General features: G+C 44.0%; 1 protein-coding gene across 1 annotated transcript; it reads left to right on the top strand.

The window, feature by feature from the left end:
• Positions 1 to 30180: 30180 nt before the first annotated feature.
• LOC125452523 (EH domain-containing protein 3) lies at positions 30181 to 100404 on the top strand. The gene is made up of 6 exons (XM_048531055.2): positions 30181 to 30482; positions 35251 to 35427; positions 52734 to 52831; positions 72362 to 72774; positions 92213 to 92377; positions 95550 to 100404. The coding sequence occupies exons 1-6, from the start codon at positions 30256 to 30258 to the stop codon at positions 96075 to 96077; spliced, it is 1608 nt and encodes a 535-aa protein (XP_048387012.1). The 5' UTR covers positions 30181 to 30255; the 3' UTR covers positions 96078 to 100404.
• Positions 100405 to 144179: the final 43775 nt, after the last annotated feature.

The raw sequence follows: 144179 nt of genomic DNA, 5'->3' as shown, positions 1-144179 counted from the left end.
GATGAGGAGAAAGGTCATTTGTAAATTTAGTTCAGCTTTACTCCGATCAGTGCAGGTTCAAAAAACAACTGGACAAGGTGTGGTAGACAAGTGGGAGATTTTGGGAATCAGAAATTAAGCAGTTTCAAACTGGTCATTAAAATGGAGAACGTACCCCAACCTGAAATCAGAACCTAGAGTCTGATATTAGAATAAAATTCAACTTCAGATCTCCTCACACCCACACTGGGAGCTCACACTCACAATATAGACGACTGAATGCATGACTGAAGAAATGATCTATTCCAATATCATTCCTGTTAACAGGTGGTTCATTTACAGGCTTATTGGGTGGAGGGAAAAAGCCATTGTCTTTGAACTCATGTGTGTCTATGTTTTTCTAATTGCTGGGAATGTATTCTCACTGTGAAATAAAGAAAGTGATGCATTACAACACTCGATCTCCTGATCAGTTCTAACTCCGAGGGAAATCCGGGTCACTGACCATGTCACGAGTTTTATATTAGATAAATGGCTCCATATTTCAGTGAAATGGTTGTGTCAAAGTAATGCAGATTAGAAGTAATAATTCTGGTATTTCAGAGAATGATCCCACATTAATGTAGGGTATTTGGCCCACTGTGTACCAGAGCACAGGCAAACTGGCATTGGGGGTATAAAGTCAAGGAGTAATATGTATGTCTCAAAGGTTGATGTATGTGGAATAACTTTCAGTTCAGCAACACTTCAGGAGCAATCACACTCACACCTTGTACACAGGCTAGATGTGGGAAGAATGTTTCCAATGTTGGGGAAGTCCAGAACGAGGGGTCAAAGTCTATGAATAAGGGGTAAGCCACTCAGGACTGAGATGAGGAAACATTTCTTCATTCAGAGAGTTGTGAACCCATGGAATTCTCTCCCATCAAAAGCTGCTGGGCCAGTTCTTAGTTCCCAGTTATATATTCAAGTGGGAAGTGGATGTGGCCCTTGCGGTCAAGGGGATCAAAGGGTATGGGAAGAGGGTGGGAATGAGATATTGAGATTGCACGATCAGCCATGTTCAGATGTCAGGTGGTGTAGGCCCGAAGCACTAAATGTCCTACTCCTGCACCTATGTTTCTAATTTCAGCACTTCTTTACAACTTTTATTCTATATTTCCTTCCTAATAATGCTAAAATATTATTTACTGTAGCTGCACAATAATTTCCTGGAATTCATGCACGAGGGCGCCCATACCCCACTGCATGAAAGTGCTCTGACATTACTCTACATTTTGACAATAAATTGCCTTTCTGTTCCTCCAATCAAGGTGAGTAACCTTACAATTATCCACATTAAACTCATATCTGACAAATTCTGTCCACTCACTTGTAAATTTCTATTTTTTTTTCCATGACAATTTAATTTCCCAACTGTTGTAGTTTCACCAGCAAAATTATGATCCTGTTGAATGGGAGAGGAGGCTCGAGGGGCTCAACAGCCCGCTCCTGTTCCTATTTCTCGTGGTCTTGTCACAAAAGAAAGTCACCATCATCCCAGAGGCTGTTTTCTCCCATTAGTCAGAGATGGCTGCTGCTGCAGAGTTTACCTGAGGTGTCACGGGTCCTCAGGCAAGGGGTGAGGGTGAATATGATTCAGGTAGAATTGTTGGCATATGATAGATTAACTGGGGTGGCTAGAAATGATCTGGAATTGGAAGATAGAGAATCCATATAGGTAGAGGTAAAAAATAAAACACATAGGAAGGCATTGATAGCAGTAGTCTATGAGTAGTAGTCTATATTTCTCAAAAAAGAGACAATCTAACCATCGTTTTTTGAAATTCAGTAGTATTCCCATCACTATGTTTCCCCCACTATCAACATCCTGGGGGATATCACTGATCACAAACTGAAGTGGATGAACCATATTAATACAGTGGCTAAATAAGAGGTCAGAAATGAGGAATTTTGCAAGTAACTCACCTCTTGACTTTCCAAAGCCTGTATTGGACACAGATCAGGAGTGTGACTGAATACTCTCCAAGATGCTCTCCATAAAATCACCAATGTTCCTTACACAAAATGTTCTAAACTCTTGACCACTTACATCTATAGTGACAAGGACAGCAGATACAGGGGATTACCACCACCTGCAAATTCCCCTCCAAAGCACTCACCATCCTGGCTTGTTTAAGTTAAATTGATTTAGTATGGGTCTGAAGCTTTACTTTCAATCTACACAAAACACACTTCATAGAAGTACTCTAAATGCTGACCTCTTGGTGTAACTGATACAAGTCACCGACTTGTCACTGAAGCGACTTTTTTTTAACTCAGTCACAGGATATGGACATCATTGGCTGGGGCAGCATTTATTGCCCATCCCCAATTGCCCAGAGGTCAACCACATTGCTGTGGGTCTGGAGTCACATGTAAACCAGGCCAGGTAAGGATGGCAGTTTTCTTCCCTAAAGGGCATTAGTGAACCAGATGGGGTTTCCCTGACAATCAACAATGGATTCATGGTCATCATTAGATTCTTAATTCCAGATATTTATTGAATTCAAATTCCACCAACTGCCATGGTATGATTTGAACCTGGGTCCCCAGAACATTATCTGGGCCTCTAGATTAACAGTCCTGCGATAATACCACTAGGCCTTATGAAAAGGGCAAATATTATCTGTAATCAAAAATGTCTGACCTGGCATGAGATCCAATGGGCACTCACCTTCTATCCCTCGGCTCTAAGTCTGTAGTTCCAGTGCAATAGTTGATCAGTACAATGGTGGGTTTGTACAAAGGTTGGTGTTACAAAGTGGTATAGAGTAATTATGAATTGAAAGGCAGGAAGCTAAAACTTGTTTGTAAAATATAAGGGAAAAGAATGTGTGATCCGTTTAAGAGGTCAAGTGCTTTTCTAAGCTTGGAGATTTATATGGAAAATGTGTCTGTATTTAGCTGAAGATGTACAGCTAGGAGTTTTGGTGAGTTTATGGAGAGCATCTTGGAGAGTATTCAACCACACTCCTTATCGGTGTCCTGTACAAGCTTTGAGGAGTCAGGAGGTGAGTTACTTGTGCAAATTTCCTTGTTTCTGACCCCTTTTTAGCCACTGTATTAGTATGGCTCGTCCAATTCAGTATCTGATCAATGTTATTCCCCAGGATGTTGATAGTCGAGGAATGTAGTGATAGGAATACCATTGAATTTCAAAAGATGATGGCTAAATCGTCTCTTTCTTGAGAAATACAGGCTACTACTCATCGACTACTGCTATTGAAATATGTATCAATTGGCGATAACACAGCGTGGAGATGGAGGAACACGGCAGGCCAGGCAGCATCAGAGGAGCAGGAAAGGTGACGTTTCGGGTTAGGATCCCTCTTCAGAAATGGGAGAGGGGAAGGGAGCTCTGAAATAGATAGGGTGGAGGAGTGGGGTTAGAGCAGTTAGGTGGGATAGTGATAGGTGAGTGCAGGTAAGCAGTGGTGGGGATTGGTCAGTGAGGTGGGGGGACCGGATAGGTGGGAGAGAAGACAGGCAGGTTGTGTCAGATCAAGGAGGCGGGGCTGAGTGGGATGGTTGGTCATGGGATGAGGCTGGAGGTGGGTGATTTTGAAACTGGTAAAGTCCGATTGGCTGTGTGATTGGAAACCTTAGGCTTGTTTTGATGTTTTGGTAATAAGCTGTAATCAGCCAATTAATTTAAAGCAAGCACATAGCGAGTGAAAGCCAGCTGAATTTAAATCCGATGGTTTTGACAACCTTGGACCAATGCTATTGTAACAAAATTGATATGTCATCCAAGGTACATAAGGAGAGATTTTTGAACATCAGTGGGAGAGTGAACTGCCATCTGAGAAATAAGCATCTAGCTCTCACAAGAAACTTCTAAATTCTCTAAGAAAGAACCATCTATCCGTAAAATGCCACAACACTTTGAGCTAAGAATCCTCACAGAAGGCTTCATGGAGAAAACATCCCTGACAGCCAGATCAGTGAAAGAAAAGCATTCATGACTGGAGAGACAGTAGAGAAGGCAGAGCATTCTGGAATATACATTCTGTGTGGACTTTAAGAGATTAAGTTTTATTTTTTTCTTATTTCTTGGGTTATATATGTGGGAGTTGTGTTCGTAGGAACAGCATACCAATGAAATTTAGTTCAGTTAAGGAATAGTTAGGAATTGGGGAGAATTGTTCAGTTTGTTGGTAGTTCTATTAATTGGTTCATTGTTAGGTTTAAATAAATAAATTATTACTTGTTACTTATAAAGTGAATATCAGGGATTTTCTTTCATTGAACATTTTCTTTTCTATAGCAGTTTGGGGGCTCGTCAAGGGTCTGACAGGTTCATTCATTGGATCTGAACAGATCTGAACTGATTTGGACAGATAGAACAGTCTTGGGGATTAGCGTCCTAGACCTTTAAGTGAAACGTAGTTGAGAAAAATCTGTTTCAATTTCGGTTACTTGTTGTTGGTTACATCAAAAGTGAGGGAACTAGCTCTTAACATTGTTCAAGAGGTTCTGTGATTTAAGGATGCTTCCCAAATTTGCCAAGAAAGCTTACAAAATCAGAGGAAGAATATACTTTTAGAATTAGCCAAATTGGGTTTAACCAGAGACTAGAGAGAAGCTAAAATTCTAAAAGGTTAGTCAACAATTTAGGGATACCGAAGAAACAGGTAAGTGCAGGGGAGCTAGAAAAAAACAACTTGTGAAAACGACAACCAGAGTTACAGAATGAGAGGGAATTGAAACTGTTCAAATTATGATTGCACGCAGAGGAAAAACAAAACCAGAGAGAGAAGAGACGAAAAAAGAGATTGAGAGAAAGGGAAAACCGACTCTGAAACACTGTTTACAACATAAACATTAAAGTATCGTAAGGCCACTACCAAACTTAACAACTTTTTCTCAGTGGTGGAGTCTTCTCCAGTGGACCTTTCTAAACCTCTCAGTCTCCATCTCAGGTAACCAGCTAGAAACTGATGTCCATTTCAAGCCCACTGACTCCCACAGCTAGTTTCAATATACCTCCTCCTACCCACCCTCCTGCAAAAATTCCATCCCCTATTCCTAATGCCTCCACCTCCGCCGCATGTGCTCCCAGGATGAGGCATTCCACTCCCGCACATCCCAGATGTCCACCTTCTTCAAGGACCGCAACTTTCCCCCGCAGTGGTCGAGAACGCCCTTGACCGCATCTCCCGCAACACATCCCTCACACCCCGCCCCCGCCACAACCGCCCCCAGAGGATCCCCCTCGTTCTCACACACCACCCCACTAACCACCGGATACAACGCATCATCCTCCGACACTTCCGCCATCTACAATCCGACCCCACCACCCAAGCTATTTTTCCATCCCCACCCTTGTCTGCTTTCTGGAGAGACCACTCTCTCCATGACTCCCTTGTCCGCTCCACACTGCCCTCCAACCCCACCACACCCGGCATCTTCCCCTGCAACCGCAGGAAGTGCTACACATGCCCCCACACCTCCTCCCTCACCCCCATCCCAGGCCCCAAGATGACTTTCCATATTAAACAGGTGTTCACCTGCACATCTGCCAATGTGGTATACTGTATCTATTGTACCCGGTGTGGCTTCCTGTACATTGGGGAAACCAAGTGGAGGCTTGGGGATCGCTTTGCAGAACACCTCCGCTTGGTTCGCAATAAACAACTGTACCTCCCAGTCACGAACCATTTTAACACCCCCTCCCATTCCTCAGACCACATGTCCATCATGGGCCTCCTGCAGTGCCACAATGATGCCACCTAAAGGTTGCAGAAACAGCAACTCATATTCCGCTTGGGAACCCTGCAGCCCAATGGTATCAATGTGGATTTCACAATCTTCAAAATCTCCCCTTCCCCCACTGCATCACAAAACCAGCCCAGCTCGTCCCATCCCCCCACTGCATCCCAAAACCAGCCCAGCCTGTCTCCGCTTCCCTAACCTGTTCTTCCTCTCACCCATCCCTTCCTCCCACCTCAAGCTGCGCCTCCATTTCCTACCTACTACCTCATCCCACCTCCTTGACCTGTCCATCTTCCCTGGACTGACCTATCCCCTCCCTACCTCCCCACCTATACTCCCCTCTCCACCTATCTTCTTTTCTCTCCATCTTCGGTCCACCTCCCCCTCTCTCCCTATTTATTCCAGAACCCTCTCCCCACCCCCCTCTCTGATGAAGGGTCTAGGCCAGAAACGTCAGCTTTTGTGCTCCTGAGATGCTGCTTGGCCTGCTGTGTTCATCCAGCTCCACACTTTGTTACCCCTACAGACTTAATCCTCTCAAAGCTGCACAGGTACAAGAGGAAGTGGAAGCAATGCTTCAAGAAGACATCATTGAGCTGAGTGAAAGCAAGGTGAGTTGGCTAATTGTGTTGGTTCTCAAACCTGATGGTACTCAGCAATCTTGTGTGGATTATCAGAAGATCAATGCCATAACTAAGCTCCACACTTTGTTATCTCAGATTCTCCAGCATCTGCAGTTCCCATTATCTATAAGCCTGTAGGGGTGTTGTTTTATTGGAACAGCATTCCCTACTTCAAACTAATATACTATAACATTAGTCCTCCCTATTCTATTCCCACATACGTCCTCATATTACTGCGACAAGCCTTTCAATTCAATTCTCTGTTACTGAGACAGATAGCTCATTATCCTATCTCATTTCCAAAAGGACTTCCTCATTATTTAACTTATTTTGAGGCACAGAAATAACCAAATCATCTGGATTTGATTTCACGCTGAGGCACAGTAACTAATGGCTGTTTCTCCAATTCTCTGTCCCTGTCATAGTAAGGTTTCAGCATGTTCACATGACATAGCCGATAAAGTTTTTTACCTACCTGGCATCTTTACTAGATAGCTCACCTGGCTCAACTTCTTCTCAATCTGATAACAACCATGTAACGTTGCTTTGAAGGGATCTCCTACCACTGGTAACAACACCAAAACTTTATCCCCATGGGCAAATGTGTGAATTTTAGATTTCTTATCTACTTCTTGCTTCATTAGACACTGTGTCACATTCAGATGAAGTCTAACTAATTCACCTACTCTGGTTAATCTTTCTCTCATCTCAAATATATAATCCAACTGTGAGATCTCTGACTTCAGACTTATCAACTTTTCCTCAATTAATTTTAAGGATCCTCGTACTTTATGTCTGAATATCAACTCAAATGGAGTAAACTTTGTGGATTCATTTGGGACAGCTCCAATGGCAAGCAATGTAAATGTGCCTCAAAATTAAGGAGAGTCAGGGGGCAGAGTTGAGTATGGTAGGTTTTACAAAAGAGAAAGTGCTAGAAAAGCTAAAAGGTCTAAAAGTTGATAAATCTCCTAGCCCCAATGGGCTACATCCTAAAGCTCTGAGGAAGGTGGCTGAGGAAATAGCAGAGGCTTTGGTTGTGATCTTTCAAAAGTCACTGCAGTCAGGGTAAGTCCCAGATGATTGGAAAATCGCTGTTGTAACCCCCTTGTTTCAGAAAGGATCAAGACAAAAGATGGAAAATTATAGTCTGATTAGCCTACCTCAGTTGTTCGTAGAATTCTAGAATCCATTATTAAGGATGAGATTTCTAAATTCTTGGAGGTGGAGGGTCGGATTAGAACAAGTCAGCATGGATTTAGTAAGGGGAGGTCGTGCCTGACAAACCTGTTAGAATTCTTTGAAGAGATAACAAGTAGGGTAGACCAGGAAAACCCAGTGGATGTTATCAATCTAGACTTCCAAAAAGCCTCTGATACGGTGCCTCACGGGAGGCTGCTGAGCAAGATGAGGGCCCATGGTGTTTGAGGTGAGCTACTGGCTTGGATTGAAGATTGGCTGTCTGACAGAAGGCACAGAGTTGGGATAAAAGGCTCTTTTTCGGAATGGCAACCACTGGCAAGCGGTGTCCCGCAGGGTTCAGTGTTGGGGCCGCAGCTGTTCACTTTATATATTAATGCTCTGGATGAAGGGACTGGGGAAATTCTGGTGAAGTTTGCCGATGATACGAAGATAGGAGGACAGGCAGGCAATACTGAGGAGGTGGGGAAGCTGCAGAAAGATTTAGACAGTTGAGGAGAGTGGTCCAGGAAATGGCTGATGAAATTCAACGTGAGCAAATGCCAGGTCTTGCACTTTGGAAAAAAGAATTCAGGCATGGACTATTTTCTAAGCGGTGAGAAAATTCATAATGCAGAAGTATAAAGGGATCTGGGAGTGTTGGTCCAGGGTTCTCTAAAGGTTAACTTGCAGGTAGAGTCCGTGATTAAGAAAGCGAATGTAATGTTGTCATTTATCTCAAGAGAGTTGGAATATAAAAGCAGCAATGTGCTTCTGAGACTTTATAAAGCTCTGGTTAGGCCCCATTTAGAATACAATTTTGGGCCCCACACCTCAGGAAGGACATACTGGCGCTGGAGTGTGTCCAGCAGAGATTCACACGGATGATCCCTGGAATGGTAGGTTTAACATATGATGAACGGCTGAGGATCCTGGGACTGTATTCATTTGAGTTTAGAAGGTTGAGGGGAGATCTAACAGAAACTTACAAGATGGCTGAGAAAGGGTGGGCACTGGGAAGTTGTTTCTGTTTGGCGGGGACACTAGGACCCTTGGGCGCAGCCTCAGAATTAGAGGGGGTAAATTTAAAACAGAAACGAGGAGACATTTCTTCAGCCAGAGTGTGGTGGGCCTGTGGAATTCATTGCCACGGAGCGCATTGGAGGCCAGGACGTTAAATATCTTCAAGGCAGAGATTGATAAATCCTTGATCTCACAAGGAATTAAGGGCCATGGGGAGAGCGCAAGGAAGTGGAGTTGAAATGCCCATCAGCCATGATTAAATGGTGGGGTGGACTTGTTGGGCCAAATGGCCTTACTTCCACTCCTATGGTCTTTTATCCCAATCATTTGGATAATCCTGGCAATAAGCCCTCAGTATGGTCTTTAGGGCCTGATGCCACCTTTCCAAAGCTCCCTGGGATTCAGGAAGATATGCAGTGTCTTAAAGTGTTGGATGCCTAAACTATCCTCTCTCACTAACATCTGAAGATGGAGTAAGGGTCCAAAAGCTTGTGTTTTCAAGTAAAACTGTTGGACAACAACCTGGTGTTGTGTGAATTCTGACCTTTTCCACCCCAGTCCAACACTGGCACCTCCACATCATAAACTATCCATGACCTCCTTAAAAATGTTGGCAGATAAACTGGACCCTTGGTCTGACTGAATCTCCCTGGGTAGTCCATAATGGATAAAGAAAGCAAGCAATTTCTACTTTTTGCCTTGACACCCCATAATGGAATTGCCTCCAGAAATCTGCTAGATGCTCAGACATGGGGGTTAGAAAATATTGGTTTCCACTTAGGGTTTTAGGGATGGGATCAACACAATCAAACTGTCCAGCTGAGGAGATAATGGGAACTGCAGATGCTGGAGAATTCCAAGATAATAAAATGTGAGGCTGGATGAACACAGCAGGCCAAGCAGCATCTCAGGAGCACAAAAGCTGACGTTTCGGGCCTAGGCCCTTCATCAGAGAGGGGGATGGGGAGAGGGAACTGGAATAAATAGGGAGAGAGGGGGAGGCGGACCGAAGATGGAGAGAAAAGAAGACAGGTGGAGAGGAGAGTATAGGTGGGGAGGTAGGGAGGGGATAGGTCAGTCCAGGGAAGTCGGACAGGTCAAGGAGGTGGGATGAGGTTAGTAGGTAGCTGGGGGTGTGGCTTGGGGTGGGAGGAAGGGATGGGTGAGAGGAAAAACCACACAACCAGCCCAGCTCTTCCCCCCCCACCCACTGCATCCCAAAACCAGTCCAACCTGTCTTGCCTCCCTAACCGGTTCTTCTTCTCACCCAGCTTTGATAGTTGTTCAAGTGTGAGAAGCAAAGACAGTAAAGTGACAAGGAAGAGTGAAGTGGCAGAAGTGCTGGGACCTCAGCTATTTCCAATCTCTATGAGAGGACTGAGCATCATGCACTTCTATTTGTTGATGACATGATACCAGGTGGAAATTTAAGCTGTTGAGAGGACAATATGTGTCTTCCAGGAAATCTAGATCGGTTCAGTGAATGGGCAATACGTGGACAGATGCAACATCATGTGGGAAAATGAAAGGTATTCACTTCCATTTAATAAATAAATGAGAATTGCTTTAATCGGTGAAAACAATTTTCCATGTTGTTTTTCCCAGGACATGAAACACAGTAAGTTGGTGTGAAGGCAGAATAAATGATCAGGACAGGGGAGATGATGGCATCCTGAGAAATATTCCAGAAGGACAAGCTAATGCTTTGGAGAAATAAACAGAAATTGTTGTAGAAACTGACCAGGTCTGACAGCATCTGTGGAGAGAGAAACAGAGTGCAAGACTTTAAGGCTGATGTGATTATTTCTGTAGATGAGTCCTATCAGATTTGAAACACAAACTCTCTTGTCACAGATGCTGCCAGACCTCCTGGAGTTGTCTAGCATTTTTGCTTTTTAATTTTAGATTTCCAGCACCCACAGTATTTTCCTTTGATATAGCAGCTTTAGGGTCATGGGTTCAAATCCCATAATGGTGGCTCGAATTGGATTCGAAAATCTAGTCTTTGCAATGGTGCCCATGGAACCAGTATCAATGATTTTAAACCACACCTGGGTCACTAGTATCCTGTCAAACAGGAAAGATGCTGTCTCTACCTGGGCTGGTCTTCATGTGCCTTGACCCACAGTAATGTGCTTGGCCCTCAAATGATCTCCAAAATGCCCAGGCAAGTCACCCAGATCAAAGGATCAGGGATAGGCTTGCCATGTTACCCACATCCTCTGAAAGAAAGATTTTTAGTAATGGATTATTGAACAGAAGGCTTTGTTGAAAGGGAGTTGATGGGTAAGAGTGAGGGATTCTAGCTGCATTGGCCCAGTGTTTTTTCCTTTTTCAATGAGACAGCAGCTGGAATGCAGTGTGTGACTTTGCTCTCTTTTCCTAATAAGGAATGGACTTGCCTCGAAGCCAGTGCAGTGAACATTGAGTTTCGAGGAACATTAAATGGTGATGTTGGTCCACCCAAATGCAATGAGACATTGATAGAGAAGAGAGTGAATGTTGATGATGGTGAACAGGCACAAGAATCAAAATGAGTTACTTTTTCTAAGATAGTGTCAAGCTTCGAGCGTTGTTGGAACGGGAAAGTCAAAATCTTCACTCACACTCATGCATTGTGCCTTGCAGATGGTGAACAAGCATGGGGAAGAACGGAGACCTGTTATTCACTGTAGAATTCCTCACCTCTGAATTTCTCTTGTCCCTAGAGCATTGATTTGGCTTGTCCAGATCAACAGTAAAACCCAGAACTCTGGTGGATTCGGCAACAGTAATACCAATGAATGTCGAGGAGAAACGTTTCGATTTTTTTCTTCTTCTCAAACGTTGTTTGTCATTCTGTTTTCCTAACAAATCTATTGAAGTAACAGCTACCGTGATAAAGGTCAATGCAAATTTCTGTAAAATACACACATGACTAAACAGTTTAGGATTTCCCATTTAGATTGAAGGAGTGAGAATGCAATCACAGTGTTCAGTTTTCCTGTGCTTGGCAATACTTGTTCTTGTCATTTGTTATGCCCGAGTAAGTCAGGCTTGTTTTTGTGAATTCAGTTTAGGCCAGACGAATTGTCACTTCGTCAATCTGCAATTACATAGAATCCCTACAGTACCAAAGTAGGCCATTCAGCTCATCGAGCCCACACTGACTCTTTGAACAGCATCCCACCCAGCCCTAACACTGTTCCCTTATCCTGTAATTCTGCATTTCCCATGCCTAATCCACCTAACTGGCACGTGTCTGGACACTGTGCGCAACTTAGCCTGACTAACCCACCTAACCTGCACATCTTTGGACTGTGGAAGGAAACCAGATTACCCAGAGGAAACTCACGCAGAACATGCAAACTCCACATGGACAGTCGCCCGAGGGTGGAATCGAACACACATCCCAGGTGCTGTGAAGCAGCAGTACTAACCATTAAGCCAATTGCTTCAACATATCATGTAAATTGCCTTGTAGGTTCATCCCATGTGTCACCGCTTTTTCAAAATAAACTCTACAGTCAGGTAATTCAGATGTGACTTGATTCATTAGTGTTTGGAAATTGGCCGGGACATTTTTTAAACCCAGACGGCACGGTTCAACATTGATATCACCCATTTGCTGTTATAAAGGTCGATATCTGAAGAGCCTTTGGTGTTAATGGCTAAAACCGCTTGTTCAGGAACCATTCAGGTCGTGTTCCTATGCTGAGCTCTCCTGAGCCCTCAACAACTGATGCCAATTGAAAGGACTTTCAAAAAATTGTCACTGAGCAAGATTTCCCTGAGTAAACACAGGTAGTGCCGTTTTCTTTTGGAATTCACCCTCTCCGCTCAAGTAAATCATTGCTCCAAATCAAACTCACAATGTGTCCCAGTAACTTGATTCTAAAACTGCAAATATTTTCTGAGATAGCTTCCTTGGTCTCAAGCAGCATATTTTCCCATTTCATATCACACGACAAAAAAATGCTAAAGTAGTCTTTATATTTTAGGACAGTTCTCTCAAATGGTGTTTTTGGTGATAGTTTAGTTTTCTCATGTGATGACACAATTTATCTTCTCGACTAAGAATTATAAAGAGGTGAAATACACAGCCATCCAATGGATTGCAACAAAGGTTGATGGAACGGGTCTGCATGATGCAGTGGAGATCGGATTGAAAACTCTTCTCAGTTCTGCATTTTTTAAAAATGCTGAAGGTACATTATGTATTCCTTTACATTACAACAGAATGTAAAACAATCTTTTACTCACTAACGTACTTGAAACCTTCTACACAGACTGGCACATTGCCCAGTGATAATGGGATCTGCAGATGCTGGAGGATCCAAGATAATAAAATGTGAGGCTGGATGAACACAGCAGGCCCAGCGGCATCTCAGGAGCACAAAAGCTGACGTTTCGGGCCTAGACCCTTCATCAGAGAGGGGGATGGGGTGAGGGTTCTGGAATAAATAGGGAGAGACGGGGAGGCGCACTGAAGATGGAGAGAAAAGAAGATAGGTGGAGAGGAGAGTATAGGTGGGGAGGTAGGGAGGGGATAGGTCAGTCCAGGGAAGACGGACAGGTCAAGGAGGTGGGATGAGGTTAGTAGGTAGGAGATGGAGGTGCGGCTTGGGGTGGGAGGAAGGGATGGTTGAGAGGAAGAACAGGTTAGGGAGGCAGAGACAAGTTGGACTGGTTTTGGGATGCAGTGGGTGGAGGGGAAGAGCTGGGCTGGTTGTGTGGTGCAGTGGGGGGAGGGGACGAACTGGGCTGGTTTTGGGATGCGGTGGGGGAAGGGGAGATTTTGAAGCTGGTGAAGTCCACATTGATACCATTGGGCTGCAGGGTTCCCAAGTGGAATATGAGTTGCTGTTCCTGCAACCTTCGGATGGCATCATTGTGGCACTGCAGGAGGCCCATGATGGACATGTCATCTAAAGAATGGGAGGGGGAGTGGAAATGGTTGGCTAATGGGAGGTGCAGTTGTTTATTGTGAACTGAGCGGAGGTGTTCTGCAAAGCAGTCCCCAAGCCTCCGCTTGATTTCCCCAATGTAGAGGAAGCCACACCGGGTACAGTGGATGCAGTATACCACATTGGCAGATGTGCAGGTGAACCTCTGCTTAATTGCCCAGTGAGTTTGCTAATGCGAATCCCAGAGGGTTGCTTGATCACATTGTCAATTCGGATAGAATTTTGATAAGCATGGATTCTGTAGACTTACAATCTGGGAAGCAGGAGGATTATTTCAAACCCAGTGAGCAGAATCTGGTCGGGGAGTCTGATTGATGTGGCCGTGGGGTGAGAAGCCCCATAAAACCAATCATCATGTGAGCAAGCAACTATCTATATTGATTATGCTTTTGCCAAATGGCTGGGCAGCAGTGAGGTGCCAATTAAAACGGGATTGCTAGATGCCTTACTAATGCAACTCACATCTGCACCACTTACCATGACCAGCATCTTCTCTGGTGAACACACATGGCATGTGTAGAGACAAAATGGTTATGTTTAGTGGAGCGGTCTTCAGTGCAGTCCATAGAGCACTCACCAATTAAGAGCCCTAGCACAGTGAATCGGGGCACCCTCGGACACCAGTCCAGGGGACTGACCATGGTCAGTAACCTGCTCAGGGAGCTATCAATCAGGATGGCCAGTGCCTCTGTAGTCCAGGGAGTGGGTCAATCAATTAGTCAGTGCAGAGGCGTGGTGGGTTGGTTAGTGATTCGGAGGGTGTTGGACATTTCCCTCATTCTTGGCAAGGTAATTGAGATGAAACATTGGGCAGGATGTCCGCCTCCCTCGAAATCACAAATAATTGGGAAATATTTATCCTGTTAGTAAGGGATCAATGGTTATGGCGAGAAGGCAGGAGAATACGTTTGAGAAGCTTGTCAGCCACGATTGAACGGTGGAGCAGACTAGATGGGCTGAATGGTCTAAATCTGCCCCAATGTCTCATGGGTCCAGCTACCTCAGCAATTATGGTCTCAGTTCAAGTGTCCTGACCGAAGAACCAATTCATGCCTTTTAGTTATCAATTTGTGGCCATTTAAGAGCCTGAAGCTGCCACATGCCTGATGTGAAAAATGTGGCAGCCTTCCCGATAGTTATTAACGGGGTATCTGCTGGTCAGGTTAAGTCATTTGGGACCACTCTTCAAAACCATGAAGGGTAAAGGAGGGGAAACTGTGGCCGAGATGTTAATGATGAGAGTGTGTGAATTTGAGTCATTGGATGAATGTGCAGTTGTCAAGGGGGCTGGTTAGCTCAGCTAGTTGGACAGCTGGCTCGTGGTGCAAACTAATGCCAATGGCATAGGTCAAGTTCTGCATCAGCTGAGGTCACCAAGAAGGGAAACCTTCTCAAACTCTCCCCTTACATGGGGTGTAGTGTCCCTCAGGTCGAACCACCGCCAATTTTCTCTCTCTCCCTCTTTCTCTCTCTCTTTCATGAGAGAGCAGCCCTATCTATGGCCTGGTTAGCACCCCTCCAGCACTGTAATCTGGAAAGTACTGTCTGAAATGGTGATAGAAGCAAATTCAGTCCCAACATTCGAAAGATAAAAGTTCCCACGAGGAGGGAAAACCTGCGGGTAGGGGTGAAAGGAGCAGGTCAGTGTAATGACCAAAGTGCCAATGCAGGGGCAGCACACAGGCTACAGCGGGTCAAGAGGACAGCTGACCACCACCTTCTCAAGAGCAACTAGGGAGAGGGCAATAAATGCTGACCCAGTCAATGACTCCCGTGCCCTACCAGTGTGCAATCAAATAAAAAGCCTCCCCTAACGCTGTGTCACCCTGTGAGGATGTTGTGCAGTCAGGTCCATCAGTGTTTTCCCCATTTCAGCAAAGTCACCCTGTCCCCATCACCTTCAACCTCTGACTCACTGTAACTAATGCATTCAACGATATCCGAGTAAAAGGTCTTTTATTTACAGAAACAATTGTTCCTGTCACTGTCCTTGGGGAGTTAGCGGATACATCGAAAATGGAATAATTTTACAGAGCCATGATGTTTTTGTGAATGTAGTTCCTCAAGTCAAGAGTTTTCCTGCACCTACAGATCCAAAGGTTAAACCTGGAAACATATCTGCTGGTTGGTACTTTGTCAGGTGAGTCTAGTTGCCGAGAGACTGTCGAACCCAGCAGAGGACCCCTCTGTTGAGGTGGTAGTGTCCAAACCTTAGGCCACACTTCACATCCCACCTACACCAGAGATATGTGAGAATATATGGAAGCAGGCTGATGAGGGGTAAACAGAATAACTCAGCAGCTCTGCTCGCGTCTGTGGAGAGAGTAAGCTCACACTTTGAGTCTGGTATGACCCTTCAGTTAATAAGTGAAGTCAGATTAAGGGAGGAAAGCAAGGAAGTTCAAAACAGAGAGAATGTGCATACACAGTAAATTGGGAATGAGGCTGGGGAGTTACAAATGCAGGTTATAATGTGGAATTGTGATGTTGTAGCAGTGATAGAGATCAGGCTCAAGGCAGAGCAAGGCTGGGTGTTAAATAAGTTGTTCAGGAATAGGAAAGAAAGAAGAGGTAGCGGTGTGGCGTCTGTACTGGAAGGGCGTGGCGAGGGGAGCGGCAAGTTCATGAGCACAACTCTTCAGTACCACTGCTTGGGCGTTGTCAGGGAGCATAGCCTTTGCAGTATCCAGTGCCCCCGACCATTTCTTGCTATCACGAGGGTGGAATCACATTGGCTGAAGATGAGCATCTGTAATGCCTGGGAGATCTGGAGGAGACTGAAATGGATCATCCACTCAGCGCTTCTGGCTGAAGATCACTGCGCATGCTTCAGCCTTATCTTGCGCATTCATGCGCTGGTCTCTCCCATCACTGATATTAGTGCAGCCTCCTCCTCCAGTGAGTTGTTTAATTGTCCACCACCACTCACGACTGGATGGGGCAGCACTGTCAAACGTAGATCCAATCCTTTAGCTGAGGGATCCCTTAACTCTGCCTATCACTTGCTGCTTATACTGCTTACCATGCAAATAGCCCTGATTTGTAGCTTCGCCATGTTGACACCTCATCTTCAGGTGTGCCTGGTGCAGCTCCTGGCATGTCCTCCTACACACTCTCCATTGAGCCAGGGTTAGTCTTAATCAAAAGATAAGTCATGATGGGAGAGCTCAAAGTTGTGCTGTATTCCTCCTGCTCTATGTGGGAAGCCAAGCACATTTCCAAAGCCCAGGGCCAGGATGTGTGCAGGAAGTGTTTCCAAATGCAGGTCCTGGAAGACCAGGCTTCGGAACAGGAGTGGCAGCTGGAGAGACTGTGGATCATCTGTGAAGCTGAGAGTATTGTAGAAAGCACATACAGGGAGGTGGTCACACAGCAGGCTCAGGTTCCCCAGGCAGGAAGGGAATGGGTGACCACCAGGCACAGTAAGGTGGTAAGGCAGGCAGGGCAGGAACACCCTGTGATGATTCCCTGCAAAACAGATGTACCACTTTGGATATTGTTGGTGCGGCTTGGGGGAGTGAGGGGGTGGGGATAGCCTCTCAGGGACAACCAGTAACAGCCAAATTTGTTTCACCATGGTTGACCCTGTTGCACAGGAGAGGAGGAGAAAGTGTGAGAATACAATAGCTATTGGGGATTCAATTGTGTGGGAAATAGATGGATGTGACTGCGGCAACAAATGAGATGTCAGGATTGCATGTTGCCTGCCTAGTGTTTGGGTCAATGATATCTCAGAGTGACACAGGACATCCTCTGGGGTTGGGGAGTACTCATTGGTACACACTGCTTGCAATAAAATAGGTTTTTAAAAAAGGGGATGAGGCCTTAAAAGCAGAATATAGGGAGTTTGGAAGTTAGTTGAAAGTATGTCCTTAAAGACAGTGATCTCGGGATGACTGCCAGTTCCACATGCCAGCCAGAGCAGAAAGTACAGGACATTGTCATTGAATACGTTGCTGGAAAGATGGTGCAAGGGGAGGGTTTCAGACTCCTGGGACTTTGGGACTGCTTCTGGAGAAGTGGAACTGGTACGAACTGGGTGGGTTACACACCAGTCAGTGATCTCAGCTCCAGGACATCTCCGCAAGAGTTCCTCAGGGTAGGATCCTCAGCCCAACTATTTTCATCTGCTTCATCAGTGACCGCACCCCCTTCACACTCTAAAGTCAGAAGTGGGGATGTTCACTGATAATTCCACAATTCGAACACCACAGGCAACTCCTCAGATCCTGAAGCAGTCTGTGTCCAAATGCAGCAAGATCTGGGCAGTATCCCAGAGATTACTACCTTTGAGCTTCTATTTTCTTTAATCTTCTACCAAACCTCTCAGATTCATTCTGTAAAGCCTTAAGCTTTTTCCTAACTATGTCGTTCCTACCAATAACTATAATAACTCCTGGTTTCTCACTCTCCCTTTTAACAACATGCTTCAAACATTTTGAGACATCCACAGTCCTGGCACCAGGAAAGCAAATCCGAGATTCCCATTCACTGCCTCTGAATCTCCTGTCTATGTCCTTGCCAGAAGAGTCCCCTATAACAATTATTCTTTTACATTTTGTCAAACCCTGCCTGCCATAAGATTCATTCGTAGCGCCCCAGATCTGACTGTCTCTTCTTTTCCCTCAGAGAGACTTCTCTCTTCACCAGTACTCGAAAAGTGATATCTGTTTGAGAGATGAACGGCCACAGGAGGTTTCTGAGATACCTTTTCACCTGCACTGATAGTCACCTATCTACCTGACTGATCCTGCTGTGTAATCTCGTCCCTATATACACTGGCCATCTATCTCTGTGTCTCTTAAATGCCCTCGATGATATGAAGCCGAAAAAGATACAGCTTACAATGCTAACATATGTATTCAAGAAACATTCCTCGTCCAAATTATTAAAATCATGCATTCAAAAATAAGAAAATAAAAATTCAAAGAAATCTTCAAATCAACCATTTAGTTTCACAGTGAAAGTTTAAAAATGACTCCTCATCAAGAGACAAGCAGACAGCTTTCAATCTTCACTGACATAAAAACTCACTCCAGAGCTGTCCACATAAGGGCTTTGTCCAAAAGCTCTCTGAAAGCAACTCCATTTAAATAAAAAAACACTAGCCTCCACCATTCGAAACAAAATCTCTTCAGCAATATTGGAAAAATACTGTCTTCCACGTGCTTAATTTTAGAGAAAAAAAATCCATGTTTAGGCCTTTCAAGAAAGGTACATTAACGCATCTCCATTTGAAAAATGTCATGCTTTTCTTGCATTTTTGGTTGTACAGGATTCAAAAATGAATCAAACAAAACATCTTATATGACTGAAATGTAACAACTAGTAAGAAATCTAGCAGTAAGTCCAGAAAGAAGCTTGTAGTCTGATGACCAGCTGCGAGATCCATGCTACGCTCAGTCCATCATTTTAGGATCCAGGACAAAGCAGTTGACTTGTTTAGCATCACATCCACAAGCATTCACTACGTCTGCCACTGACTCACGATAGCAGCAATGTGTACACTCCACAAATTGCACTGCAGGAATTCACTGAGAGCCCTTAGACAGCAAAGAAAAACAAAGAGCTTGAAGGCTGGAAACATGTACCAGCAACCCAAACTTTGGGTCCCCTCTGTGGATGACACCTTTGTCATCACTAAACAAAACAAATTAGAGGAAACCTTCAAGACCATCAATAATACCCTTACTGGCATAACATTCACAAAAGAGGAGGAAAACAACAACAAGCTGCCATTCCTCGATGTCACAGGAGAGCGAACAGTCAATGGGGAACTTCAAACCAGCGTCTACAGGAAAACAACACATACGGACCAAATACTGAACTACAGGAGCAACTAGGAATGGCAGCTTGTTGTTGTGTTCCTCCTCTTTTGATTGGGACAACACATCCATCCTAGGACAAGCCAAACAGAGACACGCGCGAGAATTCCTAGAAGCATGGCATTCCAACCGGAACTCCATCAACAAACACATTGATTTGGAGCCCATCTACCATCTTCTGAGAAAAAGAACAGGAAATGACATCACCAACACAGGAAATGACAGCACCAACCCAAGGAAACCTAACCAGATAAATAGAAAGCGGGACATAACACCAGCGCTTCGTCGGAGGCTCACTGATGATGTTACCTAGAATGGTAACAAAATGTCTGGGAACAATCCTTCAAGCTCAGTGACCCAGCTTACATCTGGAACAAAATGAAGACTTCACTCTCTTGTGGACCGAGAGGAGGAGGTGAAAGGAGGACGTCGGGACGTGGCTGTGCACCCTTGCGACCAGTGGATCTTAATGCTGGCTTCGGCCTAACGCTGGTTCAGGGGAGCAGCCAACCTGCAACGATGGCTGCGGCAAGTGCTCGTGCCCCAGGTCAGGGGGGTCTGGAACACCATCCGTGTTTCCGTGAAGAAGATGGATGAAGGTGCACCTGTGGATCGCACCTTCTTCATGAAGAGGGTCCTGTTAGACTGTTGCGCGTTCGCTGCTGCGGACATTTACTGCCTGCAGGATTTCCCCGGAGGAGGTTTTTACGATGTGACCTTCAGGAGTGCCAAGCTTTGCGAGTGCTTCCTGGAGGTTTTCAAGGAGAAAGGAGGTGAGGGCCCCCTCTCTGTATTGACCGCTGTCCCGCTGTTCGTGATGCCGATGCAGAGGAGCCGTATGGTGACTGTACACATGTACAACCCACATGTGCCAGCAGTTGATGTCCTGACCTTCCTTGGAAGGTACGTGAAGGTGGAAGGGGACCTAACTGACATCATGGACCCCTTTGGCATCCGGACCAGTAAGAGGCAAGTCAAGGTGATGCTGAGGACAGGTTCGGACGGGAACATCGTACACCCACCATCCAGCTTTGCGATCGGCGGGAGCAAGGGCTACCTGACCTACGCAGGGCAACCTAAAGTCTGCCATGCCTGTGGTAGGTCAGGTCACCTGGCGGCCGACTGCAAAGCCACCATCTTGCAGGAACTGCAGGGAGGAGGGACACCTTGCAAAGGATTGACCACAAGAAAAAAGCTGCAAACTTTGCGGGGAAGCGAGCCACCTCTATAGGGCATGCCCGCAGCGGGAGACCACCTACGCCCAGGTCGCCGGCAGGGGCAATGCGGGGCCAGCCCCCCCCCCACTGGAGGAGAGGAAGGCACCAGGGCCCTGCAAGCACCCCACTAATGCGGAGGGCCAGGTCATGCAGGGGGACCCAGCCCCGCAAGATGGGCCCGAGGCCAGCAAAGTGCCCCTGCAGGCTCCGCTCCCCCACCCCCCGACAACACGGAGTCGATGGGGGCGGGGACAGGCGACCCAGGGGAGTGAACGACTGTCCGGAAAGCAAGGAGGAAGGTGCATCGGCAGGCCCAGGAACTGCAACCATCAGGCAGGAAGAGGCAGCTACAAGGGGGCTATAAGAGCTCCTCTGACGAGGGGGATTCGGAGAGGGCCCGCCTGAACAGAAGTTAAAGATCTCAAGGGAGAAGGAAAGCAGCACCCCGCTTCCAGGTGACGGGAGGCATCCTGAGGCTCCCTCCAACACCCAGTCAAGTGCCGCTGGGGCACTGGAGGGCCCCCTGGAACTTCCAGGCGGGAAGGAGGAAACAGCACGTCCCCAGCCTGAACCAGAGCCGGACTCTCCTGCCTCCGTACCCCCGACGGGGGGATGCCACCCGGAAGGCAGCACGGACGGTTTCCTGAGCTTGGAGAGCGTCCAGCAGTTAGCCCGGGCAATGGGCATGAAGGGACAGATGGAGGGGCTGGACCTTGGACTTGGGGAGGGTACTGCGGTCACTGCCCACAATGGGGGTACGAGTTGCGAGCATTAATGTGTGCAGTGTCAAGTCCACCGCAAGATGTGTATCCACGTTGGCCTACCTGACCACCATCAAGGCGGACCTCCTGTTTCTGCAGGAGTGCGGGATACCGCCCCTCGGCAGGTACGGGAAATGGTCCGGCGCCTGGACCTGTGGGCCTTCGATCTGGTCGGTGGGTAACGACTGTCGCTCCTCGGGCCTGGCTATTCTGCTGCGGGGGCGCGACTTCACCATCTCTCAAGTTCAGAAGGTGGTCAGGCCTAGTGGCTGACGTCACCTACAGAAACGCTCCCCTGAGGCTAATCAATGTGTACGCCCCAGCAGTACGGAGTTAGCGGTTGGCCATCCTGCAGCAGCTTCCACCCCTGCTGGCTACCTCCAGGCTGGTCATCCTGGGCGGAGACTTCAACTGCATCATCGATGCAGATGGAAGATCCGGCGAGGGGACAGGGGGTGGGGTGAGTCAACTGGACGTCACGTCCAGATTCCTGATGGGCACGGTGAAGGACGCCAAGCTGCTCGACGTCTTCAGCACCCCTGCAGACAGAGCGCAGCAGAGGTACACCTGGTTGCGGCCAGACGGGTCTATTTGCTCAAGGATAGACTTCCTGTTTGTGTCACAGGCGTTCTCGGTCAGGTCCACCGGCGTTGAGCCGGTGTTCTTCTCTGACCACTGCCTCCTGCTGGCCGACTGTCACTTACAGGACGACCAGCAGGCCGGCAAGGGGACGTGGAAGCTCAACACGACTCTGTTGACCCCAGAGAACATCGAGGAGCTTAAGAGGGAGTACGCCGGTTGGAGAACCGTGAAACCCGTCTTTGAATCTCCGGGCAACTGGTGGGAGACAGTGAAGGAGAACATCAAGAGGTTCTTTGTCCTCAAGGGTGTTCGGAAGGCGAGAGAGAGATGGGGAAAGCTGTCGTGACTCCAGAAAAGGGTGCAGAACCTGCTCCTTCTGCTGTTGATGGGGGTCGATGTCACGGAGGACCTCCGCGAGGTGAGGGGCCACCAAGCCTCGCTCTTCGCCACGGAGGCCTCCAGGATAATCTTCCGGCCCAGGGTCTGCTCCGTGGAGCAGGACAAGACGTGCTCGCGTTTCTTCTTTCAGAAGGTGCACAAAGAGAGCTCTGTGCTTAGCTGGCTGAAGGAGGATGACTGCTCGGTGACGTCGTCTCGGCCCGACATTTTGAGGATCAGCAGATCCTTCTATGCCGGACTGTACGACACGAAGCCCACGGACAGCACGGCCTCCGAGTCGTTCCTGTCGTCTGTCACGGAGGTCTTAGATGACGGCACGAGGGAGTGGCTGGACCGGCCGATATCCCTGGACGAGCTGACCAGAGCCCTCAAGTCCTTGGAGAGGAATAGGACTCCCGGGAGCGACGGCTTACCGGTCGAGCTGTATTCCGCTCTGTGGGACCTGGTCGGCCAGGACATGCTGGAGGTGTACGATAGTGCGCTTCGGGCAGGGGAAATGTGCAAGTCCATGAGGAAGGGCATCATCACCCTCATTTACAAGAGGAAGGGGGAGAGGGAAGAAATTAAGAATTGGCATCCCATTTCATTATTGAACATGGACTACAAAATCCTGGCCAAGGTCATAGCCAACCGGGTCAGGTCTGTCCTGGAGTCGGTGATTCACCCTGACCAAACCTGTGCTGTGCCGGGCAGGAAGATCGCTGAGAGCCTCGCGCTCATCAGGGATACGATCGTTTACGTGCAGGACAAGCGGGTGGACACCTGCCTCGTCAGCCTGGACCAGGAGAAGGCCTTCGGGGTCTCTCATGCTTACATGAGGGACGTCCTCTCCAAATTGGGGTTCGGTGAGGGCATCCGCAGTTGGATCCGGCTGCTCTACGCCAACATCATTAGCGCAGTCTCGATCAATGGGCGGGAATCGGACAGTTTTCCTGTTAGATCTGGTGTCAGGCAGGGCTGCCCGCTCTCTCCTGCCTTGTTCGTGTGCTGTGTGGAGCCCTTTGCCGCATCCATCAGGAAGGACGTGAGCCTGAAGGGCGTGACTGTCCCAGGCAGCGGAGGCCTTCAGGTCAAGACCTCCCTGTACATGGACGATGTCGCCGTCTTCTGCACCGATCGTCGGTCGGTGAGTAGACTATTGGACATCTGCGACCAGTTTGAACTGGCCTCGGGTGCCAAAGTCAATAGGGGTAAGAGCGAGGTCATGTTCTTCGGGAACTGGGACGACCGCTCCTTCATCCCTTTCACAGTCAGGACAGACTACCTGAAGGTGCTGGGTGTTTGGTTTGGTGGAGCTGGGGCGTGCACTAAGACTTGGGAGGAGCGTATCACCCAATTGAAGCAGAAGCTGGGCAGGTGGACGCTCCGGTCCCTCTCCATCAGGGGTAAGAACCTGGTTGTCAGGTGCGAGGGGCTTTCGGTACTGTTGTATGTGGCGCAGGCCTGGCCTATTCCCTGGACCTGTGCCGCTGCGGTCACCCCTGCCAGCTTCCACTTCATTTGGGGGTCGAGAATGGACCGGGTCCGCAGAGACACCATGTACAAAGACCTGGAAAATGGGGGAAAGGGCGTACCGAACGCCACCCTCGCCCTGACCTTTGTGTGCGGCTGCATCAAGCTGTGCGTAGATCCTCAGTACGCAAACACCAAGTGTCACTACTTACTGAGGTTCTACCTGTCCCCGGTGTTGCGAAGGATGGGTCTGGCCTCATTGCCGCGGAACGCTCTGAGTAGTTGGACCGTTCCGTACCACCTGTCCTTCGTGGAGAAATTTTTGAAAGGAAACACCTTTGACCACAGGGCCGTCAGGCAGTGGTCAGCACGTAGTATTCTCGAGACCCTTCGGGAAAAGGAGAGTGTGGATCCCATCGTGTGGTTCCCCACGTAGACTGACAAAGTCATTTAGCAGAATGCTTCATCACCAGAACTTTCAAACAAGCACAAGGACATTGCTTGGCTGGCGCTGAGAGGGGCTCTGCCAGTGAGATCCTTTATGCATGCCCGGAATCTCTGCGCCACCGCACGCTGCCCTCGAGGTGGCTGCGGGGGGTACGAGACTGTCGATCACCTCCTTCTGGAGTGTGCCTATGCGCAGGAGGTCTGGAGGGGGATGCAGTGGTATTTGTCGAGGTTCGTCCCGAGCAGCTCTGTGACGCGGGACTCCGTGCTCTATGGGCTGTTTCTCGGGACGCACACCGAGACCAACATCAACTGCGCCTGGAGGACCATCAATGCGGTGAAAGACGCTCTTTGGTCTGCCCTCAACTTGCTGGTCTGCCAGCTGAAAGAACTGACCCCAACTGAATGGTGCAGACTGGCACACTCCAAGGTCCAGGACTACGTGCTGAAGGACGCGCCAAAGCTTGGGGCAGCCGCCGCCAAGGCACGGTGGGGAAAGACCACGGTATGAAACCCCTCGTCCAGAATAGAAAAACGGGCCCTATCTGGTACCTGGGCCCAGCTGGCGCCTCCCCCAACTGGTCAGGGGGCCAACCGGGACTGTGCTGGGTGACGACTGCCGGGGTATTTTCTTTGCTTTGTTTTTGTTTTCTTCTTTGTTTGTTTTTTTCCTTTCGTTGATGTATTTACCCCCTGGGTAACCCGGAGCGGCTTGCATGACTGGGTAGGTGTATAAATATGTTTTATTTTTTGTACATCTTATGAATAAAGTATATTTTTTCAAATAAAAAAGTGCTGAAACATCTGAAAACGAACCTTCCAGTTCAGCGAGCAAACTCACATCCAGAACCTCAAACTGAGCTACAAATCTTCTCAAAACTACCTACTCATTTCTGCTTCTCCTTTCTCTTGTAAGGCAAATGGCAAGGCAGAATTCTGGAATTGCAGCCTGGTTGACATGCAAGCTGGCCTTGGCTCCTTTGATAGCTGCTCGATCTTCCTGGAAAAATGCCAAATATTTAATTAGGATTCCACTTAGGCAGCCATTTTCTACTTGAAAAACCATTGAGCAAATCAAGGTGAATCTTCCTCAACTAATTTCACCCCAATAGGCCTGGGCCCGAGCTTTTCACTACAATCACTAGTAACCAAACCAGCTGCTTTCCATACGAGATCAAAACCAAAGTTGTGCCCTTAATTTGTAAAGGCTCCCCAGTGTAGTTCTCAGTCTAGCCGAGGTTTTCCACCAACTTAAGGGTTGGTGTCCAGAGCAAACTTTGTTAATAACTAGTTCTAAAATCACAAGACACGATTGCACCAGTATCAAGTTCCATTAGAACCGGGTGACCATTTAACCAAACGCTTATTTTGATTGGTTCTGGTTTGGATGTTGCTAAGCAATTTAACTGTTTCAAGCTGGATATTAGTGCACTTTCCATAGAACATAGAACAGTACAGCACGGTACAGGCCCTTCAGACCACGATGTTGTGCCAAACTTTTACCCCAATCCTAAGGTCTATCTAACCTCCACCCCTCCACCCCTTTCTATGGTGTGCGCTTTCCTAGATACTGGCCTGTGGAGGTGTCTTTACTCAATTCAGGCCTGGTGGAATTCTTTTGCTGTCCGGAGTTCATACGCTAGCAGCAACGACAATGGCTTACTAGCCCGGATCCTGAAGAAAACATTAATCGTTTGGATGAAGTTTGGCTTTGTTTTGGGGTTTTTGCTGTGGGCTTACTTCGAGACCCTCTGTTCAGGAAACGTCCTGGGTGAAGCCCTCGACCGTGTCTCCCGCATTTCCTGCAACACATCCCTCACACCCCGCCCCTGCAAAAACCACGCAAAGAGAATCCCCCTAGTCCTCACATACCATCCCACCAACCTCCGGATACAACGCATCATCCTCTGACACTTACGCCATCTACAATCCGACCCCACCACCCAAGACATTTTTCCATCCCCACCCTTGTCTTCCTGCGGGAGACCACTCTCTCCGTGACTCCTTTGTCCGCTCCACACTCCCCTCCAACCCCACCACACCCGGCATCTTCGCCTGCAACCGCAGGAAGTGCTACACTTGCCCCCACAGCTCCTCCCTCACCCACATCCCAGGCCCTAAGATGACTTTCCATATCAAAGATGTTCACCTGAACATCTGCTAATGTGGTATACTGCATCCACTGTACCCATTGTAGCTTCCTCTACACTGGGGAAACCAAGCAGAGGCTTGGGGACCGCTTTACAGAACACCTCCGCTCGGTTAGCAATAAACAACTGCACCTCCCAGTTGCAAACCATTTTAACTCCAACTCCCATTCCTTAGACGACTTGTCCATCCTGGGCCTCCTGCAGTGCCATAATGATGCTATCCGAAGGTTGCAGGAACAGCAACTCATATTCCGCGTGGGATCCCTGCAGCCTAATGGTATCAATGTGGGCTTCAAAATCTCCCCTCCCCCAACTGCATCCCAATACCAGCCCAGCTTGTCTCCGTCTCCCTGACCTGTTCTTCCTCTCACCTATCCCTTCCTCCCACCTCAAGCCGCACCTCCATTTCCTACTTACTAACCTCATCCCTCCCCCTTGACCTGTCCGTCCTCCCTGGACTGACATAGCCCCTCCCTACCTCCCCACCTATCTTCTCCTCTATCCATCTTCGGGCCGCCTCCCCCTCTCTCCCTATTTCTTTCAGCACCCTCTCCCCGTCCCCCTCTCTGAAGAAGGGTCTAGGCCTGAAACGTCAGCTTTTGTGCTCCTAAGTTGCTGCTTGGCCTGCTGTGTTCATCCATCTTCTTATCTTGGATTCTCCAGGATCTGTAGTTCCCATTATCTCTGAACCGGAATAAACCAGTTCCCTCATCTGATCCTGAACGTTTGCCATTGCCTATCCACTACCATCCCTTTAAGTAAATCTTCACAATCTATCAAGGTCAACTTACTTCTCATATCTTCATAGTTTCCTTTATTAAGATTCGGCACCCTAGTCTCCAAATCAACTACCTCACTCTCCATCTTCATAAAAAATTCAATTATGTTACAGTCGCTCATCCCCAAGGGGTCTCCCCAAATATACTGGCAATGATTCCTTTCTCATTACACAGTGCCTAGTCTAAGATGGTCTGCTCTCTAGTTGGTTCCTCCACATATTGGTCAAGAAAATCATTCAATATACACTCCAGGAATTCTTCCTCTATGGCATTGTGCCTAATTTAATTTGCCGATTCTACGTGCAGATTAAAATCATCCTTGATCACAGGTATTCCCTCATCTTTTGCATCTCTAATTTCCTGTTTAATAACATTCGCAACACCACCACGGCAGTTTGGAGTCTATATATGACACCCACTAATGATTTTTGTGCCATGGTATGTTTCAACTCTACACATACAGACTCCACATTGTCAGAGTTAATATCCTTTCTCAATATTATGTTAACTTCCTCTTTAGCCAACAATGTCACTCCACCACCTTTTCCTTTTTGCCCTTCGCTCCTAAATACTGAACACTCTGGGGCGTTCAGTTCACATTTTTGTTGCTGCAGCCTTGTCCCTGTAATCCCATCTTGTACCCATCTACATCTATATGCACAATTTGTTCATCCACTTTATTGCAAGTGCTCTACACATGAAGGCTCAAAGCCTCTAAGCTTGTCTTCTTAACATTGTTTTTCTCTTACTTTTTTCAATGGCCCTTTTTGAATTTTGTCCTTGCTTTCTCTGCCTATCACTTTTCTTAATCCCTTTTCTACTTTTTGTTTTTGTCCTTGCTTTCTCTGCCTATCACTTTTCTTAATCCCTTTTCTACTTTTTGTTTTTGTCTTTGCTCCCTCCTTCTCTGACTCCGTACATAGGTTCCCACACCCTAGTCATAGCCATCCCCCAAGTCAAAGAGTCATACTGCATGGAAACAGATCCTTTGGTTCAATCATTCCATGCTGACCACAATCCCAAACTAAACTAGACCCTCCTGCCTGCGCTTGGTCCATATCCCTCCAAACAATTTTTATTCATGTACTTATCTAAATGTCTTTTAAACATTGTAACTATAACTATTTCCACCACTTCCCTTGGAATTTCATTCCACACATGGCCCACGCCGTAAGAAAAGTTGCCCTTCATCTTTTCAAAATCTTTCTCTCTCAGTTTAAAAATATGCCCCCAATCTTGAAATGCCCCACCCTCAGGAAAAGACACCTGCCTTTCACCTTATTTATACCCCTCATGATTTTATAAACCTCTACAAGGTCACCTCTCAACCTCCAGCACTCCACCAAACCGTACATTCCTGGCAATGTTCTGCTAAAACTCTTCCAAATCCTCTCCAGTTTAATAATAATATCCCTAGCGAGTTTTGAGAAGATTTGTAGCTCAGGTTGAGGTTCTGGATGAGAGTTTGCTCGCTGAGCTGGAAGGTTCGTTTTCAGACATTTCGTCACCATTCTAGGTAACATTATCAGTGAGCCTCCGACGAAGCGCTGGTGTTATGTCCCGCTTTCTATTTATCTAACCAGATAAATAGAAAGCGGGACATAACACCAGCGCTTTGTCGGAGGCTCACTGATGACGTTACCTAGAATGGTGACGAAACGTCTGAAAACGAACCTTCCAGCTCAGCGAGCAAACTCTCATCCAAAATAATATCCCTCCTATAAACAGGGAGACCAGAACTGGGTACAGTTCTCTAGAAGAGGCCTCATCAATGTCCTGTACAACCTCAACATAACATCCCAACACCTTTACTCAAAGGCCTGAGCCTTTAACCATCCTATCTACATGTGAAGTAAACGTCAAAAAATTATTGATATTATTAGAATTATTTACCTGAATCCTTAGGTCTCTGTTCTACAACACTAACCAAGGCCCTACTTTCTACTACAGAAATTGTGCATTTGTTTGTTTCACCAAAATGCAATATCTCACATTTATCAAAATTAAATTCCATCTGCCACTGTTCAGTCAATTAATTGAACTGCTCAAGATCCCTTTTCAATCTGCAATAACCTTAAATGATGCTTTCCATTTTGATCCTGAACATTGCCAGAGACCGAAAATGACTTCATCTGTACCTGGATAAACCAAATCCCACTGGAGATTTTGCAACATGACACTCAAAACCTACAGAGATAATGGGAACTACAGATGCTGCAGAATCCGAGATAACAAGGTGTGGAGCTGGATGAACACAACAGGCCACGCAGCATTTTAGGAGCACAAAAGCTGACGTTTCGGGCCTAGACTCTTCATCAGAAAAGCTTGCTGTGTTCATCCAGGTCCACACTCAAAACCTACAATTCACCGGCTCTGTTGTCTGGAACAGTTACAAGGGCTGCATTTTACCAGAAATCATTCAAGTCTCAACTTTGGCTCGCTTCATGTAAAGTGAGTCCTACTGAGTTCTCCAGCACTATTTTCCACAACTTGCCCTGTTAGCTGTGCCTCGCAACATCTTCCGTCCGGTCAGAGGTAGAGTTTTATTGCCACAACTGGATTTCCAGCAGTAGGGCCTTTTCCACGGCAAGCCATGCGCCTCTGCTGGCAAACTGTTCTCCTTCACCGTGCGCGGACCGAGTTGCCACCAGAAGAAGAAATGCCTCTTGAGATGACACCGCTGACGGTTTTGCGGCGACATTTGCAAACGCACTGCCTAGTTAAGAGCCAGGCCACCCTCACGGCTCACGCTCGGCGTCAATCCATCTTGGAAATCTAAGGGAACGCGAAGCCTTTCCCCGATTCTGGTTTGACATCTTTCCCCACTTGTCCGGGTGGTTGGGGGGGGGGGGTGGAGCGGCCGGAGAAGCCGTCGGCTTCAAGCGACTTGAGCCCGCGCGCGCAGAGAGAAGCCGTTGGTTTACGTCACCGGAACAGGTGACACGAGGGTGGGCGGGAGCACGGCTCCTTAAAGCGGAGCGGGGCTCGCGGAGTCTTTGAGAGGGATCTAGGGGGAAGGTTTGGGCTTGTACTCGGGCTGCTCGCTCGCTCGCTCGCTCGCTCGCTGAGGCAGTTAAGTGGTTTTTATTTTGGGGGTTGGGGAAAGTTTAAAACAAAACCGAGGCTTTCTGTCAGCATGTTCAGCTGGCTGGGGACGCACGACCGCGGCAAAAAGGACCCGGAGGTCTTTCAGACGGTGACGGACGGCCTGAAGAAGCTCTACAAAACCAAGCTGCTTCCCCTGGAGGAACATTACCGCTTCCACGAGTTCCACTCGCCCTCCCTGGACAATGCGGATTTCGACAACAAGCCCATGCTGCTGCTGGTCGGTCAGTACTCCACCGGCAAGACCACCTTCATCAGGTGAGCCGGACCCTCCATTCACTGTCCTCCTATTTCTTAATATGTCTCCACCCGCCGCCGCAGGGAGGTGGGCATCGCGCGGGGAAATGAGGCTACTGCCCTGTCGCGCTGTCACTCGCCCTCCCAGGGAGGAGGGCATTGAATGGGGAAATCCGGCTGCCCTGTGTCTCCCTCCCTCGCTGCCCCTCCACCAGGCAGGTGGGCATTGCGCAGGGAAATGAGGCTGCCCTGCCCCACTGTGCCCCCACGGAGGAGGGCAGAGGGCACTGCTCTTGGCTGTTCTCTTGCTCTGCACCTATTGCCTAAGGAAGAAGTTTTGAAGGCCGTGTACAAGGTTCTCAGGCTGCCTGGTTAGGCTCTTGATCTGCCATAAGGAAAATAGGTGGGAACGTATGGATCGATCGATTGATTTCAGCTGGCTGGCGGAAACTAGGCTATGTCATACCTGAGATCTGCTCCAGGCAGGAATGTTGTTGTTGTTGTTTAAAGAAATCGGATCCCACCTGCATTCACTATGCCCAAGATAGAGGTGTCGCTGAGGAGGGTGTAAGGGCTGTTTCTGTCAGTTATCAGTAATCAATATACACAGTTAATAGACATACAGCATAGACAGAGACACTTCTGTCCAACTCATCTGTGCTGACCAGACATCCCAATCTGACCTTGTTGCATTTAGTCCATGTCTGCATCAGCTTGGTTTAATTGTTAATTCTATCTGTCAACAAGTTGTAGCTTCAGGTCGTCCTTTTGGAGGGTTATTTGGCCTTCTGATTCTCCCCTGTCATGTTTATCTGCTTTGCTATTATGGATAATGTAGGAGGGGGCATGGCCTCATTATGAGTATAGTACTGACAGCAAGGTTTCTGGTACCATCACTGACCGCATTGTAATAAGCGGTATGTCAGGTTCCAAGTGATAGATTGTAATTTCTAGTCTGGAGCATACAAGGGTGTTTCTGTGGCTGTCCTCAAGATGGCATGTTGCCTCCTCGGTGCAAGAGTCATGGATCTCTAAGGGTGCAGAGTATTCTGAAAGGGGAGAGTGACCAGCAGGAAATTATTATGCATGTTGGTACCATTGACATAGGTAGGGAAAGGGATGAAGTGCAACAGAGAGAATGTAGGAAACTAGAGTGGAGGTTTTTAAAAAACTAGTCCTCTAGTAATATCAGGACTATTACTTGGGCCATGTGCTAGTTAGAGTAGAAATAGGAGGATACAGCTGATGAACGTGTGGCTGAGGAACTTGTGCAGAGGGCAAGGACTGCTTTTTTCTCTTTGATCATTTCTACCCCAAAGATTCCAAATGACAGGGATGGGTTCCCTGTGAGTTGTAAGTGACCAATATCTTGGTGGGGAGATTGCCCAGTGCTACTTGGGAGGCTTTCAACCTTAAAAGGGTGATGGGGTGAGAACCAAAGCAGTGACAAGAGGCTGAGGCTGGTACAGTTGAGAAGGGGAGCAAGGCAAAAATAAGACAGGACAAGGTAAGTCCTGGGGAAAAAATAAAACAAAATTATCTCAATACAAGAGTCCTGATATGTAAGGCAGATGGATTTAAGGCATTATTGGGACTGTGGGATTGAGGAATCATAGCTATTGCAGAAATGTGGCTCAGGGATGGACCGAACTTGCTGCTTTGTGTTCCAGGGTACAGATCCTCTGGGAAAGAGGAAGGGGGAGTGGTGTTTAGTTATAGCTGTACATAAGATAATCCTGGGAGCTCATGCAGTGAAATTATATGGGTGGAACTGAGAAATAAGAATAAAGGATGATCACATTGAAATTGTACTATAAGCCCCCAAATAGTGAGAAATTAAGAAGCAAATATGTAAAGAAATCTCCGCTATCTGTATTGAAAAAGCAAAGACTGATTAACATGGCTTGTGCATGGAATCGTGACTTGCTAACTTAGTTGAGTTATTTGAAGAGATGATAGACTGACAGCAGAGGACAGTAGACGTCGATATGGATGTCAGCAAAATGTTCGAGAAGGTTTTGCGTGGTCGTCTGGTAAGTAAGATTAGATCGCGTGGAATCCCGGTTGGCACAGGCATGGTGGCCCAAAGGGCCTGTTGCTACGTTCTCCTATGTCAACTCCCTTTTATTCTTCAAAAATGCCCTGGGATATTTTACCTACACCTGAGAGCAGACAGGGTTTGGGGCATAATAACAAATATTTTTTAGCTATTTGATCTAAATGGGTGCAACCTCCTTGACTTCTCCTCATTAGATGGTTCTTTATGCCTGGGATCAACCTAGTGAGTCTTCTCTGAACTGTCTCCAAATTTGGTGTACCTTCCCTTGGATAAAGGACTGAAGTCTTTTCACTGTCGTCCAGCTGTGTTCTAACTAGTGCCTTGAGTAGTTTTAGAAAACTTCCTTTTTATACTCCATTCTCTTTTTTAAATTACAATAGTCCATTTGCCTTGCTTTTGTAACTGCTGAACGTGGATGCTAGGATTTTGTACAAGTCCTTCTGTTTAGATTTTTGTACATCTTAAATAACATTCAGCTGTTCTATTCTTGCAAAGTACATCACTTCATACTTTCCTACATATTCCACCTGCCACGTTTTTATGCCCACTCACTTAAACTACATATATCTGTCTGTAGATTCTTGCCATTCTCACCGGTTGGGCCCCCACATGATTCCCACTGGCTCTAGGTTCCTTGTAACCCACACTTCGTTAAATGTGACCATTGTCCAGGGGAGTCAAGTCTTGGCTTACCTCTGGAATTCCACTCTTTTTTTTTTTTATTTCTTTTTCTTTTATTTTCCTTTTTGTTCAATTTGAACCAAGGCTGTAACAAGGTCAGGAGCTCAGTGGTCCTGATGGAACCCAAACTGGACATCAACAATCACCGGTGTTACAAGCAAATGCTGCTGGAAAGCACTGAGATTGAGGAGTAGACTGACAGGGTAGTAGCTGAACAGGTTGGAAATTTCCTGCTTCTGCATACAAGATGTAATCAGGCAACTTTGCCCAGTAGGTGCCAGTGGTGCAGATGTACTGGAACAGCTTGAACAAGGATGAGACAAGTTCCAGTATACGCTTAAGTATTATTGCCAGAATGTCATGTTCTGTAACCTTCAATCATTTCTTCCTTAGGAGGAGCAAACCAAGTAGCTGACATCTGTGTTGCAGGAGACCTCGAGGGGAAAACTACCATTGATCGCCCACTTGACACGAGGCTGAATATAGATGCAAATACTTCAACTTCTGCACTAATATGCTGGGCTCCTCAACTGTTGAGGACACTAGTGAGCCAGATATATTTGTGATGACAATTGACCATACTTTTGCAGTCAAGTTGTCTTATTGTCTCATGGACATTGGTGTTGCTGGTTGGCCAGCATACATTGCCCATCTAACGTTATATGCAACTTCTAATTCCAGATTTTGTTTTCACTTATTTAGTCTCCCATCTAATTTAAAAGAATCTGAAATAGCCTAATTGTGGTGACGTTGTCGATTGTCATTTAAAAATTCATCTGGTTCTCCAATGACTTCAAAGGAAAGCACACTGCTGTCCTTACTGGGTCTGGTTTTGTACATTTGTTGAATATGGGTGTCGCTGACTGGGTCTGAGTACTTGCTGTTGAAGTGGGTGGTGAGCTGCCACTTTCAGTGCTTCAGTCCATTTGCTGTAAGTAGACCCACAATGCCCTTGGGGAGGGAATGCTAGGATTTTGACCCAGTGACCGTGAAGGAATGATGATACACTTCCAAGTTAGGTTGGTGAATGGCTTGGACAGGAACTTGAAGGTACTGGTAATCCCATGTATCTGCTGCTTTTGTACTTCGAGATGGATGTGGTTGTGGATCTGTAAGGTGCTATCTGAGAATCTTTGAATTTCTGCCATGCGTCTTGTAGATAGTGTACATGCTGCTGAGCTTTGAAGGGAGTGGATGCAGTGTTCATAAAGTGGCTGTTTTGTCCTGGATGGTGTTGTGCTGCACCCATCCAGACAAATGGGGACTATTCTATCTCACTCCTGGCTTGTGCCTTGTTGATGGTGGATGTAAATTGGAGAGACATGAGGTCAGTTACTCACCACAGTATTCCTATTCCCTGATCTGCTGTTGTGGCTACTATATTATGGCAGGTCCAGTTGAGTTTCTGGTTAATGGTAACCCCTAGAATGTTGATAGTGCAGGATTCAGTGACTGTATAACACTATTTAAATGCTGAAGAACGGTGGCTAGATTACATCTAAGTGGAGATGGTCACTGCCTGGCATCTGTGGTGTGAATGTTCCTTGCTGCTTGTCAGCTCAAGCCTAGATAGTATTCAGATCTGTCTATCACTTGTTGCTTATGCCTATGTGTGACTCCAGATACAGTGGTGTGGTTGACTATTAACTGTCTTCTGGGTAACTAGAGATGGGCAACAAATGTTTAGCCAGCAATACCACCTGCATCCCACAAACATGCATTTTTAAAAGCACCACCACCTGGCCTGGTGAAATTAGCGTTCTGTCCTATTGAGCATTAGATTGGATTAGTATTCCAGTTAAAATGTCATTGACTCCCTATATGACACATTTTTATGAACAAACTGCTTGAAAACTGCCTGCAGTGTTTGTTATCTTTGTAATTGCAAGACTCCTGCCATCAGCAAGGTGACTGCTAAATATTTGTTTTATGACAATTCTGCTTTCTGGCTACGATGGAACTGCTATTTAATTTTAAACTTGTTAATGATATTGTCATATCCTTTAGCCTTAATGGTGGAAAGCAGTGGTAATTTTCTTTTTATCTCAGGTACCTTCTTGAACAAGATTTCCCAGGAATGAGGATTGGACCTGAGCCAACTACTGATTGCTTCATTGCTGTAATGAATGGGGATGTAGAAGGAGTGGTTCCTGGAAATGCTCTGGTGGTGGATCCAAAAAAGCCATTCCGGAAACTTAATGCTTTTGGCAATGCCTTTTTGAACAGGTTAGTGCACCTTCACTTTATAAAATGGGGAATATGAGTTTTGATTTCTCAAATCTGACAACATTTCAGCATGTCTGCTGGGCAAAGCAGCAGAAATCTCCTGAACACTTCAACTTTTGGTGCCTGTTTTGGAGATTGGTAGTAGAGGAAGAGAGTGTTCCTTATTTGAACTTCTCTGGCAGCCATTCTCTCCATGTCTCAAGTTTAGTTATTTTATCCTTTTTTTTTTGGGTCAAAGCAGTAATGAATTCAGGAGCTATGTGGCTCTGGCAGAGCTCACACTGGATGTCACTGAGTAAGATACTACTAAGCAAGTGCTGTTTCGTAGCGCTTTAAAATAAACTGAAGAATTGTGGATCCTGAACATCTAAAGCAAAAACAGAAATTGCTGGTGAATGTCAGCCCCGTACTCTATCCTGAAGAAGGGTCACTGGACTAGATGTTAGCTCTGGTTACTGTCCACAGATGCTGCCAGATCTGGTTTCTCCAACAATTCCTGTTTGATAGCATTGTTGAGGATACCTTCTGTCACCTGACTGTGTATAGTTTGATGGAATGATAATTGGCTGCATTGGATTTGTCCTGCCGTTTTATCCAGGATATAACGTAGGCAATTTTCTGCATGGTTGAGTGGATATCTCCGCTTGAATAGAGGTGCTACCCTTTTCCAACAGCTAAAGAGGCTCATCCATGCTGAACTGGCTTTTTTCACCTTGAGAAGCTGACGAAGAAATGTACAGAACTCCTCAATCTGATCAGCCCTGATGTCATTGAATGACTTCACAAATTTGAAAGGCCAGATAGTATGATCCTAAATCCTATCTTTTTTTTTCTTCTGTGCATAAAGTACTGTAAGCAGACGGTTGTGATGTGACACCCTATAGTTGAATGACCGACAGTGTTGCAGATATAGACCTAAATCCAACTATAGCTTTCCTGTGACTTTGGTTATATAGATGCCCTTGGTTTGAATCTAATTGGTAATATAACTTCAATGCTTTTAAGATTGCTTTGTAATTTCACTGTTTTGTTTATTTTTGTTCAGGCTTTAGAATTGTTCTCCAATCTTTATTAGAAAGCTTGGCTCATTGCTTTAAAAGTGTTATTTGTGTGGTTTAGGACCATATGATGAGAGAAACAGGCTGTTCAGCCCACTGTGTCCAATCCCTCAGTGAAATCATGGCTGATGTAATAATCCTGAATGCCACTATCACTTTCCAGCCTTATCCACGTTACTCTTGATCTCCTGACGACAGACAGATATTTTAATCAATCTCTGCCTTTTGAAGGTGCTTCTACAGCCCTCTGCAGTAATGAATTCTGAAAAATCACTACTATCTAAAAAGGAGTTCCCACTCCACACTGGCCCTAATGGAAGACCCCTTATATTTAAGTTATCCTTTTTTGGTTCTAGACTTGCCAATAAGGGGCAACAACATTTTAGGGCGCTTGACAGGATTGCTAAGAATTTTTTGCGAGTTTCAGTAATATGACCTCTCTTATGTACAGTGCAATGAAGGATAGAGTAGTTGAATATTATTTAAATGGCGAAGATTAGCTTTTCCGCAGCATAACCGGGATCTGTGAGCCCTTGTGTATAAATCTAAAAAACCTAGCATCCAAGCTAGATCTTTAGGATTAAGTTCAGCCCACGGTGTTGTGCCAAAGGGCCTGTACTGTTCGAAATCGTGGGTAATGGAGAAAACAGAATAAGTTAAACACTTCAAGTGCTATTAAGGCAGGCAGCACATGCTAGCCAGCCTGCAATGCTATTGTCACAGAATAAAGAAAATAATCTCTGGTCATTATTTTAAGAGTCACCTGTTTGAACTGGATTTAATCTAGAAGGCTTTTTTTCTCTCTCACCTTAGTCTTCAGAACATATCCTCAAAGTGATGGAAGCAGAGTCCTTGAATGTTTATTTTTGAAACCAGAGATTATTGATAACCAAGTGAAAGGTTGTCATTGTAGACGGGGATGTGGAACAATCTGAGCAGCCATGTATGGTAGAGCAGGCAAGGGACCCTTATTCCTAATTTGTGTATGTATTTGTTTAACACACTTTTTTTTTTCCTTGAAATTTCTCTTTGATCTGATATCAATCTTTGGATAAATATAGCTTGATTCAGTATCCCATACTGAGACCTTTTTGGCTGAAAATGTATGATCACCCAGACTTTGGTATTGTTAAACATTTTTTTTTTTCTGTGATTCAATATGGCTGCTTCTGGGAAAATTGGACCTTTTGTACCCTTTTTAAAAAAGATTAATACCAAATTGAAAGTTAGAAAACTCAAGTTTTGGATAAAGACAGTGAATCACTTTTGTGTGATGGAATGTAATTTTAAGTATATTTTACTAGTTGCTGCTTTTTAAACTTGCCATAGACTTTTTTCAGACTGCTACCTTTGTCTCCTGACCTTTTTTAAATTCCCTATGTAAAAGCTGCATTCTAGTTGTCTTTATCTTAATCTACTCTGTTAATTTTCTCTAAAATCTGATTTCTTGATTAATGCCTTTGTTTGAGATGAATTCCCAAGTCTTTCTGATCTCTTGACAAACATACATTTGAGCGTTTTTTGCACCCCAAATCTAGACCTTGTACCACACTTTTCCCTCATCAGCCCAAGTGTATCTGGTGTAGTCTAGTCATGTATGTTTGGCATTTTATCCAATTCATCTTCAATTCCTGAGCTGCTTCCTTTTGTGTTTGACCTTCTGGGTTTGGTGCCATCTGCAAACTTGGTGCTTCTGTTAAACGTTATTGAATTAGTCATTCATCTGAATGAGATGTTAGAGTTGAAGACATACAGCATGGTAACAGTCCCTTCGGTCCAACTCATCCATGCCAATCAGATATCCTAAATTCATCTAGTCTCATTTGCTAGCATTTGGCCCAGATCCCGCTTGACCCTTCCTATTCATATACCCATCCAGATGCCTTTTTCAATGTTGTAATTGTACCAGCTGCCTCCTCTTCCTGTGGCATCTCATTCCATACATGCACCACCCTCTGCATAAAAATGTTGTCCCTTTGAAATCTTTTGCCTGTCACCTTAAACCTATACCATCTGGTTTTGAACTCCCTACCTTGGCTATTCATCTTTTCCATGCCCCTCATGACCTTTCATACCTCCTAAGGCCACTCCTCAGCCTTGTTCCAGGGAAAAGAGCCCCAGCCGATTCAGTTTCTTGCTATAGTTCAAACCTTGCAACTCCAGCAATGTCCTTGTAAATCTTTCCTGCACACTTTTTTTTTAAGAAGTTTAACAACATCTTTTCCATAGCAAGGCAACTAACTTCAGTACCTTCTATCCTGTGTACTACCTGACTATGATGAATGAAATGTTCTATTCTGATTTGGCCAGTTTTTCCTTTAATCTATTAATCTGAATTCCCTCAGCCCTTAATATGCAACCTAATTCACTTACCTTTTTTCCATTTTGGTGCTAGATATTTGGTTGGCATTCTGTGGTGATCCTAAAATTAAACAATTCTGAATAATTCCAGGGCGGATCTGTCATTTTTAAGTGTTTCTTTCTTTTTTTTTTTGAAAACACTTTTTTTAAATTGGTTGAAGCAATGTTGCATTAAACACAGTAGACATTTTTTATGTAAGTTACTAACATCTACATGCCGAAATTTTGAAAAGAATTCATTTTAATGAGCAATAGCGAGAGATTAGACCCACCAAGTCTGCATGGCATTCTGTCACATGTGCCATGGATTTATTCCTCATGTTGGGAGCTAAGGAATGGATTGGTACAGGGACAGTGGCAAAGGAAGATCAAAGTTTTATGAATGTTCATGCAGGCAGTGACTGTGCAGATGGACTGACTTTCATTTTATATTGTGCTTGTTAGATCTTTCTGATTAAGGTGAGTTGTGGTTTTTAACTTTTTGAAAACTTTTTCATTGGCTTTAAAACAGTTCCATCCTGAACTTCTCTTTACTGATCTGTTGTTTTTCCCCTCAATGGTTGTAATCTCTTTTTATACATCTATAGAAAAGATTTGAGGTTGGACAATAGTTTTCCTTATCTTCACCACCTCACTTTCTCAGGCAGTTGAAAAAGAATAAGGCTTTAGAACTAAACATAAAATAAGGGTATTTGAATTGAATAGACTCTGCATGACCTGTGGAAAGTTGTTTTCTTGGCCTCTAATAACCGAAGCTAACTTCACTGAATGTGATTTTACACGTAGCATGTCTTGGAAAAATGGCAATACTGAGTATTTGTGATAATGGGAACTGCAGATGCTGGAGAATCCAAGATAACAGTGTGAAGCTGGATGAACACAGCAAGCCAAGCAGCATCTCAGGAGCACAAAAGCTGATGTTTCAGGCCTAGACCCTTCATCAGAGAGGAGGATGGGGAGAGGGTTCTGGAATAAATAGGGAGAGAGGGGGAGGTGGACCGAAGATGGATGGTAGGGAGGGGATAGCTCAGTCCAAGGAAGACTGACAGGTCAAGGAGGCAGGATGAGGTAGTAGGTAGGAAATGGAGGTGTGGCTTGAGGTGGGAGGAAGGGATGGGTGAGAGGAAGAACAGGTTGGAAGCGGAGACAGGCTGGGCTGGTTTTGGGATGCAGTGGGGGAAGGGGAGACTTTGAAGCTTGTGAAGTCCACATTGATACCATCAGGCTGCAGGGTTCCCAAGCAGAATGAGTTGCTGTTCCTCCAACCTTCGGGTGGCATCATTGTGGCACTGAAGGAGGCCCATGATGGACATGTGGTCTGAGGAATAGGAGGGGGAGTTAAAATGGTTCGCGACTGGGAGGTGCAGTTGTGCAACTTCGAATTCCCCGGCCCCCAACACCTCATTTTCACCATGGACGTCCAGTCCCTATACACCTGTATTCCCCATGCAGATGGCCTCAAGGCCCTCCGCTTCTTCCTGTCCTGCAAGCCCGACCAATCCCCCCTCCACCGACACCCTCATCCGCCCAGCCGAACTCGTCCTCACCCTCAACGATAGATGGAAGCCCATGAATTACGGGTCTAGATACTAACTGCAGACAGAGATGCTACACTGCTAATCCTTTAGACTTGATGAATCAAATGCCTATCACAGTTAAATACCCCATTTAAGAATGAGGCATAATCAAAGGAATGGGCAAAAATCTACTTTGTAATGCCAAAGACAGCCAAATGATATCAGCCTCCTTATCTCTGCATTCGCAGCAGTTAAATGGGAATACTGGCTCTGAAACCCTGAATTCCTAACCAGATCTTTTTAAAATAACCAGTACCTGACTTTGTGAATAATTACCAGACTAGATTTGCAGCTCAGACAAAATGCTTAGTTAAAGCTATTCTGTCAACAAGGCAGTCTAATGTATGTGGTTTAAACCACAGTCGTCTTGGCTTCTTGACCCTAATTTGAAGAAAGGGGCTGTTTAAGGGATGGGTCAAAAGGGAAATAAGATAACTGGCAAATTCTGTTTCTGTAATCTATAAGATCACAGGCGCACCAAGATTGTACCTTGCTTGCTTTCTGATGACCCCAGAAAATAGGGCAAATAGTAGCCTCTGAGGAAAACTAATTTGAGTCATAACTGAAGTTCTGTTCTCTCTGAAGTTGGTAATGAGAGAATAACCAGGGGAGGATTCAATATGCACCCATGCTGTAGCTTTGGTCGCTACAGTCTTTGTGATGAAAACAGTTTGGACTCAAAAGTTTGCACTGGTTTCAATCTACACTAAAGGAAAAGGTCCTACTGGTCCATTGTGTCTACACCTGTCAAAAACTGCTTAACAATTCTTGCCCTGTTTTCCAGACTTGGCCAATTGCCTTGTATGCCTTGGCTTCACAAATGCAGATCTAAAATGCTTCCTTAACATTTTGAGGATTTCAGTCTTTACCACCCTAGTAGGCAGCGGAGTTCCAGACTCTCTCACTCCCCATGAGAGGAAAACCTTTTTCACCCATCTCGTCTGAACTTTTACCTTAAACTTATGCCTCTGATCATATCCTTTCAGCAAGGGGAGAAGTTCCTTCCTGTCTATCCTATCTATGCCCTTCAGAATTTTATACATCCAGTCTGTCCAAACTCACTACTTAACTACAACTCTCCAGCACAGAAAACATCCTGGTAAATCTCCTCTGCACCCTGTCCAGTGCAGTCACATCCCTGCTATAATGTAGATTCCTGAACTGCATGCAATACTTCAGCTGAGGTTTAACCACACTTTTTTATGTGGTTCAAGCACAACATCCTGCTCTTAAACTCTCTCTTGTCTCAACTAATGCCACCTTGACTACTTTATCCACGTGTTAAAAGACTGATGGATGTGCACACCAAGGTCCCTCTGATTCTGTGTTTCTGGTGGTCCACCATTGATATTGCAATACCTTGTTTGCCGTGGTCAAGTACATCACTTCACTTGTATCCAAGTTGAATTTCATTCACCACTGATCAGTCCGTCTGCACTCTTGGGCTAGTCTCCCTATTTACCAGCCCAACAACCTTCTTGTTTGTACTGTCTGAAAACTTACTGAACAACTTGCTGAAATTTGTAGCATCGATAGCCATGGATGTGCTGGAATACTGGAGGTTGGCTAACATACCATTATTTATGAAAGACAGTAAGGAAATGTCAGGGATCTATAGACCAGTGACCCTGACAGCATTGATGGACAAGTTGTTGGAGGGGATTCAGAGTTAAAGGATTTACATGTATTTGGAAAGCCAAGGACCTGATTAGGAATAGTCAGTGTGGCCTTTGGAGAGAAGTGATAAAGAAGACTGAAGGCTAAGCAGTGATCGTTGTCTATATGGACTTCAGCTGTACACCATTCAACAAGGCTCCACATGAGAGAACTAGCCATTTGTATACAGAACTGGCTTGAAGGTAGGAGGAGGGAGGGATAATAGGAACTGCAGATGCTAGAGAATCCAAGATAACAAGGTGTGGAGCTGCATGAACACAGCAGGCCAAGCAGCATCTGAGGAGCAGGTAAACTGATGTTTCGGGCCTAGACCCTTCATCAGAAAATTGCTTTTCAGACTAGAGGCCTGTGACCAGCGGTGTGATACAAGGATCAGTGCTGTGTCCACTTTTCCTCATTCCTACATAGACTTGGAAGTCAACATGGGAAGCATGCTTCATAAGTTTGCAGATAACAGCAAAATAGGCAGTATAGTGGACTGCAGGGACAATGGGACCTTGATTAGATGAGTTGACTGGCTGAGAAGTAGGGGCTGATGGAGCTTAATCTAGATAAATATCAGATACTACATTTTGGTAAGGCAAATCAGTAGGACTTTTATGTTTCATGGTAAAGTCCTAGGGAGTGTTGCTGAACAAAGACCTTGATAGTGCACTTTCCTTGAAAGAGTGGTCACAAGTGGATGGGGTAGTGATGAAGGCATTTGGTATGCTCACCTTTATTGTTCAGTGCATCGAATATGGGAATTGGAAGATCATGTAGCCATTGTATAGAACACTATAGTTGTTAGATTGTTCGGCCACTTTTGGAACACTGCTCAATTCTGGTCTCCCTGCTATAGGAAGGATGTTGTGGAACTTGAAAGGGTTCAGAAAAGATTTAAACAAATGTTACTAGGGTTAGAGGGTTTGTGCTATAGGGAAGGGCTGAATGGGCTGAGAATATCTGCCCTGGAGCATTGGAGGCTAAAGAGTGACCTATAGCAGTTTATGAATTCATGAGGGGCATGGATAAGGTGAACAGTTAAGGCCTTTTCCCCAAGGTAGGGGAGTCTCCATGACTTCCTGTTAACATTTGGTCATCTGCCATCTGCTTGGGCATAATTTGTTATGTATGGAGTTGAAGCATCAGTAGAGTACTTTGAACAAGAATCCATGTGGCTCACTTTCAAGCCTGGCTTCAAGATCGGTTTGTTCTTTTTCTTTGCACCAGCTGCTCTTCTCTATTCAAAGGTCACTTACTGCTCCCAGCTTAGTTTACAGTTCCTGTTGCATTTTTTTTCAATTTGAGCCTGATGTGCCATTCAAGAAGACTTGATGTACATATCATAGATGCACAGCACAGAAACGTACCCTTCAGTCCTACTTGTCCATGCTGACCAGAGATCCTAATTTTAACCTAGGCCCATTTGGTCCATATCCCTTTTAAACACTAAGCATTCATTATCCATGCAGATGCCTTTTTAAGTGTTATTATTGTACCAGCCTTCACAGCTTCCTCTGGAAGTTAATTCCATACATGCATCATCCTCAGCATGGGGGTGGAAAAAAAGTTGCCCTTTAGGATCCTTCTTAAATCTTCCCCTCTTGCCTTAAACCTGTAGTTTTAGACTCCTGCACCCTAAGAAAATCACCCTATCCATACTGTTTGTGACTTTACAAACGTCTGTAAATAAGATGTTATTACACAGTACTCTTCCAGTGCTGGCTCAATGTGTGTGGTAAAGTAAAGTATCAAGTCTCGACAAGGTCATCCCTCACTTCTCAAAAAATACTCCAGGACTGCTGATCCAGTTGTCTTGAATCTCTCTCCTAGCCCTTCAGTCTAAGCTGTATCCCATCCTGATCTGGTGACTTCTCTACCTGGAGTACTGCCAACGTTTTCAGCATCTCTTCTTGATCTATAACTATACTGCTCATTTGTTCAAAGCTGACATTTTCAGCTAGGCCATTGTTACCATCTTCTAATTTGGTAAAGACAGAAACAAAGACTCCTTTTGTACCTCTACCACATCCTTTACTTCATTGTGCAGCTTACCCTGCTTGTTCCTTATGAACTCCTCAGTAACATTCACTATTCTTAGATCATAGAACATTACAGCACAGTACGGGCCCTTTGGCCCTCGATGTTGTGCCGACCTGTCATACCGATCTTAAGCCCATCTAACCTACACTATTCCATGTACGTCCATATGCTTGTCCAATGATGACTTAAATGTACCTAAAGTTGGCGAATCTACTACCGTTGCAGGCAAAGCGTTCCATTCCCTTACTACTCTGAGTAAAGAAACTATCTCTGACATCTGTCCTATATCTTTCACCCCTCAATTTAAAGCTGTGCCCCCTCGTGCTTGCCGTCACCATCCTAGGAAAAAGGCTCTCCCTATCCACCCTATCTATTCTACTATTAATGTCTTGAGCATTTTTATGATTTTGTTTTTAGTATAACCTACCATTGCTTCCTCTTAGCCTTGCTTATTTCTAGCCTTAACCTCCCTCCTAAAACAGACTTCCTCTTCCTGATTTGCTGTTATTCCAGTGTGCATTGTACACCTCCTCTTCTTGCTTATTTTCTCAACATCATTAGTCTTCCAGGGTGCTGTAACTTTGGATACCCTGTATTTTTATTTCTTGTAGGTATTTAGTTGAGACCTATCCATCTATCTTCTGACATTTTCCAGCGAGATGGCCTTGTGGTATTACTGCTGGACTGTTAATCCAGAGACCTGGATAACATTCTGGGGACTTGGGTTTGCATCCTGCCATGACAGATGGTTGAATTCGAGTTCAATAAAATATCTGGAATTAGGAATCTAATGATTGTCAGAGAAACCCATCTGGTGCACTAAAGTCCTGGAAACTGCCACCTTTACCTTGTTTGGCCTACATGTGACTTCAGACTCACAGCAATGTGGTTGATTCTGAACTGCTGTCTCAGCAATTAGGGATGAACAATAAATGCTGCGTAGCCAGCAAAGCCCTCATCTCATTAATGAATAAAGAAGTTGGGGGGGGGGGCGGTGGCGGCGGGGAGAAAGAATTCATCCATCCTTATCCCATAAAAATGCATTTCCAAGCAACCTGCTCTGGTTCAACTTTTAGACCCCTAAAACCTGCCCATTCTCTAGCCAGGAAGCTTAATCATTAGGTTTTTTTTTAAACCTCTTCCAACTGAATATTAAACTTTGCTATATCCCAAATGCTCCTCCACTCTGTCAGTTCGCCTTCATTCCCCACAATATATTGTTCCATAAAGGTCTCCTGCACACATTACTTAAATTTCTCTCCTTCCTTGCCCCACATGCCTCCCTTTATCTTTCCCCTCCAATCTACCCTCAGGAATTGAAATTACCAACTATCACAACCCTACTTGTCCTGCAGGTTTCCATAATCAGCTTGCAAATACTACCTTCTACTTCCTCATGACTGTTTAGAGCAACCTTCGGGCACCTCCAAGCATTGGGAAAGTACCATTTTTAGTAGTGTTTTTGCAGATGTCCCATGTCCAGTGACATGAAAGGTGATCCAGCAGTCTCTTTGATGCAATTGGTCAGTGTGTTTGGCAATTACCCACAGGTTGGTGGCCTGAAACCATCTTGGGTGAAACCATGGATGTTTTGGGGTTAGTCACAGCACTAGGGACCCATGTTTGATTCCACTGCAGAGTCAGTGGCTCAGTGATTGGCACTGCTGCCTCATTGTGCCAGAAACCCAGATTTGATTCCACCCTCGAGTGACTGTGCAAACGCCCCACAGTCATTCTCCCTGTGTATGCTTGGGTTTCCTCCAGGTGCTTTGATTACCTCCCACAATCCAAAGATGTGCAGATTAGGTGGATTGGCCATAACAAATTGCCCATGTTCTGGGGTATGGAGATTAAGTGGAATATAGGGAGATGGGTCTGGGTGGGATGCTCTGAGGATCAGTGTGGGTTTATTGGGCTAGAGGGCCTGTTTCCACACCGTAGGAATTCTATGATGTGACTCCAAACTATCTGGATATCTGCATATACTCCCATTGTCTGCATGGGTCATCTGGTTACCTCCCACTGTCCAAAGATGTGCAGGCAAGGTGGATTAGCCACGGTAAGTGTCAGGTTACAGAGATAAAGTGGGAGGGGTGGTTTTAGTTAGGAGGGTTGGTGTGGGCTTGACGCTTCCACATTGTAGGGATTTTGTTATTCGTGCCTGAACCTGAGCTGTTCCCCCATGTCGCAATTGGTTCCACTAGTTAAGCCTCTTGATTGCCTGACTCATTCTTCAGTAGCTGAATCACAAGCACAAGGCATTTCTGAAACTGAATCTGCCATCCAGCTTGATCTAGAAAGCAGCCCCACAGATTGAAGGCTCACATCCAGCAAAAAAAAAACTGACTAAGCACAAGTGGTGGATGGCAGAAGAATGCAAGTTCCAATGGTTAGCTGATCGGCAGGCTGCTTTAGTGAAGTGAAGACTGCCTATGTATATCAATCGTGCACACAAGGCCTGATTTGTACTTGTAGCCAAGAATGGAGAGATGGTCTTGAAGAGCACAGGCTTTTGGTATTTGCAAGAGCACTTCAATAGAGTTTGTCCTTTTTTCTTTTGGTCTGTTCCCCCCTCTTTTTTTTTGGTCTGTTTTTTCCCTCCTCCTTTTTTTTTGGTGTCCATTCTTCAAAGAGATACCTGCTGCAAATTCAGCACAACCCCAACCTGCCAAGGGTTTTTGAAAAAGTCATTTTGTAGCTAAAGTAGGAGTAGATGAAATTCCCCATCACAGTATGATTATAATATGGTGGAAACATCAGGGACGCCTCATTTCTCTCTTTTTCTCAAAGGCAGATCACCCTATTGTCTTACTGCACAAGACAATGTTTGAGAAAGGGTGATTGCAGCAATCTCAAATTTTCCTTTGGAGTTTGGGCTAGTGAAAAGTACAACCTTGAGCAAGGTTTTCTAAAAGTAGGGCTTTAAGAAAGCCCCTGAGAAGAATATATACATCCAATATCTTGTTGCTGGCAATCTGAATGTGTGAATAGAAAGGAGCATATGGCAACCAGGGCTCTGCACCCTTCCATTTTCTCCAGCTACTGTCTGTCTGTCCACCTGTGACAGACTGTAGTAAGAGATTTTTCAGTTACCTGAATTTTTTTAGCATGGAAGCAAGCCATTCTCTACCATATGCAAGGAAGACCCTAGGATCACTGAACTGATGTGATCTTAGCTAACCTGATCTATCCCTTCAATTTTTAACAGCAGCTCAATATTTCCATGTGTACTTGTTTCCTACCTCCCATGCTAAGAGACTTGAATTTAAGCCCCACCTGCTCCAGAAATGTGGAATGGCATATTTTTAAGCAGGTTGATTTGAAATACATATGTTTTTCTTTCAGGATTATATCACTTAAGTTAAACATTACATGTTTTTCTGAAAGAAAAACATGTAAACGTTTAACTTAAATGATATAATCCCAAAGGAGGCTGTTAAAACAGGCCTCAAGTCATTGAAGGTGGCATGAACTTTTTGTTTTCTAAATGCAGGGTTCTTGGGTAGGCTTGTAAAACTGCAAGCCTAAGCCCCAAGCTGTACAGCCTAATCAACAGTTATGTTGGCTGCCTTGTATCCTGTTACAAATATTCATACTCCACGTTTGTTCACATCAGTGAACAGTCTGACCTGACAATAGCAATCAAATGTTGGTGTCTTTGTGGAGGTGATGTGATTGCCTTGCATTATGTGTGGATCATGCTGCGAGTGGACCACAGATTTCAAAGGTGGCCAAACCTTAGCTACTGTACTGTCGAATCACTTGCCAATGTTTGTCTGCCCAGTGTGTCAAACCAATCTGAAAAACACCAAAGATGTTCATAGCTTTGCAGTCTGAGTTGGATTCAAAACCATCAACTCTTATTTTAAAGCATCAAAAGGTGGAAAGTTAAATGGGACTGAAACTCATTGTAATGAGTTGACTACAGTGTATCACTATTTTTTTGTTTTTCTTAAGCTGCTCCTGTAAGTGTCACTGGCTGTAGCATTTAATTCCATGCCTAATTCATCTTGAAGGTGATTGACTACAGTGGTTCAAGGCTACAGCTCACCATGGATTTAGGTATATTAGCTTGTTGCTAGGTTAAAATCCTGCAACTCCCTAAAAGCAGAACTCGTGATTTGTTTCCAAGCCAGGATGTTGTGTGGCTTTGAGGGGAACTTGCTGGTAGTGTTCTCTTTCATCTTCCTATGGTTAGTCAATTTTATGGGCTGGGAAGGTTCTGTTGAAGGAGTCTTGGTGAGTTGTTGCATTTGCTTTGCAGATAGTCTGCAATGGTCCCACGGTACTAATAGTGGACAGAATGCCTATTGAAGGTATTAAGCTGGCAGCTCATTATATCTCTTTGGCAGTAGGGGGTTGGACGATGAATGTTGGCCTAGCCAGAAACAAGAAATGAAAGAATAAATGCCACATGTTTGTTTCACTTCAGCTCACTCAATCTTTCTATGTTTGAAGCGAACATGACCTGTTTTTTTTCCTGTGCCAATGTTTCAATATTTTTGTAGTTTAAGATCCAAAATCTTCACAATTGTGCTCTGTTTCCGTGATGCTTGAATTTAAATCAACCTCCAGTTTGGAGATCTAAACAGGGATGTTTCCGGCAGATGTAGTTGCTCAAGTTGACATCAGCTTGGTTCCTACGTCCTGCAAGCACCATGAAAGTAATACACACCCTTCCTATGCAGCATATTTCATGCATGAAGACTTGGATGTAAAATTAAGTTGCCTAATTTCAATTGAACTGTGATCTTGTTTCTTTCTACCGCTTATCTGAATTTCACCTTCAGAAATTCCTGTTTTGGAACTGTGTGCTTAATTTTTTTGTCCCTGTTTCGCTTTGCCTTGCCACATTATAGTCTTGTACTTCGCTTGAAGTCATGTCATGTCATCTTTCTCAGCTCCTCCCCTTTTGCTGACATTTGAGTTTTAGTGCCTACCTGTATTTTTAATCAATTTTATGTTAAAATGTACCTCTATCCACAGCAAAACACACACTGTTGATAGAAGGTTTTTTATTTTTAGATGCAGTTGCTGATTATAAATCTGTCACTACATCACAAGTTTTAATCTTTTGTTATTGGTTTGAGTTTGAATGATAGGTGGAAGTGGATGCAATTTTTTTTAGTCAAATCAGTTTGAAATCCAAAACATTTAATATTTGCACAGAGATAAGAATTTTGTGCTGGGATTTGGAATTGCAACCCGTCCATGATTTTACTTTTTTTGTTCCAGAGGTATGGGTATCACTGACAAGATTGGTTTATTGCTTATCCCCAATCCTCCTTGATAAGGAGGCGATGAACTGCTACAGTCCATCCAGTGTGAGGACACTTTTTTTTTTTCCTCACTGCTGCACAGAAATAAATTCTGACTATGAAAGGGCAATAAATAAGGGATTGTGCATAACTTCGAGGGGAACTTGAACATAGCTTACTTAGAATTTTTTTTTCCAGAACCTGATGTAAATTCAGGTAAGAGTTTCTGGGGGAAACCACATGTACAACCACTTGTGAAGCTTCTGTTGTAGTTGCACTGGGAATCCCTACAGTGACTGTCGCTAGGGAATTTTTCTTCATTCAGGTGTTTATTAGTTGCCCAAGGTGATAGTGTGGAATGAGGCTGGATGAACACAGCAGGCCAAGCAGCAATTCAGGGGCACAAAAGCTGACATTTCAGGCCTAGACCCTTCATCAGTCCATCCACTTCACCAACACCTTCCACCCCAACCTTCAGTTCACCTGGGCCATCTCCAGCACATCCCTCACCTTCCTGGATCTCTTAGTCTCCATCTCAGGCAACCAGCTTGTAACTGATGTCCATTTCAAGCCCACCGACTCCCACAGCTACCTAGAATACACCTCCTCCCACCCACCCTCCTGCAAAAATTCCATCCCCTATTCCAAATTCCTCCGCCTCCGCCACATCTGCTCCCACGATAAGACATTCCACTCCCGCACATCCCAGATATCCAAGTTCTTCAAGGACCGCAACTTTCCCCCCAGTGATCGAGAACGCCCTTGAAAAAGCTCTCTGAAGGGTCTAGGCCTGAAACGTCAGCTTTTGTGCTCCTGAGATGCTGCTTGGCCTGCTGTGTTCATCCAGCCTCACATTTTATTATCTTGGATTCTCCAGCATCTGCAGTTCCCATTATCTCTGATAGTGTGGAATTACAAGTTTCCATCCAAAGACAACCAAAGCGTGGAGGAATTAATTTCAAGGCTCATATTTAATCAAAGAATCTGGTGTCATTAAGAGTTAGTCCAGCTTCTATTTTTAAGAAAAACTGGCCTTTCAGGATTTGAAGCCCACTATTTATATTGTCACAACTGCCAATGCAGGTTAGGCGAAGGAATTCTTTTAACTTGTTAATTTTTATCTGTAAAATGATTAAACCTGTTTTTTCACTGGCCACTCTTATCTCTGTCAGGACAACCGAGTAACTTGTTAGATTTTAAGAATCTGTTAAACTTAAATTTTAAGAGTGCTGTTTAACTACAGATTTTGTCTAATGACCATTCACTGTTACTATCTGCATGCCAACACTGATTTTTAACTGACTCCTTTATTACTAAAGGACTATCCTCCTCGAGACCAATCTTTCTTCCATGATTTGCTGTAAAGACACAAGGGTTACTTCCATCTGTCTCCAACCACTTTCTTATTTCCCATCATACCAATTTTACAAACACTAGATAGAAGTGGGCCACAGCCTTGATCATTTGCATTACTTTCTCAGGCTCCTTCCTTGTGGCGAACACCACTGGTTGGCAAGAGTTGTCCCATTCAGAAGCTGCATCCATGTCAGTCTCTTGAATGAGGATGTCCTGTCTTGATGAAATGCGTCAGGGAGTTTTCAAGATGTCTTCTTTGTCCTCCCATCATTTTTGTGCCTTCTTTGAGCTGGATGAAAAGCGTCTGTTGTTAAGTTCTTACATTCTAAGCATGTGTCCATGGTTTTTGTATCATTGAGTTATTTTGAAGTGATCTCTCCAGGAGATGCTGATTATTTTGTTTCAAAAGGTTCCAAACTTGCTCCACACTGGTTTGAGGCTTGTGCTGTAGGTCTATATATTGCCATGATGGCACTGCAGAAACCACTGTTTCATGCTGAGGAATGTGGGAGCAGGTGTAGGCCTTTCAGGCACTCATGCCTATTCTGCCTTTGAGTTCGTAGTTTATCTGTGGCCTAAAGTCATACACTTGCCTTTCAGACCTTATCCCGTAGTCCTTTTTTAAAACAGGAAGGTTTTATCTGTCACAGATCTAAATTTTAACAACTGATCCATCATCTGTTTGTGGGAAAAGTTCCAAATATCTATCATCCTTGACATGTCGTCAGAAATTTCCCCCAACTGAAATAATGCTGTGGGAGGGGTGTATAATTTCAAATGGCTAACTTACTGTATTATGATGTTTGCCCAGAATGTGGCTTGTCATTGTACTGTTCCCACATACTCTTTTGTATAGTCATTAGCATGGTAAATGAGTGGAGACATCCAAATTTGAGTGCAAAGATAAAATGGAAATTCAGCACAGATATTTAATCTTGGATAAAACACAAAACTGGAGATCTGGAACCAAAACGCACTGCTGGAGAAACTCATCATTGGGAAGAAAGAGTTAACATTTCAAGTATAACTGTTGAATTCTTGTAATGAGTCTGGAGACTCATATGTCAAGTCTGCTTTCTTCCCACGAATGTGGCCAGATCTGAGTTTGTCTGATAACTTCTGTTGTATTTAATCTTAGTTTGGTTCGTCCACTTGATCCATTCCTGTTGTCTTATTAGGGGCACATGGTGGGGGGGCAACTAGAAAGCATTCTGTGATGGAAGAAACTACTCTAAAGGTAATCAGATAAGGGACCAGGGAATGCATGTGCATAAATACTGAAGATCTGCAAGGCAGTTTGAGGAAGCCATTAAGACAACTGAGACCTTGAGCTCCAAAATGAAGTGTACAAAACAAAAAGAAAAGCTTTATGATGAGCCTATATAAAACACTGGTTTGGCCTCCACTTTATAATATCAGAAATGTGAAGGATTGTCCATTTCAGAAAAAATGCAAAGACATTAGTGTTGAAAAATACTTGCCATGTTTCTTTTGTGGATGAGATGCTGCAGATACAAGACTAGATTAACAAAGCTGAGCTCGTTATCCTCAAAGGAAGAGTTTGAGGTTTAATCAAAGCCTTCAAAATAACATACAGGGTAGATGAGGAGAAATTTCCCATTTGGACGGGTTGATGTAAAGGTTTTTAAGATGGTAGCTTCTGTTGCTAATTTGGATATCTGGGAAGTACTTTAATTACAAAGCAAGAGTTTAGTATCTGGAATACATTAGCCTTCAGTGTGTCAGTAAATTGGACAATAACCTTCAGGGAATGCTTGCAGGATTATGGAAGTCAAGGGTATCGGACCAATTGAAAAGGCAGCACCAATAGAATAGGCCAAATAGCCACCACTACTTACTCTTGCAAGGTTAAATCTCATTTCTGTACAAATGAGAAATATGGAAAAATGGTTTAGGCAGAAATAGTAGCATTAGATCAGCAAGCCTTATGCTGAATGGAAACTGAAACACACGCATCATTTTTTGTCTTCCAGATTTATGTGTGCCCAGTTACCAAACCCAGTGCTTGAAAGCATTAGCATCATTGACACTCCTGGCATCCTATCTGGAGAAAAGCAGCGTATCAGCCGAGGTGAGGTTGTGAGAGACACTTTTTGGTTTACAAGTTTTTCTTTTAAAAGTCTCTAGTTTACTGTTTACTGTAACAGTTTTACTCTTAAACAGTACAATATGGGGATGTGAGTTCATTGCAGGACCCTCTTTTTGTTTACTGCTCTGGTTTTGTATACTAATTTAAACTTGAGAAAGAACTAGGAAATAAAATTTTTCAACACTAATATATAAAAATGAGGATGGGAGCTACGTTAATGTTTTTGTGTGTAGAAACTCTTAATTGTTTCTTCCTTTTGAACACATAACCGAATTTAGCTTAGCAAATTACTTCTCCTGAAATAAAACCTTGTGTTGCCAAGTATGCTGCATGAGCCCTCTTTCCACCACCTGATTTATTCTCTTAATTGAGTGACAGTTTATTTTGCCATATTTTCCTTTTGTATACAGCTTTTCATTTGACTTTATATAAATTATATCTTGCTTTCATCAGCCCAATTGTCTTAGTTCCATTTTGCAAGCACTGTCTTTACTTTTAAAGATGCATATGTGATATCTTGTAATTTTTCTCCAAATGTTGCTTGATCTAAAATGAAGAATGATTTCAGCCTTTCCTCCTCCTGTTGAATGGTGGGGTTTGTTTTAAACATTGCAGTGCTGTTGCATCTCTGAGCAAGCAGGTTTGGTTGGTGGGTAAGCAGTGCTATATCCAGAGAGTTGTAAAACCAATACCTTCACTATTACAGTCAAATTTTTGTTCTGCTCCACCAGTGAACTCTTTTGGTTCTCTGATTCTTCCTTGGCAAATCACCTGACACCACATTGATACAACTGTTCTCTGCACTGGTGATGATGGATAATGCCTAGTTTTGAAGGCTATTTTCTTGCTAATTCCTTGAGGTAATGCTGGCACATTGTAACAATATCTTCTGTTTGCTTAATGTAACATGTATTTGCATTTGCACAGAAACCATGAATCCATCAATATGGCGAAATGCTCCTCTCTAGTCCACCATCCTCAAGGCATGTGCTTTGGGGAGTCAGGAGAGAAGTTGCATGCTGTGAGACTCCCACTTTCTCTCCAGGTCTATATTTATGACTGGCCAAGTACAGACACTGGTCAATAGCAACCACCAGGATGTTGACAGAGGTTCAGTGACGCTAATGCCAGTGAATTTCAAAGGATGATGGTTATATTCTCTCCTGGTGGAGAGACTTTTTTTTTCTCAAAATAACTAGCAGCATTTGCACCATTTGCCATTCCTACCCAAGCCTAGATATTTTCTAGGTCTTGCTGCATTTGTGCAGTGTTTTGGACAAATACTGATTTCAGTATTTTGTGTAGTCACACGTGGCACAGATTACCTCTACCTTTTGACCTTACAGCCAGAAGATCATTTGAAGCAGTTGAAGATTGTTGGGCGTAAGACATTAACCTGAGCAATTCCTGCAGAGACATCCTGGCGTTGAGATGGTTGACCTATGACAACCGCTGCCATTTTCTCTTTTATGTCAGCCAATATTCCAACTAGGTGAGATTTCCCACCCTAGCTGACTCCAGTTTTGCTGCAGTTTTACTTGATGCCACACTTTGGTCAGTTGCAGCCTTGACATCACCTCTCCTCACCTCACTCGTCAATATTTGACCCAAGAATGTAATGAGGTCAGGATGTTCTGGCTATTGAGGGAATACAAAAGATATAGGTGGATTGAGTCTAGTATCTTCTCTAAAAGTTGGATGTTAACAGTCTTCTGTCATCAAATGCAGCCCGACCTGCTGAGTTTCTCCAGCACTGTTTTTACTTTTAGATTTCCAGCATCCACAGTTTTTGGTTTTGCTTTGCCAGTTTGTTTCCTGGCATTGCAGGCCTGGTGCATGGCGTGACATAGGCTTGAGACTTGATCCTATAACAACATCCAAAAAAACAGGGTAAATGCAGCAAGCATGTTCTTGGTGACCAGGGAGTACAGAACTTTGTCAGCCTAAAGAGAAGGGTATGCCTTTTAGTACAAAAGAGGATTTTCTTGAGTATGTGGAATTGTGTCAAAGGAAGCCATTAAAATCAGGACATTGAAAAGTTAAGAGATGCACATCTAGTTCTTAGGATTAAGGGATCAGAGATACAAGGATAGAGTGGAAACAGAATATTTTGTCTGACTAACCACTACCAGTGGCTGAGCCAGTTTGAGGGCCTGGATGGCCTATGTCTATGGTGCATCGATGTCTGTATGGATCTTGACAGAGAAACAAGTGGCTCTGACAACCAAACAGTAATGAGCAGGTTGTATCAGTGATAATGGGAACTGCAGATGCTGGAGAATCCAAGATAACAAAATGTGAGGCTGGATGAACACAGCAGGCCAAGCAGCATCTCAGGAGCACAAAAGCTGATGTTTCGGGCCTAGACCCTTCATCAGAGAGGGGGATGGGGTGAGGGTTCTGGAATAAATAGGGAGAGAGGGGGAGGCGGACCGAAGATGGAGAGAAAAGAAGATAGGTGGACTTCACCAGCTTCAAAATCTCATCCCTAAACCAGCCCAGTTCGTCCCCTCCCCCTACTGCACCACACAACCAGCCCAGCTCTTCCCCTCCACCCACTGCATCCCAAAACCAGTCCAACCTGTCTCTGCCTCCCTAGCCTGTTCTTCCTCTCACCCATCCCTTCGTCCCACCCCAAGCCACACCTCCATCTCCTACCTACTAACCTCATCCCACCTCCTTGACCTGTCTGTCTTCCCTGGACTGACCTATCCCCTCCCTACCACCCCACCTATACTCTCTCCACCTATCATCTTTTCTCTCCATCTTCGGTCCTCCTCCCCCCTCTCTCCCTATTTATTCCAGTTCCCTCTCCCCATCCTCCTCTCTGATGAAGGGTCTAGGCCCGAAACGTCAGCTTTTGTGCTCCTGAGATGCTGCTGGGCCTGCTGTGTTCATCCAGCCTCACATTTTATTATAGTAATGAGCAGGTTAATGCTCAGCAAGTGCTGCTTAATAACATGGCTGGTGACCCCTTCTCCCACTTTGCTGATGGTCAAGTAGACTGGCGCACCAACCGACCAGATAGATTACACCAATCTAGAAAGCACCTGAACTATTTTGCATGTGGGGCAGGTGGATGGCAGTTATAGCTGTGTTTGAACAGCCTGGCTAGGAGGCACAGCAAGTTTAAGAAGCCCTTAGTACTGTTGGTGGAATGTAAAAGTAGTGCCCCATCCCCACCCCTTTTTAACTTGTCTGTCTCCTCTCCTCCTATCTTCTCTATCCATCTTTTTGATCTCTTTCCCCCCCCCCCCCCCCCCCCCCCCCATTTACTTCAGAACCCTCTTCCCATCACTGGGTCTAGGTCCAAAATGTCAGCTTTTGTGCTCCTCTGCTGCTTGGCCTGTGTTCATCTAGCTTGACACGTTGTTATCTCAGCTTCCCCAGCATCTGCAGTTCCGGTTATTTCAGTTTACAATTAATGCCTGTTTGGTAGATTGGAAGAGCACTTATGCTTGCTCGCCTCCTCCGATCTGTTCCAATCTCTTGCCTGAAAGTGACATCCAAGAAAATTCTAGTGCATTTTGTAACTCGTGTCTCCAATTTTAAATAAACTTCTGTATGGAGCAGAGCTAGGAAGAAATCCAGCTGAAACTTTCAAAATTTGGGAGCACTGTTCCACTGGCCACCGTAACTAATAGGGGAATCAATTTGTAATTCAGCGAAAACATTGAAGGCAGAATCAAACAATTAACCTCAAACTTGGAATTCTTTTGCCATTAGCAGCTGTTAAGGCAGACACCACTTCAAAACATTGGCATAAAATTGAAAAAAGGATTATAAAAGGTTACATGGAAAAGTAAACAACTCCAGTGAAGATGTCAGACACAGTGAGCCAAGTGGCGCAAAAGTCTGCAATTATGACTCCACTTGTCTATTAAAGGATTTTATAGTTGCAAGCTTAGGCTGGATTTGTTCTGAAATCAATCTAACCTTTACTCAATGCTTTTACTTAGTGCTTTAATGCATTCTGAATTTCTGCCAGCAAAACCTAGACCAATTACAGATTTAGATTTGTTCCTGGCACTTAAATTTATATATTGGCATCCAGCACTAATGTTGCCTCCCAAGAAGCCATGTTTTGTTTCTTCACATGAAACATTTCCTTTCTTTCAATAGCTCTGACCTCTGTCAAAACTCCAAATCATTCCAAGATTTGGATGCTGAACAAAATTGAGATGTACTACACTGGAAAGATGTTTAAGTAAAATAACATTATTACTGACTTTAGCAGTTCTGTACAGTTTAATGGCTAAGTTATTCCTTTTATTATTTATTAGCTCTCATTCTCTGTACTGTTGCTTGCATCATCTCCCTCTAAATTTAGCCCTTCTAGTTTATCTGATTTCTGAAGCAGCTGAAACTTGTTTAGTTTTCAGGAAATATTTTAACCGTGTCCTTGGCTTCAATAATAGCCATTTTGAAATTTGTGCCAAGGAAAGGAGCTTGTGGAACTGCCTTGATCGCTAGGTAGCAAAGCATGATTTTTTTTTTTTCTTTTTGCAGTCTCTTGACTACTTCTAAAGTATAGTCCCTTGTAACACAAGTGACAGTCAATTTATACACTGTAGCATCTTAACCATATGAATTAGAACTTTACATGTTGCTTGGTTTAAGTATTGGACAGATCACTGGGGATGTATTATTTTTTACAAACTACAAAAGATATTTTTCTTTGCTCCACACTCTTAATCACTTCATGGGATGTTGTGGTGGGTTGCGGTGGGTATCACTTGTTACAAATGTGGCTTGCCATTCAGTTTTCTTAGCAGTTTCAAGGGCCAACCACATTGCTGTGTGGAGTCCAGATGTAGGCCATGGATAAGTCATCTTCACTTCCCTAATGGGAACTAGATGGGTTTTTACAGTAATCAACAGTGGATAGTTACATGGCTGCTGTTTAAACTAGCTGCTCTCTCCAGATTTTAATTGAATTACAAATTTAACCAGAACGATGTGGGTTTCAAGCTGATGCCCTCTTGTCTAAGGTTCCAGCTTACTGTGAACTAATGCTCGGTAGAGCACCACCTCCCCAAATAAAATCAGAGGTCTGTTCACCTGCAATAACTACTAAATTCTGTGATTCTTAGTGTGTTTCTTCTTTTTATCAAATTATCCATGACAATAGTTGCTGAGGGGTTGTTTTTCCAGCTGAGTTTGCACAGGCATGTGTAAAACTCCAGAAATATTAACTTCCAGTTTCTTGACCAGGAAGCCGTTAAGACTTTAAACTTGGGTGCATCAATCAAGAGACACTGTGCACCTAGTGACTTCAGTAATGCAGTCAGTTATTGTAAGTGGTTAATTGGACTAATTTTTAAGTGTGTTTAAAGAAATTTGTTGCCTTTTGCAAAGTTTTTTTTTTAGTCTTTTTCAGTGGTTAATGTAAAATAAAAACATTTATGTTCAAGACTACAGTGTTCTCAAACAATGGGCTTACATTTTACAGTTTTCTAATCTGCAAGTACTGTTGCAGATTGGTGATCATCTTTCAAAATTCTATTCAATATATCTACTATCTCTAGATATTTCTTCCATGCTGTCTCATGTAAAAGTCATAGGGTTTCATGGCTTTGTCAATTTTCATTCCTGTTAATTTCTCAAACTACTTTTTAACTTTTTAATACCAGTGTCTTTGTCTCTGTCTTTCCTTCCCCCACACAAGACCCTTTTATTTCAGAAAGACTTCTTCCATCTGCATCTCTGAAAGCAGACACCGTGAGAATGTAAATGTTTGCTCGTTTTAATAAGTTATTGGTTATGTTACCCCTGGCTTTGTTACTTAGATCCAATAGTCTAACATTTTAGCATGTAGGAGCTCACATAACTAACATTTTAAGACAACCTAAATGTGAAATAAACTGTTGGGCTCAAACTTCAGGATTTGGTGATACGCTTTTTAATTCTGTGCAGCTATAATAGGAGTTTTTGTTTGGAGTATGTTTTTTTTAATTTTTGGCATCTAGAATGATTCACATCTGTTGGAGGAGAGGTTACAATGTAGGAAAGGGTTGTAAATAAGTACTCTAACAAAAAGCTTGTTATGGATAAGCTGGATAATTTGGAGATGCAGTGGTAATGTCACTTAGACTAACAACCCACGTTCTGGGAGCATTGGTTTGATATCCACAATAGCAGTTGATATTTGAGTTTTTAAAAATTTTTAATAGTGAAATTATAACTATAGAAAGTACCCATCTGGTTCACTAATGTTTGGGGTGGGGAAGTTATGCTGTCCTTCCCTTACTGGCCTGCCTGTGAATTTAGACCTGCAGCAATGCAGTTGACTGTTTAAATGCCTTCTGAAATAGCCTAGCAGGCCGCTTGGTTCAAGGGGTAGTTGGGATGAGGAAATAAATGATGGCCCACCCAGTGCTGCTGACACTGCCTGCACAATTTTTAAAACCAATCTGCCCTCAGTTCATTGTTTCTAACAATCTGTTATACATACCTGCAAACTTACTTTCATTTACATAACGAAGAATCTATACCTCCTCCTTTTTGGAGGTAATTTCTTTTAAGACCAGATGACTTAAAAGTGATGGCCTTGTAAAAGTCAACAACGTGATCTTTGATCAATGCTATGCTTTCTTAGCTGTAAAGAGACTACTAATTGTGAATTGGTTTCTATGACCATGGGCTATGTCTAGCTTAACAGGTACAGATTAACAGACTGCACCCACCACTAATACCATATTTAACTGGAGAGCTACTTCCGTCTCTAATGTTGAGATGCTTATTGCCAGGGCTGACTGGTTGAAACCCAAAAAACAGCATTGAAGGCACTTGGCGGGTAGCAATCCCTCTTCACAATATTGTCAAGTTGCTGACGGCCAGTGTGTAGAAAGTAAATTGTCTCCTGGTTTTCTTATTTGGCCTGCTGGTCTCGCATACTAAAGGAAGCACAGATTTGAGGAAGATAATATCAGATATAATGGGAACTGCAGATGCTGGAGAATCCAAGATAACAAAGTGTAAAGCTGGATGAACACAGCAGGCTCAGGAGCACACAAGCTGACGTTTCAGGCCTAGACCCTTCATCAGAGAGGGGGGGGTGGTGATTGGAGAGAGTTCTAGAATAAATAGGGAGAGAGGGGGAGGCGGACCGAAGATGGAGAGAAAAGATAGGGAGGGGATAGGTCAGTCCAGGGGAGACGGACAGGCCAAGGAGCTGGGATGAGGTTAGTAGGTAGGAAATGGAGGTGCGGCTTGAGGTTGGAGGAAGGGATGGGTGAGAGGAAGAACAGGTTAGGGAAGCGAAGACAGGCTGGGCTGGTTTTGGGATGCAGTGGGGGAAGGGGATGAGCTGGGCTGGTTGTGTGATGCAGTGGGGGGGAGGGGAAAAACTGTTCCTATACTGCAAATCTAGTTCACTGTCTTTCTGGAGGGAGTAACGGATCAGCCTTCTTTCAGCTCTCTTAATGAGGAATCTGATGGGCTTATCAATATGTAAAAATTGCTGACTGGCATGGTTTGGTTAACTGATTTTAGGGTCGAACATATTTACAATAGAACTGGTTAAATACAGAGTGCAGTTGAGAATTAGTTAAATACTTTGAATTGTGCTTGGTGTCAAGGATATTTGGATTTGGCTATTTAACGTGAGATCTTCATAATTTTGGCAGCTGTTATTACTGTAGGGACTTCAAAGTGGAAACCTGATAAGGAACTGTCAAGGTTGTGCTCATCTTGAAAGTTAAACTGGATTCATTCTTTTGGCATTTGGGCGTTTCCTAAAACAGTTCTGCAATATGCTTAGCCTGCATGATCTATGCATAATGTGAGAGAAAGTCTTCTCCATTGTGCTATATTAATTGATTCTTAGTTACCTTTTGGTGTTCTCTTTAAGCTATTGAGACTTAGATAAAATTGTGACTTGCAAATATTTAACAAGTTTTGGGAAAAGAGCAGGCGATTTGAGGCAAGTTGATGACTGTTTGAAAGCCAGTGGGAGTTACCTTTCTAGTGTAGTTTCCCCATTGCAGTTCTAACTTATTTTAATTGCCTCTTTACTGTCTCTGCATCTTCTCCCTTCTGTCTATGTACTTTTTCAGTTTCATTGCCCTTTTTTCGAATATCCCTCATCGCTCATCCTTCCCACTCCTCTGTTCTGCATGAAGTTATTGAAGGAAAGTGGAGAAATGTTAGAGCTTGTCCCTCCAATAGATTCAGACAAAAGTATAAAGCTAACTGAAACCAACAAGATTAAAAGATGTGTGTTGGTGCTGGAGGTCTGAAATAAATGTGGAAACTTCTGCATTCTGAACTCTGAGAAGGCATACTGGACTTATTTTAAAAGCCATCCATGGGATGAGGTGCTGTTGGACAAGTCAGCATTTATTGCCCAGAGGGCAGTTCACAGCCCACCACATTTGTTGTGGGTTCTGAAGTCGCATGTAGGCTAGACTAGGTAAGGGTGGCTGTTTCGTTCCCTAAAGGACACAAGTGAACCAGATGAGTCTTTTTGCCTGGAAAATCAACAATGGGTTCATGGTCTTTGTTAGACTCTTAAATATGTGGAGTTATTGAATTCAGACTGTGTGTAACCCAGGTTCCAGGACATACCTGGGTCTCTGGGCTAACAGTCCACCATTAGTACTACTAGGCTATTGCCTCTCCTCCAGCAAATGCTGCCAGACCTACTGAGCTCCTCCAACTTCTGGTTGAAACTAACTGGAAGGTAGATCTGTGTCACTGACTTTTTTTTGTCTGTGTAGCTTCCAAGTTTTTTTTCTATGTCCTCTTGTTTGTATGTTTATACATTAAGTCCAGGTATGATTCTTAACAAAACATATGACCGTGCACACAGATTTCTCAATTACGTATCCATTCTGCATCTTTATCTTCCCGTATTGCATCTGTTTTAGCAGATCTTGATGACGTTGGCAGACACACTTTTTTTTAATAAGTGGATCACCTGTTCCACCTGTAGTCGGGACCAGGAGCCAGTTTAAAATACAACAACAAAAATGGCTTAGAGCTTCTCCCTTTGTTTTGCTTTTGCCAGACTTTTTGATTCACTGCCTTGGTGTAGTATAGAAGACGGCTTTCGTATGCCTAATTGAACTTGAAGTTTGATGGGAATGGGAGAAAACTATCCCCTCCCTACCTCCCCACCTATACTCACCTCTACAGGCTCCATCCCCGCCCCTTTAACTTGTCTGTCTCCTCTCCACCTATCTTCTCCACTATCCACCTTCGATCCACCTCCCCTTCTCCCCATCCCCCTTTTTTAAAATGAAGGGTCTAAGCTCGAAACGTCAGCTTTTGTGCTCCTAAGATGCAGCTTGGCCTGCTGTGGTCATCCAGCTCCATACTTTATCTCTTGATGTGGAATTGCTGGGTTTGACCCAGACAAAGGAGCAAGAAATACCCAGAGGAGAAGTAAGCAGCACACTCCCATTCTTTCCCTCATTATACCAGGTGATAGCTGCCTGTATCTTTTTCGAATATCCCAGTTCTATTGAGGGATCTCTGGGATTGGAGCAGAAGTTGCTTTAAACGAAAAAGGTTTCATGGTCAAGGCTGGATGACCTCATTGAACAGGATGGACTAGTATATGGTGCAATGTGTGACTGAAAGATGAGAACAGTAAGGGTTGAATGAATTAGTGGAGAAAGCTTTTACTTAACTAATGAAAGAAGAAAATAGCCATTAGAACTATGAAATTTTGCATTGTTTTCATCAATTACATATTCTTAATCTTTGTCATGCCATTTTTTTAAACAACTTTGTGTTTACAGGTATGTTGAGATACCTGGTCTAAATGAGGCAGTTCATGTGTCAACGCTCAAGGTATTGGATGGATTCATTCAACGTATGAATTAGCATTTCATGGACTTAAATCAGTATGGTCTCAAACTGGTCAGCTAAGGAGGTCTTTTTGCAGGACTGTAAGACCAATGGAAGTATGTAGAAGACAGACAACTGCCATTCCAGACTATGTAGGAACCCAAATAATATAGTCCCCTGAACCCATTCTACCACCAAAATGAGGTAATGGTTAATCTGCACCTAACTCCAAATAAGTTGCTGAGTAAGTAGTAATGTCACCAACATTTGGCAAATTCATTTCTTTCGTCGAAAGGCTGGAAAGCAGTATTTTGGTTTTTGATGACCGTTTTGCATTCATTAACTTTTCAGAGTCTGAGCTAAAAGGAGTTTACTACAATATTCAAATCAATCTTTTCTAGACCTCCAGTGTCTCCAGCTATTTTTTTTTTGTAACAAACCTGTTCTTGTCACTTCTTTCAACCTTCGTTTCCTCAACCATTCTTTTATTTTTTTTTGAGCAGAACAAGAGGAAAGGTACAGCTCGTGCAGTCGATGCCCATATGGAGGTACCTCAAATAAACCAGCACACTTTTTTTCTCTTTAAATTGCTGTCACTTAAACGCTTACCACAGCTTTACAAAAGCAGCTAAGCTCTGGCTTGCAAATTACCTGCTTCACCTTTTTATGAAAAGATACTCCCCTATTGGAGTATGGGAAAGGCTTCAAGGCTCAGCTTCCAGTGATCTCTCCTGTCGTTCTGTGTTTGCTTGTTTTGTTTTTCCCATACCTCTGCACACCATCTGGTTTATTGAGGTTTTTAATTATTATAAACGAAGAGGGGGTTGTTTTTTTTTTGAAGAAATGTAGGACATATTATTGTTCATTTTTTTTTTTGTTCAGACCTGTCTGTGTTGAGCAAGGTTTGGGATTTTGGTGGAAAATTCCAAGTGGGTCATGATATATCAGTCTCCAATATACTAGTTTGACATAAATAGTCCCTTCATAACGTAGACCCTCTGATCAATATCACAGCCAGATCTATTTGCATCGTTTCAGATGCTTTCTACCAACAATTACCACTGTCCAAGTTTCAAATTGTAGAAGCTTTCTAATTTTCATTTTTTTAAACTTTCAAACCAGCATCCAAGCTGATGCATGACATAAAAGACCTGCAAGACTGATTTCTATTCATATCTCTTTCAAGGCTGTCTTTGCATCATGCAACAGTAGTGTGTGCTGATGCTCTGTTACTGTCCCTGTAATTGTCTCTGCAGGAGGAGGTGAGTATAGACTAATTTACAAGAGGTATGAGGTTGTAGATCCTCTCCTCCTCCTCCTTTCTGTCCAGAATGGCCCGAATGACGTTCTCTGCCTTTATAATCTTGTTGGCTTGTGTATTACAAAAGCACAAATGAAAGCTGAAATCAAATTTCACTTCACTTGGGGAATCTTGGGCTAAGAATCTTGCCGTCCCAAATGTAAATCCCACTAGGAACAAGCTGTAAAATTTGAATTCAATAAATGAGCACTTTTTTCTTAATAAAAAAAAAGAGGCAGGGACGTTGCTTACCCCCCCCCCCCCCCCCCCCCCATGTTGCCCTATATGACTGATGCCATTGTTTGTTTCTTTGTCCTCGAAGGCATACTGCTCTGCCAGCCTCTGCCTCATGCCAACAGCTATTCCACCAACTCAGGTGTATGTACTTGCAACTTTATTTTGCAGTTTATTTCCTAGTCTTTAATTTCTGTGTTGGGGAACATCTTACTTGTAAGTGAAGAATAAATGAAAATGTAATCAAGTTAATTAAACAAAATCACGTACTTGTAAAATGTTATGCCATTGGATTTTTGTTTCTTCTGCCATGTTTGCATTTATATGGCGCAACTAATTTTTGAAGTGGGATCTTGCTGTAGGAACAAATGGTAGGCGTTTTGTTTTTTTTTTGCTATGTCATGATAAACAATTGAACTTGCTATAAACAGCTAAACCATTTATTGTATAAAAGCTGAACTCTGCACTGGACAAAACTTAGGATCAAAATGTATTTCTGTGTCTGCATATGATGTCCCCTGGCATGTGATGTAGAACAGGGAACTTATTTGATCATTGGTACAAGTCTTGGATCCTTTCAAAATAAAGTCACTTTACTGATATCCAATCCTGAATTCCCATTCTGCAGCCATGAATTGGAGATGCAAGAGGCTTGAAAGAATGGAGTGTGAATATCTTTAGAACCTGGAATTATTCCTGCAGATTTGAAGGTAGCAAATATTATTACCCCACTCTCTCTATTTCAGGAGGGAGTGTGGGAAAACCAGACACTGCCTTGCCTCAATAGTGGGGAAAATGCCAGAATCTACTGTACAATATGTGCAAAATTGACATTTGGAGAATTACAAAATGTTGGAGAAACTCAGCCTGGTAGCATTTCTTCTGAAGGGTCACTGGACCCAAAATGTTAACTCTGCTTCCCCACCACAGATGCTGTCAGACCTGCTGAGATTTTCCTGCAATTTGTTTTTAGGCTCTTTTTTTTTTTCCAGCATCTGCAGTTCTTTGGATTTGTTCTTCTCTGGATTAATAATCTACTGATTATATGATTAGAGCTGACACCTTCACCTTTTTTCCCACTTTACACGTGGTAAATCATATTTGAACTTCACTACTTTATTTTTTGAACCTGTTACTAACAAAGTTCATAAAAGGGAGCTGATGGTCATAGCAGATATTTTCTAATCCTGTTCTGAGATGCATGACACCTCTGCAGCAAGCTGCTTTTGAACCTGTGGCCCTTGGGTCAAAGGTGGGGATGTAAGCACTGTCGCAAGCACCTATTTTTTTTCCAATGACGGTCGTGTGTTTTAGGTCTTCAGAAAGCACTTGATGAAAGCTCTCACTTGCCCCTCCACCACCTTCGAGGCTGGTTAGAAAGAAATTTAAAGCATTTGGGAAAGAAGTTGAGATCGTAGGATGGATTACTGATTGGCTAGCCAATGGGAAGCAACAGGAATAGGTGGGTCTGTCTCTTGATCCATGTCTGTCTCTACTAGAGCAAAGATCAATATTTTTGGATGCCAGCTGTTCTATATTTGTTCTATATTCCGTCTAAGCCTTCTCCCCACTTGGAGAAATCAGTGACCAAGGGCAAAGTTTCAGTGCGCTCTCAAATTTTAGACATCTCTATCATATTCCGCCTTGGTCTCCTCTGCTCAAGGGAGGGGAGGGGAGGGAGTGAAAAATACCCTCTATTCTTCTCAGCCAAAATTTTCTAGCCCAGGCAACATCCTGATAAATCTTCTCTGCATCCTTTCTACATCATGCTGGTTAAGTTGCTTCCCCTAGCTGGCGAATTTGGAACGGGGGAACGCTATATTTGGAAAAAGAAGAATACCTCTTGGGCCTAAAATTTTAATGCTTTTTATTGTACTGCAGCTTATGAACTTTTTTAAGCTTCCACAGATGCCTGCTATTAAGACTTACGCTGACTTTAATTCTCCAATGTAGAGATTTGATAACCCTGTAGGTAACTGGCAATAGTTGAGTGGATTAAAGGTATCAAAGTGTTCACTCTGTCATGTTTCTATTGAATGGTGGGGCAGGCTGGCCTACACCTGTCCTATGGAAAGATAGGCAGGAAGAAAATGATGGTGGAGTAGCTTTGCTTAATGGAATATGTCCAGTAGGAGGAAGTCATGGATTGGAGCATGGCAATCTCTGGGTGGAGATAAGGGGTAACAAGGGGAAGAAAATACTGGTAGGATCAAGCCATCTGCCTCAACAGTAGCTATGACTATAAGCGAGAATAAATTAACATGGTAACTTTGATCATGTGGATTGGGAGCGAGCGTGAGAATCAACTCAAATGTGTCATCAGGAGAGTTTCCTGAATGAATATATTGAGATCCAGTGAAGGATCTGTAATTTTGCATGTAGTCATACGTAATAAAACAATTTTAATTAGCAGTGTCAGAGTGAAAGATCCCATAGGGACAGGTCAGTACCATGTTAGAAGTAAGCAATCAAATTGTGCGTGAAATGTGGATTTGAAACAACTCTGCTTAAATGTAAGTAGGGAATAGTATGGCAGTGAAGGCTGGAGTGGATTGGTAAAGGAGCTCAGCAGAAGCTGTTGGTTGAACAGTGGCAGACGTTGAAAACATTTCATGGCTCAACAAAGACAACTAATCCCAATGAGGAAGGATATTTCAAACGGGTTAAACTAAATCAGTTAAGGATTTGTTCTTTCTGCCTAATTAGATGTCATATGGCAAAGGTTAGTTAAAAGTGAGAGAATCTGGAGTCTTTTAAAGCTAAAGAGACCAAATAGAGGGAGGAAAATTAGTGTATGTGAGCAAGTGATATGATAAACTGACAAGTCTTTTTGAAGGAAAAAAGACCAAATTAGCTAGGCCATCTAAAAAATAGACTGGGAATAATAGAAAACCAGGAAATGAGGAGTTGAGTAAATAATTAACAACATACAAATCTACTAAAAGGAGCGAAAAGTAGAAAAGTTTTTCCTCCAATACTGATACTAAAAATACAATGGAAAACTAACATGGCTAAAGGCCAATAGCTCTCTGGAGCTTTAGGACTCTAAAGAATGATGTCATAGAGCATAGCTTAGAGTGGCAAATCATTCCTGACGGATTTATTAGGAGCAGGTAACCAGCAAAATGGATAAAGAGGGAAATGTTGGGTATTTTTGGAAAACCCAAATGTATGAATTATGTTTGTAGTAGTTTTGTGTCTTCCACTGGAAGACAGTTGAGATAAAGGGGGCATCTTGAGAAAGTCTGCCTGTAACTGAGTACCTCCAGGATCAGTGCTGAATCTACAATTACTTGCAAAAACAAAAACCCCTCCAAACCTGGAATAGGACATTCCCTTGCCTGTAGATTTCCCAAAAACGGGAAGGCAAGTGGTGAGGATGAGAATCTGAAATGGGATATAGACTAGTCAAGAGAATGAACAAAAACCTGAGCCAGTAGGCTCTAATGTGGAGAAATGAAGTAGAGTTACAGATAAAGTTCTTCCTGTCAAATGCTATTTGATTACAGCTAGCTGCAGCACAGATTGACTTGAAGATTCTCATGCTTAAACTACAAAGCTGGGTGTTCTACAGTCAGCAGGTAATGGGGATGCAAATGGAATATTGGCCCTTGCCTCTTATTTCCAAGGGAATAGTGACATTCTGTCTAATATTTCTTCCTTGTGCATAGACCTAATTGGGTCCATGCTTGGCAGCAGCTCTGAGGTAGAAGTCATCCGTGCCATGACTATTGACAGGCAGGGTGTTTCCCAGCAACTTGCTGCCATGCAGCCTAGAGAGAATGTTTGAGATGGTAGGAACTGCAGATGCTGGAGAGTCTGAGATAACAAGGTGTAGAGCTGGATGAATACAGCAGGCCGAGGAGCAGGAAGGCTGATGTTTCGGGCCTAGACCCTTCAGGACAGTAGGACTGAAACGTCAGCCTTCCTGCTCCTCTGATGCTACTTGGCCTGCTGTGTTCATCCAGCTCCACACCTTGTTAGCCCAGAGAGCATGTTAGAAGAGACGATAAAAATAGTGAAGCCTTGATACAGCTATACATGGCACTAGTCAGACCACTGTTGTAATACAGTGGACAGTTTTGGGTCCCATTTTATCAAAAGATCGATCTACTGGCATTTTGAGGGAATCTAGGGAAGGTTTACTAGGTTGATCCTAGAAAGGGGGATATTTTTCAGGTTGAGTAGGTTGGGCTTTTACTTGTTGAAAGTTAGAATGAGAGGAGTCCTTTAATGAAATGTACAAGAGTCTTAGTTTTGACAAGGTAGATGCAGAGTTTGTTTTTTTTCTTTTGGTACAGTCTGTTTGTACAGCACAGAGGCCTTTTAAACTTTTTTTTTTTGGCCCCCATCATGCCCACAGCAGTCAAACAACTGCTTTAATTCTATTTTCCAGCTCTTCTTTGCAATTTTTACTGCTACAGCCACAGTCTAGGATCGAAGGGCTTTATTTTTTTCTTTCCCATGAGACATGGGCATTATTGGCAAGCCAACATCTGTTGCCTGCCTTTCGTTGCCCTTGAAGGTGGTGCCATTGTGCTGCCTTCTCGAACCATTGCAGTCCATATGTTGTGGGTAGACTCTGCCCTGTTTTAATGAGGGAATTTCAGGAGTTTGACCCAGTGACAGTGAAAGAACAGTGACCCATCTAAGTCAGGATGATGAGTGCTTTGGAGTTGAACCTGCAAGCAGTGGTATTCCTGTGTACTTGCTGCCCCTTGACCACTAACATTTAGAAGGATAAGGGTTTCGAAAGTGCTGTCTAATGATCTTTGAATTTCTGCACATATTACACATTGCATCCACCACTGATGCTCGGTAGCAGCAAATGTTTCTGGATGTGGCATCTATCAAGCGGTCTGCTTTATCCTAGGTAGTGGTAAACTGCTTGTGGTGTTGGCAGTGCACACATCCAGGCAAGCAGGGAGTGTCCCATTACACTTCTACAGAAAGACCTGTCTTTGTAGCCATTGCATTTAAGTGGTGAGTCCAATTGAGTTTCTGATCAGCAGTAATCATGAGGATGTCAGGTGAGGGATTCAGTGGGAACACAATGTGATGGAGCAGTGATTAGATTACCTCTTTATTGAGACAGTTAACACAGCTGCCTCTCAGCACCAGGGACCTGGGTTCAATTCTACTTTCTGGCGACTGTGTGTGTTCACGTGCACATCTGGTAATGCGGTATACTGCATCCGTTGTCCCCATTGTGGCCTCCTCCACATTGGGGAAACCAAACAGAGGGTTGGGGACCACTTTGCAGAACACCTACACTTGGGTTACACTAAACAACTGCACTTCCCAGTTGCAAACCATTTCAACTCCCCCACCCAAAGGTTGCAGGAGCAGCAACTCTCATTCCACTTGGCAACTCTGCAGCCCAGTAGTATCAATGTGGACTTCACAATCTTCAAAATCTCCCCTCCCCCTTCCCCCATCCCAGAACCAGCCAAGCTTGTCCCTGCCTCCCAAACCTGTCCTTTTCTCCCCTCTCAAGCCCCATCCTCATCCCACCCCTGTGAACTGTCTGTCCTCCCTGGACTGACCTATCTCCTCCCTATACACGCATCTATGTCCATCTTTACTGGCTCCATCCCTGTCTCTTTTGCTGGTCACTCTCTCGCTGAAGGGTTTCAACCCAAAACATTGGGTGTCCTACTCTAATGCTGCTGCTTGACCTGCTGTGTTCATCCAGCTCTACACCTTGTTATCTCATTCTTCAACATCTGCAGTTCCTACTATCTCAGTCACAAATGGTATTGTACGCTCTGTGTAACCATTGAATCTTTGACCTTTTTAATGGTGGAAGGAAGGCCCTTGACACCTGAAGATGGTTGGGCCGAGGATGCTATTCAGAGGAACCATTGCAGAGATGTCTTGGAGCTGGGATGACTGACCTCCAACCACAACCATTTTCCTGTTTGCCAAGTATTTCTTCAACCACTGGCGAGTTTGTCTCCTGATATCCATTGATTCCAGTTTTGCTAGGGTTCTTTGCCACATTCAGGCAAATTGGACCTTTTGATGTCAAGTGCTGTCACTTCCCCTCTGGAATTCAGCTCTTTGACTGCTGCTGTTTGAACCAAGGCTGTAATGAGGCTAGGAGCTGAGAGTCCTTGCTGGAACCCAAATTGGGTGTCACCTAGCAAGTTCTGGACCATAAGTTTTCAGTACTATTGCTGGAATGTTGCCAGGATCTGTGGCTTTTGCAGTATTCGGTATCTCCAAACACTTCATGATATAGAACATAAAACATTGCAGCTCAGTACAGGCCCTTTGGCCCTTGATGTTGTGCCGACCTGTCACACCAATCTGAAGTCCATCTAACCTACACTATTCCATGTACATCCATATGCTCGTCCAATGACTACTTAAAGTGAAGTGAATCAGACTGGCTACAGATGCCAGTCTTCAATGCTAAGGACCTCTGGAGAAGGTCATAATCTCAGTAAGGGATCATGCATTAGCATGAGATGCAAAAGAAATTTCTGTCTGGCCAAAGTGACTCTGCGGACGTATTTACTGCTTGGAGCTCTTCCGCTGAAGCGGCTGAAATGCTGAATTATTTTTTAGATCATTATGGGAACCCAAGCAACTGGTAAGAAGGTGGAGTTGAGGTTTGGGTCTTGTGTTAATGCAGTGTGTGCCAAAAGACCCCTTTCTGCTCCTTCGCCTTAGCATCTTATTTTTGAAAAGTTGCACAATTGAGCTAATGCAATCTTTTGTCTGTATTAAATGGGAATTAATTTCAACATGCTGCACAAAACATTGTTTTGGCTTCAGGGTTAATGTTTAAACTGAATGGAGTTACACCACGTGACCTACAACAGAATTACTACACCTCATTTGACATCAAGCGGCGGGGGGAACACTTTCTGCAAGTTACTGCTGTACACATTTGATGTTAAAAATTTAATGATTAAGTTGGCCTTGTCGCAACCATGTAGCAAGGTGAACCGGGAGAGATACTTCTGCTGAGAGCCTGAAATGGTAATAAGGGACTCAGGAGTTTGCCAAGGCTGGTCCTGATTGAATAGATAAGATGTAGTAAGCATATATACTGGAAGTTTCCTTTTCATAATGGAAGGCCATTGAAGTTGAGTGCATCAATAATTGTGTATAAGGGATTTCCACTTAAAATCCACTGGTAACAAACTTTAGTGATGGCCGTAATTGGTCTCTTCCAGTTCATTCCTACAAGACTTTTTTTCTTTAAATTGGAAGTTAAGCTCCTTTCTCCTGTTTCTACACGAAATTCCAACTTGTCCTTGGACAGGAAAGCAGAGAGAAAAGAGATTACAACCCAGATGATCAATGTGTTATTTGCTCCACTGATTAAATATACTGACTTTTATTCTGAAGTCCCCTTATTTTGAGCATCTTCTATGCTTAGAAATAGCAGATGGCTTCCTAAAGAACCAACATCATTCTTGAGGAACAATGCAGACTTCTGCATAGAATTCTAACTGAGTTCTAGAGGATTTACAGATCCTTTTGTACCTTCTGACTTATGGAATTCTAGTTATTACTAGAATATATTTAGCTTCAGTCCCACAATCATAGCTACCTTTTGGTATGAAACAAGTTTTCCACTCTTTCCCTCATTGCAGTTTCAGCAGTAACAATTCTTGTAACCTATTTTTCTTTGTGTACCCTTTTTATATTTGCTTGCATTAAGATTGAAATTGAACAGTAATGCCACAGAACTGAACAATGCACGAGGCTGATTGAGGAGCATTGTGACTATTGCCGGAGGTAAAGGTGCAAATGTGGATGAATAAGACATCATGGGTGTAATCCTTTTTCAAATCATAGGGGTCTCCACTCTTTCTTTTGCTGTGGAACGTGGGGCAGCCTATTAAAATTACTGATGATGCTATTTTAGACATCAAAAGGTTTAGCAGCATTTTTTTTTCAGAAAATTAAACTCCCCAAATGTGCATTTTGTTTAAATGAAATCTAAATTGTAGTAAAACACTCTTTTTAATTTGCTTTGTGAGATGTCTGGAAAAAAGATTAAATTCAAGTTAGTTCTTGTAACCCAGACAAGAGAAACCATTAGCTTCTCAGTTTCCTATCTCTCCTCCTTCATTCTTGTATATTCTGCTGCCTGTGTTTTTATTGTGATTTAATTTTAAGGTTACAAAATAATCTAAACTAATCAAACTTGATGTCCCTTTCAGGTTATGACTTTGCTGCAGTGTTGGAATGGTTTGCTGAGCGTGTTGATAGAATCATCCTTCTGTTTGACGCTCACAAGCTAGATATTTCTGATGAGTTCTCTGAAGTTATCAAAGCACTGAAGAATCATGAGGACAAGATCCGTGTAGTGCTGAACAAGGCGGACCAGATTGAGACCCAACAGCTAATGAGAGTTTATGGTGCTCTTATGTGGTCTTTAGGCAAAATTGTCAATACTCCTGAAGTGATAAGGGTTTACATTGGCTCGTTCTGGTCTCACCCCCTGCTGATTCCAGACAATCGCAAGCTCTTTGAGGCTGAGGAACAAGATTTGTTCAAAGATATCCAGAGCCTCCCTCGCAATGCTGCTTTACGAAAACTCAATGATCTGATCAAGAGGGCACGTCTTGCAAAGGTTTGTGTGCATGCAACGCATCTAGAATGGCTTTATATTCTTCAAATAACTCTTTGAATCTCCTAGTTTTTAATTTTTGTCCACTTTCATGTCTTAAGTGTACTTTTTTGATAATTGAGTTTTATTAAGGTTGTGTACTTCATTGAAATTCCTTTTTAAGCCATCTCTGAGAGTAAGGCTTTAGTTATCAAATGCTTCCTACTGGCTTTTCCATTTATAATTTTAAAGAACAGCATGTATAATGCATATTTTCTCCAGCTTTTGAGCATGAAATTTTCGCATTTGAACAAATTTTGAATCTGCATGGGTATGGCTCGGTTGCTACCTTTTTTCTTGAATAAGATGATCTTAGCTTCTTCATGGACATTGGATATATTGCAAAATTTTATGTCAGTTGCACACAGTCTTGGTCTGTCTGGAGTATTTTGCATAACTTTGCTTTCCTCCTTTCTAAAAAGCTGCATTTGTGTTGGCAGTTCAGAAAAGACTCATTATTGAAATGAATGGCTTGTCTTCTGGGCAAGGGTTTTAGGATAGGCCTGCAGTCAGTGGAGTTTGGGGAGTTTGAGGTATTTTTATGGAACCATGGGCAACATAATGGGGATTGGACAGGGTGGGTACTAAGGGCTCTCTAATTTCTTCATGGATGTATGTGCAACTGGCTCAACTAGTATTTATTACCCATCCTTGGTTTCCTAGATATGGTAGAAATGAGCTCCATTCTTGAATTGCTGCAGCATTTGGTGTAGGGCACTTGCAGTATTTTAAGAAGGGAATTCCAGGATTTTAACCCAGCAACGGGGAAGGGACAGTGAACATCAAGGGGGGGAGAAAAGGCTTGATTCTCTCTTCAAGATGGTCGTTGCATGGCATTGAGTTTCCTGTTGCATGAGAGATAAGCTGGAGAACCCCAAGGATGAGAGGTCCTTTCAAGATGGAGATGAGAATTCTTTTTCTCTTACATTTGTAAGTCTGTAGAATTCCTTTTCACCAGGAAAGACTGGAGCATGGCTCATTTGAATTTATTCAAGGTAGTTATGGAGACAAGTGTAAGGTTATTCGGGCAGGCAAAAAAGTGTGGGTAAGTGACAATGGGATCATCTGCCATCTTATTCAAATAGAGTAGGTTTGAAACACTGAATAGCCTACTCATTAGACCTATGTCCTGAATAAAAGTTCAGCAGATGACTCTGGTGTCTTGAAAGAGGGTGCAGAAAAAATGTGAAGAGGGAACATACCAATGTTTTGTTGATGGATGAGTAGCGATGTCTGAACCATTGTACTACAATGTGGGCACTGAGTGCAATAGATCACTTCATGAGAAGGGGATAAAAATGTGGTATTCATCCATATCTAGTGTGATCTGTTTATAGCCTAACTCTTTGTACTCTTATGTGGAAATTAAAAATAAAAAAATTTACCTGCTACTAAAAGGAAATTACAATTCTAATCCAACCATTATGTAGTTACATGACTGTAGTAAATGCCTTACAAATTTCTTACCTAACCTTCCTGACACCCAGAGCTATATCCATTGATGATAAAGTGTGGAGCTGGATGAACACAGTAGGCCAAGCAGCATCTCAGGAGCACAAAAGCTGACGTTTCGGGCCTAGACCCTTCCGTCTAGGCCCGAAACGTCAGCTTTTGTGCTCCTGAGATGCTGCTTGGCCTGCTGTGTTCATCCAGCTCCGCACTTTGTTATCTTTGGATTCTCCAGCATCTGCAGTTCCCATTATCGCTATATCCATTGAGCTTCTTTCCATCCTGCTCCCTGTATAGTCTCGATGATATTTTCCTGTTTCTCATTGCATCTTTTCTGGCAATACCATCTTTGTTTTGAATCCCCAGTATGATGTTCCTTCATCAAAGATTCCTCTTGACCCTGCCCATTCCATTTTATTTCTCCCCCCCGCCCCTTTTTTAAACTTCCATTACTATTTTTTTTTAAACCTTCCTAGGTTGTCTTTGCCTTTCAGTACCCTCCCATGTCTGCTTTTTAGATCTGTTCCACCACCATCATACTGCCACTAAACTCACTGACTCATTTGCTCCAGCAATTCGGATGCTGTTGGTAATACTTCTCGCTCACCTTTCCCCTTTCCCCACACTCAACTAATCTCATCTCGTCCTCTCTAAGAAATTAAGCTCCTCTTCTGACTCCCTCCCCTCTATCCAGGATGTCAAAACATTCTTTCCAGGCAAAACAGCTGTTTACTTGTCCTGTTTTTTTTAAATTCTGTATTTTGTGTGGTTGTCTCCTGAGGGAGTCTGAAGTCTGAAAGATTGTGTAAGTGAATCCACAACTTTTTTTCTGGTCACCTCTCGTGTACTCCTTACCTCGGCATTTCTCCGCCTCCTAGACTTCTGAAATGAAGCTATAAGAACAGAACTTCACCTTCTGTTTAGGTATTTTACAACCTTGCAGATTCAACATTTGAAATCAACAATTTTGGATCATAACTGCTACTCCAATGTGTTTATTTGCCTTGGTATGTTACCCATGCTTGTTATTTCTGTTCACACCACCTCCTTTAGCCCCTTTTCTCCCCCCGCCCCACCTTGTAGTTGTAAACCTTAAGACCCTGATAATATGACACCATCTCCATTGAAGTGCATTTCGAGTATAGCTTTCCTGTGGGTGAGATCTTCAAATCAACCCTAGGATATTGAGTGAAACCTGACTCTACCTTTTCAGTTTCACTACTATCTGTGCAGAATTAAAGTAGCATCTCCATATTACAAAGTATTGAAAGTTAACTTCCAAGGGTAAAGCTAATCTTAAATAAACGATAGTTGTAATACCAGTCTAATATGTTTGTTACTAAAGAATTTCTGACCCATTTTTATGTAGTTCCAAGTTTGGGAACAACACATAATCAATGTTGAGGCTGGCTGCATTCTTCTAAAAGCAGAATTTTTTTTGAAGTTTGCTTTTTATTTCTATAATATGATTGGATCTTGCATGTGAAGACATTTTAATCTTAAAAAGCATTGTCAACTTACGGTATGCCCTATTTTGCCTCCAGGCTGCTGTTTATGCTACATGCTGGCCTTCACCCATCTTTCATTTGTTAAAATTGAATTATGATAAATTTAATCATTGCACGGTGAACATGGTGGCTCAGTGGCTAGCACTGCTGCCTCACATTTGCCAGGGACCAGGATTTAATTCCACCTTTGAGCAAACTCCACAGAGACAGTCGCCCATTCTTCCAGTGTGTGTCAGCAAGAGTTTCCTCCCACAGCCTGAAGATATACAGGCTAGGTGGATTAGCCCGGGAAGGGCCGGGGATGCTGTGAAGGTCCTTGGGCACTCAATGGGCCAAACAGCCTGCTCCCACACTGCGGCATTTCTGTTTCAATCTTCCCCTTTTTAAATGCTTTCTCAAAAATAAAGGGCTGCAGGAACAACCTCATCTGTTCTTGTCTTTGGACTCAAATTATTTGCTTCTCTTTCCAAAAGATCTTCAAAGAACATCTCTGCTCTTCCTATCCCCAGCTCAAAAGTATGGATGAGGGGAGCGGGGGCTAGTACTGCCACTCAGAATGGAGAAGATGGTGGAAGCCCAGCAATCATTTGGTAGCACTTCCAATAATGATCACTGAGCCTAGCTTCCCACAATTTTGTTACACTCTTGCACTCACTGGATATCCAATGCTGTAATCACTTTATACTGCACACTAGATGGAGTTAATTATGGTGCAGGGAGCTCTGACCCTAGCAGAACTCCACTGGTCACTGGCTGCCAACCTGAAAAGACTTTTTTTAATCCACTGTCTTCTGCCAGTCAGCACTTGTCGGCAATGTCTGGATAAATGTGCTTCAAATTTCAGAATTCACACATTGCATCTTTAATACACCAGAATAAATGTTTGTAGGTATCTTTATTTGATCCAGCATGCTTTTTAGCGTATCAACTTTAATAATTCTTGCCAATGCGTTGGGAAGGTCAAGGTACCTTGTGTTTAAGTAAAACAGTTTCACCACATTGAATTATCAAGTTTCCGGAGCTTGAGTTTCTTTTCCTGTTTACTTGTTCCTTTAGAAATACTTGTAACTCGTAACTCGTGTTCTTGCCCATCTTTCAGCATCCTTAACTTTTTTTTTGGAAGAAAGTCTGTTACTGGCCGCCTTTTTCCGAATGTTGTCAACAGTGTTGGTTCTGTAGATGGTTTTAGTAATCTAGTAACTGTCTACTGTTCAGGTCTAAAACCTGCTTGGTGTTTAGTGGTAAGGTTATGTTTGACTTATGGAATGGGATATGTGATCAGTGACTAAGGAAGTGTTGAGTATTTGTTTTACATTTTTCCATTCTATAATGGGAATTGTCTTTGAGTCATCTTTTAGGCTGGCTTAATTCTACATGGTAACTATTTTGAGGAGTTGTCCAGTAATATTAAAAATTGATGTAATTTAACTTCTAACTATTCCCTTCCATAGAAACCTTACATTTTATGCTGCTGCAAAACTGCTGATCTTCCTGCAGTTGCTAACTGGTAGTAAATTTGTTCAGTAATTGTAAGGGCTCAACTTGTATTTCTTTGGGCCTGGCTCAGGACATGAACAAATTTGCTCGTTATTGTTGCAGCCACTGACTATGCATGCATATGCTTACCCAGTGTTGGGCTTTCAAATTGCACCCCTTTTTTTTTTTCCACAGTTTTCTATTTTAAAATATAAGGGTCTTTGGCGAGGTGTCCTAGTTGAGGAATCCCAAATTTCATAGCCTTCTGCCTCACCTTTTTTAAGGCAATTTTGGCCCATCTAGCCCAATCCACCCAGCCTGCACATCGTTTAATACTACAGAGTAACTTAACATGGACAATCCACCTCACCTACACATCTTTCGTATGTGGGAGGAAACCCAGGCAGACATGGGGAGATGCCTGTACAGCACTTGCGCAGTCACCTGAGGGTGGAGTCCAACCCGGATCCCTGGTGCTGTGAAGCAGCAGTACTAATCACTGACCCACCACTTATGTATACTCCATTTCCTGTCACTTAGCCACATCTTTTCAAACTTTTTGAATAAAGCTGACCAGGTCCTGGGAATTACTGGCTTTTCTGAGCTCTGCAGTCTTAGGCATCCTGTTTGTTCTGTGCCACCATCCCAATGATTTTTCTCAACTGGATGGTTTTGCAGCAATCCCCAAGTCTGTATATACTCTCTGCCTTTTAAATATGTTTGCAAAAGAAGAGTGAATGTGGTCCTTACTATTCTTGATGTGCTTTTTGTGCCGTCTACTGTGAAGTTTATAGCATTTTCCCCCTCACTATAATTCTCCTGTCTTCGCCACCAAAGGATCAGCAGGTTACTTTTTACATGTTAAATAACAGGTCTTAGCCTTGAGGTATGTATATTGTGGCTTTGTCTACTTTACGTGAAGAGGCACCTGAGTCATCACTTGGCCTCTCTTCTGGGTATGATTTACATGCTGCTTTTCATCTTTTCCTGGACATTGTCACCAAGACCTGAAGTAACTTCATCTGTGCCAGGATAAACCAAATACCTACTGGAGGTTAAAATAGTATCAGGTAATGGGAACTGCAGATGCTGGAGAATTCCAAGATAATAAAATGTGAGGCTGGATGAACACAGCAGGCCAAGCAGCATCTCAGGAGCACAAAAGCTGACGTTTCGGGCCTAGACCCTTCATCGGGGGGGGGATGGGGAGAGGGAGCTGGAATAAATAGGGAGAGGCGGACCGAAGATGGAGAGAAAAGAAGATAGGTGGAGAGGGTGTAGGTAGGGAGGGGATAGGTCAGTCCAGGGAAGACGGACAGGTCAAGGAGGTGGGATGAGGTTAGTAGGTAGCTGGGGGTGCGGCTTGGGGTGAGAGGAAGGGATGGGTGAGAGGAAGAACCGGTTAGGGAGGCAGAGACAGGTTGGACTGGTTTTGGGATGCAGTGGGTGGAGGGGAAGAGCTGGGCTGGTTGTGTGGTGCAGTGGGGGGAGGGGACGAACTGGGCTGGTTTAGGGATGCCGTGGGGGAAGGGGAGATTTTGAAACTGGTGAAGTCACATTGATACCATATGGCTGCAGGGTTCCCAAGCGGAATATGAGTTGCTGTTCCTGCAACCTTCGGTTGGCATCATTGTGGCAGTGCAGGAGGCCCATGATGGACATGTCATCTAGAGAATGGGAGGGGGGAGTGGAAATGGTTTGCGACTGGGAGGTGCAGTTGTTTGTTGCGAACTGAGCGGAGGTGTTCCGCAAAGTGGTCTCCAAGCCTCCGCTTGGTTTCCCCAATGTAGAGGAAGCCGCACCGGGTACAATGGATGCAGTATACCACATTGGCAGATGTGCAGGTGAACCTCTGCTTAATGTGGAATGTCATCTTGGGGCCTGCGATAGGGGTGAGGGAGGAGGTGTGGGGACAAGTGTAGCATTTCCTGCGGTTGCAGGGGAAGGTGCCGGGTGTGGTGGGGTTGGAGGGCAGTGTGGAGCGAACAAGGGAGTCACGGAGAGAGTGGTCTCTCCGGAAAGCAGACAGGGGAGGGGATGGAAAAATGTCTTGGGTGGTGGGGTCGGATTGTAAATGGCGGAAGTGTCGGAGGATGATGCGTTGTATCCGGAGGTTGGTAGGGTGGTGTGTGAGAACGAGGGGGATCCTCTTAGGGCGGTTGTGGCGGGGGCGGGGTGTGACGGATGTGTTGCGGGAAATACAGGAGACACGGTCAAGGGCGTTCTTGATCACTGTGGGGGGAAAGTTGCGGTCCTTAAAGAACTTGGACATCTGGGATGTGCGGGAGTGGAATGTCTTATCGTGGGAGCAGATGCGGCGGAGGAGGAGGAATTGGGAATAGGGGATGGAATTTTTGCAGGAGGGTGGGTGGGAGGAGGTGTATTCTAGGTAGCTGTGTGAGTCGGTGGGCTTGAAATGGGCATCAGTTACAAGCTGGTTGCCTGAGATGGAGACCTAGAGGCCCAGGAAGGTGAGGGATGTGCTGGAGATGGCCCAGGTGAACTGAAGGTTGGGGTGGAAGGTGTTGGTGAAGTGGATGAACTGTTCGAGCTCCTCTGGGGAGCAAGAGGCGGCGCCGATACAGTCATCAATGTACCAGAGGAAGAGGTGGGGTTTGGGGCCTGTGTAGGTGCGGAAGAGGGACTGTTCCACGTAACCTACAAAGAGGCAGGCATAGCTGGGGCCCATGCGGGTGCCCATGGCCATCCCCTTAGTCTGTAGGAAGTGGGAGGAGTCAAAAGAGAAGTTGTTGAGTGTGAGGACGAGTTCAGCTAGGCGGATGAGTGTCGGTGGAGGGGGACTGGTCGGGCCTGCGGGACAGGAAGAAGCGGAGGGCCTTGAGGCCATCTCCATGCGGAATGCAGGTGTACAGGGACTGGACGTCCATGGTGAATGAGGTGTTGGGGGCCAGGGAATTGGAAGTCCTGGAGGAGGTGGAGGGCGTGGGTGGTGTCACGGACGTAGGTGGGGAGTTCCTGGACCAAAGGGGAGAAAATGGAGTCTAGATAGGTGGAGATGAGTTCGGTGGGGCAGGAGCAAGCTGAGACGATGGGTCGACCAGGGCAGGCAGGTTTGTGGATTTTGGGAAGGAGATAGAAACGGGCTGTGCGGGGTTGGGGAACAATGAGGTTGGAGGCAGTGGGTGGGAGGTCCCCTGAGGTGATGAGGTCGTGAATGGTGTTGGAGATGATGGTTTGGTTTTGGGGTCATGATCGAGGAGGCGGTAGGAGGTGGTGTCGGAGAGTTGGCGTCTGGCCTCTTCCTCCGGTACATTGACTGTATCGGCGCCGCCTCTTGCTCCCCAGAAGAGCTCGAACAGTTCATCCACTTCACCAACACCTTCCACCCCAACCTTCAGTTCACCTGGGCCATCTCCAGCGCATCCCTCACCTTCCTGGGCCTCTCGGTCTCCATCTCAGGCAACCAGCTTGTAACTGATGCCTATTTGAAGCCCACCGACTCTCACAGCTACCTAGAATACACCTCCTCCCACCCACCCTCCTGCAAAAATTCCATCCCCTGTTCCCAATTCCTCCTCCTCCGCCGCATCTGCTCCCACGATAAGACATTCCACTCCCGCACATCCCAGATGTCCAAGTTCTTTAAGGACCGCAACTTTCCCCCCACAGTGATCGAGAACGCCCTTGACCGCGTCTCCCGTATTTCCTGCAACACATCCGTCACACCCCGCCCCCGCCACAACCGCCCTAAGAGGATCCCCCTCGTTCTCACACACCACCCTACCAACCTCCGGATACAACGCATCATCCTCCGACACTTCCGCCATTTACAATCCGACCCCACCACCCAAGACATTTTTCCATCCCCTCCCCTGTCTGCTTTCCGGAGAGACCACTCTCTCCGTGACTCCCTTGTTCGCTCCACACTGCCCTCCAACCCTACCACACCCGGCACCTTCCCCTGCAACCGCAGGAAATGCTACACTTGTCCCCACACCTCCTCCCTCACCCCTATCGCAGGCCCCAAGATGACATTCCACATTAAGCCGAGGTTCACCTGCACATCTGCCAATGTGGTATACTGCATCCATTGTACCCGGTGCGGCTTCCTCTACATTGGGGAAACCAAGCGGAGGCTTGGAGACCGCTTTGCAGAACACCTCCGCTCAGTTCGCAACAAACAACTGCACCTCCCAGTCGCAAACCATTTCCACTCCCCCTCCCATTCTCTAGATGACATGTCCACCATGGGCCTCCTGCACTGCCACAATGATGCCACCTAAAGGTTGCAGGAACAGCAACTCACATTCCGCCTGGGAACCCTACAGCCATATGGTATCAATGTGGACTTCACCAGTTTCAAAATCTCCCCTTCCCCTACTGCATCCCTAAACCAGCCCAGTTCGTCCCCTCCCCCCCCACTGCACCACACAACCAGCCCAGCTCTTCTTCCCCCCCCCCCCCCCCCCCCCCCCCCCCCACCACCACCACCCACTGCATCCCAAAGCCAGTCCAACCTGTCTCTGCCTCCCTAACCGGTTCTTCCTCTCACCCATCCCTTCCTCCCACACCAAGCCGCACCCCCAGCTACCTACTAACCTCATCCCACCTCCTTGACCTGCCCGTCTTCCCTGGACTGACCTATCCCCTCCCTACCTCCCCACCTATACTCTCTCCACCTATCTTCTTTACTCTCCATCTTCGGTCCGCCTCCCCCTCTTTCCCTATTTATTCCAGCTCCCTCTCCCCATCCCCCTCTCTGATGGGTCTAGGCCCGAAACGTCAGCTTTTGTGCTCCTGAGATGCTGCTTGGCCTGCTGTGTTCATCCAGCCTCACATTTTATTATCTACCTACTGGAGGTTTTGCAATATGACACTCAACCTACAGTTTACTGACTTTGTCTGGAACAGTTACATGGGGCTGCACTTTTTTTACCAGAAATAATTCAAACTGCAATTTTGGCAAGTTTCATAGGTTTGCCTCTGTAAGCCCTATGGAATTTTCTCTCTTCCACAACTTGCCCTATTAGTTATGCCTCGCCATGTCTTTCCTCCTGTCAGAGGCAGCATCTTTAAGGTTTTTCTCATTCAAGGTGTAAAACAGATTCTGAAATCTTTCCAAACTTGTGATCAAAATAGAATAGAATCTTACTGGTTAGAAGGGAGGGGCCATTCGACCTATCATGTCTGCACTATCTCTGAAAAGTGTGACCCAGCTAGCCCAATTCTGCAACCATATCTCCGTAGCACTTAATTCATCAGTTTCAAATACGTGGCCAGCTCTTTTGAATCCTCCTATAGAATCTGCCTCCCCCACTCTCCCAGGCAGTGCATTCTAAATCCTAACAATTGATTGAAGAAGTTTTGGCCTGAAATTGTGATCCCTAGTTACTGATGTACTAACTCGTGGAAACAGAATCTCCTCCTCTTGCACTGTCAAAATCGTTCATAGTTTTGGACACCTCAGTAAGGTCATCTCTTTTCCTTGGAGAGTAAGATTTATTTTAAAGCCTAATTTCACTAATCTATTTTTTTAATTTAAAAATTCCTCATTCGTTTTCACGATATCCATCTAGTTTTTGGGTTGACAGACGCTGGAAATATTGGCTCATGATCAGCCGTTTATGTTCAAGGCTGACCAGTCTTTGGGGATGAGAAGAGTTCAAAGCTCACCTAACCTCACATGAGGAATTCCACCTGCGCCCCCCCCCCCCCCCCCCAAAAAAAACCAAATGTCTGCAAGGCCAAATATGTTATGGAAAGAAATTGCTCTGTGAATCTTCTGTACCCACTTCTGGATTTGACCTCTTTATTTTAAAAGTAATTCAAATCTGCTTGTGTTATTAATGTGGTGAAAGTCAATTTCAGACCATCCATGCCAATAATTTTCATGTAATATTTGGATATTCACCTTATTTTAATGAGCGAGTTTCCATTCTTCAGTTTCTCTGGAATTTTTAGACCTAAGTCTGATTCAGTGTAACATGTTCTTGGGTGTGTTTTGTCTCATTATAATGGAACTTATTTTAAAATTGGCAATTTGTAATAGATGTATGTTAGAGTGAGCATTCCAACCTTTTAACCAATGACTTATGAATTAAATTATAGGATTTGACGTACCACTTCTAATGCGATCTCTGCTTGCTGGTGGCTGCTTTGTTGCAAAAGTGGTTAATATTCTGAAACTGAATTAGTGAGACTTGTGGTGTGACAACAATTAATTTGTGAAAGCAGCTATTTTAATGCAAAATAGCACCCTGCCCTTTATTATTATGGTAGCATGCATTGTAAAAAGTCTCTAAAAGTGACCAAATTGAGTAAACTAAATCAAAAAGCTTAAAAATCTAAATCCAGTCTGATTACAGTATGCTCAAAAAAATTGCTGGAAAAACTCAGGAGGTGTGGCAGCATCTGTGAAGAAAAAAAATCAAAGTTTCACATCTGGTGACCGTTCCTCAACTGATGCTGTCAGACCTGCTGAGTTTTTCCAGGAACTTTGCTTTTGTTCCTGACTTGCAGCATCTTCAATTTTATTGTTTTTTTTTCTGTTTGCAATATTACAGCTGACTTACAAGACAGCCGTGCTATTAGGGTAAAAGTCAGAACGAGCCACTGGGTTAGTCTACTTAAGGTCCTGGCTGTCCTGTGGCAGGAAAACAATGCATGTTTGTAAAATGCCTCATTCCCTCATCAGAATGTGAATTTAGCCAATCATTTGTTTTGAAACATTATAGCAATTTTAAATTGCCTCAATATTCGGGCATTTACTTCCATTGCCCTGTCCAGTAGATTTTAGTCTAACAGTGTGAATAAATGCTTTCTGACAATAAGCCTGAATGCGTACAAACACTGAAATTCCTGGAGAAACTCAGCAGTATCTGTGGGAAGAAAGCACAGTGAATGTTTTTGAGTCTAGTAACACTTCCTTAGAACAGTGGACTCTACATTTAACTTTACTTTTCTCTCCATAGATGCTGCCTGACCTGCTGAATGTCACCAGCAATTTCTGTTTTTGTTTCAGATATCCAGTGTCTACAGTTCTTGTTTTACTTAAACCTAAGTAGTCTTTTATCAATTTTTACCAAAGCACCACCTGCATCTCCTTGATTTCAACTCTCATTCTACTTTTTAATTGCTTTTTGCAGCTCCCAGATAACATATGATTTTCTTCTCTTCCATTCAAAACTCACCTAACATTAATAAATGATGCTTTACTATTGCCTCAGTGACCAAAAATAGTGTTGTTTAGTTTTTTGTTTTTACCACTAATTTTATGTAGCTTCAAATTGTACTTTTTTAAATTTTGGAAATGGAGTTTAGTCTACATTCCTGTCAATCCCTAATAGTCCCTTGAAACTTGAATTGAAATCCAAAAGGTTTATACTTGATGTGTGCTTCTTAGGCAGCTAATCTGACTTTCTATTAATCTTCCACCATACCAATATTCACCAGTGCTCCTTGTCCACTTAAATATTGAAGGTATATAATTTTTTTAAATCCTGTCTATAAGCATGTTCATCTCTTTTCTGAGATAACAAGGTGTAGAGCTGGATGAACCCAGCAGGCCAGGCAGCATCAGAGGAGCAAGAAAGCTGATGTTTTGGGTCGAGACCCTCCTTCAGAAATGGGGGATGGGAAGGGGATTCTGAAATAAGCAGGGAGAAGGGGGAAACAGGTGGAGAGGAGACAGACTAGTCAGAGACTGAGTCCTCAAACCTCTGGTTTCCCTGATGTAGAGGAGGCCACAACGGGAACAGCGGATGCAGTATACCACATTAGCAGATGTGCAGGTGAACATCTGCTTGTGGAAGGTCGTCTTAGGGGCCCGGGATGGGGGTGAAGGAGGAGGTGTAGTTACTCTGGTTGCAGGGTAAAGTGGTGGGTCTGGAGGGGAGCGTGGAGCAGACAAGGGAGTCACAGAGAGAGTGGTCCCTCCCAAAAGCAGATAAGGGTGGGGGGAGAAAAATGTGTTTGGTAGTGGGGTTGGATTGCAGATGTTGGAAGTGTCAGAGGATGATGCATTGGATTTGAAGGTTGGTGAGTGGTACAAGAGGATGAGAGGCAGGGGGGTGCGATTCTGTTTTGGTTGTTATTGCGGGGAGGAGCTGTGAGGGAGTCCTACAGAACACTAGGGTCTTGGAAATAAAAACAAAATGCTGAAGAAACTTAGCTGGTCTGGCAGCATCAGTGAAGAGAAACACCTGTTAAGTTTTAGAGTTCAGTATGACTTCTTCAGAACTGAAAAAATTGGGAACTGGTGGGGCATTGTTCTCGAATGCTGGTGACAAAGTGAGAGGAAGTGAATGGAACAGATGGTGAAGCTGCCCAGAACAAAACTATAAAGTTTAAAAGGGAGTGCTGATGATGGTACATGGGAAGAAAATAGGTCTGCTGCACTGAAAGAAAAGCCAACAGGATGAAGTAGGTAATCAAAATGAAGGAGAGAGGTCATATGCTGAAGTTGTGAGACTCTAACTGTGAAGTCCGAGAAGATGTGAAGTCCCCAATTGGGAAATGAGGTGGTGTTCCTCCAGTTTGCTTTGAGCTTCATTGGAACGCAGGCCCCAGGTCAAATTGCTGGCATAGGAATACAGTTCTTTTTTTTGAAACGGCAAGCAACTATAAAGTGGGATCACTGCTACAGGCAAAGCATTTACCCAGTCTGCATTTGGCCTTGCCAATGTGTAGGAGACTACACGGTGAACAGTGAATACAGTAATAAAATGTAAGGCTGGATGAACACAGCAGGCCCAGCAGCATCTCAGGAGCACAAAAGCTGACGTTTCGGGCCTAGACCTTTCTTCAGAGGGGAATGGGGTGAGGGTTCTGGAATAAAGAGGGAGAGAGGGGGAGGCAGACCGAAGATGGAGAGAAAAGAAGATAGGTGGAGAGGAGAGCATAGGTAGGGAGGGGATAGGTCAGTCCAGGGAAGACGGACAGGTCAAGGAGGTGGGATGAGGTTAGTAGGTAGGAGATGGAGGTGTGGCTTGGGGTGGGAGGAAGGGATAGGTGAGAGGAAGAACAGGTTAGGGAGGCAGAGAAAAGTTGGACTGATTTTGGGATGCAGTGGGTGGAGGGGAAGAGCTGGGCTGGTTGTGTGGTGCAGTGGGGGGGGAGGGGACGAACTGGGCTGGATTTGGGATGCGGTGGGGGAAGGGGAGATTTTGAAGCTGGTGAAGTCCACGTTGATACCACTGGGCTGCAGGGTTCCCAAGCGGAATATGAGTTGCTGTTCCTGCAACCTTTGGGTGGCATCATTGTGGCACTGCAGGAGGCCCATGATGGACATGCCATCTAAAGAATAGGAGGGGGAGTGGAAATGGTTTGCGACTGGGAGGTGCAGTTGTTTGTTGCGAACCGAGCGGAGGTGTTCTGCAAAGCAGTCCCCAAGCCTCCGCTTGGTTTCCCCAATGTGGAGGAAGCCACACCAGGTACAGTGGATGCAGTACACCACGTTGGCAGATGTGCAGGTGAACCTCTGCTTAATGTGGAAAGTCATCTTGGGGCCGGGGATAGGGGTGAGGGAGGTGGTGTAGGGGCAAGTGTAGCATTCCCTGCGGTTGCAGGGGAAGGTGCCGGGTGTGGTGGGGTTGGAGGGCTGTGTGTAGCGAACAAGGGAGTCACGGAGAGAGTGGTCTCGCCGGAAAGCAGACAAGGGTGGGGATGGAAAAATGTCTTGGGTGGTGGGGTCGGATTGTAGATGGCGGAAGTGTCGGAGGATGATGGCGTTGTATCCTGAGGTTGGTGGGGTGGTGTGTGAGAACGAGGGGGATCCTCTTGGGGCAGTTGTGGCGGGGGCGGGGTGTGAGGGATGTGTTGCGGGAAACATGGTCAAAGGCGTTCTCCGACCACTCTCTGTCTGTGTGTGTGTGTGTGTGTGTGTGTGTGGAATTGCCGCAACGTTCCCCACAGTGGTTGAGACCACAACTCTTCTCCCCTTCCCCCCCCGCGCCAGTGGTCGAGAATGCCCTTGACCGCGTCTCCCACATTTCCCGCAACAGATCCCTCACACCCCGCCCCCGCCACAAACGCCCAAAGAGGACCCCCCTCGTTCTCACACACCACCCCACCAACCTCAGGCTACAACGCATCATCCTCCGACACTTCCGCCAGCTACAATCCGACCCCCACCACCGAAGACATTTTTCCATCCCCACCCTTCTCTGCTTTCCAGAGAGACCACTCTCTCCGTGACTCCCTTGTTCACTCCACACGGCTTTCCAACCCCACCACACCCGGCACCTTCCCCTGCAACCGCAGGAAATGCTACACTTGCCCCCCACACCACGTCCCTCACCCCTATCCCAGGCCCCAAGATGTCGTTCCATATTAAGCAGACGTTCACCTGCACATCTGCCAATGTGGTATACTGCATCCACTGTACCCGGTGTGGCTTCCTCTAAATTGGGGATACCAAGCAGAGGCTTGGGGACCGCTTTGCAGAACCACCGCTTTGCAGAACACCTCTGCTCAGTTTGCAATAAACAACTGCACCTCCCAATCGCAAACCACTTCCACTCCCCCTCCCATTTTTTAGATGACATGTCCATCATGGGCCTCCTGCATTGCCACAACGATGCCACCCGAAGGTTGCAGGAACAGCAACTCCTATTCTGCTTGGGAACCCTGCAGCCCAATGGTATCAATGTGGACTTCACCAGCTTCAAAATCTCCCCTTCCCCCACCGCATCCCAAAACCAGCCCAGTTCGTCCCTCCCCCCCCCCCCCCCCCCCCCCCCGCCCACTGCATCCCAAAACCAGTCCAAACTGTCTCTGCTTCCCTAACCTGTTCTTCCTCTCTCCCACCCCAAGCCGCACCTCCACCTCCTACCTACTAACCTCATCCCGCCTCCTTGACCTGTCTGTCTTCCCTGGACTGACCAATCCCCTCCGTACCTCCCCACCTATACTCTCCTCTCCACCTATCTTCTCTTCACCTTCGGTCCGCCTCCCCCCCTCTCCCTATTTATTCCAGAACCGTCACCCCATCCCCCTCTCTGATGAAGGGTCTAGGCCCGAAACATCAGCTTTTGTGCTCCTGAGATGCTGCTTGGCCTGCTCTGTTCATCTAGCCTCATGTTTTATTATCTTGGATTCTCCAGCATCTGCAGTTCCCATTATCAGTGAATACTGTAAACCAAATTGAATGTTTAGATAAAACACTGCCTCATCTGGGAAGTACATGCAGACCCTTGGTCAGTGAGAAGAGGGAAAGGGAAAGACTAAGTGTTAGACAATGTGCCACTGCCTGGGAAGGTGCCATGGTGCAGAGGAAATGTTGGGAGTGACAGGATTGATTCAGGATGTTGCACATGGAATGGTTCCTGCAGAACTGTAACAGTGGAAATGATGTGTCCTCCCCATCTGTCAACAGCATTTAAAAATAAAAATTCCAGACTCTCGCTCTCTAAGTTCTGAGCAGTCACTTCAGACTCTAAGCTACTTCCATTTTACTCCATCTTCCTTATCCCCTACCTCAACATCTAACCCCTTCCCTAGGTGCTGCCAGAACTACCTTCTCCAGCTTTTGCTCTTATTGCCAGTTTCCAGTATCCACAATGTTTTGCTTATGTATTTAAGGATCTCAAGTTTGACACCAGGTGATGATTTGATCTGTACTATAGTACTGCTCATTCTCCAGTTCTAAAGTCAGGGAGGAAATAAACTGATATGTGCCTGTGGGGCAGTCATGTTGCTAATCTGTGGTGCATTTTGTTCAACGGGCTAGGCTGTATAGCTGAATGACTGTGACTCAATTCAGGCATACAAGACTTTGTTGAGAAAAGCAAGAGGGCTACCAATATACACGAAGCCAAACTTGACAGCTGGTACTTCTGGGCATTGAAGAGATCAAACTTGCCGCAAGCCTTGGTTTTTTTTTTTAAATATAGCTTTCAGAACTCGTTGGCTTTTGCATATGTTGTAAGGAATGGACAATTTGGCCACTTTGTGTGCTTTAACAAATTGCCTACCTGTAAAGGTTTCTTTCTCTGTCCCCTTACTTTGAAAAATATTGCTGATTTCATTGTTAGAAATAGTGACCAGGTCACAATTGCCTTTAGTCTAAAATCTGGCTGTGAAATCTTCCATATCCGGCCAGGTATTAAGAGCATGCAACGCCTAGCTTGTTCTTGGACAAGCTTTTGTTGAAATACAGCTGGTTTGCTAATTTGATGATCTGCAAGCTAAATGTCAAACATCCCAGCTGATGCTGTTTCCTTTGGGATGCATATTAGTTCCTGGAACATTCAAAATATGAAAAGAGTCTGAATTTATCACTCATCACTTGTAGTAAGGGAAGTATTAAGTTTTATATCACTTATAGTAAGGGAAATAATATTATATTTTACATTAATTTGTAATGCTAACAAGTTTTGTTGTGTGCAATTCTCACAACGCTTTACGATCATAATCATGACCACAAGCTTCCAATAACACTTATTTGCACACCTCCTCTCCTGTCCAAGTCAAAGGTGTGATCATGGATACCAATGTGAATCGCAGTTGTCTGTCTGTGGGATATATGGAACAGGCCATAGCCACTTGAATGCCCACCCACACCCCTCCCAATGATGTTCCTGTCCTGTAATGGAAAAGTGAAGCTTTATGCTAGTGAGTTTTGAGAAGATTTGTAGCTCAGGTTGAGGTTCTGGATGTGAGTTTGCTTGCTGAGCTGGAAGGTTAGTTTTTCAGATGTTTCATCACCATTCTAGGTATCATCAGTGCGCCTCCGACGAAGCTTTGGAGGCTCACTGATGATGTTACCTAGAATGGTGACAATGTCTGAAAAACTAACCTTCCAGCTCAGCAAGCAAACTCTCATCCAGTGAAGCTTTATCTTTGCTTCCAATTTCCATCCTTCTCTCTCTCCTTTGTTCATCTGATTCTTTTCTCCCTTGGCTTCACTCTTTCCATTTCTGGAGATGTGCTGTCTACCAATATCCACTTCTGCACATCCTGCTATTGCAAGGATTCCAGTTTTTAATTCATAAGGGCATCGCTGGCTAGGTAAATGTTTTATTGTCTATCCCTAATTACCCAACACAGGGCAGTTAAGAATCAATCACATTGCTGTGGATCAGACCAGGTAAAGAGGGCAGTTCCCTTCCCAAAAAGGCATGAGTGAACCAGATGGGTTTTTGCTAATTGTTGTCATTATTAAACTCCTAACTCCAGATTTGTTTGTATTCAAATTCCACCATCTGTCAGAACACTTAACTTGGGCATCTAAATTAACAGTACAGCAATTCTGCTACTAAGCTGTTGCCTCCCCATAAAGGGTGGTGTGATTATAATGGTACAAAAAGGATTTGAAATATTTGGCAGGTCTTGCCTTTGCTGTTTGATCACCAGGTCACAGAACACGCCCATTCCTAGCTGCATTGCATCTTGCCACCTCTAGGCCATTGCTACTCTAACCCTAATGCCGATTGTGAGCTAGAAACTTTGTTCTTCACTGGAAGATGTACACATACAAGTGAGCCTTCAAACAATATGGAAGACTAACTTGCTAGCAAGCTCCAGAAGTGTACAGACTGCGAGGAAACAAGTTGTCTTATCTGGAATAAAAGCTAATTATTTGCATGCTGAGCAACAAGTACTGTGTAGCTTCATCCAGTTCTCATCCGCTGGAACTGGGTGTCAGTTGCATCCTGACTGGCATACAGTGCCAAACTACAGGCTTAGTCAGGCACAAGGTGAGGCTCTTCCTGCTCATCCCTGCCATGAAGACTGCTCCATGCTGAGTTCCTCTGTAAATTATCTGTTCCAGTTGTACAGAACACTACATACTAGGGTGGTGTGACACAGCCAGTTCAGAGTATAGAAATTTTTTCTAATTCACCTCTTCAGAGATGTTACGATACACCTCTGTAGCATCGAACCCGGCCTCCTGGTTCAGATAGCAATGCTGCCACTGCCGTGAGCACTTTGGTATTTTGTAGGATTCCACTACACCACTGTATGCATCCAAATGTATCTTTTTGTCTGCTCCACCATAGCCCTGGTCAAACTTCATGTAGTATTGTATCTGCTCCTAGCCTCAGCAACTATTATCAATCCTGGTCAGTGGATGGCCCTCCTCCCTAGTAAGTAGCTTTGTAAGACATTTAGTCTCTGGAATGTATCAGGATCACTAGACTTCTCCAGCATACAGAAGTCATAGCAGCCCCCAGGGGACAGAGAATCTTCTTAAACTCCAGCTGAGATGCCAGTGCATAAAAGCATGGAGAGGCAAGGCAGGGATGCTGAAAACATTTGGAGAATGTTCCTGTACTGAGGGAGCTTTGGAAAATTGAAACCAACGCGTTAATTATCTCACTAGTCAATTCTTAATACTTGCATGGAAAACTGCTGTAGAAAAGACAGAAGTTAGGGGTGACTGAAGAGTGTGCCAGGGTATCATTACTCTGTTTTGGAATTCTGATAGGAGAGAACATGGGGCTAGTGACAGTGAAAATGGAACAGGGGAGGAGACGTAATTTTATGGACTGGTGGATATCTATCCTAGTTTTGAGGAATAAGAGCAGAAACACACATGAAATTGAATAGACCCATCAACCACTCTGAAAAATCCCCCATTAAAGGAAACAAATGTGTTGATGATTAACATGAATTTTCTGAGTCATTGCCGTTAGACTCTTTGATTTAATTATTTCCTAATCTTAAATCTTTTGTGGTTAGAATTTGAGACTTATTTCAGAAGGTATTTGAGGTAGTTACAAAGTGCGAGCTGAAGTAATGTGCAGACCAGATTGCGTATGAGTTTCAGATTCCTACACTGACTAAATTAGTCAACAGATGAAGTTTTCAATGGGAACTTCTGTGATTTGAGGATAGTTTTGCTATTTTTATCATTTGCTGTGATGGTATTTAACTTGTAACCACTGGATGCTACTATGGTACTTGCACCAAAAGTGAGAAATTGTCCATTTTCTGTCGTCAAATGAGGATTTGAGTACTTGTGTAAGTGAAATACAATTAATTTATCTAGTTTTTCCTGTTCTCAGGTTCATGCCTACATCATCAGTGCCTTACGAAAAGAGATGCCATCTGTGTTTGGCAAGGACAGCAAGAAAAAAGAACTAATTAACAGCCTTGGAGATATTTATGCCAGGATTGAACGAGAGCATCAAATCTCCCCTGGGGATTTTCCTAACATTAAGAAAATGCAGGTAACAGTTTATTTAACATTCTTTAATATTGTTGTTACTGGCACAGTACCTGTGATCCAAATGTATTGGAAGCTAGCATCCTTGAATTGAATGTGTTTGTCTGATTTTTATATACAACGGGTATACTTGTTCTGTAGTCTTGCTTGTTAAGTATTAACAGCTCAAGTCGTTGCGCACTGTCCTAATTTATCATTGTTTGTTTGATAAATACATTTTCCAAAGTCTTTAATCGATGTTTATTCGTTTGTCATTTTTTCCAAAAGCCCAACATTACCACTGATGCAACATTAGCACCACTGTTATAAACTTGTTTTGTGCATTCCTGTAAAAATGTGGCAACTGGGTAACCATTTAGTTATTATCCATCAAGTTTGTTATTGTCCTTTCTAAAAAAGGACACGTGTCCTTGCCCAGTCAGGATTGCATGTGATTCTAGACCCACAGAATTGTGGCTGATCAATTCAAGACTAATTAATTTTTGGCAAGGGATGTTGAGTTCACAATCAAAGCTAGCAGCTGTTGCTAGCTATTTTTCTACGGCCAGGCTGAGGGTTATTTTAAAATTCACCTAATGTATATCATTCCCAGATTTAAGTGTTCTTAACAACTCACTTTTTTTTAAACCTGTTTAGTTTAGATTCCCTACAGCGTGGAAGCAGGCCCTTCGGCCCAACAAGTCCACACCGCCCCTTGAAGCATCCCACCCAGACCCATCCCCCTATAAACCACATGTTGATTTTAAAAACCTTTTTTTAAAACATTGGTGAGAAACTAGAATTGCTGTAGGGATTTCATCTGTATTGAATAGTCAGCAAGATGTTTAATCTAGTAAAAGCACCAACATTCTGCAAAAACAAACTTCCAGCTGCCTGCCACTTCAACACACCACCTTTTTTTTTGTTCCCTGGCCAACCTCTGTCTCAGGCTTGCTGCAGTGACTCCAGTGAAGCTCAGAACAAGTTTGGAAGAACAGCATCTCACTTACAACTTGGAAACCATACAGTCTTCTGGACTCAATATTGAGCCAAACAGTTCTAGGGCTTGAGGTACCTTCTCCACATCTTTAGCCCCAAACCCCCCACACAGGGCCATTATCACATGGTCTACTATTACACACACAAACCATTTTGTTAGCTACTAACTGTCCTTGTTAGAAGCTAATTGTTCTCCTAGGCTGATTTTTGTTATCCACTCCTCCTTTTTTATCTGTCCAACTGTTCTTCTTCTCTGTGCTGTATCTCCACCTATCCTTTACTCGTGTCCCCAATGGCACCCCCCCCCCCCCTCCCCCGCCAACCTTGCTCCTGCATAAAAAGCAACATTTTTCCTAGTTACCATCAGTTCAGAGGAAAAGTAGCTGGACCTGAAGTGCTAACTCTGCTTTCTCTCCACAGATGCTGCCAGACCTGCAGAACGTTTCCAGCAATTTGATTTCCAACGTCTGCAGTTCTTTTGGCTTCTAAAAGCACTGATTGATTTCAGCATTCACATGAGTATATGAATTAGGAGCCAAAGTTGGCCACTCTGCCTGCTTGACTTTTTTTAGATTAGATTCCCTACAGTGTGGAAACAGGCCCTTCAGCCCAACAAGTCCACACCATCTGTTGGAGCATCCCACCCAGAACCATCCCCCTATAACCTACACACCCCCTGAACACTCTGGGCAATTTAGCATGGCCAATCCACCTAGCCTGCACAACTGTGGACTGTGGGAGGAAACCGGAGCACCCAGAGGAAACCCACGCAGACCCGGGGAGAATGTGCAAACTCTGCACGGACGGTTACCCAAGGCTGGAATCGAACCCAGGTCCCTGGAGCTGAGAGGCTGCAGTGCTAACCACTGAGCCACCATGCCGCCATAGATCATGGCAATTCAGATTACTGCATGATTCCTCTTCTATCACCACATTCCATCTTATTCCCTTCCCTTGAATGACTTCCTTGTATGATGCTGATATGGCCAGTTAGCTCGTCTGTAAACATAGAGAAAACCTCAAACATGTTGGACAGTAGCAAAGGCTGAGACTCCTGTCCTCTAGGTCCCCTTGTGCTGTAGTGTCTGCAGCTAAGCCTTCAACTCCCTAACTGAGCTGACACTCCTGCAGATAGCTTTTGCCCTGGATCACATTGTCAGAAGTCACATGATACCAGGTTATAGTCCAGCAGGTTTATCTGAAATCGCAATCTCTTGGAGCACTGCTGCCTCATCACCTAACACCACCTTTCAAGTAAACCTGCTGAACTATTACTTGGCATTTTGTGACTTCTGACTTTGTCCACCCAAGTTCAACACCAGCACCCCCACATCCTAGATAATACTGGATCATCTAATAGCTCCCATGTTCAATGATGGCAGCATATCATATGCCCTGCCATATCTAATATATGCTAATTATAATTAATACAAGCTACACTTCTAAAATTGTTCTAGCAATGCCAGTGATCCCTATAATGATGATGCAATATTATTTTCTCAATATACCAGTTTGATTTAACCTACTCAAAATTGGAAATCAGGTGCTGAAAAGTAGTTGAAAACGTTCTTGACTTTCCTTGAGCTCCCTCCTCAGTGCACTTTTTTTTGTGCAGTAAAATTTTACTAAAAGCACCTTTTTTTTTTTTCCCCCCTATCGGCACTAAATTCGCTGATATACCCACTCCTCTGCCCGCCTTGCCTTCCTCCTCCTTTCTCCCCCACCCACCTCCCCAACCAACAAAATTGATTTCTGCCAGTTATGTCTGTAGGCTGCAGAAGATCTCTGTTAGGAAAACCATGTGTATCAGGACAAAGTTGAATACTCTTCCATTGAATTGACAGTAAGTTTACAGAATGCAGAGACTTGAATGAACTGAAGTTTTTATAGTGGGACCAAGATGGGAGTTGAGTCAGGCAAAATCCAAGCAAATGATAAAGGTATATCAGCAACATTTGGATTGAGCTTTGGGTCCAAACTGGTGATAGAAGTATATTGTATTTTCAGAGACAGACACTGCAATCAGAAAAATCATACACTGGTACAGGTAATGACCCGTGTAAGATTTTAACTTTCGAACTGATTATAGTTCTCTTGGTATGTGTCCTTTTTGGTACAAATCAGAACTTGTCTGCTCTTTGTGCATGAGCAGGGAATCCTCACTGCTCAAGTTAATTATATCCTGTTTTTGATTCCAGGACCTACTGCAGGCACAGGATTTTGCCAAGTTTCAGCCACTGAAGCTTAAACTTTTGGAGACAGTCGATGACATGTTGGGAAATGACATTGCTCAGCTCATGATCTTAGTACGTCAGGAAGAAACGCAGCGGCCTACCCAAACTGTGAAAGGTGGGGCCTTTGAAGGCACGATAAATGGCCCATTTGGACATGGATACGGTGAAGGAGCTGGTGAGGGCATTGATGACCTGGAATGGGTTGTGATCAGAGATAAACCAAGCTATGATGAGATCTTCTACACCCTCTCTCCTGTCAATGGGAAAGTCACAGGGGCAAATGCAAAGAAGGAGATGGTAAAGTCCAAGCTTCCAAACACTGTGCTGGGGAAAATTTGGAAGCTGGCAGACATAGATAAGGATGGAATGTTGGATGATGAGGAGTTTGCATTGGCTAATCACTTAATTAAGGTCAAACTAGAAGGCCACGAACTACCCAGTGAAATTCCACAGCATTTGATTCCACCATCAAAGAGAAAGCTGGCTGAGTGATTGGCGTAATGATTGTCATCCTCAGGGAGATAGGAGGATAAAGGCTAGGAAGTGGACAGTTTTAAAGTCTTGATATTGAAGTTAGGCAGGCAGACAAAATGATGGAAGAAATGCAAATTTTAATTGAAATATGTATTCCAAAAAAGTTATCACGAAAATATGATCGGAGAAAGTATTTGTTTTTTTAAATAAGAACATGTTGTAACCTGAGGCTACTGTATACCATTGCATTCCTGGGTGTTTTTCTATCACTAAATTTTTTCAGAAGCAAGAAATCTGAGTTTTAAAAGTAATGTATTGTCTAATTTATCATTATCTTAAAGACAAGTTAACCCATCATTTTGTTCACTTCTACATTTAAAATATCTCAAAATAAAACTAAGATGTCACCTTGAGTACATGGGGTCTTACAGAACTTCAAGTTGTCTATTCTTATCAGGAAGCTTGAATTTGATTTTTTTCCAAATTTAGCACAGTTTTGAATAACTAGCGTTTAGCTCTTCTTCAAAAATCCAGACTAGTTTGTTTTCCCCTTTAAGAATAGATGTTTCTCTAAATGCAGTTTGCTTTGTTGCCTTCCAATTTTTTTTTTGCAGCTTCTGAATCATGGTTTGGTGTTTTATTTGTTCAATGATCTTTTGGGTGGGTGGATATTGTAAATATTCAAAGAACCGCTCCAGTGTCAAACCAAGTGTTGGTATGTATGAAAGTATTTGCAGGACTTTCTGTATACTGAAAGTTTTGGTGACTTTATCTTGTCCTGTGGGAATGCTTCTATTTTGCTGAGTCATTTTAATTTGTAACTTTGCTGTGACTTGTCTGTAACTGTAGATTAGTTTTGTGGCTTGTATGGTAATTGTATAAAGTAAGATTGGCAAAGAAAAACTGAACCAATGTTGTAACTTATCTCTAGTGTATGAAGAACTCTGAATTGTATAGTGGTATATTTAAGTATTTTCTGTATACCTGTATTTACTGTGCACAATTATATACTGCAGCAAAGCATGCAAGATAACAATGCATTCTCCAGTTAAAGCACACTCATGAGTGTGCTCTAACTTGGTACACTGAACCTTTTCTAAGAGTGTACATGTACCTTTTTCCATGTCACCTATCCTTTCTGCTTTGTGAAGTTTTAGAAATTTTGTCATTATACATTCACTTTGTACTGAGCAATGTCTTTTTTTTAAAAAAAATCATTTCCATTTGTGGTTATATTGAAAACTACAGCACTGTTTCCAACTACTGCTTGCATGGTATTGTGACTTTTTTTGAGATTAAATTTCAGGGGTTTTTTCCCAAGTAGTGTCAAAAATTGTTCTAATGAACCAGTGCAGTGAGACATTGAAAGTATTCAGTAAATCTTAGATCAGTACACTTTTTATGTGAGCTTCACCTGAGTGGGTATTAAGCTGCCTCATTTTCAGTTGCTAATCTTGCTGATGTTCTATCCAAATGCTGATTTGTGACACAATTTTTCGTACAAAAAAAGTAACTTCTTAGCAGTTAGTCGGTGTGGTTACTAAAAGTTGAGCCAGTCTACAACCTGTAAGAATATACTGTCTATATTTGTTTTACAGTTCTTTGGTCAAGAATTGTCTGAAGGGAATGTTTCCAAATAAAGCACCAAACGTTGAGCTGAATGAAAAAATTGTTTGATCCCCACCTTCTACTCCCCCCACCCCACAACCTAATTTACAGTGCAATTGAGGGGAAAAAATGCACACCTCTCATTTGAAAGGAGAATGCTTGAGGAAAGCAAACGAGGAGTTTTGTATGTTATCATTGGGTGTTGTGAATTCCCTGCTGACAAGATTATATTAATGTGAATAGCAGACTTTGACTTTTGGATATTCAATATTGGAATTGGGATTTGTGGGAACATTAACCTCTTGCATCACTTTGAACCATTTTGTTTTCAAATTTCAATTACAGAATCCATTTTTCAATCTGACTACAGATTATCAATGATTTAAGGTTCCCATTGGAATTCCAGAGGTGGAGAATTTGTTTTGGATGTTTAGTTGGCAGAGGGAAGAACCAGAAATTTGAACAATCAGTGCACTGCACATGGAGCTTTTGAAGTAAATCCTAAGGGAACTTATTTTGTAGTAGGATGGACAGGGTCAAAAGAAATTAGGTTGTTTTTGCAGGACCACTAATTTGAATATCTGAGTATGTGAACAGTATTTTTTGTAATGAGTCTGTAGAAAATGCAGGCTAATTAAAAGATTATCTTTATCTATTTCCATGATTTGTGCTATTAATGTTTAAGTGATAGCTGGGTTAGCCAAACACTCTAGTGGAGATCTGCGCAACCCACATGCGAGGAAAGGGTCACCAAAAATGCCTCCTTTTTATATATTGCACAGTTGGGTTTCTTCTCTTGATGTTTGAAGACTGCCACCAGGTGCTCTTGATCTCCTGAGTAAGTTGTCTGAATAGCTACTAACGCAATTCTTCAGCACTGTATTAAAGTACTCCAGCACTTACTTGGGTGACACTGATTTTAAGCTCTTTAGGGAGCCAACGGTGCAGATTGTAACATGACTTGAGGACAGCTCAGTGTCTGAATCAGGACGTACACTCAGGACCCTTTTATTGTTCGCCCAGCAATGTATGATATAAGCACTTTCCAGTCAAACAGTTTTTCATACATGCATGTGATCCAAATAATTAATGTGACCTTTTGGTAAGAATGTAAGAGAACTTCAGAATCCTGTACATAACCAGTTCACTTAGTCACACACTCCTGCTTCCTCTAAAGGAATCCATGCCGCTTAGTCATATTTGTAAGTCATGCAAATTTAAGTGCTAAGATTTCCTTTTGGTTATTATGTCAATAGAAAGTGTTTAATGTATTCTCAAAACCCACCACCAATATAGACAACATGGGATGTTTTCACAAAGACACACGTTTTTTTTCTCTAGTTTTCTTTGCTTTTTGTTCAGCAGTAAAATGCAAGGATTGATGAATGATGATTCAATCTCTTGACCATCAGCAAATGCCTAACACTACTTCCCACAAACTCTCTGGTGTAAACTAATTAAGCAGTTTCTTGGAGCTGTTGTTACATGTGGATCCCTGGTTTTCATTTTAGTAAAGATGTAAGAGAACTTTTGTTTTCCATTCAAGTGTACTGCTAAAGAAATACCTTTTTTAAAATGTGAAATACTCTAGTACAACAGGGTTAAACACTGGACTAGTGAGCTGTCTTTGCTTAAGTTGTTTGAAAAGAGATTGCTACTGAATTTGTATGGAGCAAAAAGCTACTGATTATCTTCCAGATTTTAAGGACCGTCTCTACTGTTGAATGGGGGATATGCTTTCCTCTGTTTGCTGTGGCTTACTTTTGGCTTTTTTGAATGTATGCCTGTTGTAGAATTGTGTCACACCTTCATGGCTTTTGCTCATTTTGACTGTTGGTTATGCTTCCTAGAAACTTTGTTTACTCCCAGCATTCAGTTCAATCAGACTGTTCTCCATCTATACTTCCTTTTGGGCCCAAATTTCAAAAGGGGTTGAATGCTCAGCTACTTTAGGGGTTTTTGTTTATCCCCCCACATCTGCTTGATCCTGTAAGTGATATTGGTGGAAATTAGATGTCTACACATGCATGATTATACTATCCTGAGTGTATTGTATTCAAATTCATGTGCTGAATAGACCTAATGGATCAAACATACTAAATTTCTGTTTTTCTCATCAAGAAGGTTCCAATTTACTAACATAGGCCACAGTAAACTGCCCCCAATCTAGAGTACTGATTTTCTCCTATTTGCACTTTTAAGGGTTTGTTACCTCACTACTGAGTTGGAAGACTAAAGATCAGCATCAGTTATGATGTTCAGTTGAATGTCCAATTTGCACATTTATTGAACTTATTAAAGTCGTGTTCATTCACTCTCACTCTTCTCTTTCATGCATGTTAGTGCATAAATTAAATGTGGCATCTTGGATAGCAAGTCACAAAAATGAGCAGAAGAAAATGACAGTGCACTGAGTGATTTATTTTTTATATTGGCACCTCAACAATGTTGGACTGGGGTGGAGAAGGTCAGAAATCAGATGACACCAGGTTACAGTCTAGCAGGTTTACTTGAAATTTTCATTTCAACTGAACCTGTTGGACTATAACATAGTGTAATTTCTGATATTGCAATTCTACACATGCCTTTACATGTAGTTACTGTATATTGAAAATTCTGTGGCATTCCTGGGTTTGTTCCAACTGTGCTTCCAAGAATCTTGACATTTTTCTTATTTATCTTGCCAATAATATGCTAATGTACATTTTATAAAATATTGTATTTAGTGTACAAATCTATGCAGTTTCCTTGAATAAAACATCAAGTTCTGTTGCATGTTTGTTTAAAAAGTTTGTTTTTTTTGGTTAATTCCAAATTTGAAAGATTCATCAATCCTGCTTTTAGTTTCCACCCTGCTTTCCTTCTGACTTCTTTTTTTCTCTGCTCCTCCCCCCCCCCCCCCCCACCCCACAGCTACCTGGACTATACATCCTCTCACCTGCTTCCTGTAAAGACTCTTCCATTCTTTCAGTTCCTTTTTTATTTATGTAGCATATGTTCCAATGATACAAACTTCAAGGCAGCCCCCCCCCCCCCCCCCCCCCCACCGAAATGTCCACCACCTTCCTCAACCAAGGACTTCCCCAGCACTATATTTGACAGGGCCCTCAACCGGATCAGACCCAAATCCCACACTTACACCTTCATCCTCTTTCTTTCCTCCCACAACAGCGATGAAGTTACCCCCTTTTTTTTTTTTTTTGTCCTTACCATCCCACTAGCAACCACATCCAGATGATCATCAGACACCATTTCCATCGCCTCCAGTGAGATGCCATCACCCAGACATATGTTCCCCTCTGCTCCCTTGTCTGCCTTCTGCAAGGACTGTTCCCTCTGGGATATCCTGGTCCACTCTTCCTTCACTCCCAACAACCCCCATAGCACCTTTTCCCTGCATTTTCCAAAGGTATAACTCCTGCCCATTTTATCTCCTCCCTATCCAAGGGGCCCAAACATACCTTCCAGGTGAAGCAAACTTCACCTGCACAGACTCAGCAGCAAATGCAGTAGAATAACGTGGTCTCTTGTACTTTGGGGAAATGAAACGTAGACTGGGTGACCGCTTCACAGAGCATCTACATCTACATTCAGGGTCTCCAAAAAAGACCCTGACCTTTCTGGTTGCCTTTCACTTTAACACACCACCCTCTTCCTTGGCATCTGTCTCTGGCTTGCTCTAGCATGAGCTGGAAGAATAACACCTCATCTTCCGTGAGGGACGCTCTCTAGCCTTCTGGACTCAATATCGAATTCGATAAGCAAGTTCAAGCCCTAAACTATATCCTAGCCCCACCACCAGGCCTTATTATTCATCTGCGGTTACACTCGACCAATTGCTAGTGTCTAACAGTCTTCATTAATAGGAGCACAGCATACCACCAACTTGTATAAAGCACTTGTTAGACCCTAGGTGGAGTAGTTTTAAGTGTTATGGGCACCACATTACAGCAAAAATGGAATGAACAGTTTCAGTTGTGAGAATCAAAGGGCAAGCTTAGGCTATTCCCACTTTCTGTGGTCCATCAGGTTTACTCTATCAATAACCCAAGCAATTCTAACAATGGAATATACCCAATGATCTTCATTTATGTACAAGACGTACAAGAACACACAAGAAACAGGAGCGCGAGTAGGCCACCTCTATCATTCAGTAAGATCATGGCTGATCTTTTCGTGGACTTAGCTTCACTTGCCCACCTGCTCACCATAAACCTTAATTAAGTACTGTTGAAAATGTATACTGAAAGAAATACTGCAAATTCTTTCCCACACAATGCTTACAATCAAAAGCGAACTTTTTTTAAATGGATCTCTCTGATAATCAGAACAGGTTATGAGCCTGCTCTGTTCTTTAACCTCTAGGGACTGATCAAATTACATCTTGTTATCTGACTGAGCTACTTTTGCTGTAAGAGGAGGGTTTTTTAAAATACTGCTTCCATTACAAAGAAGCTACGCATTCTCGCGTTTGACATCCAGGCTCCAGCAAATGTCCGGTTTGTCAACTGGCTAATGTCACAAATGTCATGTTTTCCACACGGGCATGATCAATTAATTCATTACCTCTTGCCCATGTCTCCTTGGAGAAAAACTCACGTCTATTGCTTTTAATGAGCTTTAGAATATAACTTTCACATTACTGCACTGTAAGCTATTTACACAGCACAACTCATGAAAATCACAAATTTAGCTGATAAATAGTCCACATTATTGAGTCGAATTCACTATCTGTTTTATACAAAGTTTCAGTTTCTCCAGCATTATTGTGACAGTTCAGAGCATCACTACTGAGTTACAAGATTTGGTGGAAGCATACAGACTTTAAAACCAGTGACAGTTCTACTTAATCATTAGGTGGTTACCAGGCTTTGTATATTTTCTCCTCCCTATTCCACTCAACTTAATTTCGTTTAATTTCAAATCAGCTGACCCAGCATATTTTAAGTTGAAACAAAAGCAGAAGTTGCTGGTAAACCCTGAGGAATGGTCACCGGACCCGAAATGTTAGCTCTGATTTCTTTCCGCAGATGCTGCCAGATCTGAGCTTTACCAGCAACTTTGTTTTTGTTTCTGATTTACAGCATACTCAGTTCTTTTGGTTTTTAAATTTTAGGTTAATATCTGCTCTATTTCCTGGAAAGCCTGACTTCAGGCATTCAGTCTCTCTAACCTAGGTAGGGGACCTAAAGCCAGGTGGCTATGTCAGATATCTGAAGATTGACCTAGGCTGATTATTCTAGACCAGCACCTCACCCCCTACCAATCCACCTAACCTTCCTGAGTCTAGGCCTGTTGCTCAGACGCTTTATAAACTTTGAATCCCAATAGGATTTGCATTTCAAGTTCCCTATGTGATCACTCTCTTGCCTAGTCCTTGTTGAACACCAGTGGAAGAATGGAAAAACCTTTGAGAGGGCATTAACTGTCCATGTCAGAGTCTCACTTGGCAGTAGAACTGGAAAATTGTCTGCTGGCCTTCCTGCCAAGGTCTTAATTGGCATGTCTTTTGAGTGTTCAACATAATAGCTTTATTGAAGTGAACTTTAAGGTGTCTACCTCGTGGATATGTGCCTCATGCTTTTGAAGTCCCATGACTACAGCAAACTAGGACAGACATTTGTACATAATTGCATTTGAATCCAAACATCTTTTATGTAGCTAAAAAAACCCAAAAGGCATTATTATGCTCATTTTTAAACAAGTTGCCAACTATATACAACATTCTCACACCTCAGTAGTTTATTTCCATCAGTCTCCGCATATGCTTTGCACAAACAACCCTTGTATTATCCTAATCTCTCAACGGTCAAACTTCTGGGAATGCTGGATAATATGTGTTCTGGGTAGGTAGTGTTTTTCTCTCTCATCCTGATCAGTTGCTTCAGGGACCCAGCTGTCTATGTACACAGATCTTTGAAGGTAGAAGGACACGTGGAGAGAGCAGTAAATAATACATGTGGTGTGCTGTTCTTTAGTAATCGGGGCATAGAGTAAAGGAGAAAGGAAGTGACCTTTAACTTGTAGAAGATACTTGTTGGACCTCAGCGGGCATATTGTGTACAGCTCTGGGTGTCATATTATAGGCAAGATGTGAACGTATTGGAGAGAGTGCAGAAGTGATTAACAAGAACGGTTCCAGGAATGCAAAACTTCAATTATGAAGATAGATTGACGAAACTGGGACTATTCTCCTTGGACAGAGGGAAGACATGAGGTGATTTGATAGAGGTCTTGAAAATCATGAGCCTGCTGGAAAGAGAGAAGCTGCTTTTTTTTTATTCATTCATAGGTTGAGGGTGCCACTGGCTAGGCAGCATCTATTGATTACAGGGCCAGTTAGGAGTCAACCACATTGCTGTGAGCCTGGAGTCACATGTAGGCCAGACCAGGTAAGGATGGCAGTTTCCTTCGTGAATCAATTGGGTTTTTACGACAACCGACTCAAAATCATCATTAGATGATTAAGTCCCGATATGTATTGAATTCAAATGCTACCATCCACCGTGGCAAGGTTGAAACCCAGGTTCCCAGAACGTTATCTGGGTCTTTGGATTAACAGTTCAGCGATAATACCACTAGGCCCTCACCTCTCCACCAAAGTATAAAAGGAGCAGGAACAAGAGGGCACACATATGGAACTGAAGCAAGGATAAGAAAAATATCTTTCAGTCAGTGAGCAGTTGAAGATATGGAGTGCACTGTCTGGAGTTTTGGTGATGGCAGGTTTATTTGAGGCATTCAAGAGGGCATTTGATGATTATTTGGATAGAAGAGATAGGCACTCAGTTATAGAACTGGTGCAATTACAATGGGCTCAATGGGCTCAATAGTCTCATTCTGCTCTGTATCAATTCTGTGTGAATTGAGACAATGAAAGAATGAGGGAGGAGTTGGCTAAGGTAGAATAGGAGCAAAAACCTTATGGCGGGTCAATTGAAGAACAGGAGGACTTTCAAAACGATTTTTCACAGTTCTCAGCAGAAGTATATTCCAGTGATAGGGAAGAACTGTAGGAGAAGAGAGAGCCAGCCACATATGTCTAAGGAAATAAAGGAAAGTATCAGATTTAAAAAAAAACACAGGCAAAAAAACAAAGAAAGTGGGAAACTAGTGGACTGGGAAATCTTTAAAAGCCAACAGAAAGCCACAAAAAAGTTATAAAGAAAAGTAAGATAGATTATGAGAGTAAACTAGCTCAGAATATAAAAACAGGCAGCAAAACTTTCTATAAATATGTAAATCACAAAAGAGTGGCAAAGGTAAACATTGGTCCTTTAGAGGATGAGAAAGCCAATTTAATAACTGGGAATGAGGAAATAGCCGAGACATTAAACAATTATTTCGTGTCAGTCTTCACAGTGAAAGACACAAATAACATGCTGAAAACTAATGGCAAGATGGTTATAGCAGGTGAGGACCTAGAAACTATCAATATCACTAAGGAGGCAGTGCTGGGCAAGATAATGGGGCTAAAGGTAAACAAGTCTCCTGGCCCTGATGAAATGCATCCCAGGGTACTAAAAGTGGTGATGGGGGAAATAGCAAATACAGTAGTAATTATTTACCAAAATTCACTGGGCTTTGGGGTGGTTCCTGCAGATTGGAAAACAGCCAATGTGACGCCACTGTTTATAAAAGGAGGAAGACAAAAAGCAGGTAACTACAGGCCAGTTAGCTTAACTTCAGTAGTGGGGAAAATGCTTGAATCTATCATTAAGGAAGAAATAGCAAGACATCTGGATATAAATTGTCACATTGGAAACACCCAGCTTGGGTTCATGAAGGGTAGGTCATGTTTAGCTAATTTGGTGGAATTCTTTGAGGACATTATTTGCATGGTAGACAATGGGCAACCTGTGGACGTGGTGTATCTGGATTTCCAGAAGGCATTTGACAAGGTGCCAAACCAAAGGCTGCTACATAAGATAAAGTTGCACGGTATTACAGGTAATGTATTGGCATGGATAGGGGATTGGTTGACCAGTAGAAAGCAAAGAGTAGGGATAAATGGGTGTTTTTCTGGTTGGCGATCGCTGGCTAGTGGTGTGCCTCAGGGATCAGTGTTGGGACCGCAATTGTTTACAACTTACATAGAAGGTTTGGAGTTGGGGACTGAGTATGGTGTGATAAAATTTGCAGATGACACTAAGGTGATTGGTAGAGCGATGTGTGCAGAAGACACTGAAAGTCTGCAGAGGGATATAGATAATCTAAATGAGTGGGCAAAGGACTGGCAGATGAAGTATAACGTTGATAAGTGTGAGGTCATCCATTTTGGTAGGAATAACAGCCAAATGGATTATGTTTTAAATGGTAAAAAACTGTAGCACGCTGCTGTGCAGAGGGACTTGGGTATTCTTGTGCATGAATCGCTAAAAGGAGTATTGCAGGTGCAGCAGGTAATTAAAAAGGCAAATGGAATTTTGTCTACCATTGCTAGAGGGATGGAGTTTAAAACAGGGAGGCTATGCTGCAGCTGTATAGGGTCCTGGTGAGGCCACACCTGGAGTACTGTGTGCAGTTTTGGTCTCCTTACTTGAGAAGAGATATACTAGCACAGGAGGAGGTACAGAGGAGATTCACTCGGCTGATTCCAGAGTTGAGAGGATTGGATAATGAGGAGAGACTGAGTAGACTGGGATTATACTCATTGGAATTCAGAAGAATAAGGGGAGATCTTATGGAAACATTTACGAATTTTTAAGGGCATAGATAAGGTGGAGGCAGGGAAGTTTCTGCTAGCATGTGCAACTAGGACTAGAGGGCATAGCCTCAAAATAAAGGGAAGCAGATGTAGGACTGAGGTCAGGAGGAACTTCTTCAACCAGAGGGTTGTGAATCTGTGGAATTCCCTGCCCAGTGAAGCAGTTGAAGCTACCTTGCTGAATGTTTTTAAGGCAAGGCTAGATAAATTTTTGAACAGTAAAGGAATTAAGGGTTATGGTGAGTGGGTGGGTAAGTAGACCTGAGTGTCAAAAAGATCAGCCGTGATCTTATTAAATGGCGGGGCAGGCTCGAGGGCCCAGATGGCCTACTGCTGCTCCTAGTTCTTATGTTCTTATGAACTAATAAAAGGTATGGGCCAAATGCAGGCAAATGGGACTAGTTTAGTCTTCCTTGCCGTATGACTGTATAAATCTTTGCTAAAATTATCCAAAGCTCCATGGAACACCATAAATAGTTTGAACCCTTTAACCTAAGGAAAAATGGAGTTGTATTGGAGGCAGTCCAGAAAATGTTCGCTCGGCTAAGACCTAATCCTAACTGTTTTATGAGGAGAGTTTGAGTGGTTTCGTTCTGAAATCATAGGAATTTGATTTGATTTGATTCATTATTGTCACATGTACCTAGGTACAGAGAAATATTTTGTTTTGTGTGCAGTGCAGGCAGATCATAACACGCAAAGATCATAGGGCAATTGAACAGAGCAAAGAATATAAAGTTACAGCTGCAGACTAGGTATGCAAGGAGTGAAATCAATATTAAATTTTAAATTTGAGAGGTCCATTCAGAACTCTCGTAACAGTGGTGAAAAAACTGTCCTTAAATCTACTTGTACCTGTACAGAAACTTTATATCTTCTGCCTGCAGGAAGATTGTAGAATACAGTATAACCAGGGTGGGAGGGGTTGCTTTCCTGATGCAGTGGGAAGTATAGATAGAGAATTTAAAATGAGAGGTGACTTCATTGAAGTACACAGAATTCTTACGGGGCTTGACAGGTTAAATGCAGGAAAGTTGTTTCCCCTTGTGGGAGAGTCTAGTTCCAGAGATGCAATCTCAGAATAAAGGATTGCACACTTAAAACAGAAATGGGGAGGAATTTTTTCTCTTAGAGGGTAGTGATCCTGTGAAATGTCTTACCCCAGAGGATGGGAGATGCTGGGTCATTAAGTATATTCAACGCTGAGATGGGCTGAATTTATCATCAAGAAAGGGAATCAAGGGTTAGTGGGGGAAAGGCAGGAAAGTGGGGTCGGCGATTACCAGTTCTGTTCAGAGGAAAGTCACCGGACCCGAAACGTTAACTCTGTTTTCTCTTCCACAGGTGCTGCCAGACCTGCTGAGCTTTTTCAGCAACTTTGTATGTTGTTGTTGCTGTTGAGGATTACCAGCTCAGCCAGGAGTGGCACAGAACACGAAGTAAGACAGTCCCTCCATAGTTAGCCAACTACAGGAAAAACTGAAGAAATTCAGCAGGCATGGCAGCATTTATGGAGAGAGAAAGATCTGGTATGATACTGGAAATTTGAAGATTAACTCTGTTTCTCTCTTCACAGATGCTGCCAGGCCTGTTGAGTTTCTCCAGCAACTTCTTTCTTTGTTTCAGATTTCCAGCATCCACAATATTTTGCTTCTTTACCTCCATAACTTATGAACCTTCTCTGGACTGTCTCCAATGCCAGAACATGCTTCCTCAGATACTGTTCACTGTATTCGAGCTATTTGCAGATGACACGAAGATTGGTGGAGTAGCAGATAGTGAAGGGGACTGTCAGAGATTACAGCAGATAGACTGGAGAGTTGGGCATTTACATGACGGATGGAGTTCAATCCGGGCAAATGCGAGCTGATGCATTTTGGAAGATCTAATTCAAGGGCGAACTATACAGTAAATGGAAAAGTCCCAGGGAAAATTGATGTACAGAGAGATCTGGGTGTTGAGGTCCATTGTTCCCTGAAGGTGGCAATGCAGGTCAATAGGGTGGTTAAGAAGGCATACGGCATGCTTTCCTTCATTGGTTGGGGTATTGAGTACAAGAGTTGGCAGGTCATGTTACAGTTGTATAAGACTTTGGTTCAGCCACATTTGGAGTACTGTGTGCAGTTCTGGTCACCACATTACCAAAAGGATGTGGATGCTTTAGAGAGGCTGCAGAGGAGATTCATCAGGATGTTGCCTGGTATGGAGGGTGCTAGCTATGAAGAAAGGTTGAGTAGGTTAGGATTATTTTCATTAGAAAGACGGAGATTGAGGGGGGACCTGATTGAGGTCTACAAAATCATGAGGGGTATAGACAGGGTGGATAGCAGAAAGCTTTTTCCCAGATTTGGGGACACAATTACTAGGGATCACGAGTTCAAAGTGAGAGGAGGAAAGTTTATGGGAGATATGCGTGGAAAGTTCTTTACACAGAGGGTGGTGGGTGCCTGGAAGGCGTTGCCAGCGGAGGTGGTAGACACAGACACGTTAGCGTCTTTTAAGATATATTTGGACAGATACATGGATGGGCAGGGAGCAAATGGACACAGAGCATTAGAAAATAGATGACAGGGTAGTCAGAGGATCTTGATTGGCGCAGGCTTGGAGGGCCGAAGGGCCTGTTCCTATGCTGTAATTTTCCTTGTTCTTTGTTCTATTCTCTGACTTGTGTCTTGTATAGTTTGATCTGTTACAGTGTGGACTAATTTAAGTGAAATGTACCTTTCCACTTTCTTGTTTAGCCTTAACAATGGACACTGTACCCCTACATTTCCTGTATAGTTCCAGGGAAGGCATGCATCATTTATTCCAGTTCCTGACATACAGGAGATTATCCTTCACTGAACTTACACTGACTTCCAATTTCCTGCTGCCTGACTCACTAAAACAGGTAAGAACGGCAGCCCTATTCATCAATCATCACTAACGTTTATTTAGATTTCTTATTTCGATGCTGATTTACAGTAAAACCTGTCTCAAAATATATGATTGCCACACAGATTTTTGACGTGACACTCAAACTAACACTTGCTATTGTAGAAAACAATTCAGATATAAGTGACTATTTCTTTACTCATCTCGGCCACAACAATAGCAGAAAACATACAATTAAATCAGGACCCCATCTACCGAAAACAAGGAAACGGGCAACAGGAAATGTTTGTTTACAGAAGAGCTCTTGTCTTGGAATCTATGTGGTTTCATGCTTGTTCCTCTAAAACTTCTGCTACCAATTTGAAAGTGGGAGCATGTTAGGTCCACAGCTGTGAATTATCATAGGGCCATAAGACTATAATATGTTGGAGCAGAAGTAGGCAAGTTAACCATATTGGATACACTCCACCCTTCAATGCAATCATGGCTGACTTAATAATCCTCAATTCCTGCTTCTTCCACCTTGATTCCCTTGTTGTTTACTCATTTGTCTGTCTCAGCCTTGAATGTACTTAATGACCCAACCTCCACAGTCCCCTGCAGTAAAGAATTCCACAGATTCACTACTGTCTGAGGGAAGAAATTCTTCCTCATCTCTAGCTTAAAAGTGTGAACCATTACTCTGGGATGATGCTCTCTGGTCCTAGATTCTCCATGAGAAGAAAGGACTTTTCCATATCTCCCATGTCAAGTCTTTTAAAAATTCTGTTTATTTCAAGTAAGTCGCCTCAAGTTCTTTAATATTTCAATGAGTATAGGCCCGATTTACTGAACCACTCCACATAAGACGGTCCTCCATACCTGGTTTCAGCATAGCAAACCTTCTCTGGACTGCCTCCCGTAATGGTATATTTTTTCTTAGATAACGGGCCCAAAACTGTTCACAGGATTCCAGCTACAGCGTGATGAGGATAGTTTTAGCAAAATCTATTGACTTTGATACAGCATTCCCTTTGAAACTGAGGTCAACGTTCCATTTGCCTTCTCTATTCCCTGGGAAGGCAACGGCCTAGCAGTTCTATCGCTAGATATTAATGCAGGAAACTCAGTTAATGTTTCAGGGCCAAGGGTTCGAATCCTGCTACAGGAGATGGTGGAATTTGAATTCAATTAAAAAGAAACTCTTCAATTAAGAATCAATGAAACCATTACCTGTTGCCTGGATCATTAGTGTCCTTCAGGGAAGGAAATCTGCCATCCTTACCTGGTCTGGTCTACATGGGATTTCAGATACACAGCCAATGTGATTGAATATTAACTGCTCTCTGAAATGACCTAACACGGGTGGCTCAATGGTTAGCCCTGCTGCCTCACAGCACCAGGGATCCAGGTTCAATTCCACCCTCAGGCGGCTGTCTGTGTAGAGTTTGCACATTCTCCCTGTGTCTGTGTGGGTTTCCTCTGGGTGCTCCGGTTTCCTCCAACCGTCCAAAGATGTGCAGGTTAGGTGGATCGGCCATGCTAAATTGCCTGTAGTGTTCAGGGGTGTGTAGATTAGGTGGGTTATAGAGGGATGGGTCTGGGTGGGATGCTCTGAGGGTCGGTGTAGACTTGTTGGACCAAAGGGCCTGTTTTCACAGCATAGGGGTTCTATGATCTAAAGCACTCAGTTCAAGCAAAGCTACAGATAGACAATAAATGCTGTTCAGCCAGTGATGCAACATCCAATGAGTGAATAAGAAAAAAGCTACCTACTGAACTTAGATTCTATCTTTTTTATGATCCACAGTCAAGGACTCCCAAATTCCTCCATTCCATAGCTTTCTGTAGTCTCCCTTCATTAAAATAATATTCAGTTCCTCTATTCTTCCTGCCAAAGTGCATGATTTCACATTATATTTTCCCACATTATATTCCAACTGCTGTGTTTTTTGGCCGACACGCTGAACCTGTCTACATCCCTCTCTGATGAAGAGTTGTTCAGACTCCAAATGTGAACTTGCTGTCTCTCCACAGATGCTGCCTGGCCTGCTGTGATACCCAGCAATTTTTGCCTTCAGTACAGAGTCCCGGATCTGCAGCAATTTGCTCCCGCATCCCTCTGCAGTCTCTTTGTGTCATCCTGTGAGTGTTCGAAATGGGAAAACTCCACATTTCTCAGAGATGCAAGGACCAAGGAATCTCGGAGACGAGGATACCTGTAACGCTGATAGGATTAGCCTCAGGTGACAGGAAAAGTGCAAAGTACTTATCACGCTGTAACTTGGCCATTTTTGAAACATGGAGCAACTTGAGTTCCAAAAGCATGGCGCAGAAGTGTTTTTTTTTACATACAAGGGTACACTGCAGCAAAACAGGATTCTCTTATCAGTTTGAAGAGGAAATTCTGTTATTTGTTGGAAGTCTTACATCAATAGCCGCTTCTGGTTTGGGAAGAGGTTTATGTATAGTTTTTTTTGCCATTGTCTCAAAGCTGGAACAAGACCCAAGGGAAAGGGGGGAAACCGGCAGGAAGTGAACGCACATGGAAGTGGATATCTTGTCTCAGACTACAGCGAAATGGATAATTTATCGTTCGTAGGATTTGAGGACGGGCGCCTCCTCATTTCGTGTGGACTTCCTCCTTCCAGTTTTGATCCAGAAGGGCGGTGGAGTCTGACTGGGTGTCCTTACCAGCACCTTGTTTGCATGCACCCATCAGGAAATGGAAATGTATTAATGTTATTCCACGCACCCCCACTCCTTCCAGCTCCGCAACCTCACTGTGGGATTAGCTCAGAGATAAAACCACTCACTTCCACACATCACTGGGCTGCACTTTCCCATCGCTCAGAAATTTTCTGGGCTCAAATTCCACTTAAGGGACTAACTTGAGCCCAGAAATCTAGGCCAACAGTGAGTGCTGTACAGAGCAAAGGGAATTATGTTTCAGATGCGAAACCGAGACCCAACCGTTCTCCCAGCTGATTGCAAAAGGTCACATGGCACTGGGAAAATAGTCACAAGTGTAAAAAAACAGCAACAGCTGCTGGAGAAAGAACTCAGCAGGTCTGGCAGTATCTGTGGAGAGAGAACGCAAGAGTTAATATTTTGAGCGTAGTGACCTGAGAATGGGCTCTCCACAAATTTTGCCAGACCTGCCATTTCTAATTTTGTTTCAGATTTCCAGCATCCACCAGTTCTTCGCTCTTATTTTTGTTCTTGTTTGAGCAGCACAAACGTGCTCTTTGTCCCAGATTCCCGGTTCCATCTCTCCCAAACAACATGAATCTCGTTGCTGAGATAACACAGGGTGGAGCTGGATGAACACAGCAGGCCAGGGAGCAGCAGAGGAGCAGGAAAGCTGACGTTTCGGGTCTGGGCCCTTCTTCAAAAATGAATCTCGCTGCTGGTTGTGGGAGTTCGCAGTGTGCACACAGGCTACCAATTTCTGCAATGGGGACTTAACACCTCAGACATAATTCATGAAAACCGAAAGAACTGCGGGTACTGCAAATCAGGAACGAAACAAAAGCAGAAGTTGCTGGAAAAGCACAGCAGGTCTGGCAGCATCAGTGAAGCAAAAAGACAGAGTTAGCATTTTGGGTCCAGTGACCCTTCGCCAGAACCTTTTGAGACATCCATGGTGCTGACACAAAATTAATAGCAGGCGTTTTTTGGAGATACTGGTTTTGGGGAGAAAAGCAGGATGCTGGGAAAACTTTCCAGCTCCTCTTTTGAATGGTACCAAGGGATCTTTCCCATTCAGTTTGAAAGATCGCATTGCAGACACAGCACAGCAAAGCTGCATACCCTACATCATAAGGGGTATAGATAATGTAAATAGCAAAGGTCTATTTCCGATGGCGGAGTGTTCATAACTAGAGGCCACATTTTTAAGGTGAGAGGAGAAAGATTTAAATGCGTCCCAAGGGACAATGTTTCCACACAAGAGTGTGCTTCATGAGTGGAATGAACTTCCGGGACAAGAGCTACAGTTACAACATTTAAAAGACATTTGGACTGGTGAATGAACAGGAAAGGTTTAGAGAGGTATGGGCCTAATGCAGGCAGGTGAAACTAGGTTAGTTCGTAAATTCTGAAGAAGGGTCCCGACCCAAAGCATCAACTTTCCTGCTCCTCTGAAGCTGCCTGGCCTGTTGTGTTCCTCCAACTCCACACCGTGTTATGACTGATTATTATCACAGTTTTAGAATCCTGCTGTGCACAAATACAGCAGGCTGAACTTAGCCTTTTTTTGGCAAAATGTGAGTTAACATCATGTTTGGTTCCCATTGCAAAGCCAAGTGGGCTTCCTCACAGTATCTTTACCAAACTCACTGCATTAATTGCCATCTGAGCTCTCGCAATGAGAATCCCATCTGATTTCTGTCCCCGGCCCCAGCCACCGTATATCATTCCCGGAACAATGTGCCACTCAGCAGAGACAACCACCGCTCCCCTCCATGACCATCCACCTTTGCAGCTGTGCCATCTTCTGAAGGCCCCTGCCCAGCTTCAGAAGCAGTGCTGCCACCTGGAGGCTGCACCTACCCATTCAGGGTGGGGTGCAGCGATGGCAGAGAAGGGGAAGGCTGGCACAATGCCTCTCTGAGAGGGACCTTGAGGTCCTTGTGGAAATGGATGGGCGAGGGGGGAGGAGCCCTCTCCCTGCAGGACAGGCAGAGCAGGCCACGCTGACCAGCCCAGACAGGTGAGGCCAAAATGAGCAAGAAACAAAGAAGCTACCTGCAGGCTTGCAGTAATTTGAATGAAAAGAATTTAACGAGTTGATAGTAATGAGCTCAAGGATGAAAATCAGCATAAGAATTGAACACCAGAACTCCACCCTCAGCAGAACTTTGAAGAAAAACGCTGTACAAGGAACAAACCCTGGACCCTTCCAGAGACAGACACAATTGGTGGAAATGTTGCCAAGTTCCACCATTAACTGGGTAATGGCCAAGATGGATTATGAGGCTTAACTTGCTTATGGGGTCTTATTTTGGTTGCTGCATTGAATAAAGTTTACACCATTGTTTCAATTGTTGTCTGTGAGATTTCTTAATAACTTTCCAAATTAAAGGTAACTCATGGCAAACATTGCACAACCATGTGCCTTGATAGCCCCTCACTGCATGCAACACCTCCCCTCACTCTCCCCAATAACTAATGCTCACACGACTAACCTGGCATGCTCTCTGCACTGCCACCTCACTCCCTCAGAACAATGCACCATGGACACTAGCTGTCACAGCTGTGCCACCCATTTGCACCTTACTCAGCTGGCACCACCACCCTGCACCCCCCCACCACCCCTTCTTATTGGGAGATTCCACATCAGGGTGGATGCCATAGCAGGGTGGGTCCCATGGTAGTTCAGATCCCAGAGCACGATGGATACCATAGCAGGGTGGATGCCACATCCAGTAGTAGGCAGATCACACATCAGAGCAGATTCCATAGCAGTGCAGATCCCATATCAGGCAAACCTCACAGCAGTCCGGATCACATAGCAGAACAGATCCCAAAGTAGAGCAGAAACTTATCAGGGCAGATCCCTTATCAGGGCAGATCCCATAGCAGTGCAGATCCTATAGCAGGCCAGATCCCATAGCAGTGCAGATCCTGTAGCAGGCCAGATCCCATAGCAGGGCAGATTGCATAGCAGGGTGGATCCCATAGTAGGGAAGATCCCATAGCAGGTCATATCCCATATTAGGGCAGATCCCATAGCAGGGCCGATTCCATTAGCAATGCAGATCCCATAGCAGGACTGAGTGACTTTGGAAAGGTGGAGGGGTGTCTTCAGCCCCTCTGAGGAAAGGGTTCTTTCCCTGGCAGGACAAAAAAGGGGGATGTGAACACATCCATATCCTGCCACATGAGTAAGTAACACATCATCCTATTGGCGCAATGATATAACCAAGTGCCCAATATTACTGCTAAGCAGAGGCTGCAAAGCCTTTGGCCTCTTGTGTCCTACAGGGGCACCTACCCTCTCAAAGACCAGCCCACCTCCCACTGCGCAGACCTCCATGACCTCCTGAGAGGATAGTGTGGAGACACAGGAGGTTTGGGAAACCTTCCTCTTGGGAACTCCCAGGGGCACGTTGATGAGGTCAATAAGTGCAATGAGTGTGGGACCACACACTGGTGAGCTCCACGCACTGACAGGCACTGCAGATGCGTGTGAGAGTAAAGCCACAGTTCATTGGTGGCTGGAGGGGTGTGAGAGACTAGGGCAGGAGGTGACGCTGTGGTCTTGGGGATGACAGGATTTTGGTCAGATGTAGAGTGAGGGGCAGATGCTGCAGGCATGCACATAGGAGGCTCCAGCGCTCAGAGTGAAGAAACTGGAGCTGGATGCTGTTTGTCTCTTGATGCATGGTCTGTTATTGCCCAGAGATTGCAGCGGTGCAGCCAATCCTGCGGGTCTCTGCCTGCCCCCATGGTCGGGTTGCAGGGTTACCCTGGAGAGACAGGCTCAGCACATCCAGGGACAGTGGGACAATCAACAACATCTCCACTTACTATACCCACCATTGGTTACGTGATCACCTGAGCAAACATAGAAAATAGGAGCAGGAGTAGGCCATTCAGCCCTTCGAGCCATTCCATTTAATTACTATTGATCTCCAACTCAATTACCCTTGAGCTGTATCCTTTGATACCGAAGTGCTAAATGCAACTCCTTGAAATCATCCATGTCTTGGCATCAACCACTTTCTGTGGCAGTGAGTTCCACAGGCTCACCACTTTATCAGTGAGAAAAATTTCTTTTATCTCAGTCTTAATAGGCTTGCCACTTTTCTTTAAACTGGATTGTGATGCCTGATTCTCAACTCCCCTGGTGTTGGGAGAATCACTTGTCTAGTCTTGTTAGGATTTTATAGGTTTCTATGAGACCCTTCACCCACTTCACGCATCCAAACTTCAGTACCGACTCACTCTTTCCTCTTTCTGCCATCCCAGGAATCAGTCTGGTCAACCTTCGTTGTACTCCCAATATGACAAGAACATCCTTCCTCAGAAAAGGAGGCCAAAACTGCACACAATATTCCAAGCATCACCAAGGCCCTGTACAATTGCAGCAAGACATCCCTCTTCCTGTACTTGAATCCTTTCGCTGTGAAGGCCAACATACCATTTGCCTTAGAGATAGTAGGAACTACAGATGCTAGTGGATTTGAGGTAACAAGGTGTAGAGCTGGATGAACACAGCAGGCTGAGCAGCATCAGAGGAGCAGGAAGGCTGACATTTCAGGCCTCCCTCTCTCTCCCCTTCTCTCCTGATTTATTTCAGATTCCACCTTCCCCTCCCCCATTTCTGAAGAAGGGTCTCGGCCTGAAACGTCACCTTTCCTGCTCCTATGATGCTCCTTGGCCTGCTGTGTTCATCCAGCTCTACACTTTGTTATACCATTTGCCTTCCTCACTGCCTGCTACAGCCTCATGATTACTCTCAGTGGCTGATGTACAAGGGCACTCAGATCTCATTGCACCTCTCCCTTTCCAATCTACCACCATTCAGATAACAATCTTCTTTCTTGTGGCCAAAGTAGAAAACCCCAATTTGTCCACTTTATCCCTCATCTGTCATGAATTTTCTCAAACAATCAATGCATCCAAACCATGTTGAAGCACTGCTGTATCCTCACCTCAGCTCAACTCACTCAGCCTGTTTTGCGTCACCTGTAAATATTGCATTTGGTTCCCTCATCTAAATCGTTAACATTCGTTGTGAAGTCTTAACACTGATCCCTGTGATATCATATTAGTTACTGAATCACAGAACCCCGAATGTGTGGAAACAGGCCATTTCGTCCATCGTGTCAATGCCCATACAGACCCAATCTCTTACCCTTTAACCCTGCATTACCCAGGGCTAACCCACCCAGCCTGCATACAATGGGCAACTCTGCATGGCCAATCCACCTAACCTGCACATCTTTGGACCGTGGGAGGAAACCAGAGCACCCGGAGGAAACCCATGCAGATACAGGGAGAATGTGCAAACTCCGCACAGGCAGTCACCCAAGGGTTAAATTGAACCCAGGTCCCTGACATTGTGAAGGTAACGTTGATAACCACTGAGCTACTGTGCCATAGCTGTCTCTTCATTCCTTTGTTTCCTGTCTGCCAACCAGCTTTCTATCCATCTCAATACACTAGCCCTAATCTCACATGCTTAAAGTTTACTTGTTAATCTGCCATGTGGGAACTTTGATGGAAACCTTCTAAAAGTTCATAAACCATGTCCACTGTCTCCCCCACATCAGTTCTACAAGTTATATTGTCAAGAAATCCCAACAGATTCATCAAACATTATTTCCTTTATGTAAATCCGTGCTGAACTCTGTCTGATTCTGTCACTTACTTTCAAGTGGTCAGGTATTAAATATTTTATAATGAACTTCAGTATCTACCCTATAATCGACCAGTCAATAATTTATGGTTTTCTCTCTTGACTCTCTTTTTAAATAGGAAGAAGTCACATTAGCTACGCTCCAATTCATAGCAAATGTTCCAGAGTCAAAGAATCTTATAAAATGACCATCAATGTATCCATTGCTATTGCCATTTCCTTCAGTATTCTATGATGTATGTTATTAGGCCCTTGGGATTTATCAGCCTTCAATCCCAACAATTTCCCCATCACCATTTCCTTACTTACACTGATTTCTTTCAGTTCCTCCCTATCATAGAACACAGCGTTCCCCAACATTTCTGGTATGTTATTTGTGTCCTTCTTTGTGAAGATATATCCAAAGTATATACTCAGTTAGTCAGCTATTTCTTTGCTCCCTTTGTAAATTGTCCTGCAAAAACCAAAAGAACTGCTGATGCTGTAAATCAGGAACAAAAATGAAGTTCCTGGGAAAGCTCAGCAGGTCTGGCAGCATCTGTGAAGGAAAAAACAGAGTTAATGTTTCGGGTCCGGTGACCTTTCCTCAGAACTGTTCTGTGGAAGGGTCACCAGACCTGAAACATTAACTCTGTTTTTCCCGCCACAGATGCTGCCAGACCTGCTGAGCTTTTCTAGCAACTGTGTTTTTGTTCATAAATTCTCCTGTTTCTGACATTGAGGGACCCATATTTGAACTTCATCAATCTTTCTTTCTTCGTAAATCTTTTGAAACTTTTACAGTCAGTGTGCTTATGCTCCCTGCAATCTTACTGTGGCAGTCTAATTTCCCTTCTTTAATCAATCCCTTTGTCTTCCTTTGCTAAATTCTAAACTACTCTGAATGCTCAGGTCTGTTGTTTTGTTGTGGCCATTTTTTGTACCTCTTCCTTGGATCTAGTGCTACCTCTAATTTCCCCTGAGAGCCATGGTTTGCTTTTGTGCCAGACAGGAATGGCCAGTTGTGTGTGTTCACCTGTGTGCTCTTTGAATGTTTGCCATTGCCTTTCCATTGTCATCCCTCCAAGTCATCCATCCCTTGCACCCCATACCTCTATTTGGAACAGGATCCTAGTCTCAGAGCCAACTATGTCACTCTCCATCCTGATGTGGAATTCCATCATAGTATGATCACTCATCCCTAAGAGGACACACAGCTTAGTTGCCTTTTCTTTTTCTCCTTAGAAAATACACAGTCTAAGATGGCCTATTCTCCAGTTGGGCACACATCACACTGGTTCAGAGTAACATCCCATACATTTGATTTGCAGATTAGAGTCACTGATAATTATGAATATTCCTTTATTGCATTATTGCTACGTTCCTGTTTAATGCCATTCTCAACATCACCCTTACAGTTTTGATGGTCTACAGACAACCCCCACTAATGTTTATTTGTCCCGAAGTATCTCTTAGCTCTACTATTCAGATTTCACATCATCAGAACTAATATCCTTCCTCACTAACATACCAATTTACTCTTTAGCCAGCAAAGCAGCTCCATTACCTTTCCCTTTCTGTCTACCTTTTCTAAGGGCTGACTGCTCCCGGATATTTGGTTCCTATCCCTAGCCATCCATAATCCCAACTGAATCAAACCTCTCTTCATCTATTTGTGCAATTAATTCTTTATTATTCTTTATTGCAATAACACTTTATTGCAAATGCTCTACTCATTAAGACATCTTCTTAACTTTGTGTGTCCCATTTCTTTGCATTGTGTCCTTGTTTGATCCATCTGGCTGTCTCTTCTCTTACTCTCCTTTCTGTCATTTGTTCATGTTTCACCATGCTCTGAAGCAGACTCCCAGCCCCCACCCATTTCAGTTTAAATGCTCCCTAGCCACTCCAGTAAATACCCCATCGAGGGCATCAGCACTAGATCTGCCCAGGTGTAAGTTTTGTACCATTTGTATAGACTATTTGTGCATTTGCAATATCTGTGTCCTGCTCACACCCAGAGCCTGGTAAAAAGAAGTTCAACTGCTTTGAGCATTGAGCCAGGAAGCATTAAAATTGTTCACTGGTTAATATAACAAAAACAGATCCTGTGCTGTCACTAATTGGAAAGGATGACTGCAATTTTTCCCGGGAACATTCTGCCGCTGTGGAAATTTCCAGGGTAGGTCAAAGTCGAAATACCATCTGGATCTCGGAGATCAGCTCGTTTGTTCCCTGTTGGTGCACATATTTTTGGAGGAAGTCTTCCTGCTAAACCTCCTCCGCCAACCTCCACACCACCCGCCCCGGCCTTCTACAACTGCAAGATCCAAGGCAACACATGTGCAGCCTGGAGCAGGGTCAGGCTCGGGGCTAATATGGTCAAAACACATCACAGGGGAGTTCAGGGTCCACAACAATACACAGTGAAGACATTCAAATCCTGAGTGTGTTTGGGAGCCAAGTGTAGCCAGGTCCTGCCTATAAAATCTGCGAGGGGGTTGGTGGGGGCGAGGCAGGGAGCTGGGGGTGAATGGTGTTATCACTTAGATAGGGACACAGGTACAATTCATACCAGCCCTGAAGCAGGCGTTTGAAAATATGGAATGGGAGCAGAAACACTCCATTTGATCTCGTGTGTCTGCTCCACCATTCATGTTTGCACTTTGGATCCTACATGCCCATCTACTCTCCCCAACAACCTCTGGTTCTCCTGCAGACAAGAATCTATCCACCTCATCTTAAAAATGACAATTTTAGGGCTTGAGACATCTTTCGCCCTGTCCTTACCCCAATCCCCACACACCAGACCTTGTTATCACATGGCCAGCTATTACATGCTACCCATTGTTAGCCACTAACAGTCCCCATTAACAGCTATTCACCCTCCTAGCCAGATCGTTACATCTGTTCCAATTGTTTTTCTCTCTCTTTGGGCTCTATCCCTATTTATCATTTATTCTTTACCCCCTCTCCCACCCTATCTTCTGCATATATGCGACAATTTCCTGGCTACAATCAGTTCTGAAGAAGGGTCACCTTACCCAAAATGTTAACTCTGATTTCTCTCCACAGATGCTGCCAGACTTGCAGAGCTTTCTCAGCGATTTCTGTCTTTTGTTTGTGATTTCCAGCATCTGTGGTTCTTTCGGTTTTTATCTCTGAGTTTATGTTCACTTCCACTTTCAAAGAAGGATGAGCGTCCCATCAGCCTTCTTGGTTATATTGGATACCTATTAACTAACTCGTTGTGACTCATGCACTGGGAAGCCTAAATCCCTCTGCAACTCAGTAATTTCCATCATCCTTCATTTAAATAATACACTGTTCCATCATTCTTTCAAACAAAGTGAACAATCTCACGTTTTCCCACAATACATACCAGAGCGCCAGAGCTTTGCTCATTTTATTCAACTAGTCTATATCTGCCTTCAGCCTCTTCTTCACAGTGCCCTTTTCTATTTTGGTGTCATCTGTGAATTTAGCTTCTGTGCCTTCAGCTCCCTTCAGCTAACTCATCAATAGAAGGTGCAAGTTGTGGCCTCAGCAGACACCCCTGCAGGACTCACTTGTCACAGCAGAAAAAGACCCATTTACACACACTCCCTGTTTCCTGTCAGCCAGCCAATCTTCCATCTATGCTAATAATGTTGCGTCCTACACCATGTAATTTTATTTTCCACAATAACCTTTGATGTAGCGCTTAATCAAATGACTTCTGGTAAACCAAATACTGTAAGCTCCCCGTTATTGTGTAGTAGAGTCTTAGAGTCATACAGCATGGTAACAGACCCTTCGGTCCAACTCATTTGTGCTGACCAGATACCCTAAACTGATCTATTCTTATTTGTCAACATTTGGCCCATATTCCTCTAAACCCTTCCTATTCATATACCCCGTGGGATGCCTTTTAAATGTTGTAATTGTACCAGCCTCCACCACTCTCTCTGGTAGCTCATTCCATACACTACCCTCTGCATGAAAATGTTTCCCCTTAAGTCCCTTCTAAATCTGTCCCCCTCTTACCCTAAACCTATGTCCTTTAGTTTTGGACTCCCCTAGCCTGGGGAAAAGACCTTGGCTATTCACCCTATCCATACCCTTCATGACTTTATAAACCTCTATAAGTCACCCCTCAGCCTCCAACACTCCAGCCTATTCAGTATCTCCCTACAGCTCAGATCCTCCAACCCTGGCAAGATCCTTGTAAATCTTCTCTGAACCCTTTCAAGGCTCACAACGAATTTCCTATAGCGGGGAGGCTGGAATTGAATGCAGTATTGTAATAGTGGCCTAGCCAATGTCCTGTACAGCCACAACATGACATCCTAACACACACGCTCTTTGTACTTACAATAAAGGCAAGCATACTGAGGGGCGGCAGGGTGGCTCAGTGGTTAGCACTGCAACCTCACAGCGCCAGGGACCCGGGTCCGTTTCCAGCGGAGAGGGGGATTTGGTCGTGGGGTTTGTGACCGAGGTGGGGCAGTGTGTGGGCAAGGGGTAGTGAGACCTAAAGGGTCTCAGGCTACATTAATAAAGCACCAGAAACACTTGCCATGTTTCAGCCATAAGGGTCGAGGCCCGAAACGTCAGCTTTTGTGCTCCTGAGATGCTGCTCGGCCTGCTGTGTTCATCCAGCTTCACACTTTGTTATCCGGGACGTTGTTGAGACCACTTTGGGAGGACTGATGCTTCTCACAATACCTCTATGATTTGAGAACGATTTGCTGTGGTGCAGCAACCGGGACGGAATGAAGCACCATGGCCCTATAAAACTGTGTCTGCTTGTCTATAGGCAGCTCCCAAAATGGTATCAGTTCTCCTGAGTCAGGGGACATTACTGGGTTCAAGTACCAGCACCCTGATCCGTAATCCTGTATCATTCCCCACCAAACCTGCAGTGGGAATCTCACCAGCGGCAGACTACAGGATAATCGAAGGAAGAGATGACTTGAAGTAAAACGAGACAATGTTCAGCAGAGGGGTGTGGGCAGAGGTGGCACTATTCCCTGCTATCATCCTTTCTAGATTCTGGCCTTCCTTTGGCCCAAATGATTAACTCTGCGTTTCCCTTTCTGTCTCTTCACAGATTCTGTCAAATGACTATCCCCTGTCATTTTCCTCGCAAGTGTTTTTTTTGTTGATTTCAGATTTCTAGCATCTGCAGCATTTTGAGTTTTTCCAAAGACGGTCTTGCATTTTTATGGCGTCCTACCGATCCTCGGAAGTTTCAAAAACGTTTGGCGGCCATTTGAAAGTGCACTCACTGCCGTGATGCGGCCATCCATGTGTGCAGAGCAAGATCCCACCAACAGGAAACTCACTCTGAACAGAGTCCGGTTAGCAATGTTCTTGCGAGGGATAAAATGTTGATCAGGGCACTGAGGTTATCTCTCAAGTGCTACAAAGTTGTGTAGAACACTCATGAATTGGAAGGCAGGAAGTTGGCACTTGTTTGTAAAAATGATAGTGGTGGAAAGCAGTGCGTGGTTCCTTTAAAAAACAAAGAACAAAGAATAAAGAAACCTACAGCACAGGAACAGGCCCTTCGGCCCTCCAAGCTTGCGCCGATCAAGATCCTCTGTCTAACTTGTCATCTATTTTCTAACAGTCTGTGTCCATTTGCTCCCTGCCCATCCATGTATCTGTCTAAATATATCTTAAAAGACGCTAACGTGTCTGCGTCTACCACCTCCTCTGGCAACACGTTCCAGGCACCCACCACCCTCTGTGTAAAGAACTTTCCACACATATCTCCCTTAAACTTTCCTCCTCTCACTTTGAACTCATGACCCCTAGTAATTGAGTCCCTCACTCTGGGAAAAAGCTTCTTGCTATCCACCCTGTCTATACCCCTCATGATTTTGTAGACCTCAATCAGGTCCCCCCTCAATCTCCGACTTTCTAATGAAAATAATCCTAATCTACTCAACCTTTCTTCATAACTAGCACCCTCCATACCAGGCAACATCCTGGTGAACCTCCTCTGCACCCTCTCCAAAGCATCCACATCCTTTTGATAACGTGGTGACCAGAACTGTACACAGTACTCCAAATGTGGCCGAACCAAAGTCCTATAAAACTGCAACATGACCTGCCAACTGTTGTACTCAATACCCCGCCCAATGAAGGAAAGCATGCTGTATGCCTTCTTGACCACCCTATTGACCACTGTTGTCACCTTCAGGGAACAATGGACCTGAACACCCAGATCTCTCTGTTCATCAATTTTCCCTAGGACTTTTCCATTTACTGTATAGTTCGCCCTTGAATTTGATCTTCCAAAATGCATCACCTCGCATTTGCCCGGATTGAACTCCATCTGCCATTTATCTGCCCAACTCTCCAGTCTATCGATATTCTGCTGTAATCTCTGACAGTCTTTTCCATTGACTGTATAGATTGTGTTTTGGCTGTATTTGAAAATTTGCAAGTACTATGCAGAGACCCCCAAATTGAAACAAATGCATGAAAATGCCTTACAGTTAGCAGTCAAAACAGCAGTCTTGTTTTGATGTTTTGGCAACAAATTGGACTTAGTGATTTAATTCAAACCAATCACTCAGCAATTAAAAGCCTATTGAATTTAAAACTGATTGTTTTGACAACTTGAAACCAATCATATTATAAGGGATTGATGTGCCATTGGGGATATATAAGAAGGGGGGTCTTGAAAACTGGGGTGAAAGCCAACTTTCATCTGAAGCAAAAGAAAACCCATCAGCTAAGAAATAAACCTAGCTCTCACGCAGAAAATCATTAAGCTCTCTTAAAATAAAAGCACCATCAAAGGTAACATGGCACTTCTGGTAAAGAGTCTTCACAGAGAAAATTGCAGACAGCATGGTCAGCAGAAAAAAAGCTAGAGAGACAGTGAAGAATGCAAAACATTCCAGAAAACACATTTGGTGCAGACTTTAAGAGATTAAGTTTTAATTCATTGTTTTCTTATTACTTGGATTTTTGTGAGTGGGAAATGTGTTTATTAAAGCAACGTAAGATTAGAATCTTGTTTTATCAGGAAATAGTAGTCAGAGGGGAGTTGTTTGGCATGTTCGCAGTTCTGTTAATTTGTTCACTGTTAGGGTTAGATAAGTGAATAATTACTTGTTGCTTATAAAGTGAGTATCAAGGATTCTTTTGACAGATTATGAGGGGCAAGGCATGGTTCTCTAGGTATTTTGGGTCTAATTAGTAGAAGGGAACCCCCACTCTCATCGTTCCAGATAGGGGCTGGTATTTCAGGTGAATTATTAGAGGGGTTTGATCTTCCTGTAACAGTTTGGGCACTGGACAGATTTGGATAGATCAAGTCTGGAATCTAGCCAGTTCAGGTATTGGATCTGAATAGATCTGAATGGTTTTGGACACATTTAAACAGACTTGAAGGGATTAGTTTCCCAGATCTTTAAATAAAACTTAAGTGAGAAAAATCTGTTTAATGTCGGTTACTTGTTGTTGGTTAAATTAAAAGTGAGAGAAATGGCTCTTAACGTTGCTAAAGAGGCTCTGGGATTTGAAGATGCTTCCCAAATTGGCCAGAAAAGTTTTGAAAGACAGAGGGAGGATATACTGTTAGAATTAGCAAACAGGTTAAAATTGGCTTTAGGTAGGGATAATAAGAAAGCTGAAATTGTAATGGAGTTGGGCAAGCACTTAAGTATATCAGAGAAACAGGCAAGTGTAGTGGGCTGAGAGAAAAAAATAAATTGAAAATTAGACAATTGGAGTCAAATGATAAAGAAAAGGAAAGAAGAGACAGGACAGAGAGCAAGAAAGGGAAAGCAGAGCCATGTTAGAAGATAAAAAAAGGGAGAGAAGGCTCCGAGCTGAGCAAAAAAGGAAAAAAAAAGACAGTTTAAACTTCAGAAGCTGCAAATTAAACAGGAAAGTCAGGTGACGAAACGTCTGAAAACTAACCTTCCAGCTCAGCGAGCAAACTCACATCCAGAAACTCAACCTGAGCTACAAATCTTCTCAAAACTCGCTAACAGGAAAGTCAATTTAAAAGGATGGAGATGAAGGTAGAAGACAGGCTCAGTGAGGAGGAGGGTGATGACGAGCAAACTCAATGTAGCCAAATACATGGTAGGGACAGATATAAATATGACCAACTGTTACCAAAATTCAAAGAAAAAGATGTAGAAGCCTTTTTTAAAAATTCCTTGGTGAAATTGGCTAGGGAGATGAATTAGCCAGTGACTGTGTGGGTGATGTTAATTCAGACCAAGCTGGTAGGCAAGGTTAGAGAGGTATCTGCAGCGCTGTCAGATAATGTGTCAGGAGACTATGTAGGAGTGAAACAGGCTATTTTGTGTGCCTCCGAAATGCTACCCATATACACAGCGGCTCTGATGCATAAAGAAGGGGCCAGGCCAGAGTTATATCGAGTTTGAAAGAATTAAACATAGTAACTTCAACCGACAGGTGAAAGCATTAAATATAGAAAAGACATATGAGGGTCATAGAGATATTATTTGGCTGGAGGAGTTTAAAAACCCACTCCCAGAGATGATAAGAACAAAGCACAAAGAACAAAGAAAATTACAGCACAGGAACAGGCCCTTTGGCCCTCCAAGCCTGTGCCGATCGAGATCCTCTGTCTAAGCCTATCATCTATTTTCTAACGGTCTGCATCCCTTTGCTCCCTGCCCATCCATACACCTGTCCAGATACATGTTAAAAGACTCTAACGTGTCTGCGTCTACCACCTCCGCTGGCAACGCGTCCCAGGCACCCACCACCCTCTGCGTAAAGAACTTTCCACGCATATCTCCCTTAAACTTTCCTCCTCTCACTTTGAACTCATGACCCCTAGTAATTGAGTCTCCCACTCTGGGAAAAAGCTTCTTGCTATCCACCCTGTCTATACCCCTCATGATTTTATAGACCTCAATCAGGTCCCCCCTCAATCTCCGTCTTTCTAACGAAAATAATCCTAATCTACTCAGCCTTTCTTCATAGCTAGCGCCCTCCACACCACGCAACATAACAAGAATTCATGTTGAGGAACAGAAAGTTCAAATAGTGAGAAGAGCTGTAGAGACGGTGGGTGAATACACATTAGAGCGTGAATCAAAATCCAGCTCCTGAGAGCATTTTCATTCCATGAGGGATGGAAATTGGGAAAAAAGGAGATCCTTCAATGAAAAACAAAAAGTAGATTATGCTGGGAACAGTTTACCACATGAGAAAAAGAAACCCACGAGGGTGAAAAGGCAATGAAAGTTCTCAGGCGTTTCCACTGTAATGGAGTGGGGCCACATAATGTCATGGTTTAAGAATGGCACTGGGAAAAAGGTTGTGGTAAAAGATGCTAAACCAGTGGTGTTAGTTGAGTTGGAAGAAAATCCAAAAGAAGTCAAGCAACTACAGGAGAGTGCACAGCCTTGTTACAGGCTGGATAGTTAGATGGTGTCCAATTTCTACAGAAACTTCACCTCTGTGGGTAAGGTTTAATCAGGAAGAACAAAGAGAGAAGGTAAAGAAGCCAAAATATTGAGCTACACGGGAGCTACCCAGTCTCTAACAGTAAGAGATGAAGGTATTTGCACTCTTTCTGAAATGGCCCCAGCGAGGGTGGTATGGCAGCTCAGTGGTTAGCTCTGCTGCTTCACCGCGCCAGGGACCCAGGTTCAATCCCACCCTGTGTGGAGTTTGCATATTCTCCCTGTGTCTGCATGGATTTGCTCTGGTTTCCTCCCACAGTCCAAAGCTGTGCAGGCTAGGTGGATTGGCCAAACTATATTTCCTGTAGTGTTCAGGAATGTGTAGATTAGGTGGGTTAGAGAGGGATGGGTCTGGGTGGGATGCTCCAAGAGTCAGTATGGATTTGTTAGGCCAAAGGGCCTGTTTCCACACTGTGAAACACAAGCTTTTGGACCCTCACTCCATCTTCAGGCGTTAGTGAGAGAGGATAGTTTAGGCATCCAACGCTTTAAATCAATTGCGTATCATCCTGAATCCCTGGGAGCTTTGGAAAGGTGGCATCAGGCCCTAAAGAACATACTGAGGCCTTATTGCCAGGATTATCCAAATGATTAGGACAAAATTATTTGCCATTACAGATGTCCCAAATGAATCCACAAAGTTTACTCCATTTGAGTTGATATTCAGACACAAAGTAAGAGGACATTAAAATTAATTGAGGAAACATTGATAGGTCTGAAGTCAGAGATCTCACAGTCAGATTATGTATCAGAGGTGAGAGAAAGATTAAACAGAGTCGGTGAACTAGCTAGATAACATTTGAGAGTGGCACAGCACGTAATGAAACAAGAAGCAGATAACAAATCTAAAATTTGGATGTTTGCCTATGGGCATAAAGTTTTGGTGCTGTTATCAGTGGGAGGAGATCCCTTCAAAGCAATGGTAAGTGGGCCTAATCAGATTGAGAAGAAGCTGAGCCAGGTGAGTTATTTAATAAAGATGCCAGGTAGGAAAAAACTTTATGGGCTATGTCGTGTGAACATGCTGAAACTTTACTATGACAGGGACAGGGAATTGGAGAAACAGCCATTAGTTACTGCCCCTCAGAGCGAGGAATCAAATCCATATGATTTGGATCTTGATGTGCCTCAAAATGAATTAAATAATGAGGAAGTCCGAGGAGAACAGGATAGGACAGTGAACTATCTATTTGGGAACAGAGAGTGAATTAAAAGGCTTGGTGCAGCAATATGAGAACATATGTGGGAATAGAATGGGGAGGACTGATACCATAGTACGTGAAGTTGAAGTAGGGAATGCTGTTCCGATAAAACAACACCCCTATAGGCTTAACCCTCTCAAAGCTGCACAGGTATAGAAGAAGTAAAAGCAATGTTCCAAGAAGGCATCATCGAGCCAAGTCAAAATCAAACTCACTGAGTTTACTGATTATGTTGGTTCCCTGATGTTACTCAAAGATCCTGCGTGGATTGTCGAACTGTCAACGCCATACTAAATCAGACTCATAGCCAAATCCAAGGTTGTAGGACTGTGTGGAAAAAGTTGGACAAGCCACTTACATCACAAAGTTAAAAATAGTTTGTGGTTACTGGCAAGCACCTTTGTTGGAGAGCATGGAAGAAGCTTCTATGTTTGTTACCCCAAATGGGCTGTATTAGTTTAAAATAATGCCCTTTGGAATGAAGAATGCACCAGCCACATTTTACAGACTTATTAACAGGGTTGTGGCAGGATTGAATAATTATGCCATCCATATAGATGACTTTAGTGAACTTTAGCTATTCATGGAAAGATCACATGGTGCATCTGGTAGAGCTCTTTAAAAGACTATGGGAGGCAAAACTGGTTATAAATTTAACAAAAGTCGAATTCGCAAAGGCAGGAGTGACGGTCTTGGGACACAACATCAGACATAGAAGGATGACTCTGAGGGATGTGAAAACAAAAGCATTGAGGAATTTCCAAGGCCATCCTCGAAGAAAGGGGTACTTCAATTTTTGGGACTGAAGGTGTTGTACAGCACTGTATGGTGCTCTGATCATCTCACCCATCCTGGTTTCCCAACCACAGCTGATAGTCTCAAATCCTGAAGGGTACTGAGAGAAGCAGCACAAGATTGATTCATTCTGCTGTGGGGTCACATTCCCTCATTTATCATTTCATAAATTCAGCATTATGTTGCGCAAAATGATTTTCACTTGTCAACAATACAGTGAGCAGTAAACTTAAAATTATCAGCAGGGCTTGGAATGTTCCACAGGAAGCTGGGGTGGAAGCACAATTCAAAATAGCCTCTTGAAAGAAAATATGATAATTATTGGAAAAAGTCAAACTTAAAGAGATGTGGAGATTGAGATGAATTAGGCAAATCTCAGAGGGTTGGTAATGTTGGATAGGTTTAATGGCTGACTAATGGTGTATAATTCTCTGATTCTTCATACATGAATGAAAAAATACATGGGAGTAGGAATTTGACTCCTAAATTTTTCACTACAACCCTGTCTGGATTTGTAAATGTTCTGTACTGTGTTTACACATCAATGATGCTTTTCTCCTGGTCAGGGCCTCTACTGGGAAGCAATAACTGATTTTAAAGCTGTGTGCTTGTAAAGTGGTTGTTGCCATAGAGACCAGAAATATATAACAAAAATAAAACTGCTTCACTCTTGGGGACAGATCTTGTTGGAGCGGGACATCTCACTGAGTGGCCTGTTTTTCAGGTTTCTCCCCATTATCTTATCAGCTTAAAGACCACTAGACGTTTGAATTAAGTGTCATAACCAAGTGCCATTGGGCACCCTTAAAATAAGTTCATGGCATGAAGTTTCTACTGGCTCTGCCAGGATTTATTGCCCATCCTTAATTACCCTGGATATTTTCCCCAATCATTCATGGGACATAGGCATTGCTGGCTGTGCCATTATTTATTGCCCATCCCTAATTGCCCTTGAGGAGTTGGTGGTGAATCGCCTTCATGAATGGCTGTTGGTTGGTGGACAACAGAAGGGAAATTCCAGGACTTTAACCCAGTGATGCTAAAGGAACAGAGATGTATTTCCAAGCTATGATGGTGAGTGGCTTGGGGGTGAATTGCAGGGGGTGGCATTCCCATGTATCTGCCGCCCTTCTCCTTCCAGATGGAAGTGGTCGTGGGTTTGGATGATCTGCCTAAGGAGCTTTCGTGAATTTTTGCAGTGCATCTTCGAGACAGCACACACTGCTGCTACTGGGTGCCGTCAGCAGAGGGAGTGAAGCCTGTGATAGTGGTGCTAGTTAAACAGGCTGCTTTGTTTTGAATGGTGTCAGCGTTCTTCCATGTTGTTGGAGCTGCATTCATCCAGGCAAGTTTTTTTAATTCGTTTGTGGGATATGGGTATGGCTGGCAGGGCTAGAATAATTATTGCCCATCCCTACTTGCCCTTGAGAAGGTGGTGGTGAGCTGCCTTCTTGAACAGCTGTAGCCCATGTGTTGAAGGTAGACCTATAATGCTCTGAGGGTGGGAATTCTAGGTTTTCAGCCAGCAGCAGTGAAGGAACAGAAATATATTTCCAAGGCGGAATGGCGAGGGGTTTGGAGGGGACCGTACAGGTGGTGGTGTTCCTATTTATCTGCTGCTCTTGTCCTTCTAGACGGAATGGGTTTGGAATGTGCTTTCTGAGGATCTTTGGTGAATTCCTGCGGTGCATCTTGTAGATAGTACACACTGCCGCTACTGAGTATTGGTCATAGAGGGAGTGGGGAGTATTTGATCACACTCCTGACCTGTGCTTTGTAGATGGTGGACAGGCTTTGGGGAGTCAGGAGGCGAGTTACTGGGTACAGCATCCCTCATCACTGTCCTGCTCTTGTACCCACTGTATTTATATGGCGAGTCCATTTCAGATTAATAGTCAATAGTAACTCCAACATGTCGAAGTGGGGGATTCAATGATAATTATGTCAAGCCATGCAAGTTAGATTGTCTCTTACTGGAGACATGTGTGTTGTATGTATGTTACTTGTTTCTTGTAAGTGCTTTCTGAATGCTGCCCAAGTCTTGCTGCTTTTGGGCCTGGACTGCTCCAGTACTGTGGAGTCACAGTGGCACTGAACATTGTGCAATCATCAATGGACTTCCCATTCCTGACCTTACGAGGGTGGGAAAGTCTCAGTTGGTTGCTGGGGCCATTTCATAAGGCAATTGAGAGTCAATCACACTGGTGTGGATCTGCAGTCACATGTAGGCCAGAACCAGTTATGAAAAACAGAAGAAAATGGGAACTGCAAATGCTGGAGAATCCAAGATAACACAGTGTGAAGCTGGATGAACACAGCAGGCCAAGCAGCATCTCAGGAGCACAAAAGCTGACGTTTCAGGCCTAGACCCTTCATCAGATGAAGGGTCTAGGCCCGAAACGTCAGCTTTTGTGCTCCTGAGATGAAAAACAGAATTTCTTCCCTAAATGACGCTAGTGACCCAGTTGGGATTTTATGAAAATTGACAATAGACGCCACTACTGGGAATACATTTCAACTCTAGATTTAGTATTTGAATTTGAATTCCATGAGCTGCTGCGGTTGGATTTAAACCCAAGACCTCAGAGCAGCGGTCTGGGTTACTAGAATTGCTAATCAAGTGACATTATGACAAACATTTCCATGATTAAGAACATTGTGAATAGGTGATTTCTTTTTTCCTTTATTGATTCATGCAGCATTTATGCCCATCCCCAATTGCCCAGAGAGCAGTTACGAGTCAACCACATTACTGTGGGTCCGGAGTCACATGTAGGCTAGACCAGGTAAGTTTCCTTCCTTAAAGGATGTTAGTGAGCCAGATGGGTTTTTGTTGTCAATCGACAATGATTTCATGGGCATTATTGGAATTTAAATTCTAGATATTTATTGAATTCAAATTCCACCATCTGCTGTGGCGGGATTTGAACCTGGGTCCCCAGAACATTATCTGGATCTCTGGAATAAGAGTCCAGCAATAATGCCACAAGGACAGCACCTGCCCTGGATGTAATTGGTTATCTCCTGATCTAACAAAACTTGCTAAGAAGCTGGGAAATAATGGAAAGGGAGGCCAAATTTAATTAAAATCAAATCAGGCTCAGAAAGAGAAATCAAGTGAAGGAAAGAACGACTAGATTAAGAGATGGTAAAACAATTTTTGTCTTGTTAAAGAAGTTGTGATGGAATGTGTGAAACCTAAACATTTTGAATTGTGTCTTTTCAGAGAGAATGATTGGTTAAAAAAAACTGACATGATGAATTGTGAGGATGAATTTTTTACAGGAAACTGATTGGCTCTTTAACTTGGTAATCTAGAAAAAAATTGGCACAATGGTGAGTTGCTGTGGTCCACAGACCATCAGTGAGAAGCAGACAGCAAAGCAGTATGAATCAGCCACTGAGTTTTGGAGATTCACAGTTAACAATGTATGCCTCCTTCTCCTAAGCTGCTGGTATCTGCACATTAATCATGGCATGTGCACTTAGCACATGTTTCTTATTTCATTTGGAGTAGGACCTGACTCAATAATCACATCATTGTAAACATTACGTTGCACTACATTGTCAACTCATGCTTACCTACCATTGTTTCAACTTGTTGAGTGTCAGGTCTTTATTGCCTGTCCCTACTTGCCCTTGAGACGGTGGTGGTGAGCTAACTTCTTGAACCGCTGCAGCGTGGAAGCAGGCCATTTGGCCCATTCAGTCTACACCTACCCCCTGAAGAGCATCCCACCAAGACACATCCGCCTACCCTACCCCTGTAACCCTGCATTTCCCATGGCTAACATAGCTAACCTACACATTCTTGGACACAATGGGGCAATTTAGCATGACCAATGCACCTAACGTGCACATATTTGGACTGTGAGATCAAACTGGAGTACCGGGAGGAAATTCACACAGACACGGGGACAATGTGCAAACTCCACACAGACACAAACTCCAGCCCCAAGGCTGGAATCAAAACCAGGTGCCTGGAACTGTGAGGCAGTAATGCTAACCACTGAGCCATGTGTAGTCCATGTGCTGTAAATAGATCTGAAATGTATTTGGGAGGGAATTCCAGGATATTAATGTAATGGAAATGTAACACAGCTAAAAGATTCCCATTGTCCACTCTGTCACTAGACCAAGTGAGGTTGTATTCGTGTTTCTCTTCTTGAACAGAGGAACAACATTAGCCACTCACCAGTCCTCCAAGACCTCTCCAATGGCTAGTGAGGGTACAAAGGTCTTTATCATGGCCCCAACAACTTCCTTTCTTGTCTCTCTTAATAACCTGTGGTAGATACCATTGGGCCCTGTGGACCTATGCAACTTAATGATCTTCAAGAGACCCAACACCATTTCTTTCTGATCTCAAAATGCCCAAGCGTATTAGTAAGCTCTACACAAGTCTGACTATCCTCCATATCCTTCTCTTGGGTGAATGTCAATGCAAAGTACTCATTTAGGATCTCACCCACATTCTCTGCCTCCAAGTACAAGTTTCCTCCTTTATCACTGAATAGTTGTACCTTTTCACTAGATAGCCTCTCGTTTTTACTGTATGTATGGAATGCATTGGGATTCTCTTTAACTCTGCTGGGGTTATTTTATGACCCCTCCGTGTTTTCCTAATTCCCTCTGAGTTTTTTCCTACTTTCATTTTATTTCTCACGGATCCTATCTGATTTTAGCTTCCAAAACCTCACATATGCTTCTTTTTTCCTTTTGACTAAATTCACAACCTCCCTCACTATCCTAGGGTCCCATACCTCGCCATCCTTGCCCTCCCTCCTTCCCGATACACCCTGGTCCTGAACTCTCATCAGCAGGGCTTTAAACAATTCCCACACGTCAAATGTGGATTTACCTGATAATAGCTCCTCTCCATTAACACTCCCTTGCTCCTGCCTGATACTGATGTAATTTACTCTCCCTTAATTTGGTACCTTCCCGCAAGGTCCTGACTTATTCTTGTTTATAGTAGCAGCCCGACACGAAATGTTCAACTTTCTTGCTCCTCTGATGCTGCCTGGCCTACTGTGTTCCTCCAGCTCCACCCTGTGTTATCTCTTAAAAATTTGTTGAGATCATTGTTTCTAAAATGCCCTCCCCCAAACTCTGAAAGGTGAGTCACCTCGCTAGGTTCTTTAGCCAAATATAAGGTCCAGGATGGCCCCACCTCTAGTTTGACTATCCACATACTATTTCAAGAAACCCTTCTGGAAGCACTTAAAAAAATTGCCTAAGCCTCCTGAATCCCAGGGAATCCCAGTCAATATTGAGGCGGTTAAAGTTACCCACTATAACAACTCTTACAGTGATAGTAGGAACTGCCGATGCTGGAGAATCTGAGATGACAAGGTGTAGAGCTGGATGAACACAGCAGGCCGAGCAGCATCAGAGGAGCAGGAAGGCTGGCGTTTCTGGTCTGGAGCTGAAACATCAGCCTTCTTGCTCTTCTGGTGCTGCTTGGCCTGCTGTGTTCATCCAGCTCTACACCTTGTCATCTCACTATAACAACTCTGCTTTTATTGCACCTTTCCATTATCTGACAACATATATGTTCCTCAATGTCCTTATAGCTGTTGGGGATGTTCAGTACAATCCTATCAGAATGAGTGCACCCATCTTACTTTTATGCTCTACCCATATAGCCTCAGTGGATGAGCCCTCCACCATGTCCTTGCTGTGTGCAGATGTACCATTCCCCCGATTAGTATTGCAACGCCTCCTCCTCTTTTATCTTCCTCTTACCTCATCTAAAACAACAAAACCCTAGAACATTGTGCAGCCAGCCCTGTACCTTTTGCAACCAAGTCTCTGTAATGGCCACAACATCATAGTCCCATGCACTGATTCAGGCAGTAAGCTCATCTACTGTACCTACAACACTCTTCATGTTGAAATAAACACCCTTCAGCCCATTAGCACCATTGTGTTCATTTCCCTGTCTTTGCCTGTCTTTTCTTTCTGATTTACTGCTCTTAATATCTACCTTCCCCTCAATCCCTCCACCTCCTGACCTGCTGCTCTGGTTCCCAGTCCCCCTGCCACTCTAGCTTAAACTCTCCTCCAGTTCAACTTGGCAAAACTCCCCTGTGAGGCTATTGGCTCTCCTCCAGTTTAGATGCCACCCAAACCTCTTGTGTAGCTCCACCACTGCCCCAAAAGAGGTCCCAATGACCCAAGAGCCTGAAACCCTGCCCATTGCTCCTTTCCTTAGCTAATCTGTCCAATCTTTCCATTCCTTGCCTCAATAGCAAGTGACACTGGCAGTAACTTTCCAAACATTTCTTCATTCATGTGCTGCTCCAAATGTCTTTTAACTGTACACACATTGACCATTTCCTCTGGAGCTTCTTCCACACACAAATCACTCTATGTGTAAAAATGTTTCCCCTCATGTCTTTTTAAAAAACCTTCCCCTCTCACCTCAAAAATGTGTCTCCTAGTCATAAATGTCCCCACTCTGGGAAAGAGACACCTTCTACTCACAATATCTATACTCCTCATGATTTTATAAACCTCTACAAGGTCACCTCTCAGCCTCCTACGGTCCAGCAAAACAGGTTCCAGCCTTTCCAGCCTCTCTCTATAATTCAACATCCCCCATTCCTGACAGCATCCTGATAAATCTTTGCTGAGCCCTCTCCAGCCTAATAATATCCTTCCTAAATCAAGAACCTATCTACAGTAAAACTTACAGCTGCGAGCGCTGGAGAGCTGAGGCAGAAACAAATTGCTAGCGAAACTCTGAGTTGCTGGACCCGAAACGTCAATTCTGTTTTCTTCCCACGGGCTGGCTGAATTCCACCAGCTATTGCGTTTTCACTGAAAAACCCATTTACCTTTGCCCTGAAAAGTATGTACAGATTCTGCTTCCTTTTGAGGGAGGGAATTCCAAAGACTCACAACGCTCTCCGTGAGAAAATCATGTTCCCTCATCTCTGTTTTAAATGGATGCCAGTCAATTCTTAAACTAAGGAGATTTGTTTGAAAGGTCCCCTTTAGGTCATCTGAAGCCATTTTGATGGAGTAGTCTATTTTCCCCTCCTTATGCAGATTCCAACAATGGCATGACAAACATCTTCAAAGACTGGGACTACACTGGCGTCAGGCTTTTCAAGGTGGGGTAGTAGTAACATCATCAGCTGAAACTTTCTCAATGAAAGGAAATGGCCACTTTGTCTTGGACGGAGGGAAATCCAGACACTTAGGCTTGGGCAAATTCCTTCTCAGATAAACGGGCATTGTTACTATCAAATCAACACTAATAAGGAAATGAAATGTGTTGCGTTGAATAGGGGAAGGAAGACACCATCTTGAACACTTGCTATGATAAATAAACGTTTCATGACTCGGCTTCCTCTGTAATTTTGTATCAGATCAGCTGTCCAGCAATGCTTAGAAAAGCTTCCCCTTAATCCTACATTTGTCATGCGTTATTTTGCATCTGCGTCACGGTGTTAAAAGTTTAGTTGGAAGCTGTATTTTAAATATAGTAGGAACTGCAGATGCTGGAGAATGTGTGTCTACCCTCCCTGGACTAACCTATCTCCTGCCTACCTCCCCACCTACACTCACCTTTACTGGCTCCATCCTCGCCCCATCGACCTGACTGTCTACTCTCCACCTATCTTCTCCCTTATCCATCTTCTCTCTGCCTCTCCCCCTCTCCGTGTTTATTTCCATCCCCCATTCCTGAAAAAAGGTGTAGGCACGAAACGTCAGCTTTCCTGCTCCTCTGATGCTGCTTGGCCTGCTGTGGTCATCCAGCTCCACACTTTGTTATCTTGTATTTTAAACATGTATTTTCCACATCATTTAGGGAGAAGCCTTCAGCTACTCAAGTCCATTCCCGCAATCAATGGGATCAAGATCTATCTCTGAAGCCTCTCTTGGTCATGAGCCCTTTAATTTCTCTGGCTGACAAATTGCCATCTCTCTCAGGCTGGAAGTGAACAAATGATCTGCAGGTGAATGAAAAAAGTTCCAAAACTTCTACAATCTCGTGTTCACAAACGTTTAATATTTTCACCTGAATCCTCTCATCCTGGACTTGTCAATCAATTGAAATTACTTCTTTCTATTTATCCTGTCTGCTTCCCTTAATATTTTGAAAAATTCTATCACACCACCCCCACAGTCCCTTTTGATCTCCTAAATCCTAGTGAGGGCTACTCTAGTTTCTTCGATTACAAGTCAAGTCTTATAACTCGTGCATCATTCTACAAATCTAACACTGCACTCCCTCTATGGTTACTGTACTCTTCACAAGGTGTCAAAACTGAAAACAGTGCTTCATATCACATTAAAAGTGAAACACTGTGAATGCTACAATCTGGAAGATAAACAAAAACTGCTGGAGAAATTCAGCAGATGTGTGGAGAGAGAAACAGATAATATTTCTCTCCCCACAGATGCTGCCAGACCCGCTTGAGTTTCTCTGGCACGTTCTGTTCTTACTCTCTATTGCAATTTTTTGATCTTCAATAAAATCAATTCTCCCTAGAATCCTTCCAAGTCTGAAAAGTCCACCTTACCCCAGTCTCTCAGGCAACTGACAAATATTGATCCCTCAACAGCATAGCTGCATGCCCGGAACCAGCCCAGATATTGTGCTCAGGCGATGGTAGTGAGCTTTAAACCCTAGTCCTTCTAACACAGAGCAACACTCACTAAGATCTGAAGGAGCTTTGAGGCCCTTAATGTTCTTTGTAATGGTGTGACTAGATGAAGTGCAGGAGGTTGACAGGTGGCCTTTTGGATGTTTATAAAATCATGAGGACTATAGATACGGTGAGTGGCTAGTATCTTGTCCCTAGAGTGGGGACATTTAAGACGAGGGGGCGCATTTTTAAAGTGAGAGAAGAAAAATTTTAAAAATACATGACAGGCAACACTGTCCAAAGATGTGCAGGCTAGGTGGATTGGCCAGGCTAAACTGCCCATAGTATTCAGGGATGTGTAGATTAGGTGGGTTATAGGGGGATGGGTGGGGATGCTCTGAGGGTCGGCATGGACTAGTTGGGCCAAAGGGTCTGTTTCCACTCTGTAGAGATTCTATGATCTATGATCTCTAATTAAAGCTACAGATTTAAAATTTCTCCCCTTCTAGCAACTCTTCCCCAACTTTTTTCCCATTGGGACCCCCAAAGTGTCATGACCCATTGACAGGAGCGGACCCTGGAAAGCACGAGTTGGGGGGAGAGGGAGAGACAGTCATTGCTGCTTCAGAGCTCGTGATCCCAAGATTCCGGCTCACATCCCACACTTCCGATTCCTGAATCTCCATTTGGGGAGAGGCCCTGCTTTATTCCAATGGCGTCTGCAATTCAACTGGGATCTGAGTGACGTTGGCCATGGTAACATTTGCAGCAGAATCGGGAAGGGAATGCCGACAAGGCCTATCTCGATGTCACGGTCATTACACGTCAGCTTTTCTACTTTCCATAAGCTGTGCGGGGCAATTCTTGCTGGGCATTGGCAAGATGCCAGCTGATGGAGGAAGTAGAGAGTAGGAGAGGAGGAAGTAGGGAGTAGCGAGTAGGAGTGAAGGAAGGATGTGAAAAGAGTAGCTAGCTAGAAAGTAGCAAGTTGAAACCATATTTTTGGTTCACTTAGTTTGAGATAGCCAATAGATTTTGTAGGTAAACCCACAGTAGTTAAGGAGGGAGTTCTAGAATTTTAACGCAGTGAATAGGAAAATGAGGAGCTTGGGCCAAGAGGAAGTGAGCCTTTGGTGAATTATGTGCAATGGAGCCAGGATGTTACATTGTGTTGAGAATTCTGTTGAATTAAAGGGCTATGCTGCTAACTTGGGTTCTAAAGAAAAAAAAATTGTACAAAATGCGTAGGAATGGAATTGTGGGAGATATAGCAGTTTGGATCGGAAATTGGCTTGCTGAAAGAAGACAGAGGGTGGTAGCTGATGGGAAATGTTCGTCCTGGAGACCAGTTACGAGTGGTATACCGCAAGGGTCGGTGTTGGGTCCACTGCTGTTTGTCAGTTTTATAAATGACCTGGATGAGGACGTAGAAGGATGGGTTAGTAAATTTACAGACGACGCTAAGGTCGGTGGAGTTGCGGATAGTGACGAAGGATGCTGTAGGTTGCAGAGAGACATAGATAAGCTGCAGAGCTGGGCAGAGAGGTGGCAAATGGAGTTTAATGCAGACAAGTGTGAGGTGATGCACTTTGGTAGGAGTAACCAGAAGGCAAAGTACTGGGCTAATGGTAAGATTCTTAGTAGTGTAGATGAGCAGAGAGATCTCGGTGTCCATGTACACAGATCCTTGAAAGTTGCCACCCAGGTTGACAGGGCTGTTAAGAAGGCATACAGTGTTTTAGCTTTTATTAATACAGGGATCAAGTTCCGGAACCAAGAGGTTATGATGAAGCTGTACAAAACTCTGGTGCGGCCGCACTTGGAGTATTGTGTACAGTTCTGATCACCGCATTATAAGAAGGATGTGGAAGCTTTGGAAAGGGTGCAGAGGAGATTTACTGGGATGTTGCCTGGTATGGAGGGAAGGTCTTACGAGGAAAGGCTGAGGGATTTGAGGCTGTTTTCATTAGAGAGAAGAAGGTTGAGAGGTGACTTAATTGAAACATATAAAATAATCAGAGGGTTAGATAGGGTGGATAGGGAGAGCCTTTTTCCTAGGATGGTGACGGCGACCACGAGGGGACATAGCTTTAAATTGAGGGGTGAAAGATATAGGACAGATGTCAGAGGTGGTTTCTTTACTCAGAGAGTAGTAAGGGAATGGAACGCTTTGCCTGCAACGGTAGTAGACTCGCCAACTTTTAGGTACATTTAAGTCGTCATTGGATAAGCATATGGACGTGCATGGAATAATGTAGGTTAGATGGGCTTGAGATCGGTATGACAGGTCGGCACAACATCGAGGGCCGAAGGGCCTGTACTGTGCTGTAATGTTTTATGTTCTAACAGTTGGTTAAACACCTCGTTAATGTCGTGAACCGCCTCGTTAATATTCAGCCAAAATTGGCCAAACAAGTTGGATGTTGGGAAAACTCGACATGGACCCGAGGATAGGGGCCTGGCAGAATCATCTTGTTGTCCGTTCTGAATGATCTCCACATTCAAATGCGGGCAACCACTGTCTCAGGGCTTGCCATACCCGTGCCAGTGTCAAATGTTCATTGGCATCTCATGTACAGTCGTGATGAAACCCTCGTGGCACATCACTAATCCACTTACAGGATGCTTCTGCACTTCAGAGCTTTACTTTGGGCTGAATTTTTGAAATCCATCCTGTAGATGAACTTCTGCTACTGAGCGTCAGTGCTGGAGGGAGTGAATGCTTGTGGATCAATCGAGTGTGCTATCCCTATAATACTGGGGTGGCACAGTGGGTCAATGGTTAGCTCTGCTGCCTCACAGCGCCAGAGACCTGGGCTCAATTCCAGCCTCGGGCCACTGTCTGTGTGGTGTTCGCCAGTTCTCCCTGGGTCTCCTGCGGGTGCTCTGGTTTCCTCCCACAGACCAAAGATGCGCGTCTGAGGTGGGTTGGCCGCGTGAAATTGCTTCTTAGTGGCCAGGGATGTGCAGGCTAGGTGCCGAGCCATAGGAAATGCAGGGTGTGATGCTCTTTGGAGGATTAGTATGGACTTGATGGGCCAAATGTCCTGTTTCCACACTATGGAGACTCTATGATACTGCAGGCAGAACACCAGCAGCTCCTGACTCTCTATGTGACCTGGAACCAGAAAGGTGAACGTGGTTATCTGAGGTGTTAATGTTGGTGTGGGTCAATGAGCTGACTTTCTGAGGAGCTAACATGAGGTCACTGTCGAGAACATTGAGGGATGCTCGACAGTGTACCATCAGCGAATTCCCGACCACCAACATCCTGGGGATTACCATTGGCCAAAACCTCAACTAGATTCACCACATAAACACAACAAGAGCAGGCCTAAGCTAGGAATACTGTGGCAAGTAACTCACCTCCTGACTCCCTAAAGCCTGTCCACCATCTACAAGGCCCAGGTCAGGAGTGTGATGGAATACTCCCCACTTTCCTGGATGGGTACACCTTCAACAACACTCCAGAAGCTTGGCACCTTCCAGGGCAGAGCAGGCCACTTGATTGATCCACAAGCATTCACTCCCTTCAGCACTGATGCTCAGTAGCGACAAGATAGACTTCAAAAATTCACCAAGGATCCTCAGACTGTGTCCTTCAAACCACTCCAGCTAGAACGACAAGGGCAGCAGATACACAGGAACACCGCCACCTGCATGACCCCTATATAAGTCACTCAACACCCTGACTTGGAAACACACTGAAATTCCTTCACTGTTGCTGGGTTAAAATCCTGGAATATCCCTCCCTAAGGGCATTGTGTGACTGTCTCCAACAAATGATTGCTGCAGTTCAAGAACACGCTTCACCGGCACCTCCTACAGAGCAATCCAGTAATAAATGCTCGCTCCCCCCGCCCCCAGCCCAAAACCCATGAATTGAAACATATACAAGTGTGTCAAACAGTTCCCCACAGTCCCAGGTCAGCTCAGTATTGAGAAAGATGAAGATATTGAGGAAGAAAAGTGAACAGACTAACTGTACATCAGCAGAAAATTACCTCACAAGCCCCCACATGGAAAAATTGGGCTGAATCTTCCATTTTCTTTTGATTATGCCTCAGTTTTTTCGAGGATTTTTCACATCAGGGGACCTCTCACCATATCTTATTAGGCTCATCTCATTCAATATGTACTCTCCCCCATGGCGACTTTGAGGACCAATTTCTACCCCTGTGGCTTTTCTGAACCAACTCGCCATTTGGCAGGTAGCTGCCCCTTAACGCGCATTCATTGCACCCAGGGCAGCTTTAAAAGCCATTGTCCAAACAGAAGAGCTGCACTGGTCCGCAGCTGCCCTGCCCAGCTCCTAGCATTTGTCCCAGGTGCTATGGCCCGCTGTGTGCGGAGGGGCCTAGGGATCCTGCTGACTGGATGGTACAACAGCAAGACCAGCACTGGAGGCCACGACACCAGATTGTGCCAGCCTGGGCCTCAGGTTGCCAGCTGGGCTAAGTCAGCCTTAGCCACCTGGAGGAATGCCCAGGGCTGTGAGTTAAAGGTCAGCTTTCTTCTCTAGTTCACTGGGGGCCTTGTCTCCGGTGCCCTACACTCACTCAGACTTTGCCACTTTGCCCACCTCTCACCAAGGCTCCTGCTCTAGCACCCTCACCATTGCCTGCCTTCCCTCATTCGTTGTCGCTCACCACAACCCTCCAACACCACTATGTCTGCTGGGCCCCTACTCACTACCCTTGGGATACCTCCCATAAGACCATAAGACATAGGAGTGGAAGTAAGGCCATTCAGCCCATCGAGTCCATTCCACCATTTAATCATGGCTGATGGGCATTTCAACTCCACCTCCCTGCACTCTCCCCGTAGCCCTTGATTCCTTCTGAGAACAAGAATTTGTCGATCTCTGCCTTGAAGACATTTAACGTCCCGGCCTCCACTGCACTCCGTGGCAATGAATTCCACAGGCCCACCACTCTCTGGCTGAAGAAATGTCGTCTCATTTCCATTCTAAATTGACCCCCTCTAATTCTAAGGCTGTGCCCACGGGTCCTAGTCTCCCCATCTAACAGAAACAACTTCCCAGGGGAAGTTGGGAATTCTAAACCATACATTATCTTATAAGTTTCTATTAGATCTCCCCTCAACCTTCTAAACTCTAATGAGTACAATCCCAGGATCCTTAGCCGTTCATCATACGTTAAACCTACCATTCCAGGGATCATCTGTGTGAATCTCCACTGGACATGCTCCAGGGCTAGTATGTACTTCCTGAGGTGTGGGGCCCAAAATTGGACACAGTATTTTAAATGGGGCCTAACTAGACCCTTATAAAGTCTCAGAAGCACACCACTGCTTTTATATTCCAACCCTCTTGAGATAAACAACATCATTACATTTGCTTTCTTAATCATGGACTCTACCTGCAAGTTAACCTTTAGAGAATCCTGGACCAACGCTCCCAGGTCCCTTTGCACTTCTGATTTGCGAATTTTCTCACCATTTAGAAAATAGTCCATGCCTGTATTCTTTTTTCCAAAGTGCAAAACCTCACATTTACTCACATTGAATTTCATCCGCCATTTCCTGGACCACTCTCCTAAACTGTCTAAATCTTTCTGCAGCTTCCCCACCTCCTCACTACTACCTGCCTGTCCACCTATCCTCGTATCATCGGCAAAGTTCGCCAGAATGCCCCCAGTCCCTTCATTCAAATCATTAATATATGAAGTGAACAGCTGCGGCCCCAACACTGAACCCTGCAGGACACCACTTATCACTGGTTTCTATTCCGAAAAAGAGCCTTTTATCCCAACTCTCTGCCTTCTGTCAGACAGCCAATCCTCAATCCCCATTTGCCCATGCCCATACTCCCTCCCATCGCCATGTCCCCCCAACTTCCCGACGCTATTTTCGCAGATGGGGCTTCTGGAATCCTGTCTGCAGCATCATTTTGGGCAAGATGAGGTGGCACTTCTAGCTCGGTGAGAGTTCAGGCCTGCATTTGATATATTTTGGCAAAATTTTGAATTTCTGTTTCGGATTAGGAAGGGAAGTTGAGAAACAAAAGCAACGCCCTGTCCTAAAAACTTTGCCGTTCTGATTCAGAACTCCCTGATGGGAGTTATCCTTCTGCCCCACATTATTTCTGTTAAAGCTCCACCCGTCTCCCTGCCTAAACCTAATTCCAGTTTCTTTTAAGCACACACAACATCCAACCACCAGTACCTCCCAGGTGACAGTGTTAATCTGCCTCTCTGTCACTTTATGGCTTAGTGCTGAGCAAGCCTTTTCTCTTTGTACACCAGATGAAGAGCTACTGATTGCAAATCTACAATAACTGTCAAGTAATAATGGTTCACATCGAGGATTTTGATAAACATCAGAATTTGAAGTATTTTCAGCCTCGACTTGGCAGAAAATACTTGCATGCTAACTGCTCCTCATGCATGCAGGTTAACTGTTGAGACATGTATCAATGCTAGTTTAATCAACACCTACTCTCACCTGCATGGGAATTATTGTGCCTAAGTGTTTATTTAAAAAGAAACTCACTTCATTAAAAAAAGAGAGCAGAACAGTTTGCGGTTCACAA

Source organism: Stegostoma tigrinum, chromosome 4, assembly GCF_030684315.1.
Source record: "Stegostoma tigrinum isolate sSteTig4 chromosome 4, sSteTig4.hap1, whole genome shotgun sequence".
NCBI classification, from domain to species: Eukaryota; Metazoa; Chordata; class Chondrichthyes; order Orectolobiformes; family Stegostomatidae; genus Stegostoma; species Stegostoma tigrinum.
This window is presented reverse-complemented; position numbering and strand designations above follow the sequence as displayed.

Coding starts and splice junctions, on each gene's coding strand:
- LOC125452523 (XM_048531055.2), top strand. CDS start 30,256: ATGTTCAGCTGGCTGGGGACGCACGACCGCGGCAAAAAGGACCCGGAG. Junction 30,483..35,250: donor GGCAAGACCACCTTCATCAG/GTGAGCCGGACC, acceptor TTTTTATCTCAG/GTACCTTCTTGAACAAGATT. Junction 35,428..52,733: donor GGCAATGCCTTTTTGAACAG/GTTAGTGCACCT, acceptor TTTGTCTTCCAG/ATTTATGTGTGCCCAGTTAC.